Source organism: Lasioglossum baleicum, unplaced genomic scaffold, assembly GCF_051020765.1.
Source record: "Lasioglossum baleicum unplaced genomic scaffold, iyLasBale1 scaffold0056, whole genome shotgun sequence".
Taxonomy (NCBI): Eukaryota; Metazoa; Arthropoda; class Insecta; order Hymenoptera; family Halictidae; genus Lasioglossum; species Lasioglossum baleicum.
The window spans coordinates 632,742-776,013 of NW_027469116.1; positions in this window are offsets into that span (position 1 = coordinate 632,742).

Sequence of the window (143,272 nt, forward strand, 5' to 3'; positions counted from 1 at the left end):
TCGAACGTTTGGATCAGTTATTTTCTTTCGGGCCCTTTTCAGCCCTGAACCGTGGAAGCGCCGAAATTCGGGTTTCATTTTTAACGCGGCAGCTTATACCCCCCGAGCCGTTACCGACCACTGCCGGTGGTGGTCGGTAAGTTATCCTCCGCCGAGGTCGACGCGCGTTACCGATGCACACGTAAAAAATTTTCCGCGAATTTTCGCGAATTTTTTGCGCGGTAAGCCTTCGTCTCCGCGTCCTCCGTCCGACAAGCCTACTCTCGCCCGCACCCGTCGACCCGTTCTCGAGCTATACGGCGACAAAGAAACTTTGATTTTTCACTAATTTGACGTCAACGAGAAAGTTACGGCCAACTGGGAATTAAAGGTATATCGCCTTTCCGAAATTTGCGGGAGCCCGTCGGGCCTTCGGCCCCGCTCGGCTCGAGGTCGAGGTCGTCGGTAGCGACGATGGTGGCGGGGAGGTGCGCAATTGGGCTGTCATCGCAATCCTCCCCCCCAACCCCCCCTCACCCTTTAAAATTAATGGAAAATGTAAACCTAAACGTAGAGTCGGATTCGTAACCTCGAAGTTACAAGTCCATTCGCTGAACTATCAAGGGAGAGTAAACGCGGCGACTGTGGCGGCACTCGCCGCTGATGCGATGTCAGCGTCGCGAAGTTGGCGTTAAATTCGAACGTTTGAATCAGTTATTTTCTTTCGGGCCCTTTTCAGCCCTGAACCGTGGAAGCGCCGAAATTCGGGTTTCATTTTTAACGCGGCAGCTTATACCCCCCGAGCCGTTACCGACCACTGCCGGTGGTGGTCGGTAAGTTATCCTCCGCCGAGGTCGACGCGCGTTACCGATGCACACGTAAAAAATTTTCCGCGAATTTTCGCGAATTTTTTGCGCGGTAAGCCTTCGTCTCCGCGTCCTCCGTCCGACAAGCCTACTCTCGCCCGCACCCGTCGACCCGTTCTCGAGCTATACGGCGACAAAGAAACTTTGATTTTTCACTAATTTGACGTCAACGAGAAAGTTACGGCCAACTGGGAATTAAAGGTATATCGCCTTTCCGAAATTTGCGGGAGCCCGTCGGGCCTTCGGCCCCGCTCGGCTCGAGGTCGAGGTCGTCGGTAGCGACGATGGTGGCGGGGAGGTGCGCAATTGGGCTGTCATCGCAATCCTCCCCCCCAACCCCCGCTCACCCTTTAAAATTAATGGAAAATGTAAACCTAAACGTAGAGTCGGATTTGTAACCTCGAAGTTACAAGTCCATTCGCTGAACTATCAAGGGAGAGTAAACGCGGCGACTGTGGCGGCACTCGCCGCTGATGCGATGTCAGCGTCGCGAAGTTGGCGTTAAATTCGAACGTTTGAATCAGTTATTTTCTTTCGGGCCCTTTTCAGCCCTGAACCGTGGAAGCGCCGAAATTCGGGTTTCATTTTTAACGCGGCAGCTTATACCCCCCGAGCCGTTACCGACCACTGCCGGTGGTGGTCGGTAAGTTATCCTCCGCCGAGGTCGACGCGCGTTACCGATGCACACGTAAAAAATTTTTCGCGAATTTTCGCGAATTTTTCGCGCGGTAAGCCTTCGTCTCCGCGTCCTCCGTCCGACAAGCCTACTCTCGCCCGCACCCGTCGACCCGTCCTCGAGCTATACGGCGACAAAGAAACTTTGATTTTTCACTAATTTGACGTCATCGAGAAAGTTACGGCCAACTGGGAATTAAAGGTATATCGCCTTTCCGAAATTTCCGGGAGCTCGTCGGGCCTTCGGCCCCGCTCGGCTCGAGGTCGAGGTCGTCGGTAGCGACGATGGTGGCGGGGAGGTGCGCAATTGGTCTGTCATCGCCATCCTCCCCCCCAACCCCCCCTCACCCTTTAAAATTAATGGAAAATGTATACCTAAACGTAGAGTCGGATTTGTAACCTCGAAGTTACAAGTCCATTCGCTCAACTATCAAGGGAGAGTAAACGCGGCGACTGTGGCGGCACTCGCCGCCGAAGCGATGTCAGCGTCGCGAAGTTGGCGTTAAATTCGAACGTTTGAATCAGTTATTTTCTTTCGGGCCCTTTTCAGCCCTGAACCGTGGAAGCGCCGAAATTCGGGTTTCATTTTTAACGCGGCAGCTTATACCCCCCGAGCGTTAACGACCACTGCCGGTGGTGGTCGGTAAGTTATCCTCCGCTGAGGTCGACGCGCGTTACCGATGCACACGTAAAAAATTTTCCGCGAATTTTCGCTAATTTTTCGCGCGGTAAGCCTTCGTCTCCGCGTCCTCCGTCCGACAAGCCTACTCTCGCCCGCACCCGTCGACCCGTTCTCGAGTTATACGGCGACAAAGAAACTTTGATTTTTCACTAATTTGACGTCATCGAGAAAGTTACGGCCAACTGGGAATTAAAGGTATATCGCCTTTCCGAAATTTCCGGTAGCCCGTCGGGCCTTCGGCCCCGCTCGGCTCGGCTCGGCTCGAGGTCGAGGTCGTCGGTAGCGACGATGGTGGCGGGGAGGTGCGCAATTGGTCTGTCATCGCCATCATCCTCCCAACCCCCCCTCACCCTTTAAAATTAATGGAAAATGTAAACCTAAACGTAGAGTCGGATTCGTAACCTCGAATTTACAAGTCCATTCGCTCAACTATCAAGGGAGAGTAAACGCGGCGACTGTGGCGGCACTCGCCGCCGAAGCGATGTCAGCGTCGCGAAGTTGGCGTTAAATTCGAACGTTTGAATCAGTTATTTTCTTTCGGGCCCTTTTCAGCCCTGAACCGTGGAAGCGCCGAAATTCGGGTTTCATTTTTAACGCGGCAGCTTATACCCCCCGAGCCGTTACCGACCACTGCCGGTGGTGGTCGGTAAGTTATCCTCCGCCGAGGTCGACGCGCGTTACCGATGCACACGTAAAAAATTTTCCGCGAATTTTCGCGAATTTTTCGCGCCGTAAGTTTTTGTCTCCTCGTCCTCCGTCCGACGAGCCTACTCTCGCCCGCACCCGTCGACCCGTTCTCGAGCTATACGGCGACAAAGAAACTTTGATTTTTCACTAATTTGACGTCATCGAGAAAGTTACGGCCAACTGGGAATTAAAGGTATATCGCCTTTCCGAAATTTCCGGGAGCCCGTCGGGCCTTCGGCCCCGCTCGGCTCGAGGTCGAGGTCGTCGGTAGCGACGATGGTGGCGGGGAGGTGCGCAATTGGTCTGTCATCGCCATCCTCCCCCCCAAACCCCCCTCACCCTTTAAAATTAATGGAAAATGTAAACCTAAACGTAGAGTCGGATTCGTAACCTCGAAGTTACAAGTCCATTCGCTCAACCATCAAGGGAGAGTAAACGCGGCGACTGTGGCGGCACTCGCCATCGATGCGAAGTCAGCGTCGCGAAATTGGCGTTAAATTCGAACGTTTGGATCAGTTATTTTCTTTCGGGCCCTTTTCAGCCCTGAACCGTGGAAGCGCCGAAATTCGGGTTTCATTTTTAACGCGGCAGCTTATACCCCCCGAGCCGTTACCGACCACTGCCGGTGGTGGTCGGTAAGTTATCCTCCGCCGAGGTCGACGCGCGTTACCGATGCACACGTAAAAAATTTTCCGCGAATTTTCGCGAATTTTTCGCGCGGTAAGCCTTCGTCTCCGCGTCCTCCGTCCGACAAGCCTACTCTCGCCCGCACCCGTCGACCCGTTCTCGAGTTATACGGCGACAAAGAAACTTTGATTTTTCACTAATTTGACGTCATCGAGAAAGTTACGGCCAACTGGGAATTAAAGGTATATCGCTTTTCCGAAATTTCCGGTAGCCCGCCGGGCCTTCGGCCCCGCTCGGCTCGGCTCGGCTCGAGGTCGAGGTCGTCGGTAGCGACGATGGTGGCGGGGAGGTGCGCAATTGGTCTGACATCGCCATCATCCTCCCAACCCCCCCTCACCCTTTAAAATTAATGGAAAATGTAAACCTAAACGTAGAGTCGGATTCGTAACCTCGAATTTACAAGTCCATTCGCTCAACTATCAAGGGAGAGTAAACGCGGCGACTGTGGCGGCACTCGCCGCCGAAGCGATGTCAGCGTCGCGAAGTTGGCGTTAAATTCGAACGTTTGAATCAGTTATTTTCTTTCGGGCCCTTTTCAGCCCTGAACCGTGGAAGCGCCGAAATTCGGGTTTCATTTTTAACGCGGCAGCTTATACCCCCCGAGCCGTTACCGACCACTGCCGGTGGTGGTCGGTAAGTTATCCTCCGCCGAGGTCGACGCGCGTTACCGATGCACACGTAAAAAATTTTCCGCGAATTTTCGCGAATTTTTCGCGCGGTAAGCCTTCGTCTCCGCGTCCTCCGTCCGACAAGCCTACTCTCGCCCGCACCCGTCGACCCGTCCTCGAGCTATACGGCGACAAAGAAACTTTGATTTTTCACTAATTTGACGTCATCGAGAAAGTTACGGCCAATTGGGAATTAAAGGTATATCGCCTTTCCGAAATTTCCGGGAGCTCGTCGGGCCTTCGGCCCCGCTCGGCTCGAGGTCGAGGTCGTCGGTAGCGACGATGGTGGCGGGGAGGTGCGCAATTGGTCTGTCATCGCCATCCTCCCCCCAACCCCCCCTCACCCTTTAAAATTAATGGAAAATGTAAACCTAAACGTAGAGTCGGATTTGTAACCTCGAAGTTACAAGTCCATTCGCTCAACTATCAAGGGAGAGTAAACGCGGCGACTGTGGCGGCACTCGCCGCCGATGCGATGTCAGCGTCGCGAAGTTGGCGTTAAATTCGAACGTTTGAATCAGTTATTTTCTTCCGGGCCCATTTCAGACCTGAACCGTGGAAGCGCCGAAATTCGGGTTTCATTTTTAACGCGGCAGCTTATACCCCCCGAGCGTTAACGACCACTGCCGGTGGTGGTCGGTAAGTTATCCTCCGCCGAGGTCGACGCGCGTTACCGATGCACACGTAAAAAATTTTCCGCGAATTTTCGCGAATTTTTCGCGCGGTAAGCCTTCGTCTCCGCGTCCTCCGTCCGACGAACCTACTCTCGCCCGCACCCGTAGACCCGTTCTCGAGCTATACGGCGACAAAGTAACATTGATTTTTCACTAATTTGACGTCATCGAGAAAGTTACGGCCAACTGGGAATTAAAGGTATATCGCCTTTCCGAAATTTCCGGGAGCCCGTCGGGCCTTCGGCCCCGCTCGGCTCGGTTCGGCTCGAGGTCGAGGTCGTCGGTAGCGACGATGGTGGCGGGGAGGTGCGCAATTAGTCTGTCATCGCCATCATCCTCCCAACCCCCCCTCACCCTTTAAAATTAATGGAAAATGTAAACCTAAACGTAGAGTCGGATTCGTAACCTCGAAGTTACAAGTCCATTCGCTCAACTATCAAGGGAGAGTAAACGCGGCGACTGTGGCGGCTCTCGCCACCGATGCGATGTCAGCGTCGCGAAGTTGGCGTTAAATTCGAACGTTTGAATCAGTTATTTTCTTTCGGGCCCTTTTCAGCCCTGAACCGTGGAAGCGCCGAAATTCGGGTTTCATTTTTAACGCGGCAGCTTATACCCCCCGAGCCGTTACCGACCACTGCCGGTGGTGGTCGGTAAGTTATCCTCCGCCGAGGTCGACGCGCGTTACCGATGCACACGTAAAAAATTTTCCGCGAATTTTCGCGAATTTTTCGCGCGGTAAGCCTTCGTCTCCGCGTCCTCCGTCCGACAAGCCTACTCTCGCCCGCACCCGTCGACCCGTTCTCGAGTTATACGGCGACAAAGAAACTTTGATTTTTCACTAATTTGACGTCATCGAGAAAGTTACGGCCAACTGGGAATTAAAGGTATATCGCCTTTCCGAAATTTCCGGGAGCTCGTCGGGCCTACGGTCCCGCTCGGCTCGAGGTCGAGGTCGTCGGTAGCGACGATGGTGGCGGGGAGGTGCGCAATTGGTCTGTCATCGCCATCCCCCCCCAACCCCCCCTCACCCTTTAAAATTAATGGAAAATGTAAACCTAAACGTAGAGTCGGATTTGTAACCTCGAAGTTACAAGTCCATTCGCTCAACTATCAAGGGAGAGTAAACGCGGCGACTGTGGCGGCACTCGCCGCCGATGCGATGTCAGCGTCGCGAAGTTGGCGTTAAATTCGAACGTTTGGATCAGTTATTTTCTTTCGGGCCCTTTTCAGCCCTGAACCGTGGAAGCGCCGAAATTCGGGTTTCATTTTTAACGCGGCAGCTTATACCCCCCGAGCCGTTACCGACCACTGCCGGTGGTGGTCGGTAAGTTATCCTCCGCCGAGGTCGACGCGCGTTACCGATGCACACGTAAAAAATTTTCCGCGAATTTTCGCGAATTTTTTGCGCGGTAAGCCTTCGTCTCCGCGTCCTCCGTCCGACAAGCCTACTCTCGCCCGCACCCGTCGACCCGTTCTCGAGCTATACGGCGACAAAGAAACTTTGATTTTTCACTAATTTGACGTCAACGAGAAAGTTACGGCCAACTGGGAATTAAAGGTATATCGCCTTTCCGAAATTTCCGGGAGCCCGTCGGGCCTTCGGCCCCGCTCGGCTCGAGGTCGAGGTCGTCGGTAGCGGCGATGGTGGCGGGGAGGTGCGCAATTGGGCTGTCATCGCCATCATCCTCCCAACCCCCCCTCACCCTTTAAAATTAATGGAAAATGTAAACCTAAACGTAGAGTCGGATTCGTAACCTCGAAGTTACAAGTCCATTCGCTCAACTATCAAGGGAGAGTAAACGCGGCGACTGTGGCGGCACTCGCCGCCGAAGCGATGTCAGCGTCGCGAAGTTGGCGTTAAATTCGAACGTTTGAATCAGTTATTTTCTTTCGGGCCCTTTTCAGCCCTGAACCGTGGAAGCGCCGAAATTCGGGTTTCATTTTTAACGCGGCAGCTTATACCCCCCGAGCGTTAACGACCACTGCCGGTGGTGGTCGGTAAGTTATCCTCCGCCGAGGTCGACGCGCGTTACCGATGCACACGTAAAAAATTTTCCGGGAATTTTCGCGAATTTTTCGAGCGGTAAGCCTTCGTCTCCGCGTCCTCCGTCCGACGAGCCTACTCTCGCCCGCACCCGTCGACCCGTCCTCGAGCTATACGGCGACAAAGAAACTTTGATTTTTCACTAATTTGACGTCATCGAGAAAGTTACGGCCAACTGGGAATTAAAGGTATATCGCCTTTCCGAAATTTCCGGGAGCTCGTCGGGCCTTCGGCCCCGCTCGGCTCGAGGTCGAGGTCGTCGGTAGCGACGATGGTGGCGGGGAGGTGCGCAATTGGTCTGTCATCGCCATCCTCCCCCCCAACCCCCCCTCACCCTTTAAAATTAATAGAAAATGTAAACCTAGACGTAGAGTCGGATTTGTAACCTCGAAGTTACAAGTCCATTCGCTCAACTATCAAGGGAGAGTAAACGCGGCGACTGTGGCGGCACTCGCCGCCGATGCGATGTCAGCGTCGCGAAGTTGGCGTTAAATTCGAACGTTTGAATCAGTTATTTTCTTTCGGGCCCTTTTCAGACCTGAACCGTGGAAGCGCCGAAATTCGGGTTTCATTTTTAACGCGGCAGCGTATACCCCCCGAGCGTTAACGACCACTGCCGGTGGTGGTCGGTAAGTTATCCTCCGCCGAGGTCGACGCGCGTTACCGATGCACACGTATAAAATTTTCCGCGAATTTTCGCGAATTTTTCGCGCGGTAAGCCTGCGTCTCCGCGGCCTCCGTCCGACAAGCCTACTCTCGCCCGCACCCGTCGACCCGTTCTCGAGCTATACGGCGACAAAGAAACTTTGATTTTTCACTAATTTGACGTCATCGAGAAAGTTACGGCCAACTGGGAATTAAAGGTATATCGCCTTTCCGAAATTTCCGGGAGCTCGTCGGGCCTTCGGCCCCGCTCGGCTCGAGGTCGAGGTCGTCGGTAGCGACGATGGTGGCGGGGAGGTGCGCAATTGGTCTGTCATCGCCATCCCCCCCCAACCCTTCCTCACCCTTTAAAATTAATGGAAAATGTAAACCTAAACGTAGAGTCGGATTCGTAACCTCGAAGTTACAAGTCCATTCGCTCAACCATCAAGGGAGAGTAAACGCGGCGACTGTGGCGGCACTCGCCATCGATGCGAAGTCAGCGTCGCGAAATTGGCGTTAAATTCGAACGTTTGGATCAGTTATTTTCTTTCGGGCCCTTTTCAGCCCTGAACCGTGGAAGCGCCGAAATTCGGGTTTCATTTTTAACGCGGCAGCTTATACCCCCCGAGCCGTTACCGACCACTGCCGGTGGTGGTCGGTAAGTTATCCTCCGCCGAGGTCGACGCGCGTTACCGATGCACACGTAAAAAATTTTCCGCGAATTTTCGCGAATTTTTCGCGCGGTAAGCCTTCGTCTCCGCGTCCTCCGTCCGACAAGCCTACTCTCGCCCGCACCCGTCGACCCGTTCTCGAGCTATACGGCGACAAAGAAACTTTGATTTTTCACTAATTTGACGTCATCGAGAAAGTTACGGCCAACTGGGAATTAAAGGTATATCGCCTTTCCGAAATTTCCGGGAGCCCGTCGGGCCTTCGGCCCCGCTCGGCTCGAGGTCGAGGTCGTCGGTAGCGACGATGGTGGCGGCGAGGTGCGCAATTGGTCTGTCATCGCCACCCCCCCCCAACCCTTCCTCACCCTTTAAAATTAATGGAAAATGTAAACCTAAACGTAGAGTCGGATTCGTAACCTCGAAGTTACAAGTCCATTCGCTCAACCATCAAGGGAGAGTAAACGCGGCGACTGTGGCGGCACTCGCCGCCGATGCGATGTCAGCGTCGCGAAATTGGCGTTAAATTCGAACGTTTGGATCAGTTATTTTCTTTCGGGTCCTTTTCAGCCCTGAACCGTGGAAGCGCCGAAATTCGGGTTTCATTTTTAACGCGGCAGCTTATACCCCCCGAGCCGTTACCGACCACTGCCGGTGGTGGTCGGTAAGTTATCCTCCGCCGAGGTCGACGCGCGTTACCGATGCACACGTAAAAAATTTTCCGCGAATTTCCGCGAATTTTTCGCGCGGTAAGCCTTCGTCTCCGCTTCCTCCGTCCGACAAGCCTACTCTCGCCCGTACCCGTCGACCCGTTCTCGAGCTATACGGCGACAAAGAAACTTTGATTTTTCACTAATTTGACGTCATCGAGAAAGTTACGGCCAACTGAGAATTAAAGGTATATCGCCTTTCCGAAATTTGCGGGAGCTCGTCGGGCCTTCGGCCCCGCTCGGCTCGAGGTCGAGGTCGTCGGTAGCGACGATGGTGGCGGGGAGGTGCGCAATTGGTCTGTCATCGCCATCCTCCCCCCAACCCTTCCCCGCCCCTTTAAAATTAATGGAAAATGTAAACCTAAACGTAGAGTCGGATTCGTAACCTCGAAGTTACAAGTCCATTCGCTCAACCATCAAGGGAGAGTAAACGCGGCGACTGTGGCGGCACTCGCCATCGATGCGAAGTCAGCGTCGCGAAATTGGCGTTAAATTCGAACGTTTGGATCAGTTATTTTCTTTCGGGCCCTTTTCAGCCCTGAACCGTGGAAGCGCCGAAATTCGGGTTTCATTTTTAACGCGGCAGCTTATACCCCCCGAGCCGTTACCGACCACTGCCGGTGGTGGTCGGTAAGTTATCCTCCGCCGAGGTCGACGCGCGTTACCGATGCACACGTAAAAAATTTTCCGCGAATTTTCGCGAATTTTTCGCGCGGTAAGCCTTCGTCTCCGCGTCCTCCGTCCGACGAACCTACTCTCGCCCGCACCCGTAGACCCGTTCTCGAGCTATACGGCGACAAAGTAACATTGATTTTTCACTAATTTGACGTCATCGAGAAAGTTACGGCCAACTGGGAATTAAAGGTATATCGCCTTTCCGAAATTTCCGGGAGCCCGTCGGGCCTTCGGCCCCGCTCGGCTCGGTTCGGCTCGAGGTCGAGGTCGTCGGTAGCGACGATGGTTGCGGGGAGGTGCGCAATTAGTCTGTCATCGCCATCATCCTCCCAACCCCCCCTCACCCTTTAAAATTAATGGAAAATGTAAACCTAAACGTAGAGTCGGATTCGTAACCTCGAAGTTACAAGTCCATTCGCTCAACTATCAAGGGAGAGTAAACGCGGCGACTGTGGCGGCTCTCGCCACCGATGCGATGTCAGCGTCGCGAAGTTGGCGTTAAATTCGAACGTTTGAATCAGTTATTTTCTTTCGGGCCCTTTTCAGCCCTGAACCGTGGAAGCGCCGAAATTCGGGTTTCATTTTTAACGCGGCAGCTTATACCCCCCGAGCCGTTACCGACCACTGCCGGTGGTGGTCGGTAAGTTATCCTCCGCCGAGGTCGACGCGCGTTACCGATGCACACGTAAAAAATTTTCCGCGAATTTTCGCGAATTTTTCGCGCGGTAAGCCTTCGTCTCCGCGTCCTCCGTCCGACAAGCCTACTCTCGCCCGCACCCGTAGACCCGTTCTCGAGTTATACGGCGACAAAGAAACTTTGATTTTTCACTAATTTGACGTCATCGAGAAAGTTACGGCCAACTGGGAATTAAAGGTATATCGCCTTTCCGAAATTTCCGGGAGCCCGTCGGGCCTTCGGCCCCGCTCGGCTCGACGTCGAGGTCGTCGGTAGCGACGATGGTGGCGGGGAGGTGCGCAATTGGTCTGTCATCGCCATCCTCCCCCCCAACCCCCCCTCACCCTTTAAAATTAATGGAAAATGTAAACCTAAACGTAGAGTCGGATTTGTAACCTCGAAGTTACAAGTCCATTCGCTCAACTATCAAGGGAGAGTAAACGCGGCGACTGTGGCGGCACTCGCCGCCGATGCGAAGTCAGCGTCGCGAAGTTGGCGTAAAAATTCGGACGTTTGAATCAGTTATTTTCTTTCGGGCCATTTTCAGCCCTGAACCGTGGAAGCGCCGAAATTCGGGTTTCATTTTTAACGCGGCAGCTTATACCCCCCGTGCCGTTACCGACCACTGCCGGTGGTGGTCGGTAAGTTATCCTCCGCTGAGGTCGACGCGCGTTACCGATGCACACGTAAAAAATTTTCCGCGAATTTTCGCGAATTTTTCGCGCGGTAAGCCTTCGTCTCCGCGTCCTCCGTCCGACGAGCCTACTCTCGCCCGCACCCGTCGACCCGTTCTCGAGCTATACGGCGACAAAGAAACTTTGATTTTTCACTAATTTGACGTCATCGAGAAAGTTACGGCCAACTGGGAATTAAAGGTATATCGCCTTTCCGAAATTTCCGGGAGCTCGTCGGGCCTACGGTCCCGCTCGGCTCGAGGTCGAGGTCGTCGGTAGCGACGATGGTGGCGGGGAGGTGCGCAATTGGTCTGTCATCGCCATCCCCCCCCAACCCCCCCTCACCCTTTAAAATTAATGGAAAATGTAAACCTAAACGTAGAGTCGGATTTGTAACCTCGAAGTTACAAGTCCATTCGCTCAACTATCAAGGGAGAGTAAACGCGGCGACTGTGGCGGCACTCGCCGCCGATGCGATGTCAGCGTCGCGAAGTTGGCGTTAAATTCGAACGTTTGGATCAGTTATTTTCTTTCGGGCCCTTTTCAGCCCTGAACCGTGGAAGCGCCGAAATTCGGGTTTCATTTTTAACGCGGCAGCTTATACCCCCCGAGCCGTTACCGACCACTGCCGGTGGTGGTCGGTAAGTTATCCTCCGCCGAGGTCGACGCGCGTTACCGATGCACACGTAAAAAATTTTCCGCGAATTTTCGCGAATTTTTTGCGCGGTAAGCCTTCGTCTCCGCGTCCTCCGTCCGACAAGCCTACTCTCGCCCGCACCCGTCGACCCGTTCTCGAGCTATACGGCGACAAAGAAACTTTGATTTTTCACTAATTTGACGTCAACGAGAAAGTTACGGCCAACTGGGAATTAAAGGTATATCGCCTTTCCGAAATTTCCGGGAGCCCGTCGGGCCTTCGGCCCCGCTCGGCTCGAGGTCGAGGTCGTCGGTAGCGACGATGGTGGCGGGGAGGTGCGCAATTGGGCTGTCATCGCCATCATCCTCCCAACCCCCCCTCACCCTTTAAAATTAATGGAAAATGTAAACCTAAACGTAGAGTCGGATTCGTAACCTCGAAGTTACAAGTCCATTCGCTCAACTATCAAGGGAGAGTAAACGCGGCGACTGTGGCGGCACTCGCCGCCGAAGCGATGTCAGCGTCGCGAAGTTGGCGTTAAATTCGAACGTTTGAATCAGTTATTTTCTTTCGGGCCCTTTTCAGCCCTGAACCGTGGAAGCGCCGAAATTCGGGTTTCATTTTTAACGCGGCAGCTTATACCCCCCGAGCGTTAACGACCACTGCCGGTGGTGGTCGGTAAGTTATCCTCCGCCGAGGTCGACGCGCGTTACCGATGCACACGTAAAAAATTTTCCGGGAATTTTCGCGAATTTTTCGAGCGGTAAGCCTTCGTCTCCGCGTCCTCCGTCCGACGAGCCTACTCTCGCCCGCACCCGTCGACCCGTCCTCGAGCTATACGGCGACAAAGAAACTTTGATTTTTCACTAATTTGACGTCATCGAGAAAGTTACGGCCAACTGGGAATTAAAGGTATATCGCCTTTCCGAAATTTCCGGGAGCTCGTCGGGCCTTCGGCCCCGCTCGGCTCGAGGTCGAGGTCGTCGGTAGCGACGATGGTGGCGGGGAGGTGCGCAATTGGTCTGTCATCGCCATCCTCCCCCCCAACCCCCCCTCACCCTTTAAAATTAATAGAAAATGTAAACCTAGACGTAGAGTCGGATTTGTAACCTCGAAGTTACAAGTCCATTCGCTCAACTATCAAGGGAGAGTAAACGCGGCGACTGTGGCGGCACTCGCCGCCGATGCGATGTCAGCGTCGCGAAGTTGGCGTTAAATTCGAACGTTTGAATCAGTTATTTTCTTTCGGGCCCTTTTCAGACCTGAACCGTGGAAGCGCCGAAATTCGGGTTTCATTTTTAACGCGGCAGCGTATACCCCCCGAGCGTTAACGACCACTGCCGGTGGTGGTCGGTAAGTTATCCTCCGCCGAGGTCGACGCGCGTTACCGATGCACACGTAAAAAATTTTCCGCGAATTTTCGCGAATTTTTCGCGCGGTAAGCCTGCGTCTCCGCGGCCTCCGTCCGACAAGCCTACTCTCGCCCGCACCCGTCGACCCGTTCTCGAGCTATACGGCGACAAAGAAACTTTGATTTTTCACTAATTTGACGTCATCGAGAAAGTTACGGCCAACTGGGAATTAAAGGTATATCGCCTTTCCGAAATTTCCGGGAGCTCGTCGGGCCTTCGGCCCCGCTCGGCTCGAGGTCGAGGTCGTCGGTAGCGACGATGGTGGCGGGGAGGTGCGCAATTGGTCTGTCATCGCCATCCCCCCCCACCCCTTCCTCACCCTTTAAAATTAATGGAAAATGTAAACCTAAACGTAGAGTCGGATTCGTAACCTCGAAGTTACAAGTCCATTCGCTCAACCATCAAGGGAGAGTAAACGCGGCGACTGTGGCGGCACTCGCCATCGATGCGAAGTCAGCGTCGCGAAATTGGCGTTAAATTCGAACGTTTGGATCAGTTATTTTCTTTCGGGCCCTTTTCAGCCCTGAACCGTGGAAGCGCCGAAATTCGGGTTTCATTTTTAACGCGGCAGCTTATACCCCCCGAGCCGTTACCGACCACTGCCGGTGGTGGTCGGTAAGTTATCCTCCGCCGAGGTCGACGCGCGTTACCGATGCACACGTAAAAAATTTTCCGCGAATTTTCGCGAATTTTTCGCGCGGTAAGCCTTCGTCTCCGCGTCCTCCGTCCGACAAGCCTACTCTCGCCCGCACCCGTCGACCCGTTCTCGAGCTATACGGCGACAAAGAAACTTTGATTTTTCACTAATTTGACGTCATCGAGAAAGTTACGGCCAACTGGGAATTAAAGGTATATCGCCTTTCCGAAATTTCCGGGAGCCCGTCGGGCCTTCGGCCCCGCTCGGCTCGAGGTCGAGGTCGTCGGTAGCGACGATGGTGGCGGCGAGGTGCGCAATTGGTCTGTCATCGCCACCCCCCCCCAACCCTTCCTCACCCTTTAAAATTAATGGAAAATGTAAACCTAAACGTAGAGTCGGATTCGTAACCTCGAAGTTACAAGTCCATTCGCTCAACCATCAAGGGAGAGTAAACGCGGCGACTGTGGCGGCACTCGCCGCCGATGCGATGTCAGCGTCGCGAAATTGGCGTTAAATTCGAACGTTTGGATCAGTTATTTTCTTTCGGGTCCTTTTCAGCCCTGAACCGTGGAAGCGCCGAAATTCGGGTTTCATTTTTAACGCGGCAGCTTATACCCCCCGAGCCGTTACCGACCACTGCCGGTGGTGGTCGGTAAGTTATCCTCCGCCGAGGTCGACGCGCGTTACCGATGCACACGTAAAAAATTTTCCGCGAATTTCCGCGAATTTTTCGCGCGGTAAGCCTTCGTCTCCGCTTCCTCCGTCCGACAAGCCTACTCTCGCCCGTACCCGTCGACCCGTTCTCGAGCTATACGGCGACAAAGAAACTTTGATTTTTCACTAATTTGACGTCATCGAGAAAGTTACGGCCAACTGAGAATTAAAGGTATATCGCCTTTCCGAAATTTGCGGGAGCTCGTCGGGCCTTCGGCCCCGCTCGGCTCGAGGTCGAGGTCGTCGGTAGCGACGATGGTGGCGGGGAGGTGCGCAATTGGTCTGTCATCGCCATCCTCCCCCCAACCCTTCCCCGCCCCTTTAAAATTAATGGAAAATGTAAACCTAAACGTAGAGTCGGATTCGTAACCTCGAAGTTACAAGTCCATTCGCTCAACCATCAAGGGAGAGTAAACGCGGCGACTGTGGCGGCACTCGCCATCGATGCGAAGTCAGCGTCGCGAAATTGGCGTTAAATTCGAACGTTTGGATCAGTTATTTTCTTTCGGGCCCTTTTCAGCCCTGAACCGTGGAAGCGCCGAAATTCGGGTTTCATTTTTAACGCGGCAGCTTATACCCCCCGAGCCGTTACCGACCACTGCCGGTGGTGGTCGGTAAGTTATCCTCCGCCGAGGTCGACGCGCGTTACCGATGCACACGTAAAAAATTTTCCGCGAATTTTCGCGAATTTTTTGCGCGGTAAGCCTTCGTCTCCGCGTCCTCCGTCCGACAAGCCTACTCTCGCCCGCACCCGTCGACCCGTTCTCGAGCTATACGGCGACAAAGAAACTTTGATTTTTCACTAATTTGACGTCAACGAGAAAGTTACGGCCAACTGGGAATTAAAGGTATATCGCCTTTCCGAAATTTCCGGGAGCCCGTCGGGCCTTCGGCCCCGCTCGGCTCGGCTCGGCTCGAGGTCGAGGTCGTCTGTAGCGACGATGGTGGCGGGGAGGTGCGCAATTGGTCTGTCATCGCCATCATCCTCCCAACCCCCCCTCACCCTTTAAAATTAATGGAAAATGTAAACCTAAACGTAGAGTCGGATTTGTAACCTCGAAGTTACAAGTCCATTCGCTCTACTATCAAGGGAGAGTAAACGCGGCGACTGTGGCGGCACTCGCCGCCGATGCGATGTCAGCGTCGCGAAGTTGGCGTTAAATTCGAACGTTTGAATCAGTTATTTTCTTTCGGGCCCTTTTCAGACCTGAACCGTGGAAGCGCCGAAATTCGGGTTTCATTTTTAACGCGGCAGCTTATACCCCCCGAGCGTTAACGACCACTGCCGGTGGTGGTCGGTAAGTTATCCTCCGCCGCGGTCGACGCGCGTTACCGATGCACACGTAAAAAATTTTCCGCGAATTTTCGCGAATTTTTCGCGCGGTAAGCCTTCGTCTCCGCGTCCTCCGTCCGACAAGCCTACTCTCGCCCGCACCCGTCGACCCGTTCTCGAGCTATACGGTGACAAAGAAACTTTGATTTTTCACTAATTTGACGTCATCGAGAAAGTTACGGCCAACTGGGAATTAAAGGTATATCGCCTTTCCGAAATTTCCGGGAGCTCGTCGGGCCTTCGGCCCCGCTCGGCTCGAGGTCGAGGTCGTCGGTAGAGACGATGGTGGCGGGGAGGTGCGCAATTGGTCTGTCATCGCCATCCCCCCCCCCCAACCCTTCCTCACCCTTTACAATTAATGGAAAATGTAAACCTAAACGTAGAGTCGGATTCGTAACCTCGAAGTTACAAGTCCATTCGCTCAACCATCAAGGGAGAGTAAACGCGGCGACTGTGGCGGCACTCGCCATCGATGCGAAGTCAGCGTCGCGAAATTGGCGTTAAATTCGAACGTTTGGTTCAGTTATTTTCTTTCGGGCCCTTTTCAGCCCTGAACCGTGGAAGCGCCGAAATTCGGGTTTCATTTTTAACGCGGCAGCTTATACCCCCCGAGCCGTTACGGACCACTGCCGGTGGTGGTCGGTAAGTTATCCTCCGCCGAGGTCAACGCGCGTTACCGATGCACACGTAAAAAATATTCCGCGAATTTTCGCGAATTTTTCGCGCGGTAAGCCTTCGTCTCCGCGTCCTCCGTCCGACGAACCTACACTCGCCCGCACCCGTCGACCCGTTCTCGAGCTATACGGCGACAAAGAAACTATGATTTTCCACTAATTTGACGTCATCGAGAAAGTTACGGCCAACTGGGAATTAAAGGTATATCGCCTTTCCGAAATTTCCGGGAGCCCGTCGGGCCTTCGGCCCCGCTCGGCTCGGCTCGGCTCGAGGTCGAGGTCGTCGGTAGCGACGATGGTGGCGGGGAGGTGCGCAATTGGGCTGCCATCGCCATCATCCTCCCAACCCCCCCTCACCCTTTAAAATTAATGGAAAATGTAAACCTAAACGTAGAGTCGGATTCGTAACCTCGAAGTTACAAGTCCATTCGCTCAACTATCAAGGGAGAGTAAACGCGGCGACTGTGGCGGCACTCGCCGCCGAAGCGATGTCAGCGTCGCGAAGTTGGCGTTAAATTCGAACGTTTGGATCAGTTATTTTCTTTCGGGCCCTTTTCAGCCCTGAACCGTGGAAGCGCCGAAATTCGGGTTTCATTTTTAACGCGGCAGCTTATACCCCCCGAGCCGTTACCGACCACTGCCGGTGGTGGTCGGTAAGTTATCCTCCGCCGAGGTCGACGCGCGTTACCGATGCACACGTAAAAAATTTTCCGCGAATTTTCGCGAATTTTTCGCGCGGTAAGCCTTCGTCTCCGCGTCCTCCGTCCGACGAGCCTACTCTCGCCCGCACCCGTCGACCCGTCCTCGAGCTATACGGGGACAAAGAAACTTTGATTTTTCACTAATTTGACGTCATCGAGAAAGTTACGGCCAACTGGGAATTAAAGGTATATCGCCTTTCCGAAATTTCCGGGAGCTCGTCGGGCCTTCGGCCCCGCTCGGCTCGAGGTCGAGGTCGTCGGTAGCGACGATGGTGGCGGGGAGGTGCGCAATTGGTCTGTCATCGCCATCCTCCCCCCCAACCCCCCCTCACCCTTTAAAATTAATAGAAAATGTAAACCTAAACGTAGAGTCGGATTTGTAACCTCGAAGTTACAAGTCCATTCGCTCTACTATCAAGGGAGAGTAAACGCGGCGACTGTGGCGGCACTCGCCGCCGATGCGATGTCAGCGTCGCGAAGTTGGCGTTAAATTCGAACGTTTGAATCAGTTATTTTCTTTCGGGCCCTTTTCAGACCTGAACCGTGGAAGCGCCGAAATTCGGGTTTCATTTTTAACGCGGCAGCTTATACCCCCCGAGCGTTAACGACCACTGCCGGTGGTGGTCGGTAAGTTATCCTCCGCCGCGGTCGACGCGCGTTACCGATGCACACGTAAAAAATTTTCCGGGAATTTTCGCGAATTTTTCGCGCGGTAAGCCTTCGTCTCCGCGTCCTCCGTCCGACAAGCCTACTCTCGCCCGCACCCGTCGACCCGTTCTCGAGCTATACGGTGACAAAGAAACTTTGATTTTTCACTAATTTGACGTCATCGAGAAAGTTACGGCCAACTGGGAATTAAAGGTATATCGCCTTTCCGAAATTTCCGGGAGCTCGTCGGGCCTTCGGCCCCGCTCGGCTCGAGGTCGAGGTCGTCGGTAGCGACGATGGTGGCGGGGAGGTGCGCAATTGGTCTGTCATCGCCATCCCCCCCCCCCAACCCTTCCTCACCCTTTACAATTAATGGAAAATGTAAACCTAAACGTAGAGTCGGATTCGTAACCTCGAAGTTACAAGTCCATTCGCTCAACCATCAAGGGAGAGTAAACGCGGCGACTGTGGCGGCACTCGCCATCGATGCGAAGTCAGCGTCGCGAAATTGGCGTTAAATTCGAACGTTTGGTTCAGTTATTTTCTTTCGGGCCCTTTTCAGCCCTGAACCGTGGAAGCGCCGAAATTCGGGTTTCATTTTTAACGCGGCAGCTTATACCCCCCGAGCCGTTACGGACCACTGCCGGTGGTGGTCGGTAAGTTATCCTCCGCCGAGGTCAACGCGCGTTACCGATGCACACGTAAAAAATATTCCGCGAATTTTCGCGAATTTTTCGCGCGGTAAGCCTTCGTCTCCGCGTCCTCCGTCCGACGAACCTACACTCGCCCGCACCCGTCGACCCGTTCTCGAGCTATACGGCGACAAAGAAACTATGATTTTCCACTAATTTGACGTCATCGAGAAAGTTACGGCCAACTGGGAATTAAAGGTATATCGCCTTTCCGAAATTTCCGGGAGCCCGTCGGGCCTTCGGCCCCGCTCGGCTCGGCTCGGCTCGAGGTCGAGGTCGTCGGTAGCGACGATGGTGGCGGGGAGGTGCGCAATTGGGCTGCCATCGCCATCATCCTCCCAACCCCCCCTCACCCTTTAAAATTAATGGAAAATGTAAACCTAAACGTAGAGTCGGATTCGTAACCTCGAAGTTACAAGTCCATTCGCTCAACTATCAAGGGAGAGTAAACGCGGCGACTGTGGCGGCACTCGCCGCCGAAGCGATGTCAGCGTCGCGAAGTTGGCGTTAAATTCGAACGTTTGAATCAGTTATTTTCTTTCGGGCCCTTTTCAGCCCTGAACCGTGGAAGCGCCGAAATTCGGGTTTCATTTTTAACGCGGCAGCTTATACCCCCCGAGCCGTTACCGACCACTGCCGGTGGTGGTCGGTAAGTTATCCTCCGCCGAGGTCGACGCGCGTTACCGATGCACACGTAAAAAATTTTCCGCGAATTTTCGCGAATTTTTCGCGCGGTAAGCCTTCGTCTCCGCGTCCTCCGTCCGACAAGCCTACTCTCGCCCGCACCCGTCGACCCGTTCTCGAGCTATACGGCGACAAAGAAACTTTGATTTTTCACTAATTTGACGTCATCGAGAAAGTTACGGCCAACTGGGAATTAAAGGTATATCGCCTTTCCGAAATTTCCGGGAGCTCGTCGGGCCTTTGGCCCCGCTCGGCTCGAGGTCGAGGTCGTCGGTAGCGACGATGGTGGAGGGGAGGTGCGCAATTGGTCTGTCATCGCCATCCTCCCCCCCAACCCCCCCTCACCCTTTAAAATTAATGGAAAATGTAAACCTAAACGTAGAGTCGGATTCGTAACCTCGAAGTTACAAGTCCATTCGCTCAACTACCAAGGGAGAGCAAACGCGGCGACTGTGGCGGCACTCGCCGCCGATGCGATGTCAGCGTCGCGAAGTTGGCGTTAAATTCGAACGTTTGAATCAGTTATTTTCTTTCGGTCCCTTTTCAGCCCTGAACCGTGGAAGCGCCGAAATTCGGGTTTCATTTTTAACACGGCAGCTTATACCTCCCGTGCCGTTACCGACCACTGCCGGTGGTGGTCGGTAAGTTATCCTCCGCCGAGGTCGACGCGCGTTACCGATGCACACGTAAAAAATTTTCCGGGAATTTTCGCGAATTTTTCGCGCGGTAAGCCTTCGTCTCCGCGTCCTCCGTCCGACGAGCCTACTCTCGCCCGCACCCGTCGACCCGTTCTCGAGCTATACGGCGACAAAGAAACTTTGATTTTTCACTAATTTGACGTCATCGAGAAAGTTACGGCCAACTGGGAATTAAAGGTATATCGCCTTTCCGAAATTTCCGGGAGCCCGTCGGGCCTTCGGCCCCGCTCGGCTCGGCTCGGCTCGAGGTCGAGGTCGTCGGTAGCGACGATGGTGGCGGGGAGGTGCGCAATTGGTCTGTCATCGCCATCATCCTCCCAACCCCCCCTCACCCTTTAAAATTAATGGAAAATGTAAACCTAAACGTAGAGTCGGATTCGTAACCTCGAAGTTACAAGTCCATTCGCTCAACCATCAAGGGAGAGTAAACGCGGCGACTGTGGCGGCACTCGCCGCCGATGCGAAGTCAGCGTCGCGAAATTGGCGTTAAATTCGAACGTTTGGATCAGTTATTTTCTTTCGGGCCCTTTTCAGCCCTGAACCGTGGAAGCGCCGAAATTCGGGTTTCATTTTTAACGCGGCAGCTTATACCCCCCGAGCCGTTACGGACCACTGCCGGTGGTGGTCGGTAAGTTATCCTCCGCCGAGGTCGACGCGCGTTACCGATGCACACGTAAAAAATTTTCCGCGAATTTTCGCGAATTTTTCGCGCGGTAAGCCTTCGTCTCCGCGTCCTCCGTCCGACAAGCCTACTCTCGCCCGCACCCGTCGACCCGTCCTCGAGCTATACGGCGACAAAGAAACTTTGATTTTTCACTAATTTGACGTCATCGAGAAAGTTACGGCCAACTGGGAATTAAAGGTATATCGCCTTTCCGAAATTTCCGGGAGCTCGTCGGGCCTTCGGCCCCGCTCGGCTCGAGGTCGAGGTCGTCGGTAGCGACGATGGTGGCGGGGAGGTGCGCAATTGGTCTGTCATCGCCATCCTCCCCCCCAACCCCCCCTCACCCTTTAAAATTAATAGAAAATGTAAACCTAAACGTAGAGTCGGATTTGTAACCTCGAAGTTACAAGTCCATTCGCTCAACCATCAAGGGAGAGTAAACGCGGCGACTGTGGCGGCACTCGCCGCCGATGCGAAGTCAGCGTCGCGAAATTGGCGTTAAATTCGAACGTTTGGATCAGTTATTTTCTTTCGGGCCCTTTTCAGCCCTGAACCGTGGAAGCGCCGAAATTCGGGTTTCATTTTTAACGCGGCAGCTTATACCCCCCGAGCGTTAACGACCACTGCCGGTGGTGGTCGGTAAGTTATCCTCCGCCGAGGTCGACGCGCGTTACCGATGCACACGTAAAAAATTTTCCGCGAATTTTCGCGAATTTTTCGCGCGGTAAGCCTTCGTCTCCGCGTCCTCCGTCCGACAAGCCTACTCTCGCCCGCACCCGTCGACCCGTTCTCGAGCTATACGGCGACAGAGAAACTTTGATTTTTCACTAATTTGACGTCATCGAGAAAGTTACGGCCAACTGGGAATTAAAGGTATATCGCCTTCCCGAAATTTCCGGGAGCCCGTCAGGCCTTCGGCCCCGCTCGGCTCGACGTCGAGGTCGTCGGTAGCGACGATGGTGGCGGGGAGGTGCGCAATTGGTCTGTCATCGCCATCCTCCCCCCAACCCCCCCTCACCCTTTAAAATTAATGGAAAATGTAAACCTAAACGTAGAGTCGGATTCGTAACCTCGAAGTTACAAGTCCATTCGCTCAACTATCAAGGCAGAGTAAACGCGGCGACTGTGGCGGCACTCGCCGCTGATGCGATGTCAGCGTCGCGAAGTTGGCGTTAAATTCGAACGTTTGAATCAGTTATTTTCTTTCGGGCCCTTTTCAGCCCTGAACCGTGGAAGCGCCGAAATTCGGGTTTCATTTTTAACGCGGCAGCTTATACCCCCCGTGCCGTTACCGACCACTGCCGGTGGTGGTCGGTAAGTTATCCTCCGCCGAGGTCGACGCGCGTTACCGATGCACACGTAAAAAATTTTCCGCGAATTTTCGCGAATTTTTCGCGCGGTAAGCCTTCGTCTCCGCGTCCTCCGTCCGACAAGCCTACTCTCGCCCGCACCCGTCGACCCGTCCTCGAGCTATACGGCGACAAAGAAACTTTGATTTTTCACTAATTTGACGTCATCGAGAAAGTTACGGCCAACTGGGAATTAAAGGTATATCGCCTTTCCGAAATTTCCGTGAGCTCGTCGGGCCTTCGGCCCCGCTCGGCTCGAGGTAGAGGTCGTCGGTAGCGACGATGGTGGCGGGGAGGTGCGCAATTGGTCTGTCATCGCCATCCTCCCCCCCAACCCCCCCTCACCCTTTAAAATTAATGGAAAATGTAAACCTAAACGTAGAGTCGGATTTGTAACCTCGAAGTTACAAGTCCATTCGCTCAACTATCAAGGGAGAGTAAACGCGGCGACTGTGGCGGCACTCGCCGCCGATGCGATGTCAGCGTCGCGAAGTTGGCGTTAAATTCGAACGTTTGAATCAGTTATTTTCTTTCGGGCCCTTTTCAGACCTGAACCGTGGAAGCGCCGAAATTCGGGTTTCATTTTTAACGCGGCAGCTTATACCCCCCGAGCGTTAACGACCACTGCCGGTGGTGGTCGGTAAGTTATCCTCCGCCGAGGTCGACGCGCGTTACCGATGCACACGTAAAAAATTTTCCGCGAATTTTCGCGAATTTTTCGCGCGGTAAGCCTTCGTCTCCGCGTCCTCCGTCCGACGAACCTACTCTCGCCCGCACCCGTCGACCCGTTCTCGAGCTATACGGCGACAAAGAAACTATGATTTTTCACTAATTTGACGTCATCGAGAAAGTTACGGCCAACTGGGAATTAAAGGTATATCGCCTTTCCGAAATTTCCGGGAGCCCGTCGGGCCTTCGGCCCCGCTCGGCTCGGCTCGGCTCGAGGTCGAGGTCGTCGGTAGCGACGATGCTGGCGGGGAGGTGCGCAATTGGGCTGCCATCGCCATCATCCTCCCAACCCCCCCTCACCCTTTAAAATTAATGGAAAATGTAAACCTAAACGTAGAGTCGGATTCGTAACCTCGAAGTTACAAGTCCATTCGCTCAACTATCAAGGGAGAGTAAACGCGGCGACTGTGGCGGCACTCGCCGCCGAAGCGATGTCAGCGTCGCGAAGTTGGCGTTAAATTCGAACGTTTGGATCAGTTATTTTCTTTCGGGCCCTTTTCAGCCCTGAACCGTGGAAGCGCCGAAATTCGGGTTTCATTTTTAACGCGGCAGCTTATACCCCCCGAGCCGTTACCGACCACTGCCGGTGGTGGTCGGTAAGTTATCCTCCGCCGAGGTCGACGCGCGTTACCGATGCACACGTAAAAAATTTTCCGCGAATTTTCGCGAATTTTTCGCGCGGTAAGCCTTCGTCTCCGCGTCCTCCGTCCGACGAGCCTACTCTCGCCCGCACCCGTCGACCCGTCCTCGAGCTATACGGGGACAAAGAAACTTTGATTTTTCACTAATTTGACGTCATCGAGAAAGTTACGGCCAACTGGGAATTAAAGGTATATCGCCTTTCCGAAATTTCCGGGAGCTCGTCGGGCCTTCGGCCCCGCTCGGCTCGAGGTCGAGGTCGTCGGTAGCGACGATGGTGGCGGGGAGGTGCGCAATTGGTCTGTCATCGCCATCCTCCCCCCCAACCCCCCCTCACCCTTTAAAATTAATAGAAAATGTAAACCTAAACGTAGAGTCGGATTTGTAACCTCGAAGTTACAAGTCCATTCGCTCTACTATCAAGGGAGAGTAAACGCGGCGACTGTGGCGGCACTCGCCGCCGATGCGATGTCAGCGTCGCGAAGTTGGCGTTAAATTCGAACGTTTGAATCAGTTATTTTCTTTCGGGCCCTTTTCAGACCTGAACCGTGGAAGCGCCGAAATTCGGGTTTCATTTTTAACGCGGCAGCTTATACCCCCCGAGCGTTAACGACCACTGCCGGTGGTGGTCGGTAAGTTATCCTCCGCCGCGGTCGACGCGCGTTACCGATGCACACGTAAAAAATTTTCCGGGAATTTTCGCGAATTTTTCGCGCGGTAAGCCTTCGTCTCCGCGTCCTCCGTCCGACAAGCCTACTCTCGCCCGCACCCGTCGACCCGTTCTCGAGCTATACGGTGACAAAGAAACTTTGATTTTTCACTAATTTGACGTCATCGAGAAAGTTACGGCCAACTGGGAATTAAAGGTATATCGCCTTTCCGAAATTTCCGGGAGCTCGTCGGGCCTTCGGCCCCGCTCGGCTCGAGGTCGAGGTCGTCGGTAGCGACGATGGTGGCGGGGAGGTGCGCAATTGGTCTGTCATCGCCATCCCCCCCCCCCCAACCCTTCCTCACCCTTTACAATTAATGGAAAATGTAAACCTAAACGTAGAGTCGGATTCGTAACCTCGAAGTTACAAGTCCATTCGCTCAACCATCAAGGGAGAGTAAACGCGGCGACTGTGGCGGCACTCGCCATCGATGCGAAGTCAGCGTCGCGAAATTGGCGTTAAATTCGAACGTTTGGTTCAGTTATTTTCTTTCGGGCCCTTTTCAGCCCTGAACCGTGGAAGCGCCGAAATTCGGGTTTCATTTTTAACGCGGCAGCTTATACCCCCCGAGCCGTTACGGACCACTGCCGGTGGTGGTCGGTAAGTTATCCTCCGCCGAGGTCAACGCGCGTTACCGATGCACACGTAAAAAATATTCCGCGAATTTTCGCGAATTTTTCGCGCGGTAAGCCTTCGTCTCCGCGTCCTCCGTCCGACGAACCTACACTCGCCCGCACCCGTCGACCCGTTCTCGAGCTATACGGCGACAAAGAAACTATGATTTTCCACTAATTTGACGTCATCGAGAAAGTTACGGCCAACTGGGAATTAAAGGTATATCGCCTTTCCGAAATTTCCGGGAGCCCGTCGGGCCTTCGGCCCCGCTCGGCTCGGCTCGGCTCGAGGTCGAGGTCGTCGGTAGCGACGATGGTGGCGGGGAGGTGCGCAATTGGGCTGCCATCGCCATCATCCTCCCAACCCCCCCTCACCCTTTAAAATTAATGGAAAATGTAAACCTAAACGTAGAGTCGGATTCGTAACCTCGAAGTTACAAGTCCATTCGCTCAACTATCAAGGGAGAGTAAACGCGGCGACTGTGGCGGCACTCGCCGCCGAAGCGATGTCAGCGTCGCGAAGTTGGCGTTAAATTCGAACGTTTGAATCAGTTATTTTCTTTCGGGCCCTTTTCAGCCCTGAACCGTGGAAGCGCCGAAATTCGGGTTTCATTTTTAACGCGGCAGCTTATACCCCCCGAGCCGTTACCGACCACTGCCGGTGGTGGTCGGTAAGTTATCCTCCGCCGAGGTCGACGCGCGTTACCGATGCACACGTAAAAAATTTTCCGCGAATTTTCGCGAATTTTTCGCGCGGTAAGCCTTCGTCTCCGCGTCCTCCGTCCGACAAGCCTACTCTCGCCCGCACCCGTCGACCCGTTCTCGAGCTATACGGCGACAAAGAAACTTTGATTTTTCACTAATTTGACGTCATCGAGAAAGTTACGGCCAACTGGGAATTAAAGGTATATCGCCTTTCCGAAATTTCCGGGAGCTCGTCGGGCCTTTGGCCCCGCTCGGCTCGAGGTCGAGGTCGTCGGTAGCGACGATGGTGGAGGGGAGGTGCGCAATTGGTCTGTCATCGCCATCCTCCCCCCCAACCCCCCCTCACCCTTTAAAATTAATGGAAAATGTAAACCTAAACGTAGAGTCGGATTCGTAACCTCGAAGTTACAAGTCCATTCGCTCAACTACCAAGGGAGAGCAAACGCGGCGACTGTGGCGGCACTCGCCGCCGATGCGATGTCAGCGTCGCGAAGTTGGCGTTAAATTCGAACGTTTGAATCAGTTATTTTCTTTCGGTCCCTTTTCAGCCCTGAACCGTGGAAGCGCCGAAATTCGGGTTTCATTTTTAACACGGCAGCTTATACCTCCCGTGCCGTTACCGACCACTGCCGGTGGTGGTCGGTAAGTTATCCTCCGCCGAGGTCGACGCGCGTTACCGATGCACACGTAAAAAATTTTCCGGGAATTTTCGCGAATTTTTCGCGCGGTAAGCCTTCGTCTCCGCGTCCTCCGTCCGACGAGCCTACTCTCGCCCGCACCCGTCGACCCGTTCTCGAGCTATACGGCGACAAAGAAACTTTGATTTTTCACTAATTTGACGTCATCGAGAAAGTTACGGCCAACTGGGAATTAAAGGTATATCGCCTTTCCGAAATTTCCGGGAGCCCGTCGGGCCTTCGGCCCCGCTCGGCTCGGCTCGGCTCGAGGTCGAGGTCGTCGGTAGCGACGATGGTGGCGGGGAGGTGCGCAATTGGTCTGTCATCGCCATCATCCTCCCAACCCCCCCTCACCCTTTAAAATTAATGGAAAATGTAAACCTAAACGTAGAGTCGGATTCGTAACCTCGAAGTTACAAGTCCATTCGCTCAACCATCAAGGGAGAGTAAACGCGGCGACTGTGGCGGCACTCGCCGCCGATGCGAAGTCAGCGTCGCGAAATTGGCGTTAAATTCGAACGTTTGGATCAGTTATTTTCTTTCGGGCCCTTTTCAGCCCTGAACCGTGGAAGCGCCGAAATTCGGGTTTCATTTTTAACGCGGCAGCTTATACCCCCCGAGCCGTTACGGACCACTGCCGGTGGTGGTCGGTAAGTTATCCTCCGCCGAGGTCGACGCGCGTTACCGATGCACACGTAAAAAATTTTCCGCGAATTTTCGCGAATTTTTCGCGCGGTAAGCCTTCGTCTCCGCGTCCTCCGTCCGACAAGCCTACTCTCGCCCGCACCCGTCGACCCGTCCTCGAGCTATACGGCGACAAAGAAACTTTGATTTTTCACTAATTTGACGTCATCGAGAAAGTTACGGCCAACTGGGAATTAAAGGTATATCGCCTTTCCGAAATTTCCGGGAGCTCGTCGGGCCTTCGGCCCCGCTCGGCTCGAGGTCGAGGTCGTCGGTAGCGACGATGGTGGCGGGGAGGTGCGCAATTGGTCTGTCATCGCCATCCTCCCCCCCAACCCCCCCTCACCCTTTAAAATTAATAGAAAATGTAAACCTAAACGTAGAGTCGGATTTGTAACCTCGAAGTTACAAGTCCATTCGCTCAACCATCAAGGGAGAGTAAACGCGGCGACTGTGGCGGCACTCGCCGCCGATGCGAAGTCAGCGTCGCGAAATTGGCGTTAAATTCGAACGTTTGGATCAGTTATTTTCTTTCGGGCCCTTTTCAGCCCTGAACCGTGGAAGCGCCGAAATTCGGGTTTCATTTTTAACGCGGCAGCTTATACCCCCCGAGCGTTAACGACCACTGCCGGTGGTGGTCGGTAAGTTATCCTCCGCCGAGGTCGACGCGCGTTACCGATGCACACGTAAAAAATTTTCCGCGAATTTTCGCGAATTTTTCGCGCGGTAAGCCTTCGTCTCCGCGTCCTCCGTCCGACAAGCCTACTCTCGCCCGCACCCGTCGACCCGTTCTCGAGCTATACGGCGACAGAGAAACTTTGATTTTTCACTAATTTGACGTCATCGAGAAAGTTACGGCCAACTGGGAATTAAAGGTATATCGCCTTCCCGAAATTTCCGGGAGCCCGTCAGGCCTTCGGCCCCGCTCGGCTCGACGTCGAGGTCGTCGGTAGCGACGATGGTGGCGGGGAGGTGCGCAATTGGTCTGTCATCGCCATCCTCCCCCCAACCCCCCCTCACCCTTTAAAATTAATGGAAAATGTAAACCTAAACGTAGAGTCGGATTCGTAACCTCGAAGTTACAAGTCCATTCGCTCAACTATCAAGGCAGAGTAAACGCGGCGACTGTGGCGGCACTCGCCGCTGATGCGATGTCAGCGTCGCGAAGTTGGCGTTAAATTCGAACGTTTGAATCAGTTATTTTCTTTCGGGCCCTTTTCAGCCCTGAACCGTGGAAGCGCCGAAATTCGGGTTTCATTTTTAACGCGGCAGCTTATACCCCCCGTGCCGTTACCGACCACTGCCGGTGGTGGTCGGTAAGTTATCCTCCGCCGAGGTCGACGCGCGTTACCGATGCACACGTAAAAAATTTTCCGCGAATTTTCGCGAATTTTTCGCGCGGTAAGCCTTCGTCTCCGCGTCCTCCGTCCGACAAGCCTACTCTCGCCCGCACCCGTCGACCCGTCCTCGAGCTATACGGCGACAAAGAAACTTTGATTTTTCACTAATTTGACGTCATCGAGAAAGTTACGGCCAACTGGGAATTAAAGGTATATCGCCTTTCCGAAATTTCCGTGAGCTCGTCGGGCCTTCGGCCCCGCTCGGCTCGAGGTAGAGGTCGTCGGTAGCGACGATGGTGGCGGGGAGGTGCGCAATTGGTCTGTCATCGCCATCCTCCCCCCCAACCCCCCCTCACCCTTTAAAATTAATGGAAAATGTAAACCTAAACGTAGAGTCGGATTTGTAACCTCGAAGTTACAAGTCCATTCGCTCAACTATCAAGGGAGAGTAAACGCGGCGACTGTGGCGGCACTCGCCGCCGATGCGATGTCAGCGTCGCGAAGTTGGCGTTAAATTCGAACGTTTGAATCAGTTATTTTCTTTCGGGCCCTTTTCAGACCTGAACCGTGGAAGCGCCGAAATTCGGGTTTCATTTTTAACGCGGCAGCTTATACCCCCCGAGCGTTAACGACCACTGCCGGTGGTGGTCGGTAAGTTATCCTCCGCCGAGGTCGACGCGCGTTACCGATGCACACGTAAAAAATTTTCCGCGAATTTTCGCGAATTTTTCGCGCGGTAAGCCTTCGTCTCCGCGTCCTCCGTCCGACGAACCTACTCTCGCCCGCACCCGTCGACCCGTTCTCGAGCTATACGGCGACAAAGAAACTATGATTTTTCACTAATTTGACGTCATCGAGAAAGTTACGGCCAACTGGGAATTAAAGGTATATCGCCTTTCCGAAATTTCCGGGAGCCCGTCGGGCCTTCGGCCCCGCTCGGCTCGGCTCGGCTCGAGGTCGAGGTCGTCGGTAGCGACGATGCTGGCGGGGAGGTGCGCAATTGGGCTGCCATCGCCATCATCCTCCCAACCCCCCCTCACCCTTTAAAATTAATGGAAAATGTAAACCTAAACGTAGAGTCGGATTCGTAACCTCGAAGTTACAAGTCCATTCGCTCAACTATCAAGGGAGAGTAAACGCGGCGACTGTGGCGGCACTCGCCGCCGAAGCGATGTCAGCGTCGCGAAGTTGGCGTTAAATTCGAACGTTTGAATCAGTTATTTTCTTTCGGGCCCTTTTCAGCCCTGAACCGTGGAAGCGCCGAAATTCGGGTTTCATTTTTAACGCGGCAGCTTATACCCCCCGAGCCATTACCGACCACTGCCGGTGGTGGTCGGTAAGTTATCCTCCGCCGAGGTCGACGCGCGTTACCGATGCACACGTAAAAAATTTTCCGCGAATTTTCGCGAATTTTTCGCGCGGTAAGCCTTCGTCTCCGCGTCCTCCGTCCGACAAGCCTACTCTCGCCCGCACCCGTCGACCCGTTCTCGAGCTATACGGCGACAAAGAAACTTTGATTTTTCACTAATTTGACGTCATCGAGAAAGTTACGGCCAACTGGGAATTAAAGGTATATCGCCTTTCCGAAATTTCCGGGAGCTCGTCGGGCCTTTGGCCCCGCTCGGCTCGAGGTCGAGGTCGTCGGTAGCGACGATGGTGGAGGGGAGGTGCGCAATTGGTCTGTCATCGCCATCATCCTCCCAACCCCCCCTCACCCTTTAAAATTAATGGAAAATGTAAACCTAAACGTAGAGTCGGATTCGTAACCTCGAAGTTACAAGTCCATTCGCTCAACCATCAAGGGAGAGTAAACGCGGCGACTGTGGCGGCACTCGCCGCCGATGCGAAGTCAGCGTCGCGAAATTGGCGTTAAATTCGAACGTTTGGATCAGTTATTTTCTTTCGGGCCCTTTTCAGCCCTGAACCGTGGAAGCGCCGAAATTCGGGTTTCATTTTTAACGCGGCAGCTTATACCCCCCGTGCCGTTACCGACCACTGCCGGTGGTGGTCGGTAAGTTATCCTCCGCCGAGGTCGACGCGCGTTACCGATGCACACGTAAAAAATTTTCCGCGAATTTTCGCGAATTTTTCGCGCGGTAAGCCTTCGTCTCCGCGTCCTCCGTCCGACAAGCCTACTCTCGCCCGCACCCGTCGACCCGTTCTCGAGCTATACGGCGACAGAGAAACTTTGATTTTTCACTAATTTGACGTCATCGAGAAAGTTACGGCCAACTGGGAATTAAAGGTATATCGCCTTCCCGAAATTTCCGGGAGCCCGTCGGGCCTTCGGCCCCGCTCGGCTCGACGTCGAGGTCGTCGGTAGCGACGATGGTGGCGGGGAGGTGCGCAATTGGTCTGTCATCGCCATCCTCCCCCCCAACCCCCCCTCACCCTTTAAAATTAATGGAAAATGTAAACCTAAACGTAGAGTCGGATTTGTAACCTCGAAGTTACAAGTCCATTCGCTCAACTATCAAGGGAGAGTAAACGCGGCGACTGTGGCGGCACTCGCCGCCGATGCGATGTCAGCGTCGCGAAGTTGGCGTTAAATTCGAACGTTTGAATCAGTTATTTTCTTTCGGGCCCTTTTCAGCCCTGAACCGTGGAAGCGCCGAAATTCGGGTTTCATTTTTAACGCGGCAGCTTATACCCCCCGAGCCGTTACGGACCACTGCCGGTGGTGGTCGGTAAGTTATCCTCCGCCGAGGTCGACGCGCGTTACCGATGCACACGTAAAAAATATTCCGCGAATTTTCGCGAATTTTTCGCGCGGTAAGCCTTCGTCTCCGCGTCCTCCGTCCGACGAACCTACTCTCGCCCGCACCCGTCGACCCGTTCTCGAGCTATACGGCGACAAAGAAACTATGATTTTTCACTAATTTGACGTCATCGAGAAAGTTACGGCCAACTGGGAATTAAAGGTATATCGCCTTTCCGAAATTTCCGGGAGCCCGTCGGGCCTTCGGCCCCGCTCGGCTCGGCTCGGCTCGAGGTCGAGGTCGTCGGTAGCGACGATGGTGGCGGGGAGGTGCGCAATTGGGCTGTCATCGCCATCATCCTCCCAACCCCCCCTCACCCTTTAAAATTAATGGAAAATGTAAACCTAAACGTAGAGTCGGATTCGTAACCTCGAAGTTACAAGTCCATTCGCTCAACTATCAAGGGAGAGTAAACGCGGCGACTGTGGCGGCACTCGCCGCCGAAGCGATGTCAGCGTCGCGAAGTTGGCGTTAAATTCGAACGTTTGAATCAGTTATTTTCTTTCGGGCCCTTTTCAGCCCTGAACCGTGGAAGCGCCGAAATTCGGGTTTCATTTTTAACGCGGCAGCTTATACCCCTCGAGCCGTTACCGACCACTGCCGGTGGTGGTCGGTAAGTTATCCTCCGCCGAGGTCGACGCGCGTTACCGATGCACACGTAAAAAATTTTCCGCGAATTTTCGCGAATTTTTCGCGCGGTAAGCCTTCGTCTCCGCGTCCTCCGTCCGACAAGCCTACTCTCGCCCGCACCCGTCGACCCGTTCTCGAGCTATACGGCGACAAAGAAACTTTGATTTTTCACTAATTTGACGTCATCGAGAAAGTTACGGCCAACTGGGAATTAAAGGTATATCGCCTTTCCGAAATTTCCGGGAGCCCGTCGGGCCTTCGGCCCCGCTCGGCTCGGCTCGGCTCGAGGTCGAGGTCGTCGGTAGCGACGATGCTGGCGGGGAGGTGCGCAATTGGGCTGCCATCGCCATCATCCTCCCAACCCCCCCTCACCCTTTAAAATTAATGGAAAATGTAAACCTAAACGTAGAGTCGGATTTGTAACCTCGAAGTTACAAGTCCATTCGCTCAACTATCAAGGGAGAGTAAACGCGGCGACTGTGGCGGCACTCGCCGCCGATGCGATGTCAGCGTCGCGAAGTTGGCGTTAAATTCGAACGTTTGAATCAGTTATTTTCTTTCGGGCCCTTTTCAGCCCTGAACCGTGGAAGCGCCGAAATTCGGGTTTACTTTTTAACGCGGCAGCTTATACCCCCCGAGCCATTACCGACCACTGCCGGTGGTGGTCGGTAAGTTATCCTCCGCCGAGGTCGACGCGCGTTACCGATGCACACGTAAAAAATTTTCCGCGAATTTTCGCGAATTTTTCGCGCGGTAAGCCTTCGTCTCCGCGTCCTCCGTCCGACAAGCCTACTCTCGCCCGCACCCGTCGACCCGTTCTCGAGCTATACGGCGACAAAGAAACTTTGATTTTTCACTAATTTGACGTCATCGAGAAAGTTACGGCCAACTGGGAATTAAAGGTATATCGCCTTTCCGAAATTTCCGGGAGCTCGTCGGGCCTTTGGCCCCGCTCGGCTCGAGGTCGAGGTCGTCGGTAGCGACGATGGTGGAGGGGAGGTGCGCAATTGGTCTGTCATCGCCATCATCCTCCCAACCCCCCCTCACCCTTTAAAATTAATGGAAAATGTAAACCTAAACGTAGAGTCGGATTCGTAACCTCGAAGTTACAAGTCCATTCGCTCAACCATCAAGGGAGAGTAAACGCGGCGACTGTGGCGGCACTCGCCGCCGATGCGAAGTCAGCGTCGCGAAATTGGCGTTAAATTCGAACGTTTGGATCAGTTATTTTCTTTCGGGCCCTTTTCAGCCCTGAACCGTGGAAGCGCCGAAATTCGGGTTTCATTTTTAACGCGGCAGCTTATACCCCCCGTGCCGTTACCGACCACTGCCGGTGGTGGTCGGTAAGTTATCCTCCGCCGAGGTCGACGCGCGTTACCGATGCACACGTAAAAAATTTTCCGCGAATTTTCGCGAATTTTTCGCGCGGTAAGCCTTCGTCTCCGCGTCCTCCGTCCGACAAGCCTACTCTCGCCCGCACCCGTCGACCCGTCCTCGAGCTATACGGCGACAAAGAAACTTTGATTTTTCACTAATTTGACGTCATCGAGAAAGTTACGGCCAACTGGGAATTAAAGGTATATCGCCTTTCCGAAATTTCCGGGAGCCCGTCGGGCCTTCGGCACCGCTCGGCTCGAGGTCGAGGTCGTCGGTAGCGACGATGGTGGCGGGGAGGTGCGCAATTGGTCTGTCATCGCCATCCTCCCCCCCAACCCCCCCTCACCCTTTAAAATTAATGGAAAATGTAAACCTAAACGTAGAGTCGGATTTGTAACCTCGAAGTTACAAGTCCATTCGCTCAACTATCAAGGGAGAGTAAACGCGGCGACTGTGGCGGCACTCGCCGCCGATGCGATGTCAGCGTCGCGAAGTTGGCGTTAAATTCGAACGTTTGAATCAGTTATTTTCTTTCGGGCCCTTTTCAGCCCTGAACCGTGGAAGCGCCGAAATTCGGGTTTCATTTTTAACGCGGCAGCTTATACCCCCCGAGCCGTTACGGACCACTGCCGGTGGTGGTCGGTAAGTTATCCTCCGCCGAGGTCGACGCGCGTTACCGATGCACACGTAAAAAATATTCCGCGAATTTTCGCGAATTTTTCGCGCGGTAAGCCTTCGTCTCCGCGTCCTCCGTCCGACGAACCTACTCTCGCCCGCACCCGTCGACCCGTTCTCGAGCTATACGGCGACAAAGAAACTATGATTTTTCACTAATTTGACGTCATCGAGAAAGTTACGGCCAACTGGGAATTAAAGGTATATCGCCTTTCCGAAATTTCCGGGAGCCCGTCGGGCCTTCGGCCCCGCTCGGCTCGGCTCGGCTCGAGGTCGAGGTCGTCGGTAGCGACGATGGTGGCGGGGAGGTGCGCAATTGGGCTGTCATCGCCATCATCCTCCCAACCCCCCCTCACCCTTTAAAATTAATGGAAAATGTAAACCTAAACGTAGAGTCGGATTCGTAACCTCGAAGTTACAAGTCCATTCGCTCAACTATCAAGGGAGAGTAAACGCGGCGACTGTGGCGGCACTCGCCGCCGAAGCGATGTCAGCGTCGCGAAGTTGGCGTTAAATTCGAACGTTTGAATCAGTTATTTTCTTTCGGGCCCTTTTCAGCCCTGAACCGTGGAAGCGCCGAAATTCGGGTTTCATTTTTAACGCGGCAGCTTATACCCCTCGAGCCGTTACCGACCACTGCCGGTGGTGGTCGGTAAGTTATCCTCCGCCGAGGTCGACGCGCGTTACCGATGCACACGTAAAAAATTTTCCGCGAATTTTCGCGAATTTTTCGCGCGGTAAGCCTTCGTCTCCGCGTCCTCCGTCCGACAAGCCTACTCTCGCCCGCACCCGTCGACCCGTTCTCGAGCTATACGGCGACAAAGAAACTTTGATTTTTCACTAATTTGACGTCATCGAGAAAGTTACGGCCAACTGGGAATTAAAGGTATATCGCCTTTCCGAAATTTCCGGGAGCCCGTCGGGCCTTCGGCCCCGCTCGGCTCGGCTCGGCTCGAGGTCGAGGTCGTCGGTAGCGACGATGCTGGCGGGGAGGTGCGCAATTGGGCTGCCATCGCCATCATCCTCCCAACCCCCCCTCACCCTTTAAAATTAATGGAAAATGTAAACCTAAACGTAGAGTCGGATTTGTAACCTCGAAGTTACAAGTCCATTCGCTCAACTATCAAGGGAGAGTAAACGCGGCGACTGTGGCGGCACTCGCCGCCGATGCGATGTCAGCGTCGCGAAGTTGGCGTTAAATTCGAACGTTTGAATCAGTTATTTTCTTTCGGGCCCTTTTCAGCCCTGAACCGTGGAAGCGCCGAAATTCGGGTTTACTTTTTAACGCGGCAGCTTATACCCCCCGAGCCATTACCGACCACTGCCGGTGGTGGTCGGTAAGTTATCCTCCGCCGAGGTCGACGCGCGTTACCGATGCACACGTAAAAAATTTTCCGCGAATTTTCGCGAATTTTTCGCGCGGTAAGCCTTCGTCTCCGCGTCCTCCGTCCGACAAGCCTACTCTCGCCCGCACCCGTCGACCCGTTCTCGAGCTATACGGCGACAAAGAAACTTTGATTTTTCACTAATTTGACGTCATCGAGAAAGTTACGGCCAACTGGGAATTAAAGGTATATCGCCTTTCCGAAATTTCCGGGAGCTCGTCGGGCCTTTGGCCCCGCTCGGCTCGAGGTCGAGGTCGTCGGTAGCGACGATGGTGGAGGGGAGGTGCGCAATTGGTCTGTCATCGCCATCATCCTCCCAACCCCCCCTCACCCTTTAAAATTAATGGAAAATGTAAACCTAAACGTAGAGTCGGATTCGTAACCTCGAAGTTACAAGTCCATTCGCTCAACCATCAAGGGAGAGTAAACGCGGCGACTGTGGCGGCACTCGCCGCCGATGCGAAGTCAGCGTCGCGAAATTGGCGTTAAATTCGAACGTTTGGATCAGTTATTTTCTTTCGGGCCCTTTTCAGCCCTGAACCGTGGAAGCGCCGAAATTCGGGTTTCATTTTTAACGCGGCAGCTTATACCCCCCGTGCCGTTACCGACCACTGCCGGTGGTGGTCGGTAAGTTATCCTCCGCCGAGGTCGACGCGCGTTACCGATGCACACGTAAAAAATTTTCCGCGAATTTTCGCGAATTTTTCGCGCGGTAAGCCTTCGTCTCCGCGTCCTCCGTCCGACAAGCCTACTCTCGCCCGCACCCGTCGACCCGTCCTCGAGCTATACGGCGACAAAGAAACTTTGATTTTTCACTAATTTGACGTCATCGAGAAAGTTACGGCCAACTGGGAATTAAAGGTATATCGCCTTTCCGAAATTTCCGGGAGCCCGTCGGGCCTTCGGCACCGCTCGGCTCGAGGTCGAGGTCGTCGGTAGCGACGATGGTGGCGGGGAGGTGCGCAATTGGTCTGTCATCGCCATCCTCCCCCCCAACCCCCCCTCACCCTTTAAAATTAATAGAAAATGTAAACCTAAACGTAGAGTCGGATTTGTAACCTCGAAGTTACAAGTCCATTCGCTCAACTATCAAGGGAGAGTAAACGCGGCGACTGTGGCGGCACTCGCCGCCGATGCGATGTCAGCGTCGCGAAGTTGGCGTTAAATTCGAACGTTTGAATCAGTTATTTTCTTTCGGGCCCTTTTCAGACCTGAACCGTGGAAGCGCCGAAATTCGGGTTTCATTTTTAACGCGGCAGCTTATACCCCCCGAGCGTTAACGACCACTGCCGGTGGTGGTCGGTAAGTTATCCTCCGCCGAGGTCGACGCGCGTTACCGATGCACACGTAAAAAATTTTCCGCGAATTTTCGCGAATTTTTCGCGCGGTAAGCCTTCGTCTCCGCGTCCTCCGTCCGACGAACCTACTCTCGCCCGCACCCGTCGACCCGTTCTCGAGCTATACGGCGACAAAGAAACTATGATTTTTCACTAATTTGACGTCATCGAGAAAGTTACGGCCAACTGGGAATTAAAGGTATATCGCCTTTCCGAAATTTCCGGGAGCCCGTCGGGCCTTCGGCACCGCTAGGCTCGGCTCGGCTCGAGGTCGAGGTCGTCGGTAGCGACGATGGTGGCGGGGAGGTGCGCAATTGGGCTGCCATCGCCATCATCCTCCCAACCCCCCCTCACCCTTTAAAATTAATGGAAAATGTAAACCTAAACGTAGAGTCGGATTCGTAACCTCGAAGTTACAAGTCCATTCGCTCAACTATCAAGGGAGAGTAAACGCGGCGACTGTGGCGGCACTCGCCGCCGAAGCGATGTCAGCGTCGCGAAGTTGGCGTTAAATTCGAACGTTTGAATCAGTTATTTTCTTTCGGGCCCTTTTCAGCCCTGAACCGTGGAAGCGCCGAAATTCGGGTTTACTTTTTAACGCGGCAGCTTATACCCCCCGAGCCATTACCGACCACTGCCGGTGGTGGTCGGTAAGTTATCCTCCGCCGAGGTCGACGCGCGTTACCGATGCACACGTAAAAAATTTTCCGCGAATTTTCGCGAATTTTTCGCGCGGTAAGCCTTCGTCTCCGCGTCCTCCGTCCGACAAGCCTACTCTCGCCCGCACCCGTCGACCCGTTCTCGAGCTATACGGCGACAAAGAAACTTTGATTTTTCACTAATTTGACGTCATCGAGAAAGTTACGGCCAACTGGGAATTAAAGGTATATCGCCTTTCCGAAATTTCCGGGAGCTCGTCGGGCCTTTGGCCCCGCTCGGCTCGAGGTCGAGGTCGTCGGTAGCGACGATGGTGGAGGGGAGGTGCGCAATTGGTCTGTCATCGCCATCATCCTCCCAACCCCCCCTCACCCTTTAAAATTAATGGAAAATGTAAACCTAAACGTAGAGTCGGATTCGTAACCTCGAAGTTACAAGTCCATTCGCTCAACCATCAAGGGAGAGTAAACGCGGCGACTGTGGCGGCACTCGCCGCCGATGCGAAGTCAGCGTCGCGAAATTGGCGTTAAATTCGAACGTTTGGATCAGTTATTTTCTTTCGGGCCCTTTTCAGCCCTGAACCGTGGAAGCGCCGAAATTCGGGTTTCATTTTTAACGCGGCAGCTTATACCCCCCGTGCCGTTACCGACCACTGCCGGTGGTGGTCGGTAAGTTATCCTCCGCCGAGGTCGACGCGCGTTACCGATGCACACGTAAAAAATTTTCCGCGAATTTTCGCGAATTTTTCGCGCGGTAAGCCTTCGTCTCCGCGTCCTCCGTCCGACAAGCCTACTCTCGCCCGCACCCGTCGACCCGTCCTCGAGCTATACGGCGACAAAGAAACTTTGATTTTTCACTAATTTGACGTCATCGAGAAAGTTACGGCCAACTGGGAATTAAAGGTATATCGCCTTTCCGAAATTTCCGGGAGCTCGTCGGGCCTTCGGCCCCGCTCGGCTCGAGGTCGAGGTCGTCGGTAGCGACGATGGTGGCGGGGAGGTGCGCAATTGGTCTGTCATCGCCATCCTCCCCCCCAACCCCCCCTCACCCTTTAAAATTAATAGAAAATGTAAACCTAAACGTAGAGTCGGATTTGTAACCTCGAAGTTACAAGTCCATTCGCTCAACTATCAAGGGAGAGTAAACGCGGCGACTGTGGCGGCACTCGCCGCCGATGCGATGTCAGCGTCGCGAAGTTGGCGTTAAATTCGAACGTTTGAATCAGTTATTTTCTTTCGGGCCCTTTTCAGACCTGAACCGTGGAAGCGCCGAAATTCGGGTTTCATTTTTAACGCGGCAGCTTACACCCCACGAGCGTTAACGACCACTGCCGGTGGTGGTCGGTAAGTTATCCTCCGCCGAGGTCGACGCGCGTTACCGATGCACACGTAAAAAATTTTCCGCGAATTTTCGCGAATTTTTCGCGCGGTAAGCCTTCGTCTCCGCGTCCTCCGTCCGACAAGCCTACTCTCGCCCGCACCCGTCGACCCGTTCTCGAGCTATACGGCGACAGAGAAACTTTGATTTTTCACTAATTTGACGTCATCGAGAAAGTTACGGCCAACTGGGAATTAAAGGTATATCGCCTTCCCGAAATTTCCGGGAGCCCGTCGGGCCTTCGGCCCCGCTCGGCTCGACGTCGAGGTCGTCGGTAGCGACGATGGTGGCGGGGAGGTGCGCAATTGGTCTGTCATCGCCATCCTCCCCCCCAACCCCCCCTCACCCTTTAAAATTAATGGAAAATGTAAACCTAAACGTAGAGTCGGATTTGTAACCTCGAAGTTACAAGTCCATTCGCTCAACTATCAAGGGAGAGTAAACGCGGCGACTGTGGCGGCACTCGCCGCCGATGCGATGTCAGCGTCGCGAAGTTGGCGTTAAATTCGAACGTTTGAATCAGTTATTTTCTTTCGGGCCCTTTTCAGCCCTGAACCGTGGAAGCGCCGAAATTCGGGTTTCATTTTTAACGCGGCAGCTTATACCCCCCGAGCCGTTACGGACCACTGCCGGTGGTGGTCGGTAAGTTATCCTCCGCCGAGGTCGACGCGCGTTACCGATGCACACGTAAAAAATATTCCGCGAATTTTCGCGAATTTTTCGCGCGGTAAGCCTTCGTCTCCGCGTCCTCCGTCCGACAAGCCTACTCTCGCCCGCACCCGTCGACCCGTCCTCGAGCTATACGGCGACAAAGAAACTTTGATTTTTCACTAATTTGACGTCATCGAGAAAGTTACGGCCAACTGGGAATTAAAGGTATATCGCCTTTCCGAAATTTCCGTGAGCTCGTCGGGCCTTCGGCCCCGCTCGGCTCGAGGTAGAGGTCGTCGGTAGCGACGATGGTGGCGGGGAGGTGCGCAATTGGTCTGTCATCGCCATCCTCCCCCCCAACCCCCCCTCACCCTTTAAAATTAATGGAAAATGTAAACCTAAACGTAGAGTCGGATTTGTAACCTCGAAGTTACAAGTCCATTCGCTCAACTATCAAGGGAGAGTAAACGCGGCGACTGTGGCGGCACTCGCCGCCGATGCGATGTCAGCGTCGCGAAGTTGGCGTTAAATTCGAACGTTTGAATCAGTTATTTTCTTTCGGGCCCTTTTCAGACCTGAACCGTGGAAGCGCCGAAATTCGGGTTTCATTTTTAACGCGGCAGCTTATACCCCCCGAGCGTTAACGACCACTGCCGGTGGTGGTCGGTAAGTTATCCTCCGCCGAGGTCGACGCGCGTTACCGATGCACACGTAAAAAATTTTCCGCGAATTTTCGCGAATTTTTCGCGCGGTAAGCCTTCGTCTCCGCGTCCTCCGTCCGACGAACCTACTCTCGCCCGCACCCGTCGACCCGTTCTCGAGCTATACGGCGACAAAGAAACTATGATTTTTCACTAATTTGACGTCATCGAGAAAGTTACGGCCAACTGGGAATTAAAGGTATATCGCCTTTCCGAAATTTCCGGGAGCCCGTCGGGCCTTCGGCCCCGCTCGGCTCGGCTCGGCTCGAGGTCGAGGTCGTCGGTAGCGACGATGCTGGCGGGGAGGTGCGCAATTGGGCTGCCATCGCCATCATCCTCCCAACCCCCCCTCACCCTTTAAAATTAATGGAAAATGTAAACCTAAACGTAGAGTCGGATTCGTAACCTCGAAGTTACAAGTCCATTCGCTCAACTATCAAGGGAGAGTAAACGCGGCGACTGTGGCGGCACTCGCCGCCGAAGCGATGTCAGCGTCGCGAAGTTGGCGTTAAATTCGAACGTTTGAATCAGTTATTTTCTTTCGGGCCCTTTTCAGCCCTGAACCGTGGAAGCGCCGAAATTCGGGTTTCATTTTTAACGCGGCAGCTTATACCCCCCGAGCCATTACCGACCACTGCCGGTGGTGGTCGGTAAGTTATCCTCCGCCGAGGTCGACGCGCGTTACCGATGCACACGTAAAAAATTTTCCGCGAATTTTCGCGAATTTTTCGCGCGGTAAGCCTTCGTCTCCGCGTCCTCCGTCCGACAAGCCTACTCTCGCCCGCACCCGTCGACCCGTTCTCGAGCTATACGGCGACAAAGAAACTTTGATTTTTCACTAATTTGACGTCATCGAGAAAGTTACGGCCAACTGGGAATTAAAGGTATATCGCCTTTCCGAAATTTCCGGGAGCTCGTCGGGCCTTTGGCCCCGCTCGGCTCGAGGTCGAGGTCGTCGGTAGCGACGATGGTGGAGGGGAGGTGCGCAATTGGTCTGTCATCGCCATCATCCTCCCAACCCCCCCTCACCCTTTAAAATTAATGGAAAATGTAAACCTAAACGTAGAGTCGGATTCGTAACCTCGAAGTTACAAGTCCATTCGCTCAACCATCAAGGGAGAGTAAACGCGGCGACTGTGGCGGCACTCGCCGCCGATGCGAAGTCAGCGTCGCGAAATTGGCGTTAAATTCGAACGTTTGGATCAGTTATTTTCTTTCGGGCCCTTTTCAGCCCTGAACCGTGGAAGCGCCGAAATTCGGGTTTCATTTTTAACGCGGCAGCTTATACCCCCCGTGCCGTTACCGACCACTGCCGGTGGTGGTCGGTAAGTTATCCTCCGCCGAGGTCGACGCGCGTTACCGATGCACACGTAAAAAATTTTCCGCGAATTTTCGCGAATTTTTCGCGCGGTAAGCCTTCGTCTCCGCGTCCTCCGTCCGACAAGCCTACTCTCGCCCGCACCCGTCGACCCGTTCTCGAGCTATACGGCGACAGAGAAACTTTGATTTTTCACTAATTTGACGTCATCGAGAAAGTTACGGCCAACTGGGAATTAAAGGTATATCGCCTTCCCGAAATTTCCGGGAGCCCGTCGGGCCTTCGGCCCCGCTCGGCTCGACGTCGAGGTCGTCGGTAGCGACGATGGTGGCGGGGAGGTGCGCAATTGGTCTGTCATCGCCATCCTCCCCCCCAACCCCCCCTCACCCTTTAAAATTAATGGAAAATGTAAACCTAAACGTAGAGTCGGATTTGTAACCTCGAAGTTACAAGTCCATTCGCTCAACTATCAAGGGAGAGTAAACGCGGCGACTGTGGCGGCACTCGCCGCCGATGCGATGTCAGCGTCGCGAAGTTGGCGTTAAATTCGAACGTTTGAATCAGTTATTTTCTTTCGGGCCCTTTTCAGCCCTGAACCGTGGAAGCGCCGAAATTCGGGTTTCATTTTTAACGCGGCAGCTTATACCCCCCGAGCCGTTACGGACCACTGCCGGTGGTGGTCGGTAAGTTATCCTCCGCCGAGGTCGACGCGCGTTACCGATGCACACGTAAAAAATATTCCGCGAATTTTCGCGAATTTTTCGCGCGGTAAGCCTTCGTCTCCGCGTCCTCCGTCCGACGAACCTACTCTCGCCCGCACCCGTCGACCCGTTCTCGAGCTATACGGCGACAAAGAAACTATGATTTTTCACTAATTTGACGTCATCGAGAAAGTTACGGCCAACTGGGAATTAAAGGTATATCGCCTTTCCGAAATTTCCGGGAGCCCGTCGGGCCTTCGGCCCCGCTCGGCTCGGCTCGGCTCGAGGTCGAGGTCGTCGGTAGCGACGATGGTGGCGGGGAGGTGCGCAATTGGGCTGTCATCGCCATCATCCTCCCAACCCCCCCTCACCCTTTAAAATTAATGGAAAATGTAAACCTAAACGTAGAGTCGGATTCGTAACCTCGAAGTTACAAGTCCATTCGCTCAACTATCAAGGGAGAGTAAACGCGGCGACTGTGGCGGCACTCGCCGCCGAAGCGATGTCAGCGTCGCGAAGTTGGCGTTAAATTCGAACGTTTGAATCAGTTATTTTCTTTCGGGCCCTTTTCAGCCCTGAACCGTGGAAGCGCCGAAATTCGGGTTTCATTTTTAACGCGGCAGCTTATACCCCTCGAGCCGTTACCGACCACTGCCGGTGGTGGTCGGTAAGTTATCCTCCGCCGAGGTCGACGCGCGTTACCGATGCACACGTAAAAAATTTTCCGCGAATTTTCGCGAATTTTTCGCGCGGTAAGCCTTCGTCTCCGCGTCCTCCGTCCGACAAGCCTACTCTCGCCCGCACCCGTCGACCCGTTCTCGAGCTATACGGCGACAAAGAAACTTTGATTTTTCACTAATTTGACGTCATCGAGAAAGTTACGGCCAACTGGGAATTAAAGGTATATCGCCTTTCCGAAATTTCCGGGAGCCCGTCGGGCCTTCGGCCCCGCTCGGCTCGGCTCGGCTCGAGGTCGAGGTCGTCGGTAGCGACGATGCTGGCGGGGAGGTGCGCAATTGGGCTGCCATCGCCATCATCCTCCCAACCCCCCCTCACCCTTTAAAATTAATGGAAAATGTAAACCTAAACGTAGAGTCGGATTTGTAACCTCGAAGTTACAAGTCCATTCGCTCAACTATCAAGGGAGAGTAAACGCGGCGACTGTGGCGGCACTCGCCGCCGATGCGATGTCAGCGTCGCGAAGTTGGCGTTAAATTCGAACGTTTGAATCAGTTATTTTCTTTCGGGCCCTTTTCAGCCCTGAACCGTGGAAGCGCCGAAATTCGGGTTTCATTTTTAACGCGGCAGCTTATACCCCCCGAGCCATTACCGACCACTGCCGGTGGTGGTCGGTAAGTTATCCTCCGCCGAGGTCGACGCGCGTTACCGATGCACACGTAAAAAATTTTCCGCGAATTTTCGCGAATTTTTCGCGCGGTAAGCCTTCGTCTCCGCGTCCTCCGTCCGACAAGCCTACTCTCGCCCGCACCCGTCGACCCGTTCTCGAGCTATACGGCGACAAAGAAACTTTGATTTTTCACTAATTTGACGTCATCGAGAAAGTTACGGCCAACTGGGAATTAAAGGTATATCGCCTTTCCGAAATTTCCGGGAGCTCGTCGGGCCTTTGGCCCCGCTCGGCTCGAGGTCGAGGTCGTCGGTAGCGACGATGGTGGAGGGGAGGTGCGCAATTGGTCTGTCATCGCCATCATCCTCCCAACCCCCCCCTCACCCTTTAAAATTAATGGAAAATGTAAACCTAAACGTAGAGTCGGATTCGTAACCTCGAAGTTACAAGTCCATTCGCTCAACCATCAAGGGAGAGTAAACGCGGCGACTGTGGCGGCACTCGCCGCCGATGCGAAGTCAGCGTCGCGAAATTGGCGTTAAATTCGAACGTTTGGATCAGTTATTTTCTTTCGGGCCCTTTTCAGCCCTGAACCGTGGAAGCGCCGAAATTCGGGTTTCATTTTTAACGCGGCAGCTTATACCCCCCGTGCCGTTACCGACCACTGCCGGTGGTGGTCGGTAAGTTATCCTCCGCCGAGGTCGACGCGCGTTACCGATGCACACGTAAAAAATTTTCCGCGAATTTTCGCGAATTTTTCGCGCGGTAAGCCTTCGTCTCCGCGTCCTCCGTCCGACAAGCCTACTCTCGCCCGCACCCGTCGACCCGTCCTCGAGCTATACGGCGACAAAGAAACTTTGATTTTTCACTAATTTGACGTCATCGAGAAAGTTACGGCCAACTGGGAATTAAAGGTATATCGCCTTTCCGAAATTTCCGGGAGCTCGTCGGGCCTTCGGCCCCGCTCGGCTCGAGGTCGAGGTCGTCGGTAGCGACGATGGTGGCGGGGAGGTGCGCAATTGGTCTGTCATCGCCATCCTCCCCCCCAACCCCCCCTCACCCTTTAAAATTAATAGAAAATGTAAACCTAAACGTAGAGTCGGATTTGTAACCTCGAAGTTACAAGTCCATTCGCTCAACTATCAAGGGAGAGTAAACGCGGCGACTGTGGCGGCACTCGCCGCCGATGCGATGTCAGCGTCGCGAAGTTGGCGTTAAATTCGAACGTTTGAATCAGTTATTTTCTTTCGGGCCCTTTTCAGACCTGAACCGTGGAAGCGCCGAAATTCGGGTTTCATTTTTAACGCGGCAGCTTATACCCCCCGAGCGTTAACGACCACTGCCGGTGGTGGTCGGTAAGTTATCCTCCGCCGAGGTCGACGCGCGTTACCGATGCACACGTAAAAAATTTTCCGCGAATTTTCGCGAATTTTTCGCGCGGTAAGCCTTCGTCTCCGCGTCCTCCGTCCGACGAACCTACTCTCGCCCGCACCCGTCGACCCGTTCTCGAGCTATACGGCGACAAAGAAACTATGATTTTTCACTAATTTGACGTCATCGAGAAAGTTACGGCCAACTGGGAATTAAAGGTATATCGCCTTTCCGAAATTTCCGGGAGCCCGTCGGGCCTTCGGCCCCGCTCGGCTCGGCTCGGCTCGAGGTCGAGGTCGTCGGTAGCGACGATGGTGGCGGGGAGGTGCGCAATTGGGCTGCCATCGCCATCATCCTCCCAACCCCCCCTCACCCTTTAAAATTAATGGAAAATGTAAACCTAAACGTAGAGTCGGATTCGTAACCTCGAAGTTACAAGTCCATTCGCTCAACTATCAAGGGAGAGTAAACGCGGCGACTGTGGCGGCACTCGCCGCCGAAGCGATGTCAGCGTCGCGAAGTTGGCGTTAAATTCGAACGTTTGAATCAGTTATTTTCTTTCGGGCCCTTTTCAGCCCTGAACCGTGGAAGCGCCGAAATTCGGGTTTACTTTTTAACGCGGCAGCTTATACCCCTCGAGCCGTTACCGACCACTGCCGGTGGTGGTCGGTAAGTTATCCTCCGCCGAGGTCGACGCGCGTTACCGATGCACACGTAAAAAATTTTCCGCGAATTTTCGCGAATTTTTCGCGCGGTAAGCCTTCGTCTCCGCGTCCTCCGTCCGACAAGCCTACTCTCGCCCGCACCCGTCGACCCGTTCTCGAGCTATACGGCGACAAAGAAACTTTGATTTTTCACTAATTTGACGTCATCGAGAAAGTTACGGCCAACTGGGAATTAAAGGTATATCGCCTTTCCGAAATTTCCGGGAGCCCGTCGGGCCTTCGGCCCCGCTCGGCTCGGCTCGGCTCGAGGTCGAGGTCGTCGGTAGCGACGATGCTGGCGGGGAGGTGCGCAATTGGGCTGCCATCGCCATCATCCTCCCAACCCCCCCTCACCCTTTAAAATTAATGGAAAATGTAAACCTAAACGTAGAGTCGGATTTGTAACCTCGAAGTTACAAGTCCATTCGCTCAACTATCAAGGGAGAGTAAACGCGGCGACTGTGGCGGCACTCGCCGCCGATGCGATGTCAGCGTCGCGAAGTTGGCGTTAAATTCGAACGTTTGAATCAGTTATTTTCTTTCGGGCCCTTTTCAGCCCTGAACCGTGGAAGCGCCGAAATTCGGGTTTCATTTTTAACGCGGCAGCTTATACCCCCCGAGCCATTACCGACCACTGCCGGTGGTGGTCGGTAAGTTATCCTCCGCCGAGGTCGACGCGCGTTACCGATGCACACGTAAAAAATTTTCCGCGAATTTTCGCGAATTTTTCGCGCGGTAAGCCTTCGTCTCCGCGTCCTCCGTCCGACAAGCCTACTCTCGCCCGCACCCGTCGACCCGTTCTCGAGCTATACGGCGACAAAGAAACTTTGATTTTTCACTAATTTGACGTCATCGAGAAAGTTACGGCCAACTGGGAATTAAAGGTATATCGCCTTTCCGAAATTTCCGGGAGCTCGTCGGGCCTTTGGCCCCGCTCGGCTCGAGGTCGAGGTCGTCGGTAGCGACGATGGTGGAGGGGAGGTGCGCAATTGGTCTGTCATCGCCATCATCCTCCCAACCCCCCCTCACCCTTTAAAATTAATGGAAAATGTAAACCTAAACGTAGAGTCGGATTCGTAACCTCGAAGTTACAAGTCCATTCGCTCAACCATCAAGGGAGAGTAAACGCGGCGACTGTGGCGGCACTCGCCGCCGATGCGAAGTCAGCGTCGCGAAATTGGCGTTAAATTCGAACGTTTGGATCAGTTATTTTCTTTCGGGCCCTTTTCAGCCCTGAACCGTGGAAGCGCCGAAATTCGGGTTTCATTTTTAACGCGGCAGCTTATACCCCCCGTGCCGTTACCGACCACTGCCGGTGGTGGTCGGTAAGTTATCCTCCGCCGAGGTCGACGCGCGTTACCGATGCACACGTAAAAAATTTTCCGCGAATTTTCGCGAATTTTTCGCGCGGTAAGCCTTCGTCTCCGCGTCCTCCGTCCGACAAGCCTACTCTCGCCCGCACCCGTCGACCCGTCCTCGAGCTATACGGCGACAAAGAAACTTTGATTTTTCACTAATTTGACGTCATCGAGAAAGTTACGGCCAACTGGGAATTAAAGGTATATCGCCTTTCCGAAATTTCCGGGAGCTCGTCGGGCCTTCGGCCCCGCTCGGCTCGAGGTCGAGGTCGTCGGTAGCGACGATGGTGGCGGGGAGGTGCGCAATTGGTCTGTCATCGCCATCCTCCCCCCCAACCCCCCCTCACCCTTTAAAATTAATAGAAAATGTAAAACTAAACGTAGAGTCGGATTTGTAACCTCGAAGTTACAAGTCCATTCGCTCAACTATCAAGGGAGAGTAAACGCGGCGACTGTGGCGGCACTCGCCGCCGATGCGATGTCAGCGTCGCGAAGTTGGCGTTAAATTCGAACGTTTGAATCAGTTATTTTCTTTCGGGCCCTTTTCAGACCTGAACCGTGGAAGCGCCGAAATTCGGGTTTCATTTTTAACGCGGCAGCTTATACCCCCCGAGCGTTAACGACCACTGCCGGTGGTGGTCGGTAAGTTATCCTCCGCCGAGGTCGACGCGCGTTACCGATGCACACGTAAAAAATTTTCCGCGAATTTTCGCGAATTTTTCGCGCGGTAAGCCTTCGTCTCCGCGTCCTCCGTCCGACGAACCTACTCTCGCCCGCACCCGTCGACCCGTTCTCGAGCTATACGGCGACAAAGAAACTATGATTTTTCACTAATTTGACGTCATCGAGAAAGTTACGGCCAACTGGGAATTAAAGGTATATCGCCTTTCCGAAATTTCCGGGAGCCCGTCGGGCCTTCGGCCCCGCTCGGCTCGGCTCGGCTCGAGGTCGAGGTCGTCGGTAGCGACGATGGTGGCGGGGAGGTGCGCAATTGGGCTGCCATCGCCATCATCCTCCCAACCCCCCCTCACCCTTTAAAATTAATGGAAAATGTAAACCTAAACGTAGAGTCGGATTCGTAACCTCGAAGTTACAAGTCCATTCGCTCAACTATCAAGGGAGAGTAAACGCGGCGACTGTGGCGGCACTCGCCGCCGAAGCGATGTCAGCGTCGCGAAGTTGGCGTTAAATTCGAACGTTTGAATCAGTTATTTTCTTTCGGGCCCTTTTCAGCCCTGAACCGTGGAAGCGCCGAAATTCGGGTTTACTTTTTAACGCGGCAGCTTATACCCCCCGAGCCATTACCGACCACTGCCGGTGGTGGTCGGTAAGTTATCCTCCGCCGAGGTCGACGCGCGTTACCGATGCACACGTAAAAAATTTTCCGCGAATTTTCGCGAATTTTTCGCGCGGCAAGCCTTCGTCTCCGCGTCCTCCGTCCGACAAGCCTACTCTCGCCCGCACCCGTCGACCCGTTCTCGAGCTATACGGCGACAAAGAAACTTTGATTTTTCACTAATTTGACGTCATCGAGAAAGTTACGGCCAACTGGGAATTAAAGGTATATCGCCTTTCCGAAATTTCCGGGAGCTCGTCGGGCCTTTGGCCCCGCTCGGCTCGAGGTCGAGGTCGTCGGTAGCGACGATGGTGGAGGGGAGGTGCGCAATTGGTCTGTCATCGCCATCATCCTCCCAACCCCCCCTCACCCTTTAAAATTAATGGAAAATGTAAACCTAAACGTAGAGTCGGATTCGTAACCTCGAAGTTACAAGTCCATTCGCTCAACCATCAAGGGAGAGTAAACGCGGCGACTGTGGCGGCACTCGCCGCCGATGCGAAGTCAGCGTCGCGAAATTGGCGTTAAATTCGAACGTTTGGATCAGTTATTTTCTTTCGGGCCCTTTTCAGCCCTGAACCGTGGAAGCGCCGAAATTCGGGTTTCATTTTTAACGCGGCAGCTTATACCCCCCGTGCCGTTACCGACCACTGCCGGTGGTGGTCGGTAAGTTATCCTCCGCCGAGGTCGACGCGCGTTACCGATGCACACGTAAAAACTTTTCCGCGAATTTTCGCGAATTTTTCGCGCGGTAAGCCTTCGTCTCCGCGTCCTCCGTCCGACAAGCCTACTCTCGCCCGCACCCGTCGACCCGTCCTCGAGCTATACGGCGACAAAGAAACTTTGATTTTTCACTAATTTGACGTCATCGAGAAAGTTACGGCCAACTGGGAATTAAAGGTATATCGCCTTTCCGAAATTTCCGGGAGCTCGTCGGGCCTTCGGCCCCGCTCGGCTCGAGGTCGAGGTCGTCGGTAGCGACGATGGTGGCGGGGAGGTGCGCAATTGGTCTGTCATCGCCATCCTCCCCCCCAACCCCCCCTCACCCTTTAAAATTAATAGAAAATGTAAACCTAAACGTAGAGTCGGATTTGTAACCTCGAAGTTACAAGTCCATTCGCTCAACTATCAAGGGAGAGTAAACGCGGCGACTGTGGCGGCACTCGCCGCCGATGCGATGTCAGCGTCGCGAAGTTGGCGTTAAATTCGAACGTTTGAATCAGTTATTTTCTTTCGGGCCCTTTTCAGACCTGAACCGTGGAAGCGCCGAAATTCGGGTTTCATTTTTAACGCGGCAGCTTACACCCCACGAGCGTTAACGACCACTGCCGGTGGTGGTCGGTAAGTTATCCTCCGCCGAGGTCGACGCGCGTTACCGATGCACACGTAAAAAATTTTCCGCGAATTTTCGCGAATTTTTCGCGCGGTAAGCCTTCGTCTCCGCGTCCTCCGTCCGACAAGCCTACTCTCGCCCGCACCCGTCGACCCGTTCTCGAGCTATACGGCGACAGAGAAACTTTGATTTTTCACTAATTTGACGTCATCGAGAAAGTTACGGCCAACTGGGAATTAAAGGTATATCGCCTTCCCGAAATTTCCGGGAGCCCGTCGGGCCTTCGGCCCCGCTCGGCTCGACGTCGAGGTCGTCGGTAGCGACGATGGTGGCGGGGAGGTGCGCAATTGGTCTGTCATCGCCATCCTCCCCCCCAACCCCCCCTCACCCTTTAAAATTAATGGAAAATGTAAACCTAAACGTAGAGTCGGATTCGTAACCTCGAAGTTACAAGTCCATTCGCTCAACTATCAAGGGAGAGTAAACGCGGCGACTGTGGCGGCACTCGCCGCCGAAGCGATGTCAGCGTCGCGAAGTTGGCGTTAAATTCGAACGTTTGAATCAGTTATTTTCTTTCGGGCCCTTTTCAGCCCTGAACCGTGGAAGCGCCGAAATTCGGGTTTCATTTTTAACGCGGCAGCTTATACCCCTCGAGCCGTTACCGACCACTGCCGGTGGTGGTCGGTAAGTTATCCTCCGCCGAGGTCGACGCGCGTTACCGATGCACACGTAAAAAATTTTCCGCGAATTTTCGCGAATTTTTCGCGCGGTAAGCCTTCGTCTCCGCGTCCTCCGTCCGACAAGCCTACTCTCGCCCGCACCCGTCGACCCGTTCTCGAGCTATACGGCGACAAAGAAACTTTGATTTTTCACTAATTTGACGTCATCGAGAAAGTTACGGCCAACTGGGAATTAAAGGTATATCGCCTTTCCGAAATTTCCGGGAGCTCGTCGGGCCTTTGGCCCCGCTCGGCTCGAGGTCGAGGTCGTCGGTAGCGACGATGGTGGCGGGGAGGTGCGCAATTGGTCTGTCATCGCCATCCTCCCCCCCAACCCCCCCTCACCCTTTAAAATTAATAGAAAATGTAAACCTAAACGTAGAGTCGGATTTGTAACCTCGAAGTTACAAGTCCATTCGCTCAACTATCAAGGGAGAGTAAACGCGGCGACTGTGGCGGCACTCGCCGCCGATGCGATGTCAGCGTCGCGAAGTTGGCGTTAAATTCGAACGTTTGAATCAGTTATTTTCTTTCGGGCCCTTTTCAGACCTGAACCGTGGAAGCGCCGAAATTCGGGTTTCATTTTTAACGCGGCAGCTTATACCCCCCGAGCGTTAACGACCACTGCCGGTGGTGGTCGGTAAGTTATCCTCCGCCGAGGTCGACGCGCGTTACCGATGCACACGTAAAAAATTTTCCGCGAATTTTCGCGAATTTTTCGCGCGGTAAGCCTTCGTCTCCGCGTCCTCCGTCCGACGAACCTACTCTCGCCCGCACCCGTCGACCCGTTCTCGAGCTATACGGCGACAAAGAAACTATGATTTTTCACTAATTTGACGTCATCGAGAAAGTTACGGCCAACTGGGAATTAAAGGTATATCGCCTTTCCGAAATTTCCGGGAGCCCGTCGGGCCTTCGGCCCCGCTCGGCTCGGCTCGGCTCGAGGTCGAGGTCGTCGGTAGCGACGATGGTGGCGGGGAGGTGCGCAATTGGGCTGCCATCGCCATCATCCTCCCAACCCCCCCTCACCCTTTAAAATTAATGGAAAATGTAAACCTAAACGTAGAGTCGGATTCGTAACCTCGAAGTTACAAGTCCATTCGCTCAACTATCAAGGGAGAGTAAACGCGGCGACTGTGGCGGCACTCGCCGCCGAAGCGATGTCAGCGTCGCGAAGTTGGCGTTAAATTCGAACGTTTGAATCAGTTATTTTCTTTCGGGCCCTTTTCAGCCCTGAACCGTGGAAGCGCCGAAATTCGGGTTTACTTTTTAACGCGGCAGCTTATACCCCCCGAGCCATTACCGACCACTGCCGGTGGTGGTCGGTAAGTTATCCTCCGCCGAGGTCGACGCGCGTTACCGATGCACACGTAAAAAATTTTCCGCGAATTTTCGCGAATTTTTCGCGCGGTAAGCCTTCGTCTCCGCGTCCTCCGTCCGACAAGCCTACTCTCGCCCGCACCCGTCGACCCGTTCTCGAGCTATACGGCGACAAAGAAACTTTGATTTTTCACTAATTTGACGTCATCGAGAAAGTTACGGCCAACTGGGAATTAAAGGTATATCGCCTTTCCGAAATTTCCGGGAGCTCGTCGGGCCTTTGGCCCCGCTCGGCTCGAGGTCGAGGTCGTCGGTAGCGACGATGGTGGAGGGGAGGTGCGCAATTGGTCTGTCATCGCCATCATCCTCCCAACCCCCCCTCACCCTTTAAAATTAATGGAAAATGTAAACCTAAACGTAGAGTCGGATTCGTAACCTCGAAGTTACAAGTCCATTCGCTCAACCATCAAGGGAGAGTAAACGCGGCGACTGTGGCGGCACTCGCCGCCGATGCGAAGTCAGCGTCGCGAAATTGGCGTTAAATTCGAACGTTTGGATCAGTTATTTTCTTTCGGGCCCTTTTCAGCCCTGAACCGTGGAAGCGCCGAAATTCGGGTTTCATTTTTAACGCGGCAGCTTATACCCCCCGTGCCGTTACCGACCACTGCCGGTGGTGGTCGGTAAGTTATCCTCCGCCGAGGTCGACGCGCGTTACCGATGCACACGTAAAAACTTTTCCGCGAATTTTCGCGAATTTTTCGCGCGGTAAGCCTTCGTCTCCGCGTCCTCCGTCCGACAAGCCTACTCTCGCCCGCACCCGTCGACCCGTCCTCGAGCTATACGGCGACAAAGAAACTTTGATTTTTCACTAATTTGACGTCATCGAGAAAGTTACGGCCAACTGGGAATTAAAGGTATATCGCCTTTCCGAAATTTCCGGGAGCTCGTCGGGCCTTCGGCCCCGCTCGGCTCGAGGTCGAGGTCGTCGGTAGCGACGATGGTGGCGGGGAGGTGCGCAATTGGTCTGTCATCGCCATCCTCCCCCCCAACCCCCCCTCACCCTTTAAAATTAATAGAAAATGTAAACCTAAACGTAGAGTCGGATTTGTAACCTCGAAGTTACAAGTCCATTCGCTCAACTATCAAGGGAGAGTAAACGCGGCGACTGTGGCGGCACTCGCCGCCGATGCGATGTCAGCGTCGCGAAGTTGGCGTTAAATTCGAACGTTTGAATCAGTTATTTTCTTTCGGGCCCTTTTCAGACCTGAACCGTGGAAGCGCCGAAATTCGGGTTTCATTTTTAACGCGGCAGCTTACACCCCACGAGCGTTAACGACCACTGCCGGTGGTGGTCGGTAAGTTATCCTCCGCCGAGGTCGACGCGCGTTACCGATGCACACGTAAAAAATTTTCCGCGAATTTTCGCGAATTTTTCGCGCGGTAAGCCTTCGTCTCCGGGTCCTCCGTCCGACAAGCCTACTCTCGCCCGCACCCGTCGACCCGTTCTCGAGCTATACGGCGACAGAGAAACTTTGATTTTTCACTAATTTGACGTCATCGAGAAAGTTACGGCCAACTGGGAATTAAAGGTATATCGCCTTCCCGAAATTTCCGGGAGCCCGTCGGGCCTTCGGCCCCGCTCGGCTCGACGTCGAGGTCGTCGGTAGCGACGATGGTGGCGGGGAGGTGCGCAATTGGTCTGTCATCGCCATCCTCCCCCCCAACCCCCCCTCACCCTTTAAAATTAATGGAAAATGTAAACCTAAACGTAGAGTCGGATTTGTAACCTCGAAGTTACAAGTCCATTCGCTCAACTATCAAGGGAGAGTAAACGCGGCGACTGTGGCGGCACTCGCCGCCGATGCGATGTCAGCGTCGCGAAGTTGGCGTTAAATTCGAACGTTTGAATCAGTTATTTTCTTTCGGGCCCTTTTCAGCCCTGAACCGTGGAAGCGCCGAAATTCGGGTTTCATTTTTAACGCGGCAGCTTATACCCCCCGAGCCGTTACGGACCACTGCCGGTGGTGGTCGGTAAGTTATCCTCCGCCGAGGTCGACGCGCGTTACCGATGCACACGTAAAAAATATTCCGCGAATTTTCGCGAATTTTTCGCGCGGTAAGCCTTCGTCTCCGCGTCCTCCGTCCGACGAACCTACTCTCGCCCGCACCCGTCGACCCGTTCTCGAGCTATACGGCGACAAAGAAACTATGATTTTTCACTAATTTGACGTCATCGAGAAAGTTACGGCCAACTGGGAATTAAAGGTATATCGCCTTTCCGAAATTTCCGGGAGCCCGTCGGGCCTTCGGCCCCGCTCGGCTCGGCTCGGCTCGAGGTCGAGGTCGTCGGTAGCGACGATGGTGGCGGGGAGGTGCGCAATTGGGCTGTCATCGCCATCATCCTCCCAACCCCCCCTCACCCTTTAAAATTAATGGAAAATGTAAACCTAAACGTAGAGTCGGATTCGTAACCTCGAAGTTACAAGTCCATTCGCTCAACTATCAAGGGAGAGTAAACGCGGCGACTGTGGCGGCACTCGCCGCCGAAGCGATGTCAGCGTCGCGAAGTTGGCGTTAAATTCGAACGTTTGAATCAGTTATTTTCTTTCGGGCCCTTTTCAGCCCTGAACCGTGGAAGCGCCGAAATTCGGGTTTCATTTTTAACGCGGCAGCTTATACCCCTCGAGCCGTTACCGACCACTGCCGGTGGTGGTCGGTAAGTTATCCTCCGCCGAGGTCGACGCGCGTTACCGATGCACACGTAAAAAATTTTCCGCGAATTTTCGCGAATTTTTCGCGCGGTAAGCCTTCGTCTCCGCGTCCTCCGTCCGACAAGCCTACTCTCGCCCGCACCCGTCGACCCGTTCTCGAGCTATACGGCGACAAAGAAACTTTGATTTTTCACTAATTTGACGTCATCGAGAAAGTTACGGCCAACTGGGAATTAAAGGTATATCGCCTTTCCGAAATTTCCGGGAGCCCGTCGGGCCTTCGGCCCCGCTCGGCTCGGCTCGGCTCGAGGTCGAGGTCGTCGGTAGCGACGATGGTGGCGGGGAGGTGCGCAATTGGGCTGCCATCGCCATCATCCTCCCAACCCCCCCTCACCCTTTAAAATTAATGGAAAATGTAAACCTAAACGTAGAGTCGGATTTGTAACCTCGAAGTTACAAGTCCATTCGCTCAACTATCAAGGGAGAGTAAACGCGGCGACTGTGGCGGCACTCGCCGCCGATGCGATGTCAGCGTCGCGAAGTTGGCGTTAAATTCGAACGTTTGAATCAGTTATTTTCTTTCGGGCCCTTTTCAGACCTGAACCGTGGAAGCGCCGAAATTCGGGTTTCATTTTTAACGCGGCAGCTTATACCCCCCGAGCGTTAACGACCACTGCCGGTGGTGGTCGGTAAGTTATCCTCCGCCGAGGTCGACGCGCGTTACCGATGCACACGTAAAAAATTTTCCGCGAATTTTCGCGAATTTTTCGCGCGGTAAGCCTTCGTCTCCGCGTCCTCCGTCCGACGAACCTACTCTCGCCCGCACCCGTCGACCCGTTCTCGAGCTATACGGCGACAAAGAAACTATGATTTTTCACTAATTTGACGTCATCGAGAAAGTTACGGCCAACTGGGAATTAAAGGTATATCGCCTTTCCGAAATTTCCGGGAGCCCGTCGGGCCTTCGGCCCCGCTCGGCTCGGCTCGGCTCGAGGTCGAGGTCGTCGGTAGCGACGATGGTGGCGGGGAGGTGCGCAATTGGGCTGCCATCGCCATCATCCTCCCAACCCCCCCTCACCCTTTAAAATTAATGGAAAATGTAAACCTAAACGTAGAGTCGGATTCGTAACCTCGAAGTTACAAGTCCATTCGCTCAACTATCAAGGGAGAGTAAACGCGGCGACTGTGGCGGCACTCGCCGCCGAAGCGATGTCAGCGTCGCGAAGTTGGCGTTAAATTCGAACGTTTGAATCAGTTATTTTCTTTCGGGCCCTTTTCAGCCCTGAACCGTGGAAGCGCCGAAATTCGGGTTTCATTTTTAACGCGGCAGCTTATACCCCCGAGCCATTACCGACCACTGCCGGTGGTGGTCGGTAAGTTATCCTCCGCCGAGGTCGACGCGCGTTACCGATGCACACGTAAAAAATTTTCCGCGAATTTTCGCGAATTTTTCGCGCGGTAAGCCTTCGTCTCCGCGTCCTCCGTCCGACAAGCCTACTCTCGCCCGCACCCGTCGACCCGTTCTCGAGCTATACGGCGACAAAGAAACTTTGATTTTTCACTAATTTGACGTCATCGAGAAAGTTACGGCCAACTGGGAATTAAAGGTATATCGCCTTTCCGAAATTTCCGGGAGCTCGTCGGGCCTTTGGCCCCGCTCGGCTCGAGGTCGAGGTCGTCGGTAGCGACGATGGTGGAGGGGAGGTGCGCAATTGGTCTGTCATCGCCATCATCCTCCCAACCCCCCCTCACCCTTTAAAATTAATGGAAAATGTAAACCTAAACGTAGAGTCGGATTCGTAACCTCGAAGTTACAAGTCCATTCGCTCAACCATCAAGGGAGAGTAAACGCGGCGACTGTGGCGGCACTCGCCGCCGATGCGAAGTCAGCGTCGCGAAATTGGCGTTAAATTCGAACGTCTGGATCAGTTATTTTCTTTCGGGCCCTTTTCAGCCCTGAACCGTGGAAGCGCCGAAATTCGGGTTTCATTTTTAACGCGGCAGCTTATACCCCCCGTGCCGTTACCGACCACTGCCGGTGGTGGTCGGTAAGTTATCCTCCGCCGAGGTCGACGCGCGTTACCGATGCACACGTAAAAAATTTTCCGGGAATTTTCGCGAATTTTTCGCGCGGTAAGCCTTCGTCTCCGCGTCCTCCGTCCGACGAGCCTACTCTCGCCCGCACCCGTCGACCCGTTCTCGAGCTATACGGCGACAAAGAAACTTTGATTTTTCACTAATTTGACGTCATCGAGAAAGTTACGGCCAACTGGGAATTAAAGGTATATCGCCTTTCCGAAATTTCCGGGAGCCCGTCGGGCCTTCGGCCCCGCTCGGCTCGGCTCGGCTCGAGGTCGAGGTCGTCGGTAGCGACGATGGTGGCGGGGAGGTGCGCAATTGGTCTGTCATCGCCATCATCCTCCCAACCCCCCCTCGCCCTTTAAAATTAATGGAAAATGTAAACCTAAACGTAGAGTCGGATTCGTAACCTCGAAGTTACAAGTCCATTCGCTCAACCATCAAGGGAGAGTAAACGCGGCGACTGTGGCGGCACTCGCCGCCGATGCGAAGTCAGCGTCGCGAAATTGGCGTTAAATCCGAACGTTTGGATCAGTTATTTTCTTTCGGGCCCTTTTCAGCCCTGAACCGTGGAAGCGCCGAAATTCGGGTTTCATTTTTAACGCGGCAGCTTATACCCCCCGAGCCGTTACGGACCACTGCCGGTGGTGGTCGGTAAGTTATCCTCCGCCGAGGTCGACGCGCGTTACCGATGCACACGTAAAAAATTTTCCGCGAATTTTCGCGAATTTTTCGCGCGGTAAGCCTTCGTCTCCGCGTCCTCCGTCCGACAAGCCTACTCTCGCCCGCACCCGTCGACCCGTCCTCGAGCTATACGGCGACAAAGAAACTTTGATTTTTCACTAATTTGACGTCATCGAGAAAGTTACGGCCAACTGGGAATTAAAGGTATATCGCCTTTCCGAAATTTCCGGGAGCTCGTCGGGCCTTCGGCCCCGCTCGGCTCGAGGTCGAGGTCGTCGGTAGCGACGATGGTGGCGGGGAGGTGCGCAATTGGTCTGTCATCGCCATCCTCCCCCCCAACCCCCCCTCACCCTTTAAAATTAATAGAAAATGTAAACCTAAACGTAGAGTCGGATTTGTAACCTCGAAGTTACAAGTCCATTCGCTCAACTATCAAGGGAGAGTAAACGCGGCGACTGTGGCGGCACTCGCCGCCGATGCGATGTCAGCGTCGCGAAGTTGGCGTTAAATTCGAACGTTTGAATCAGTTATTTTCTTTCGGGCCCTTTTCAGACCTGAACCGCGGAAGCGCCGAAATTCGGGTTTCATTTTTAACGCGGCAGCTTACACCCCCCGAGCGTTAACGACCACTGCCGGTGGTGGTCGGTAAGTTATCCTCCGCCGAGGTCGACGCGCGTTACCGATGCACACGTAAAAAATTTTCCGCGAATTTTCGCGAATTTTTCGCGCGGTAAGCCTTCGTCTCCGCGTCCTCCGTCCGACAAGCCTACTCTCGCCCGCACCCGTCGACCCGTTCTCGAGCTATACGGCGACAAAGAAACTATGATTTTTCACTAATTTGACGTCATCGAGAAAGTTACGGCCAACTGGGAATTAAAGGTATATCGCCTTTCCGAAATTTCCGGGAGCTCGTCGGGCCTTTGGCCCCGCTCGGCTCGAGGTCGAGGTCGTCGGTAGCGACGATGGTGGAGGGGAGGTGCGCAATTGGTCTGTCATCGCCATCATCCTCCCAACCCCCCCTCACCCTTTAAAATTAATGGAAAATGTAAACCTAAACGTAGAGTCGGATTCGTAACCTCGAAGTTACAAGTCCATTCGCTCAACCATCAAGGGAGAGTAAACGCGGCGACTGTGGCGGCACTCGCCGCCGATGCGAAGTCAGCGTCGCGAAATTGGCGTTAAATTCGAACGTTTGGATCAGTTATTTTCTTTCGGGCCCTTTTCAGCCCTGAACCGTGGAAGCGCCGAAATTCGGGTTTCATTTTTAACGCGGCAGCTTATACCCCCCGTGCCGTTACCGACCACTGCCGGTGGTGGTCGGTAAGTTATCCTCCGCCGAGGTCGACGCGCGTTACCGATGCACACGTAAAAAATTTTCCGGGAATTTTCGCGAATTTTTCACGCGGTAAGCCTTCGTCTCCGCGTCCTCCGTCCGACGAGCCTACTCTCGCCCGCACCCGTCGACCCGTTCTCGAGCTATACGGCGACAAAGAAACTTTGATTTTTCACTAATTTGACGTCATCGAGAAAGTTACGGCCAACTGGGAATTAAAGGTATATCGCCTTTCCGAAATTTCCGGGAGCCCGTCGGGCCTTCGGCCCCGCTCGGCTCGGCTCGGCTCGAGGTCGAGGTCGTCGGTAGCGACGATGGTGGCGGGGAGGTGCGCAATTGGTCTGTCATCGCCATCATCCTCCCAACCCCCCCTCACCCTTTAAAATTAATGGAAAATGTAAACCTAAACGTAGAGTCGGATTCGTAACCTCGAAGTTACAAGTCCATTCGCTCAACCATCAAGGGAGAGTAAACGCGGCGACTGTGGCGGCACTCGCCGCCGATGCGAAGTCAGCGTCGCGAAATTGGCGTTAAATCCGAACGTTTGGATCAGTTATTTTCTTTCGGGCCCTTTTCAGCCCTGAACCGTGGAAGCGCCGAAATTCGGGTTTCATTTTTAACGCGGCAGCTTACACCCCCCGAGCGTTAACGACCACTGCCGGTGGTGGTCGGTAAGTTATCCTCCGCCGAGGTCGACGCGCGTTACCGATGCACACGTAAAAAATTTTCCGCGAATTTTCGCGAATTTTTCGCGCGGTAAGCCTTCGTCTCCGCGTCCTCCGTCCGACAAGCCTACTCTCGCCCGCACCCGTCGACCCGTTCTCGAGCTATACGGCGACAGAGAAACTTTGATTTTTCACTAATTTGACGTCATCGAGAAAGTTACGGCCAACTGGGAATTAAAGGTATATCGCCTTCCCGAAATTTCCGGGAGCCCGTCGGGCCTTCGGCCCCGCTCGGCTCGACGTCGAGGTCGTCGGTAGCGACGATGGTGGCGGGGAGGTGCGCAATTGGTCTGTCATCGCCATCCTCCCCCCCAACCCCCCCTCACCCTTTAAAATTAATGGAAAATGTAAACCTAAACGTAGAGTCGGATTTGTAACCTCGAAGTTACAAGTCCATTCGCTCAACTATCAAGGGAGAGTAAACGCGGCGACTGTGGCGGCACTCGCCGCCGATGCGATGTCAGCGTCGCGAAGTTGGCGTTAAATTCGAACGTTTGAATCAGTTATTTTCTTTCGGGCCCTTTTCAGCCCTAAACCGTGGAAGCGCCGAAATTCGGGTTTCATTTTTAACGCGGCAGCTTATACCCCCCGAGCCGTTACGGACCACTGCCGGTGGTGGTCGGTAAGTTATCCTCCGCCGAGGTCGACGCGCGTTACCGATGCACACGTAAAAAATATTCCGCGAATTTTCGCGAATTTTTCGCGCGGTAAGCCTTCGTCTCCGCGTCCTCCGTCCGACGAACCTACTCTCGCCCGCACCCGTCGACCCGTTCTCGAGCTATACGGCGACAAAGAAACTATGATTTTTCACTAATTTGACGTCATCGAGAAAGTTACGTCCAACTGGGAATTAAAGGTATATCGCCTTTCCGAAATTTCCGGGAGCCCGTCGGGCCTTCGGCCCCGCTCGGCTCGGCTCGGCTCGAGGTCGAGGTCGTCGGTAGCGACGATGGTGGCGGGGAGGTGCGCAATTGGGCTGTCATCGCCATCATCCTCCCAACCCCCCCTCACCCTTTAAAATTAATGGAAAATGTAAACCTAAACGTAGAGTCGGATTCGTAACCTCGAAGTTACAAGTCCATTCGCTCAACTATCAAGGGAGAGTAAACGCGGCGACTGTGGCGGCACTCGCCGCCGAAGCGATGTCAGCGTCGCGAAGTTGGCGTTAAATTCGAACGTTTGAATCAGTTATTTTCTTTCGGGCCCTTTTCAGCCCTGAACCGTGGAAGCGCCGAAATTCGGGTTTCATTTTTAACGCGGCAGCTTATACCCCTCGAGCCGTTACCGACCACTGCCGGTGGTGGTCGGTAAGTTATCCTCCGCCGAGGTCGACGCGCGTTACCGATGCACACGTAAAAAATTTTCCGCGAATTTTCGCGAATTTTTCGCGCGGTAAGCCTTCGTCTCCGCGTTCTCCGTCCGACAAGCCTACTCTCGCCCGCACCCGTCGACCCGTTCTCGAGCTATACGGCGACAGAGAAACTTTGATTTTTCACTAATTTGACGTCATCGAGAAAGTTACGGCCAACTGGGAATTAAAGGTATATCGCCTTCCCGAAATTTCCGTGAGCCCGTCGGGCCTTCGGCCCCGCTCGGCTCGACGTCGAGGTCGTCGGTAGAGACGATGGTGGCGGGGAGGTGCGCAATTGGTCTGTCATCGCCATCCTCCCCCCCAACCCCCCCTCACCCTTTAAAATTAATGGAAAATGTAAACCTAAACGTAGAGTCGGATTTGTAACCTCGAAGTTACAAGTCCATTCGCTCAACTATCAAGGGAGAGTAAACGCGGCGACTGTGGCGGCACTCGCCGCCGATGCGATGTCAGCGTCGCGAAGTTGGCGTTAAATTCGAACGTTTGAATCAGTTATTTTCTTTCGGGCCCTTTTCAGCCCTAAACCGTGGAAGCGCCGAAATTCGGGTTTCATTTTTAACGCGGCAGCTTATACCCCCCGAGCCGTTACGGACCACTGCCGGTGGTGGTCGGTAAGTTATCCTCCGCCGAGGTCGACGCGCGTTACCGATGCACACGTAAAAAATATTCCGCGAATTTTCGCGAATTTTTCGCGCGGTAAGCCTTCGTCTCCGCGTCCTCCGTCCGACGAACCTACTCTCGCCCGCACCCGTCGACCCGTTCTCGAGCTATACGGCGACAAAGAAACTATGATTTTTCACTAATTTGACGTCATCGAGAAAGTTACGGCCAACTGGGAATTAAAGGTATATCGCCTTTCCGAAATTTCCGGGAGCCCGTCGGGCCTTCGGCCCCGCTCGGCTCGGCTCGGCTCGAGGTCGAGGTCGTCGGTAGCGACGATGGTGGCGGGGAGGTGCGCAATTGGGCTGCCATCGCCATCATCCTCCCAACCCCCCCTCACCCTTTAAAATTAATGGAAAATGTAAACCTAAACGTAGAGTCGGATTCGTAACCTCGAAGTTACAAGTCCATTCGCTCAACTATCAAGGGAGAGTAAACGCGGCGACTGTGGCGGCACTCGCCGCCGAAGCGATGTCAGCGTCGCGAAGTTGGCGTTAAATTCGAACGTTTGAATCAGTTATTTTCTTTCGGGCCCTTTTCAGCCCTGAACCGTGGAAGCGCCGAAATTCGGGTTTCATTTTTAACGCGGCAGCTTATACCCCCCGAGCCATTACCGACCACAGCCGGTGGTGGTCGGTAAGTCATCCTCCGCCGAGGTCGACGCGCGTTACCGATGCACACGTAAAAAATTTTCCGCGAATTTTCGCGAATTTTTCGCGCGGTAAGCCTTCGTCTCCGCGTCCTCCGTCCGACAAGCCTACTCTCGCCCGCACCCGTCGACCCGTTCTCGAGCTATACGGCGACAAAGAAACTTTGATTTTTCACTAATTTGACGTCATCGAGAAAGTTACGGCCAACTGGGAATTAAAGGTATATCGCCTTTCCGAAATTTCCGGGAGCTCGTCGGGCCTTTGGCCCCGCTCGGCTCGAGGTCGAGGTCGTCGGTAGCGACGATGGTGGAGGGGAGGTGCGAAATTGGTCTGTCATCGCCATCATCCTCCCAACCCCCCCTCACCCTTTAAAATTAATGGAAAATGTAAACCTAAACGTAGAGTCGGATTCGTAACCTCGAAGTTACAAGTCCATTCGCTCAACCATCAAGGGAGAGTAAACGCGGCGACTGTGGCGGCACTCGCTGCCGATGCGAAGTCAGCGTCGCGAAATTGGCGTTAAATTCGAACGTTTGGATCAGTTATTTTCTTTCGGGCCCTTTTCAGCCCTGAACCGTGGAAGCGCCGAAATTCGGGTTTCATTTTTAACGCGGCAGCTTATACCCCCCGTGCCGTTACCGACCACTGCCGGTGGTGGTCGGTAAGTTATCCTCCGCCGAGGTCGACGCGCGTTACCGATGCACACGTAAAAAATTTTCCGGGAATTTTCGCGAATTTTTCGCGCGGTAAGCCTTCGTCTCCGCGTCCTCCGTCCGACGAGCCTACTCTCGCCCGCACCCGTCGACCCGTTCTCGAGCTATACGGCGACAAAGAAACTTTGATTTTTCACTAATTTGACGTCATCGAGAAAGTTACGGCCAACTGGGAATTAAAGGTATATCGCCTTTCCGAAATTTCCGGGAGCCCGTCGGGCCTTCGGCCCCGCTCGGCTCGGCTCGGCTCGAGGTCGAGGTCGTCGGTAGCGACGATGGTGGCGGGGAGGTGCGCAATTGGTCTGTCATCGCCATCATCCTCCCAACCCCCCCTCACCCTTTAAAATTAATGGAAAATGTAAACCTAAACGTAGAGTCGGATTCGTAACCTCGAAGTTACAAGTCCATTCGCTCAACCATCAAGGGAGAGTAAACGCGGCGACTGTGGCGGCACTCGCCGCCGATGCGAAGTCAGCGTCGCGAAATTGGCGTTAAATCCGAACGTTTGGATCAGTTATTTTCTTTCGGGCCCTTTTCAGCCCTGAACCGTGGAAGCGCCGAAATTCGGGTTTCATTTTTAACGCGGCAGCTTATACCCCCCGAGCCGTTACGGACCACTGCCGGTGGTGGTCGGTAAGTTATCCTCCGCCGAGGTCGACGCGCGTTACCGATGCACACGTAAAAAATTTTCCGCGAATTTTCGCGAATTTTTCGCGCGGTAAGCCTTCGTCTCCGCGTCCTCCGTCCGACAAGCCTACTCTCGCCCGCACCCGTCGACCCGTCCTCGAGCTATACGGCGACAAAGAAACTTTGATTTTTCACTAATTTGACGTCATCGAGAAAGTTACGGCCAACTGGGAATTAAAGGTTGTGACGTGGCAGCTTTGCCGACGTCTGTCCGAACCCTTTTAACCGAGACCGGGTCACTCGCGAGCCGATACGAATCGAAGCGAGCGTAGCGATCGATCTCCCTGGAGACAACCGGCCTCCAGCGGCGGAAAATTTATCGCATTTGAATGTCGCGCCGCTGGGCGCGACACGGAGTTTCAGGACCTGCTCCCTTGCAGGGGGAGCCGACACCTATCCGCAGCTGCTAATTGGCGAAAGCCATTACGGGAAGACGCCCGGCCGACCTATCACGCAACGGCGCGAACGAGGAAGACAACGGGGATTGGACCGAGCTCGGATTCACCAACCCGGAGATGCCGACGAGGAAATGACTTCGTAGGGACGCTCATCTGCCCAACCTTGCCGACTCTCACCCGGGAACAGCCACGAGAGCTCACCTGGAATAGCTCGGGTCCATCCCCTCGCCCTCGCAGCGTTATCGGACGCGGCCCCGAGAAAATGAACAATTGTCGGAGGCCCGGGTCCGAATTCCCCGAATTCGGCCCTGTAGCGAGGAGCCACGCGATAGGTCCGGCCGTCGTAGCAGCGAGGATAGATGAGGAAGTAGTGGGGGACGCCCCGTTTCCGCGTTCCGAGCCGACGCGAAGTGTGTCACTAGGACGAAGGACAAAGTGACACGCGCACGTGTTTTGAAACCGCGTTGATCATAGCAAAGTACTGTGCTACGACCGCCATTGTCGAGCTTGAGCCGTGCCGTTTGGTAAGTACCGGTCATAATACTGCGAATAAAGTTCTGTGATTGCTCGTGTTGGCTCGGGACGTCTTTTGGAAGGTTCTGTAACCTATTTGCGCGGGCTAAGTGCTTCGGCGCGTCCGGGGTCCGAGACGAGTGTTCTCGCGCCGGCGCCGAAGCAGTGTGTCGTAGCGATCCCGAGTGGTTTTGCGGGACGTACGAATTTCGATTGCGGCCCTTTAGATTCACGATCCTCGGAAGTTCCACGGTGGGACGACGCGACGCGCCCGCTTCGATCTCGCTACGTGTTTGCCGTCCTCGCCTAGTCTCTTCGCACTGCGACGCGTATTCTATCGGGGCTCGGCGGAAATCGTGCCTTTCCAGGCTTGTATCATTCACGCGGAATCCTGTGACCGCCGAGTCCGACGCGAACCGGGAATATTACGCGCGAACGACCGAACACCCGTCGAAATCGATCGAGATCGCGCCGGCGGCCATCTTGTTCGCCACCGGCTCTCGCCGGTGGCCTGTCAACGTTAATTCCCGAGATAATAAACGATCTTTGTCTGCCGTAAATGTCTCGGTTCATTCTTTCCCTGTGAGAAACGTTCCCGTCGCGGGGAATGCCCCGTCTTTCACTCCACGTGTAACCTCGGACCCTTCTACCGCTATCCCAGGTCGCGCAATCCTCGTGTGTTCGGAAAAGTGATCCCTCGGGTTTGAATCCCGATTGTTTTCGTGCGGCACGAGGGCGTGCCTGGCGCCCGTAGGTCCCATTTCGAGCGCTCGAGGGAGAACAATTTCGAATACGCGAGTGATTGTTTGTCCCGGGAGGACCACGTTTCGCGCGACCGAGCGTGGCCCGGCCGTCAGGCCATAATTTCCCGAGTCCGGTCACCGATTCTGTCGAGAACCGGTGAACGGCGTGACAAATTGGCGCCCGAACAGTTCAAATCTCTCGCAGAGGAAGCGATTTGAGAAAAGGCTTGTTCGTACCGACGCGTGGAGAAGCGCGGGGCTCTCACAGGAGAAAACATATTATCGGCGAAGAAAGGCGAGTCACAGAGACGAAGCGAGCCGCGGCGTAATAGAGACACGCGACCCGTGTAAACATTCTTTTTTTCTCTCTCTCGTTCATTCAGTCGGGAGAATCGAGCCAGCACGGAATTGTATTACAATCTGATATTTACTGTCTACAAGGTTCACCTTGTAATTGTTTCGTGTGCCATTCCAGCGGCCAAGTGTAGATACCGGGTGACCACAATTATACCGATTAAATATTTGATTATTTAATAAATTATAATTTCTGAAAGTGTTGGTCTGTTGGTTGCAGTATTTATTTATTTATTTGTTTGTTGAAGAGTTTATTTATTTATTTATTAATTTATTTATTGTAAATCTCTAGTCATGTAATTCGTTCAAATTATTTATTGTTACTAAATTATTTATTTATTAATTTATTTAATTACTTATTTGTTGTCTACGAATTTTATCATTTATTAATTTTTTTTAACGTCTCCAAAGAGGTTTAGGGGGGACAACCTTCGTAGGTTGTGGGGTCTCGCGGTCGGTTGCGTGGTACGGGCGACTATCGCACTTGCTGGTACGGGACGCGCCAACGAGTGCGACCCACCAGCGGGTCGAGGGTGCCCCTCGCAAACCGACACGCGGGATATAGCGCGCGGAGGTTGTACCACTAAAACTCGTTCGAGGAGACGCAGTTTAATTAAACCCCTATTTTGTTTTGTCGGGGTCACCCGCCAAAAAAAAAAAAAAAAAAAAAAAAAAAAAAAAAAAAAGAAAATTAGTTATCGAGGCCTGGAATGACGCACGACCGATAGAATTTATGCAAAATTGATTGAAATTTATTGTGTATTTTCCCCATAAATTTTGTCGCCCACCCACATGTTTTTTTATGATGTTTTTTTTATGTGGTGTTGGGGGAAAGTATGGTGTTTGAGATGTCAATGTGGTAGCCTAGACGAGTGCCGTCTTAACCTCGATTAGATTCGTTCGGGTTGTATTTGTGATTTTCGAATGAAATTAGCGAAATATCGTACACCCCTCAAGTATAGATTGCGACGGCTAGCGCTGGCCGAGAAAAGGAGGAGGGGGTACGACGATTAGTTACAGAAAACGCGTATGAACACTGTCGACGGGCAGTAGAACGCGATTAGGTTACTCGATAGGAGACTTACTCTTTCCTGCCGCGAAGATAAGAAAGATGAATTGCCGGGGGAAGGCCGCGTAAGAAAAATCGGATTTTTCGTTTGCTCGCGGGTACAAAGTAGATACGCGTTCTCTCTCTCTCGAATAATTTCCGCAAGTAGAGCGGCCGGCATTCGTGTAACGCGGCCGGCGAACCCGATCCCTATCCATTATACCGTACAACCGCAACCAGAGTAGTCAGGTACCGAAACCCCGGAAATGAGAAGCCTACTTAATATACCGAAAAGGGAACGGTCCAACTCGGAAGAGCGATCAGTTTACGGAGACGCGATGGAGCAGGAGTGGGTATCCGAAGCGGGCCCCTCGGGGTACGTAAGGGGCAACAGAGAGAGGTCACCCCCTCACGAAGTAATCCTCCCAGTCCCCACATCCCGAGTACCGAGCGGAGCGAGACCTCGAGACCTTTATTACCAGGGGACACCCATCGTCGACATAATGCGACGATGGAAATTAAAATTCACCGGAGAACCGGAAGAGGACCCTGAGGAGTTTCTAGAAGATCTAGAGCTACAACGGGAGTATTGTAATATCGCAAGAAGCGACTTGTTACGTTGTTTAGCGGTATGTCTCGGGGGAACCGCAAAGCATTGGTACAAGGAGGAGGGGGCGGAGTGTACAACATGGGAGGAATTCGCGGAGGCTTTTAGGGAATTTTTCGGGGAAACGGACTACCAGGACACTCTGGTACGCAGAATAAAAGATAATTATCAGGAGAAGGATGAACCGGTACGCGAATACATTATGAAAATGTCGGTCTTATTTAAGAGATTACAGCCACCGTGGTTGGAACAGAAAAAGGCGAAGCGGTTATATTGGGGCGCAAGGCCATCCCTGCAGCGTTCCATAGCGATCGGTTCGATAGCTACGGTGAGAGAACTGCGTAAACAGTTAATTGAAGCTGAACGGGAGATAGAGCAAAGGAACAAGAATGGGCCGAAATCCTCGCGGGAGGACCGCCCCGGTTCCGCTTCAGATTCCCCCCGATACTCGCGCTCTAGATCGGAAACGCGGAATAGATCAGTCCGTTTCGAGTATGCGAACGCGGTAGCAACCACCAGCGGGGACGAGACGGGAGATTCGGACGCGAGTTCATTTAAATCTGCCGGGGGGAGCTCGAGATCTGGGTCGGGAACTCGCGAACCCAAGGCGGCGCTAAGGAAGAGTGTTCCACAAGCCACGCCGAAGGGAAGCGAAAAATCCCGATCCGGAAAAACATCACGGGACCCCTCGCGTGAGCCCCGCCCTCGCGCGGCGGAGATGACCGCAGCCGTAACAACAGGCCAATGGGACTCGCACGATAAACAGCGTGCGAACGGAGGGATTCGGCTGCAATGTTGGAATTGCCGTAAGACCGGTCACCTTTCACGCCATTGCCGAGAAGAACGTCAGTTACGTTGTTACGGTTGCGGGGCGGCAGGTGTCACGAGGAAACGTTGCCAAAGGTGTCGACCGCGATCGGGAAACGACAGGGGGAGTCAATCGGAGCGGCCGGAGAGACTCCACCCGAATTGATATCGGCCCGCGTAGTAACTGTCGGGGACAAATACCGCCCTCCTTTGCTAACCGTAGACGCATTTATCGGCAAAATGGCCACGCGCGCCCTAATCGATTCGGGGTCGTCCCTGACATTTATTAGTCGGGACGTCCTCGGTAAAGTTAAGGGCACTAGTATCGAGCTCATTAAAGCGGGAAAACCGTGCTATTTCCTTCTTGCCACGGGGGCTTTGGATCGTGCCGAAGACGAGGCACATTTTCAGTTAAGAATAGGCGAAGAGAGACGCGTGATAGCCGCGAAGGTCCTAGACAATCTCGTGACCCCCCTACTGCTAGGTACGGATTCGATAGCGAAGTTCGGCATAGTAGCGGAATACCATAACGCTGTTTGGTATTTCGCGTCGCGGCCCGGTGATAGGTTCCGTTTCGAAGACACCCCCCCTAGCGCGGTATGTTGTGGTCTGCAGATTTTAACGGACAGTGAAAGGAGTCGCTTAGACGCCTTCCTCGAGTCCACGTTGCCGGAATTCGACAAAATGACGGGCATAACGGACTTGATCAGCCACAAAATCGATGTGGGTGACCATCAACCTATTAAACAGCGATATTATGCCGTCTCTCCGAAAGTACAGGAGGCCATATACCAGGAAGTAGATAAACTACTGGCCGACGGCATAATAGAGCCATCGCAGAGTGCCTGGTCAAGTCCGATAGTGATGGTCAAGAAGGCCAATGGTACGTACCGCTTCTGTCTCGATTTTCGGAAAGTTAACGAGGTCTCGAGGAAAGACGCGTATCCGCTGCCGCTCATGACACAGATTCTCGACAAATTACGTTCGGCGAAATACATTTCGACAATCGACCTCAGTCAGGCGTATTTTCAAATTCCCCTGGAAGAGAAAAGCCGGGAAATAACAGCTTTCACGGTCCCGGGGAAGGGCCTATTCCATTTCCGCCGCATGCCGTACGGACTGTCAGGCGCGCCCGCAACTTTTCAGAGATTATTAGACCGATTGATAGGGCCGGAAATGGAGCCGCACGCGTTTTCGTATTTAGACGATATCATTATCGTCACCAAGACGTTCACGGAACATCTCGTGTGGCTCGATAGAGTGTTGAATAAGATCAAAAAGGCTGGTCTAATAATCAATGCGAAAAAGTGCGAGTTTTGCCGACAGGAAGTCCGGTACTTGGGCTTCGTGGTGAGCCGAGAGGGGCTAAAGGTGGATGCGGAGAAAATGCAACCCGTATTATCGTTCCCTCCGCCGAAAACGGTGAAGCAGGTGCGACGTTTCCTTGGAATGGCTTCTTGGTATAGAAGATTCATCCCGGGATTCGCCACACTTGCTGAACCATTAAATGGCCTTTTACGGAAAGACCGTGCATGGGAATGGAAGGACGATCAACAAACCGCCTTCGAATCCCTGCGAGACGCGATAGCCTCAGCACCTACCCTCTCGTGCCCGAATTTCGAAGTCCCCTTCACAGTACAGACGGACGCAAGTACGGTGGGACTAGGCGCCGTATTAACGCAGGAGGTCGATGAAGTCGAAAGAGTTATCGCATTCGCGAGTAGATCTCTATCGGTACCGGAGAGAAAATATTCCGCCACGGAATTGGAATGCCTCGCGATCGTCTGGGCGGTGGAGAAGTTTCGACCCTACTTGGAGGGGTACGCGTTCACGGTGGTGACGGACCACAACAGCCTGCGCTGGCTTAGAACGTTGAAGAACCCAACGGGTAGGTTAGCACGGTGGGCCCTGCAGCTAATGGAATACGATTTTAAAGTGGTATATCGGCAGGGCGCCCTGAATAAAGTGCCGGATGCACTATCGCGAGCATTCGAGGGGGAGGGGGTCGAAGAAAACGGGACACACGTTGTGGCAACAATACGAGCGAATTGGTACGAGGGGAAGTTCGCGGAAGTAGAGCGGAACCCGAATAAAAATAAGGACTGGTCCATTCGGGACGGGGAACTATTTTGCCGCCGTACCGATCCCCTCATCGCGGAAACACTGGGGTCAGATGGGGGTGAATGGAAACTGGTGATACCGGAGGATCGCAGAACCGAGATCCTGCAAGAGGCGCATGACAATCCGCAGGCAGGGCATCTGGGCGTCGAAAAGACGTACCAGCGTATCGCGTCCCGCTATTACTGGCCTGGCATGTACAGGACAGTGGTCGAATACGTGAGACGCTGTAATACCTGTCAACTCACGAAAGTGGAGCAAGCACTTCCACCGGGGTTGATGGGTCGGCGCCGTGTTGACACGCCATGGTCAGTGGTAGCAGCGGACATAATGGGCCCGTTTCCGCCTAGCAGGACCGGCAATGTTTACCTCCTGGTGATCCAGGATCTATTCACGAAATGGATTGAGTGTACCCCGCTCCGAAAAGCGACCGGCCAAAAGATTGCCGAGGCACTCGAGGCGTTAATCTTCTCGCGTTGGGGGACTCCGGACGTCCTATTAACGGATAACGGTACGGAGTTCGCCAACAAAAGTATTCGGGAGCTCGCGGAAGAGTACGGGATCCGACTCACTACGACCCCCCCGTACCATCCGCAGGCCAATCCGATAGAGCGCGTTAATCGAATTCTGAAGACAATGATCGTAGCATATATTGGTAGGGACCACCGAGATTGGGACCTTAATTTACCGCAGTTCAGATTCGCATATAATACCGCGCACCATTCCGTGCTACAGGCCTCTCCCGCGTTTCTGAATTTCGGGCGAGAGCCACGACCGGCGAAGTGCGTAAGGGCAAGCGTGGACCCACCTGTCGACCTCGAGGTGACCTCCAACGACACGTGGAAGAAAAGAGTGTCACAGTTGCCGTCGCTAAGGCACTGGATGTTGGAGAACCTCGAGGACGCGTATAAGAGACAGGCGCACTATTATAATTTGCGGCGTAGGGATAAAGAATTTAATGTCGGGGATAGGGTAATGAAGCGACAGCGAGTACTCTCCTCGGCGGCAAATTATGTGGCGGCAAAACTAGTGCCGAAATTTATCGGTCCCGTCACGGTCACGCAGAAGTTATCGCCGGGGGTGTACGTCCTAACCGCGGAGGACGGACGCAGCCTCGGCAAAGCCCACATAGAGGATCTCAAGCCATACTTCCCCCCACAGCCACCAACGAACACCAATTGATATCGTAGGATCTTCCCGTTTCACAGATTACCGTCCTGTCCACTAGAAAAAAAAAAAAGGAAACACGATGGAGGACCAGTCATGGGTGGATGCCTGGATGAAGGCATTATTGGGGCTCCCGAGTGGGGAAACAATTACCACCCCCGAAGAAGACTCCGCGGAAGAAACGCGGCACCAAATTGAAGATCCTGCCGAGGAACGGAAGGAAGGGGAAGAGGAGCCACCAAGCGTCCAACAGGAGGACGAAGGGGACGCGGAGCAGACGGACGAAATAATTCGCCTAGGCCTCCTGGCGGCATTGCGGGCGTTATACCCGTCGGCCACGACCTCGGGGGAGGAGGAGCCCGACCGGGAAGAAGCAGAGGTACCGGGGGGGACGTCGGAAGAACCCCCCCCATTAGGCTCACCGGTCCCAACATCACAACCCCGGGAGGAGCAAATGGCGGTGATACTGGCCTGGGCACAGGCCTTCGGCAGGGGAGGACCCCGCGGACGGGAAAGGTGGGCTAAAATATCGAACCCGGACTCAAGCTTTAGACCGATCCCAGCAGCTCAGGTCAAGCCGGGCCCGAGCCCGAGGTTCTTACCAACGGCCGTCGTACCGCCAGCAGCAGGAGGAAGAAGCCAGAACCGGCAACACGAAAACGTGGAGGCGAGGATGCGGCGCATCCAAGAGCAACAGCGCCGAACGGTTGAGGTACTGGCCCCGGGAGGACAGGAGGAAGTACCTCGAAGTCCAAACGGAGGCAGGCAAGAGGGAAGGGCGATCCCGGCGGGCGGACCCAGGTGGCGGGGAGCCGCGAAGAAGAAGCGCGGGTGCGAAGTGGAATTCGGCTGTTGGAGATGCCACAGCATGGAACACACCCATCATGAGTGCCGCAAGCCACAAAGATGGGATTATTGCTTCCGGTGTGGGCGACCGTTTTACACGGTTAAGACGTGCCCCGAATGCAAGGATACATGGAGAACGGGGGGGCCACGGCATGACCGGGGGCCTAAATGGTAGGCGGTCGCCCACCACCGGACTGAGGGCTGCAACATCGCCGACAGCCGAAGAGGAGAGGAGAAAAAGAAATAAGACTGTGAGAGCTAATCAGAAAGAAGACCAAAGATAAAGTATTTATTTTAGTTTCGTGTGTGGGAAACCTTGCCGCGCCAACAGGCACGTAAAAGTTAGATTATTTTTTTTTGAAGGTCCCACACAATTTTTTTTTGCCGCACCTAAGCGTGCTTTAATGTTCCTCTTTGCCGCGCCAAGGCGCATAATAAAAACGGTTAATGATAAGGGAGGAGAGTCGCTTCATTCACCCCTACCCCGTCGTCGTCAAGCGTCCGGGCCAAGCGGGGCCCGGCAAAAGCGTAAGTTTCGTTTCAGATGCGAGCCGGCGGTGTGAGCAGGCCTCGTCAACAGGAAAGAAGTAAGGAGGTTAAGATTGCAGGTACTTGTCTGGGACTGGTGTTGTCGGGTTCGTACATGTCTCTATGTTGGTTTTGGGATACACCACGGAACTCTGAGGATGATCGATCGTCACCGAGCCCACGAATGAATTGACCGGTAACTGCCAAGCGGTGTGCCCCGGTCTCCTTTAGGGGGGGAGGAGTTGTGACGTGGCAGCTTTGCCGACGTCTGTCCGAACCCTTTTAACCGAGACCGGGTCACTCGCGAGCCGATACGAATCGAAGCGAGCGTAGCGATCGATCTCCCTGGAGACAACCGGCCTCCAGCGGCGGAAAATTTATCGCATTTGAATGTCGCGCCGCTGGGCGCGACACGGAGTTTCAGGACCTGCTCCCTTGCAGGGGGAGCCGACACCTATCCGCAGCTGCTAATTGGCGAAAGCCATTACGGGAAGACGCCCGGCCGACCTATCACGCAACGGCGCGAACGAGGAAGACAACGGGGATTGGACCGAGCTCGGATTCACCAACCCGGAGATGCCGACGAGGAAATGACTTCGTAGGGACGCTCATCTGCCCAACCTTGCCGACTCTCACCCGGGAACAGCCACGAGAGCTCACCTGGAATAGCTCGGGTCCATCCCCTCGCCCTCGCAGCGTTATCGGACGCGGCCCCGAGAAAATGAACAATTGTCGGAGGCCCGGGTCCGAATTCCCCGAATTCGGCCCTGTAGCGAGGAGCCACGCGATAGGTCCGGCCGTCGTAGCAGCGAGGATAGATGAGGAAGTAGTGGGGGACGCCCCGTTTCCGCGTTCCGAGCCGACGCGAAGTGTGTCACTAGGACGAAGGACAAAGTGACACGCGCACGTGTTTTGAAACCGCGTTGATCATAGCAAAGTACTGTGCTACGACCGCCATTGTCGAGCTTGAGCCGTGCCGTTTGGTAAGTACCGGTCATAATACTGCGAATAAAGTTCTGTGATTGCTCGTGTTGGCTCGGGACGTCTTTTGGAAGGTTCTGTAACCTATTTGCGCGGGCTAAGTGCTTCGGCGCGTCCGGGGTCCGAGACGAGTGTTCTCGCGCCGGCGCCGAAGCAGTGTGTCGTAGCGATCCCGAGTGGTTTTGCGGGACGTACGAATTTCGATTGCGGCCCTTTAGATTCACGATCCTCGGAAGTTCCACGGTGGGACGACGCGACGCGCCCGCTTCGATCTCGCTACGTGTTTGCCGTCCTCGCCTAGTCTCTTCGCACTGCGACGCGTATTCTATCGGGGCTCGGCGGAAATCGTGCCTTTCCAGGCTTGTATCATTCACGCGGAATCCTGTGACCGCCGAGTCCGACGCGAACCGGGAATATTACGCGCGAACGACCGAACACCCGTCGAAATCGATCGAGATCGCGCCGGCGGCCATCTTGTTCGCCACCGGCTCTCGCCGGTGGCCTGTCAACGTTAATTCCCGAGATAATAAACGATCTTTGTCTGCCGTAAATGTCTCGGTTCATTCTTTCCCTGTGAGAAACGTTCCCGTCGCGGGGAATGCCCCGTCTTTCACTCCACGTGTAACCTCGGACCCTTCTACCGCTATCCCAGGTCGCGCAATCCTCGTGTGTTCGGAAAAGTGATCCCTCGGGTTTGAATCCCGATTGTTTTCGTGCGGCACGAGGGCGTGCCTGGCGCCCGTAGGTCCCATTTCGAGCGCTCGAGGGAGAACAATTTCGAATACGCGAGTGATTGTTTGTCCCGGGAGGACCACGTTTCGCGCGACCGAGCGTGGCCCGGCCGTCAGGCCATAATTTCCCGAGTCCGGTCACCGATTCTGTCGAGAACCGGTGAACGGCGTGACAAGGTATATCGCCTTTCCGAAATTTCCGGGAGCTCGTCGGGCCTTCGGCCCCGCTCGGCTCGAGGTCGAGGTCGTCGGTAGCGACGATGGTGGCGGGGAGGTGCGCAATTGGTCTGTCATCGCCATCCTACCCCCCAACCCCCCCTCACCCTTTAAAATTAATAGAAAATGTAAACCTAAACGTAGAGTCGGATTTGTAACCTCGAAGTTACAAGTCCATTCGCTCAACTATCAAGGGAGAGTAAACGCGGCGACTGTGGCGGCACTCGCCGCCGATGCGATGTCAGCGTCGCGAAGTTGGCGTTAAATTCGAACGTTTGAATCAGTTATTTTCTTTCGGGCCCTTTTCAGACCTGAACCGTGGAAGCGCCGAAATTCGGGTTTCATTTTTAACGCGGCAGCTTACACCCCCCGAGCGTTAACGACCACTGCCGGTGGTGGTCGGTAAGTTATCCTCCGCCGAGGTCGACGCGCGTTACCGATGCACACGTAAAAAATTTTCCGCGAATTTTCGCGAATTTTTCGCGCGGTAAGCCTTCGTCTCCGCGTCCTCCGTCCGACAAGCCTACTCTCGCCCGCACCCGTCGACCCGTTCTCGAGCTATACGGCGACAGAGAAACTTTGATTTTTCACTAATTTGACGTCATCGAGAAAGTTACGGCCAACTGGGAATTAAAGGTATATCGCCTTCCCGAAATTTCCGGGAGCCCGTCGGGCCTTCGGCCCCGCTCGGCTCGACGTCGAGGTCGTCGGTAGCGACGATGGTGGCGGGGAGGTGCGCAATTGGTCTGTCATCGCCATCCTCCCCCCCAACCCCCCCTCACCCTTTAAAATTAATGGAAAATGTAAACCTAAACGTAGAGTCGGATTTGTAACCTCGAAGTTACAAGTCCATTCGCTCAACTATCAAGGGAGAGTAAACGCGGCGACTGTGGCGGCACTCGCCGCCGATGCGATGTCAGCGTCGCGAAGTTGGCGTTAAATTCGAACGTTTGAATCAGTTATTTTCTTTCGGGCCCTTTTCAGCCCTGAACCGTGGAAGCGCCGAAATTCGGGTTTCATTTTTAACGCGGCAGCTTATACCCCCCGAGCCGTTACGGACCACTGCCGGTGGTGGTCGGTAAGTTATCCTCCGCCGAGGTCGACGCGCGTTACCGATGCACACGTAAAAAATATTCCGCGAATTTTCGCGAATTTTTCGCGCGGTAAGCCTTCGTCTCCGCGTCGTCCGTCCGACGAACCTACTCTCGCCCGCACCCGTCGACCCGTTCTCGAGCTATACGGCGACAAAGAAACTATGATTTTTCACTAATTTGACGTCATCGAGAAAGTTACGGCCAACTGGGAATTAAAGGTATATCGCCTTTCCGAAATTTCCGGGAGCCCGTCGGGCCTTCGGCCCCGCTCGGCTCGGCTCGGCTCGAGGTCGAGGTCGTCGGTAGCGACGATGGTGGCGGGGAGGTGCGCAATTGGGCTGTCATCGCCATCATCCTCCCAACCCCCCCTCACCCTTTAAAATTAATGGAAAATGTAAACCTAAACGTAGAGTCGGATTCGTAACCTCGAAGTTACAAGTCCATTCGCTCAACTATCAAGGGAGAGTAAACGCGGCGACTGTGGCGGCACTCGCCGCCGAAGCGATGTCAGCGTCGCGAAGTTGGCGTTAAATTCGAACGTTTGAATCAGTTATTTTCTTTCGGGCCCTTTTCAGCCCTGAACCGTGGAAGCGCCGAAATTCGGGTTTCATTTTTAACGCGGCAGCTTATACCCCTCGAGCCGTTACCGACCACTGCCGGTGGTGGTCGGTAAGTTATCCTCCGCCGAGGTCGACGCGCGTTACCGATGCACACGTAAAAAATTTTCCGCGAATTTTCGCGAATTTTTCGCGCGGTAAGCCTTCGTCTCCGCGTCCTCCGTCCGACAAGCCTACTCTCGCCCGCACCCGTCGACCCGTTCTCGAGCTATACGGCGACAAAGAAACTTTGATTTTTCACTAATTTGACGTCATCGAGAAAGTTACGGCCAACTGGGAATTAAAGGTATATCGCCTTTCCGAAATTTCCGGGAGCTCGTCGGGCCTTTGGCCCCGCTCGGCTCGAGGTCGAGGTCGTCGGTAGCGACGATGGTGGAGGGGAGGTGCGCAATTGGTCTGTCATCGCCATCCTCCCCCCCAACCCCCCCTCACCCTTTAAAATTAATGGAAAATGTAAACCTAAACGTAGAGTCGGATTCGTAACCTCGAAGTTACAAGTCCATTCGCTCAACTATCAAGGGAGAGCAAACGCGGCGACTGTGGCGGCACTCGCCGCCGATGCGATGTCAGCGTCGCGAAGTTGGCGTTAAATTCGAACGTTTGAATCAGTTATTTTCTTTCGGTCCCTTTTCAGCCCTGAACCGTGGAAGCGCCGAAATTCGGGTTTCATTTTTAACGCGGCAGCTTATACCCCCCGTGCCGTTACCGACCACTGCCGGTGGTGGTCGGTAAGTTATCCTCCGCCGAGGTCGACGCGCGTTACCGATGCACACGTAAAAAATTTTCCGGGAATTTTCGCGAATTTTTCGCGCGGTAAGCCTTCGTCTCCGCGTCCTCCGTCCGACGAGCCTACTCTCGCCCGCACCCGTCGACCCGTTCTCGAGCTATACGGCGACAAAGAAACTTTGATTTTTCACTAATTTGACGTCATCGAGAAAGTTACGGCCAACTGGGAATTAAAGGTATATCGCCTTTCCGAAATTTCCGGGAGCCCGTCGGGCCTTCGGCCCCGCTCGGCTCGGCTCGGCTCGAGGTCGAGGTCGTCGGTAGCGACGATGGTGGCGGGGAGGTGCGCAATTGGTCTGTCATCGCCATCATCCTCCCAACCCCCCCTCACCCTTTAAAATTAATGGAAAATGTAAACCTAAACGTAGAGTCGGATTCGTAACCTCGAAGTTACAAGTCCATTCGCTCAACCATCAAGGGAGAGTAAACGCGGCGACTGTGGCGGCACTCGCCGCCGATGCGAAGTCAGCGTCGCGAAATTGGCGTTAAATTCGAACGTTTGGATCAGTTATTTTCTTTCGGGCCCTTTTCAGCCCTGAACCGTGGAAGCGCCGAAATTCGGGTTTCATTTTTAACGCGGCAGCTTATACCCCCCGTGCCGTTACCGACCACTGCCGGTGGTGGTCGGTAAGTTATCCTCCGCCGAGGTCGACGCGCGTTACCGATGCACACGTAAAAAATTTTCCGGGAATTTTCGCGAATTTTTCGCGCGGTAAGCCTTCGTCTCCGCGTCCTCCGTCCGACGAGCCTACTCTCGCCCGCACCCGTCGACCCGTTCTCGAGCTATACGGCGACAAAGAAACTTTGATTTTTCACTAATTTGACGTCATCGAGAAAGTTACGGCCAACTGGGAATTAAAGGTATATCGCCTTTCCGAAATTTCCGGGAGCCCGTCGGGCCTTCGGCCCCGCTCGGCTCGGCTCGGCTCGAGGTCGAGGTCGTCGGTAGCGACGATGGTGGCGGGGAGGTGCGCAATTGGTCTGTCATCGCCATCATCCTCCCAACCCCCCCTCACCCTTTAAAATTAATGGAAAATGTAAACCTAAACGTAGAGTCGGATTCGTAACCTCGAAGTTACAAGTCCATTCGCTCAACCATCAAGGGAGAGTAAACGCGGCGACTGTGGCGGCACTCGCCGCCGATGCGAAGTCAGCGTCGCGAAATTGGCGTTAAATTCGAACGTTTGGATCAGTTATTTTCTTTCGGGCCCTTTTCAGCCCTGAACCGTGGAAGCGCCGAAATTCGAGTTTCATTTTTAACGCGGCAGCTTATACCCCCCGAGCCGTTACGGACCACTGCCGGTGGTGGTCGGTAAGTTATCCTCCGCCGAGGTCGACGCGCGTTACCGATGCACACGTAAAAAATTTTCCGCGAATTTTCGCGAATTTTTCGCGCGGTAAGCCTTCGTCTCCGCGTCCTCCGTCCGACAAGCCTACTCTCGCCCGCACCCGTCGACCCGTCCTCGAGCTATACGGCGACAAAGAAACTTTGATTTTTCACTAATTTGACGTCATCGAGAAAGTTACGGCCAACTGGGAATTAAAGGTATATCGCCTTCCCGAAATTTCCGGGAGCCCGTCGGGCCTTCGGCCCCGCTCGGCTCGACGTCGAGTTCGTCGGTAGCGACGATGGTGGCGGGGAGGTGCGCAATTGGTCTGTCATCGCCATCCTCCCCCCCAACCCCCCCTCACCCTTTAAAATTAATGGAAAATGTAAACCTAAACGTAGAGTCGGATTCGTAACCTCGAAGTTACAAGTCCATTCGCTCAACTATCAAGGGAGAGTAAACGCGGCGACTGTGGCGGCACTCGCCGCTGATGCGATGTCAGCGTCGCGAAGTTGGCGTTAAATTCGAACGTTTGAATCAGTTATTTTCTTTCGGGCCCTTTTCAGCCCTGAACCGTGGAAGCGCCGAAATTCGGGTTTCATTTTTAACGCGGCAGCTTATACCCCCCGTGCCGTTACCGACCACTGCAGGTGGTGGTCGGTAAGTTATCCTCCGCCGAGGTCGACGCGCGTTACCGATGCACACGTAAAAAATTTTCCGCGAATTTTCGCGAATTTTTCGCGCGGTAAGCCTTCGTCTCCGCGTCCTCCGTCCGACAAGCCTACTCTCGCCCGCACCCGTCGACCCGTCCTCGAGCTATACGGCGACAAAGAAACTTTGATTTTTCACTAATTTGACGTCATCGAGAAAGTTACGGCCAACTGGGAATTAAAGGTATATCGCCTTTCCGAAATTTCCGGGAGCTCGTCGGGCCTTCGGCCCCGCTCGGCTCGAGGTAGAGGTCGTCGGTAGCGACGATGGTGGCGGGGAGGTGCGCAATTGGTCTGTCATCGCCATCCTCCCCCCCAACCCCCCCCTCACCCTTTAAAATTAATGGAAAATGTAAACCTAAACGTAGAGTCGGATTTGTAACCTCGAAGTTACAAGTCCATTCGCTCAACTATCAAGGGAGAGTAAACGCGGCGACTGTGGCGGCACTCGCCGCCGATGCGATGTCAGCGTCGCGAAGTTGGCGTTAAATTCGAACGTTTGAATCAGTTATTTTCTTTCGGGCCCTTTTCAGCCCTGAACCGTGGAAGCGCCGAAATTCGGGTTTCATTTTTAACGCGGCAGCTTATACCCCCCGAGCGTTAACGACCACTGCCGGTGGTGGTCGGTAAGTTATCCTCCGCCGAGGTCGACGCGCGTTACCGATGCACACGTAAAAAATTTACCGCGAATTTTCGCGAATTTTTCGCGCGGTAAGCCTTCGTCTCCGCGTCCTCCGTCCGACAAGCCTACTCTCGCCCGCACCCGTCGACCCGTTCTCGAGTTATACGGCGACAAAGAAACTTTGATTTTTCACTAATTTGACGTCATCGAGAAAGTTACGGCCAACTGGGAATTAAAGGTATATCGCCTTTCCGAAATTTCCGGGAGCCCGTCGGGCCTTCGGCCCCGCTCGGCTCGGTTCGGCTCGAGGTCGAGGTCGTCGGTAGCGACGATGGTGGCGGGGAGGTGCGCAATTAGTCTGTCATCGCCATCATCCTCCCAACACCCCCTCACCCTTTAAAATTAATGGAAAATGTAAACCTAAACGTAGAGTCGGATTCGTAACCTCGAAGTTACAAGTCCATTCGCTCAACTATCAAGGGAGAGTAAACGCGGCGACTGTGGCGGCTCTCGCCACCGATGCGATGTCAGCGTCGCGAAGTTGGCGTTAAATTCGAACGTTTGAATCAGTTATTTTCTTTCGGGCCCTTTTCAGCCCTGAACCGTGGAAGCGCCGAAATTCGGGTTTCATTTTTAACGCGGCAGCTTATACCCCCCGAGCCGTTACCGACCACTGCCGGTGGTGGTCGGTAAGTTATCCTCCGCTGAGGTCGACGCGCGTTACCGATGCACACGTAAAAAATTTTCCGCGAATTTTCGCGAATTTTTCGCGCGGTAAGCCTTCGTCTCCGCGTCCTCCGTCCGACGAGCCTACTCTCGCCCGCACCCGTTGACCCGTTCTCGAGCTATACGGCGACAAAGAAACTTTGATTTTTCACTAATTTGACGTCATCGAGAAAGTTACGGCCAACTGGGAATTAAAGGTATATCGCCTTTCCGAAATTTCCGGGAGCTCGTCGGGCCTACGGTCCCGCTCGGCTCGAGGTCGAGGTCGTCGGTAGCGACGATGGTGGCGGGGAGGTGCGCAATTGGTCTGTCATCGCCATCCCCCCCAACCCCCCCTCACCCTTTAAAATTAATGGAAAATGTAAACCTAAACGTAGAGTCGGATTTGTAACCTCGAAGTTACAAGTCCATTCGCTCAACTATCAAGGGAGAGTAAACGCGGCGACTGTGGCGGCACTCGCCGCCGATGCGATGTCAGCGTCGCGAAGTTGGCGTTAAATTCGAACGTTTGAATCAGTTATTTTCTTTCGGGCCCTTTTCAGCCCTGAACCGCGGAAGCGCCGAAATTCGGGTTTCATTTTTAACGCGGCAGCTTATACCCCCCGAGCCGTTACCGACCACTGCCGGTGGTGGTCGGTAAGTTATCCTCCGCAGAGGTCGACGCGCGTTACCGATGCACACGTAAAAAATTTTCCGCGAATTTTCGCGAATTTTTCGCGCGGTAAGCCTTCGTCTCCGCGTCCTCCGTCCGACGAGCCTACTCTCGCCCGCACCCGTCGACCCGTTCTCGAGTTATACGGCGACAAAGAAACTTTGATTTTTCACTAATTTGACGTCATCGAGAAAGTTACGGCCAACTGGGAATTAAAGGTATATCGCCTTTCCGAAATTTCCGGGAGCCCGTCGGGCCTTCGGCCCCGCTCGGCTCGGCTCGGCTCGAGGTCGAGGTCGTCGGTAGCGACGATGGTGGCGGGGAGGTGCGCAATTGGTCTGTCATCGCCATCCTCCCCCCCAACCCCCCCTTCCCTTTAAAATTAATGGAAAATGTAAACATAAACGTAGAGTCGGATTCGTAAGCTCAAAGTTACAAGTCAATTCGCTCAACTATCAAGGGAGAGTAAACGCGGCGACTGTGGCGGCACTCGCCATCGATGCGAAGTCAGCGTCGCGAAGTTGGCGTAAAAATTCGAACGTTTGAATCAGTTATTTTCTTTCGGGCCCTTTTCAGCCCTGAACCGTGGAAGCGCCGAAATTCGGGTTTCATTTTTAACGCGGCAGCTTATACCCCCCGAGCCGTTACCGACCACTGCCGGTGGTGGTCGGTAAGTTATCCTCCGCTGAGGTCTACGCGCGTTACCGATGCACACGTAAAAAATTTTCCGCGAATTTTCGCGAATTTTTCGCGCGGTAAGCCTTCGTCTCCGCGTCCTCCGTCCGACGAGCCTACTCTCGCCCGCACCCGTCGACCCGTTCTCGAGCTATACGGCGACAAAGAAACTTTGATTTTTCACTAATTTGACGTCATCGAGAAAGTTACGGCCAACTGGGAATTAAAGGTATATCGCCTTTCCGAAATTTCCGGGAGCCCGTCGGGCCTTCGGCCCCGCTCGGCTCGGCTCGGCTCGAGGTCGAGGTCGTCGGTAGCGACGATGGTGGCGGGGAGGTGCGCAATTGGTCTGTCATCGCCATCCTCCCCCCCAACCCCCCCTCACCCTTTAAAATTAATGGAAAATGTAAACCTAAACGTAGAGTCGGATTCGTAACCTCGAAGTTACAAGTCCATTCGCTCAACTATCGAGGGAGAGTAAACGCTGCGACTGTGGCGGCACTCGCCGCCGATGCGAAGTCAGCGTCGCGAAATTGGCGTTAAATTCGAACGTTTGGATCAGTTATTTTCTTTCGGGCCCTTTTCAGCCCTGAACCGTGGAAGCGCCGAAATTCGGGTTTCATTTTTAACGCGGCAGCTTATACCCCCCGAGCCGTTACGGACCACTGCCGGTGGTGGTCGGTAAGTTATCCTCCGCCGAGGTCGACGCGCGTTACCGATGCACACGTAAAAAATTTTCCGCGAATTTTCGCGAATTTTTCGCGCGGTAAGCCTTCGTCTCCGCGTCCTCCGTCCGACAAGCCTACTCTCGCCCGCACCCGTCGGCCCGTCCTCGAGCTATACGGCGACAAAGAAACTTTGATTTTTCACTAATTTGACGTCATCGAGAAAGTTACGGCCAACTGGGAATTAAAGGTATATCGCCTTTCCGAAATTTGCGGGAGCTCGTCGGGCCTTCGGCCCCGCTCGGCTCGAGGTCGAGGTCGTCGGTAGCGACGATGGTGGCGGGGAGGTGCGCAATTGGTCTGTCATCGCCATCCTCCCCCCCAACCCCCCCTCACCCTTTAAAATTAATGGAAAATGTAAACCTAAACGTAGAGTCGGATTCGTAACCTCGAAGTTAAAAGTCCATTCACTCAACTATCAAGGGGGAGTAAACGCGGCGACTGTGGCGGCACTCGCCGCCGATGCGATTTCAGCGTCGCGAAGTTGGCGTTAAATTCGAACGTTCGAATCAGTTATTTTCTTTCGGGCCCTTTTCAGCCCTGAACCGTGGAAGCGCCGAAATTCGGGTTTCATTTTTAACGCGGCAGCTTATACCCCCCGTGCCGTTACCGACCACTGCCGGTGGTGGTCGGTAAGTTATCCTCCGCCGAGGTCGACACGCGTTACCGATGCACACGTAAAAAATTTTCCGCGAATTTTCGCGAATTTTTCGCGCGGTAAGCCTTCGTCTCCGCGTCCTCCGTCCGACAAGCCTACTCTCGCCCGCACCCGTCGACCCGTTCTCGAGCTATACGGCGACAAAGAAACTTTGATTTTTCACTAATTTGACGTCATCGAGAAAGTTACGGCCAACTGGGAATTAAAGGTATATCGCCTTTCCGAAATTTCCGGGAGCCCGTCGGGCCTTCGGCCATGCTCGGCTCGAGGTCGAGGTCGTCGGTAGCGACGATGGTGGCGGGGTGGTGCGCAATTGGTCTGTCATCGCCATCCCCCCCCCAACCCTTCCTCACCCTTTAAAATTAATGGAAAATGTAAACCTAAACGTAGAGTCGGATTCGTAACCTCGAAGTTACAAGTCCATTTGCTCAACCATCAAGGGAGAGTAAACGCGGCGACTGTGGCGGCACTCGCCATCGATGCGAAGTCAGCGTCGCGAAATTGGCGTTAAATTCGAACGTTTGGATCAGTTATTTTCTTTCGGGCCCTTTTCAGCCCTGAACAGTGGAAGGGCCGAAATTCGGGTTTCATTTTTAACGCGGCAGCTTATACCCCCCGAGCCGTTACGGACCACTGCCGGTGGTGGTCGGTAAGTTATCCTCCGCCGAGGTCGACGCGCGTTACCGATGCACACGTAAAAAATTTTCCGCGAATTTTCGCGAATTTTTCGCGCGGTAAGCCTTCGTCTCCGCGTCCTCCGTCCGACGAGCCTACTCTCGCCCGCACCCGTCGCCTCGTTCTCGAGCTATACGGCGACAAAGAAACTTTGATTTTTCACTAATTTGACATCATCGAGAAAGTTACGGCCAACTGGGAATTAAAGGTATATCGCCTTTCCGAAATTTCCGGGAGCCCGTCGGGCCTTCGGCCCCGCTCGACTCGGCTCGGCTCGAGGTCGAGGTCGTCGGTAGCGACGATGGTGGCGAGGAGGCGTGCGATTGGTCTGTCATCGCCAACCACCCCCCAACGCCCCCTTCCCTTTAAAATTAATGGAAAATGTAAACATAAACGTAGAGTCGGATTCGTAAGCTCAAAGTTACAAGTCAATTCGCTCAACTATCAAGGGAGAGTAAACGCGGCGACTGTGGCGTCACTCGCCATCGATGCGAAGTCAGCGTCGCGAAGTTGGCGTAAAAATTCGAACGTTTGAATCAGTTATTTTCTTTCGGGCCATTTTCAGCCCTGAACCGTGGAAGCGCCGAAATTCGGGTTTCATTTTTAACGCGGCAGCTTATACCCCCCGAGCCGTTACCGACCACTGCCGGTGGTGGTCGGTAAGTTATCCTCCGCCGAGGTCGACGCGCGTTACCGATGCACACGTAAAAAATTTTCCGCGAATTTTCGCGAATTTTTCGCGCGGTAAGCCTTCGTCTCCGCGTCCTCCGTCCGACAAGCCTACTCCCGCCCGCACCCGCCGACCCGTTCTCGAGCTATACGGCGACAAAGAAACTTTGATTTTTCACTAATTTGACGTCATCGAGAAAGTTACGGCCAACTGGGAATTAAAGGTATATCGCCTTTCCGAAATTTCCGGGAGCTCGTCGGGCCTTCGGCCCCGCTCGGCTCGAGGTCGAGGTCGTCGGTAGCGACGATGGTGGCGGGGAGGTGCGCAATTGGTCTGTCATCGCCATCCTCCTCCCAACCCCCCCTCGCCCTTTAAAATTAATGGAAAATGTAAACCTAAACGTAGAGTCGGATTCGTAACCTCGAAGTTATAAGTCCATTCGCTCAACTATCAAGGGAGAGTAAACGCGGCGACTGTGGCGGCACTCGCCACCGATGCGATGTCAGCGTCGCGAAGTTGGCGTTAAATTCGAACGTTTGAATCAGTTATTTTCTTTCGGGCACTTTTCAGCCCTGAACCGTGGAAGCGCCGAAATTCGTGTTTCATTTTTAACGCGGCAGCTTATACCCCCGAGCGTTAACGATCACTGCCGGTGGTGGTCGGTAAGTTATCCTCCGCCGAGGTCGACGCGCGGTACCGATGCACACGTAAAAAATTTTCCGCGAATTTTCGCGAATTTTTCGCGCGGTAAGCCTTCGTCTCCGCGTCCTCCGTCCGACGAGCCTACTCTCGCCCGCACCCGTCGCCCCGTTCTCGAGCTATACGGCGACAAAGAAACTTTGATTTTTCACTAATTTGACATCATCGAGAAAGTTACGGCCAACTGGGAATTAAAGGTATATCGCCTTTCCGAAATTTCCGGGAGCCCGTCGGGCCTTCGGCCCCGCTCGACTCGGCTCGGCTCGAGGTCGAGGTCGTCGGTAGCGACGATGGTGGCGAGGAGGCGTGCGATTGGTCTGTCATCGCCAACCACCCCCCAACCCCCCCTTCCCTTTAAAATTAATGGAAAATGTAAACATAAACGTAGAGTCGGATTCGTAAGCTCAAAGTTACAAGTCAATTCGCTCAACTATCAAGGGAGAGTAAACGCGGCGACTGTGGCGGCACTCGCCATCGATGCGAAGTCAGCGTCGCGAAGTTGGCGTAAAAATTCGAACGTTTGAATCAGTTATTTTCTTTCGGGCCATTTTCAGCCCTGAACCGTGGAAGCGCCGAAATTCGGGTTTCATTTTTAACGCGGCAGCTTATACCCCCCGAGCCGTTACCGACCACTGCCGGTGGTGGTCGGTAAGTAATCCTCCGCTGAGGTCGACGCGCGTTACCGATGCACACGTAAAAAATTTTCCGCGAATTTTCGCGAATTTTTCGCGCGGTAAGCCTTCGTCTCCGCGTCCTCCGTCCGACGAGCCTACTCTCGCCCGCACCCGTCGACCCGTTCTCGAGCTATACGGCGACAAAGAAACTTTGATTTTTCACTAATTTGACGTCATCGAGAAAGTTACGGCCAACTGGGAATTAAAGGTATATCGCCTTTCCGAAAATTCCGGGAGCCCGTCGGGCCTTCGGCCCCGCTCGGCTCGACGTCGAGGTCGTCGGTAGCGACGATGGTGGCGGGGAGGTGCGCAATTGGTCTGTCATCGCCATCCTCCCCCCAACCCCCCTCACCCTTTAAAATTAATGGAAAATGTAAACCTAAATGTAGAGTCGGATTCGTAACCTCGAAGTTAAAAGTCCATTCACTCAACTATCAAGGGAGAGTAAACGCGGCGACTGTGGCGGCACTCGCCGCCGATGCGATGTCAGCGTCGCGAAGTTGGCGTTAAATTCGAACGTTCGAATCAGTTATTTTCTTTCGGGCCCTTTTCAGCCCTGAACCGTGGAAGCGCCGAAATTCGGGTTTCATTTTTAACGCGGCAGCTTATACCCCCCGTGCCGTTACCGACCACTGCCGGTGGTGGTCGGTAAGTTATCCTCCGCCGAGGTCGACACGCGTTACCGATGCACACGTAAAAAATTTTCCGCGAATTTTCGCGAATTTTTCGCGCGGTAAGCCTTCGTCTCCGCGTCCTCCGTCCGACAAGCCTACTCTCGCCCGCACCCGTCGACCCGTTCTCGAGCTATACGGCGACAAAGAAACTTTGATTTTTCACTAATTTGACGTCATCGAGAAAGTTACGGCCAACTGGGAATTATAGGTATATCGCCTTTCCGAAATTTCCGGGAGCTCGTCGGGCCTTCGGCCCCGCTCGGCTCGAGGTCGAGGTCGTCGGTAGCGACGATGGTGGCGGGGAGGTGCGCAATTGGTCTGTCATCGCCATCCCCCCCCAACCCTTCCTCACCCTTTAAAATTAATGGAAAATGTAAACCTAAACGTAGAGTCGGATTCGTAACCTCGAAGTTACAAGTCCATTTGCTCAACCATCAAGGGAGAGTAAACGCGGCGACTGTGGCGGCACTCGCCATCGATGCGAAGTCAGCGTCGCGAAATTGGCGTTAAATTCGAACGTTTGGATCAGTTATTTTCTTTCGGGCCCTTTTCAGCCCTGAACAGTGGAAGCGCCGAAATTCGGGTTTCATTTTTAACGCGGCAGCTTATACCCCCCGAGCCGTTACGGACCACTGCCGGTGGTGGTCGGTAAGTTATCCTCCGCCGAGGTCGACGCGCGTTACCGATGCACACGTAAAAAATTTTCCGCGAATTTTCGCGAATTTTTCGCGCGGTAAGCCTTCGTCTCCGCGTCCTCCGTCCGACAAGCCTACTCCCGCCCGCACCCGCCGACCCGTTCTCGAGCTATACGGCGACAAAGAAACTTTGATTTTTCACTAATTTGACGTCATCGAGAAAGTTACGGCCAACTGGGAATTAAAGGTATATCGCCTTTCCGAAATTTCCGGGAGCTCGTCGGGCCTTCGGCCCCGCTCGGCTCGAGGTCGAGGTCGTCGGTAGCGACGATGGTGGCGGGGAGGTGCGCAATTGGTCTGTCATCGCCATCCTCCTCCCAACCCCCCCTCGCCCTTTAAAATTAATGGAAAATGTAAACCTAAACGTAGAGTCGGATTCGTAACCTCGAAGTTACAAGTCCATTCGCTCAACTATCAAGGGAGAGTAAACGCGGCGACTGTGGCGGCACTCGCCACCGATGCGATGTCAGCGTCGCGAAGTTGGCGTTAAATTCGAACGTTTGAATCAGTTATTTTCTTTCGGGCACTTTTCAGCCCTGAACCGTGGAAGCGCCGAAATTCGTGTTTCATTTTTAACGCGGCAGCTTATACCCCCGAGCGTTAACGATCACTGCCGGTGGTGGTCGGTAAGTTATCCTCCGCCGAGGTCGACGCGCGTTACCGATGCACACGTAAAAAATTTTCCGCGAATTTTCGCGAATTTTTCGCGCGGTAAGCCTTCGTCTCCGCGTCCTCCGTCCGACGAGCCTACTCTCGCCCGCACCCGTCGCCCCGTTCTCGAGCTATACGGCGACAAAGAAACTTTGATTTTTCACTAATTTGACATCATCGAGAAAGTTACGGCCAACTGGGAATTAAAGGTATATCGCCTTTCCGAAATTTCCGGGAGCCCGTCGGGCCTTCGGCCCCGCTCGACTCGGCTCGGCTCGAGGTCGAGGTCGTCGGTAGCGACGATGGTGGCGAGGAGGCGTGCGATTGGTCTGTCATCGCCAACCACCCCCCAACCCCCCCTTCCCTTTAAAATTAATGGAAAATGTAAACATAAACGTAGAGTCGGATTCGTAAGCTCAAAGTTACAAGTCAATTCGCTCAACTATCAAGGGAGAGTAAACGCGGCGACTGTGGCGGCACTCGCCATCGATGCGAAGTCAGCGTCGCGAAGTTGGCGTAAAAATTCGAACGTTTGAATCAGTTATTTTCTTTCGGGCCATTTTCAGCCCTGAACCGTGGCAGCGCCGAAATTCGGGTTTCATTTTTAACGCGGCAGCTTATACCCCCCGAGCCGTTACCGACCACTGCCGGTGGTGGTCGGTAAGTTATCCTCCGCCGAGGTCGACGCGCGTTACCGATGCACACGTAAAAAATTTTCCGCGAATTTTCGCGAATTTTTCGCGCGGTAAGCCTTCGTCTCCGCGTCCTCCGTCCGACAAGCCTACTCCCGCCCGCACCCGCCGACCCGTTCTCGAGCTATACGGCGACAAAGAAACTTTGATTTTTCACTAATTTGACGTCATCGAGAAAGTTACGGCCAACTGGGAATTAAAGGTATATCGCCTTTCCGAAATTTCCGGGAGCTCGTCGGGCCTTCGGCCCCGCTCGGCTCGAGGTCGAGGTCGTCGGTAGCGACGATGGTGGCGGGGAGGTGCGCAATTGGTCTGTCATCGCCATCCTCCTCCCAACCCCCCCTCGCCCTTTAAAATTAATGGAAAATGTAAACCTAAACGTAGAGTCGGATTCGTAACCTCGAAGTTACAAGTCCATTCGCTCAACTATCAAGGGAGAGTAAACGCGGCGACTGTGGCGGCACTCGCCACCGATGCGATGTCAGCGTCGCGAAGTTGGCGTTAAATTCGAACGTTTGAATCAGTTATTTTCTTTCGGGCACTTTTCTGTTACGTCGTCCGATGTACGACGTTGGCCTTGTACACACACTATGTATACAAGGTCTGATCTGCATAAGATCCATACACCGTCCCCTAGACATAAGAGCATAGTATTAAGATCTCATTATTCTATTGTTCTAATCCTTATCTCCGTCTTTACCCATCACCATAACTTCACCTTGATCAACACCTTACCTCAGTTTCAACCCATCACCACGACACATAATGCAATAAAGTATTGCATCACTCTGGAAGCATCTAGAAGCTTCTAGAAACGTCGAGAAGTCCAAAGACTGCTGCATCAGCAGTCCCACGCTCGTAGAGGGCAATAGGACAGCCACGAGACTGCAGCGTCAGCAGAAATGCACGTGCAGTCCCCGGGAGCGAAGACGCTGCTGCGTCAGCGGTTCTCCCACTCCGACAACTGAAGAACAAAGAGACTGCAGCGTCAGCTATCCCCACTCCGACCGAAGGAGGCAAGGCAGAGCGGACGCTTGCATCAGTCCGCCTTCAGCCAGCGACTCGCACAGACGTGCCTACCTGGCCTCAGAGTCAGTCCGGCTTCAAGAGCAGACGTGTTCAGTCTAGCTCCGCGAAAGTGAAGTGTGTCGATCCTTCACTCATAATTCCAATTCCAATTCCAACTCTAACTCAACTCAACTCAAGTCCTAATTCTCATACGTTATTCCTATAACATATTACAATATCCATTATTCATTAATCCAATTACTACTCCTATTATAATACTACTTACATATTGTATACGAGTGTACTTACCAGTTCTTATTTAATATATCGTTGTTATACCAGTGCTTCGATCTTGTTATTCTTGTGTTAGTTCAACACCATCTTCCAATTTAGTTCTTGCATCGAATATATTAAACTCGTGACATATCCGGACTTGGTCTAAAGTGCGCAGTGGAAACGCTGAGCCGCCAATAAGGAATTTGAAGCGAGTCATAGAGAAGTTCTCGTGCCACGTCTAGAATTGGTCTAAAGAGCGCAGTGGAAACGCTGAGCCGCCACTATAGACGTGAAGCGAGTTAACTACCTAAAAGGTTAACAACAAATGGAAGTTCATTTTCATTATCTTATTAATATTCCGTCAATACTATTCCTTACCTATGCGACGCCCACGTCGAGCGGGACGCAAGTATCAACTTGCTAAATTGAGACGCGCGTTAAGAAATAAAGCGGTGCTCGATCAAATCATTGCCACTACCGAGTGGACAGAACTTCTGGGAACTACCGAGCACATTCCGTGTGACGCGTCCGATTACGTTTCTGTATACGGTTGCCCCTTGCAACCTTCCTAAAGAGGTCAACCACGCGGACCTCTCGCGAGCTCCGACGCCAGTTCTACATCCGGTCGATTGTCCAGAGGTGATCGACATAGTCGACGACGACGACAGCCGAGACACGATCATCGTTCCCAGGGTCCGTTGCCGTATCATCCGTGACGTTCCTCTGCCAGCTCATCAACGTGTCATCTTGCGGCCAGCATCCAAGGCCACTAATGTCGTCCCGAACCGAGCAGCAGCAACTCTGCCAGATCTTCCCCACCTCGAGGACATCTGTATAGAAGACCCGATGTACGACACCTACTGCCAGTACCGCCAGTTCCTGCTGCAACAATATTATTAGGCGTTAATACAGCATTGCGGTGAGTCGTATAATGTCTTGTATAATTGCTGAATCCTGTAAACTCACCGTTTTCGTTGCATCATCTCGCGCGTGATTCTTGTCGGGACACTTCTTGTAACCGCGTCGGACGTTCTCTTCTTGACTGCATCCATAGCAATATCGGTTGTCCTAGTGCATATGACAGCCCGCGGCTGTCTCGGCACGAAAGACCACTCCTCAATTACTTTTCATATATCCACCGTCCGTCTGTCACTGTTCTTGAGTGCCATCCTTTTCTCTCTCTTGGTACCTGTAACAAAAACACAGTGACGGACGTGACATTTCAGCCCTGAACCGTGGAAGCGCCGAAATTCGTGTTTCATTTTTAACGCGGCAGCTTATACCCCCGAGCGTTAACGATCACTGCCGGTGGTGGTCGGTAAGTTATCCTCCGCCGAGGTCGACGCGCGTTACCGATGCACACGTAAAAAATTTTCCGCGAATTTTCGCGAATTTTTCGCGCGGTAAGCCTTCGTCTCCGCGTCCTCCGTCCGACGAGCCTACTCTAGCCCGCACCCGTCGCCCCGTTCTCGAGCTATACAGCGACAAAGAAACTTTGATTTTTCACTAATTTGACATCATCGAGAAAGTTACGGCCAACTGGGAATTAAAGGTATATCGCCTTTCCGAAATTTGCGGGAGCTCGTCGGGCCTTCGGACCCACTCGGCTCGAGGTCGAGGTCGTCGGTAGCGACGATGGTGGCGGGGAGGTTGCGCAATTGGTCTGTCATCGCCATCCCCCCCCAACCCTTCCTCACCCTTTAAAATTAATGGAAAATGTAAACCTAAACGTAGAGTCGGATTCGTAACCTCGAAGTTACAAGTCCATTCGCTCAACCATCAAGGGAGAGTAAACGCGGCGACTGTGGCGGCACTCGCCATCGATGCGAAGTCAGCGTCGCGAAATTGGCGTTAAATTCGAACGTTTGGATCAGTTATTTTCTTTCGGGCCCTTTTCAGCCCTGAACCGTGGAAGCGCCGAAATTCGGGTTTCATTTTTAACGCGGCAGCTTATACCCCCCGAGCCGTTACCGACCACTGCCGGTGGTGGTCGGTAAGTTATCCTCCGCCGAGGTCGACGCGCGTTACCGATGCACACGTAAAAAATTTTCCGCGAATTTTCGCGAATTTTTCGCGCGGTAAGCCTTCGTCTCCGCGTCCTCCGTCCGACAAGCCTACTCTCGCCCGCACCCGTCGACCCGTTCTCGAGCTATACGGCGACAAAGAAACTTTGATTTTTCACTAATTTGACGTCATCGAGAAAGTTACGGCCAACTGGGAATTAAAAGTATATCGCCTTTCCGAAATTTCCGGGAGCCCGTCGGGCCTTCGGCCCCGCTCGGCTCGAGGTCGAGGTCGTCGGTAGCGACGATGGTGGCGGGGAGGTGCGCAATTGGTCTGTCATCGCCATCCCCCCCCAACCCTTCCTCACCCTTTAAAATTAATGGAAAATGTAAACCTAAACGTAGAGTCGGATTCGTAACCTCGAAGTTACAAGTCCATTCGCTCAACCATCAAGGGAGAGTAAACGCGGCGACTGTGGCGGCACTCGCCGCCGATGCGATGTCAGCGTCGCGAAATTGGCGTTAAATTCGAACGTTTGGATCAGTTATTTTCTTTCGGGCCCTTTTCAGCCCTGAACCGTGGAAGCGCCGAAATTCGGGTTTCATTTTTAACGCGGCAGCTTATACCCCCCGAGCCGTTACCGACCACTGCCGGTGGTGGTCGGTAAGTTATCCTCCGCCGAGGTCGACGCGCGTTACCGATGCACACGTAAAAAATTTTCCGCGAATTTTCGCGAATTTTTCGCGCGGTAAGCCTTCGTCTCCGCGTCCTCCGTCCGACAAGCCTACTCTCGCCCGTACCCGTCGACCCGTTCTCGAGCTATACGGCGACAAAGAAACTTTGATTTTTCACTAATTTGACGTCATCGAGAAAGTTACGGCCAACTGGGAATTAAAGGTATATCGCCTTTCCGAAATTTTGCGGGAGCTCATCGGGCCTTCGGCCCCGCTCGGCTCGAGGTCGAGGTCGTCGGTAGCGACGATGGTGGCGGGGAGGTGCGCAATTGGTCTGTCATCGCCATCCTCCCCCCCAACCCCCCCTCACCCTTTAAAATTAATGGAAAATGTAAACCTAAACGTAGAGTCGGATTTGTAACCTCGAAGTTACAAGTCCATTCGCTCAACTATCAAGGGAGAGTAAACGCGGCGACTGTGGCGGCACTCGCCGCCGATGCGATGTCAGCGTCGCGAAGTTGGCGTTAAATTCGAACGTTTGAATCAGTTATTTTCTTTCGGGCCCTTTTCAGCCCTGAACCGTGGAAGCGCCGAAATTCGGGTTTCATTTTTAACGCGGCAGCTTATACCCCCCGAGCCGTTACCGACCACTGCCGGTGGTGGTCGGTAAGTTATCCTCCGCCGAGGTCGACGCGCGTTACCGATGCACACGTAAAAAATTTTCCGCGAATTTTTCGCGCGGTAAGCCTTCGTCTCCGCGTCCTCCGTCCGACGAGCCTACTCTCGCCCGCACCCGTCGACCCGTTCTCGAGCTATACGGCGACAAAGAAACTTTGATTTTTCACTAATTTGACGTCATCGAGAAAGTTACGGCCAACTGGGAATTAAAGGTATATCGCCTTTCCGAAATTTCCGGGAGCCCGTCGGGCCTTCGGCCCCGCTCGGCTCGAGGTCGAGGTCGTCGGTAGCGACGATGGTGGCGGGGAGGTGCGCAATTGGTCTGTCATCGCCATCCCCCCCCCCAACCCTTCCTCACCCATTAAAATTAATGGAAAATGTAAACCTAAACGTAGAGTCGGATTTGTAACCTCGAAGTTACAAGTCCATTCGCTCAACCATCAAGGGAGAGTAAACGCGGCGACTGTGGCGGCACTCGCCGCCGATGCGATGTCAGCGTCGCGAAATTGGCGTTAAATTCGAACGTTTGGATCAGTTATTTTCTTTCGGGCCCTTTTCAGCCCTGAACCGTGGAAGCGCCGAAATTCGGGTTTCATTTTTAACGCGGCAGCTTATACCCCCCGAGCCGTTACCGACCACTGCCGGTGGTGGTCGGTAAGTTATCCTCCGCCGAGGTCGACGCGCGTTACCGATGCACACGTAAAAAATTTTCCGCGAATTTTCGCGAATTTTTCGCGCGGTAAGCCTTCGTCTCCGCGTCCTCCGTCCGACAAGCCTACTCTCGCCCGCACCCGTCGACCCGTTCTCGAGCTATACGGCGACAAAGAAACTTTGATTTTTCACTAATTTGACGTCATCGAGAAAGTTACGGCCAACTGGGAATTAAAGGTATATCGCCTTTCCGAAATTTCCGGGAGCCCGTCGGGCCTTCGGCCCCGCTCGGCTCGAGGTCGAGGTCGTCGGTAGCGACGATGGTGGCGGGGAGGTGCGCAATTGGTCTGTCATCGCCATCCTCCCCCCCAACCCCCCCTCACCCTTTAAAATTAATGGAAAATGTAAACCTAAACGTAGAGTCGGATTCGTAACCTCGAAGTTACAAGTCCATTCGCTCAACTATCAAAGGAGAGTAAACGCTGCGACTGTGGCGGCACTCGCCGCCGATGCGAAGTCAGCGTCGCGAAATTGGCGTTAAATTCGAACGTTTGGATCAGTTATTTTCTTTCGGGCCCTTTTCAGCCCTGAACCGTGGAAGCGCCGAAATTCGGGTTTCATTTTTAACGCGGCAGCTTATACCCCCCGAGCCGTTACGGACCACTGCCGGTGGTGGTCGGTAAGTTATCCTCCGCCGAGGTCGACGCGCGTTACCGATGCACACGTAAAAAATTTTCCGCGAATTTTCGCGAATTTTTCGCGCGGTAAGCCTTCGTCTCCGCGTCCTCCGTCCGACAAGCCTACTCTCGCCCGCACCCGTCGGCCCGTCCTCGAGCTATACGGCGACAAAGAAACTTTGATTTTTCACTAATTTGACGTCATCGAGAAAGTTACGGCCAACTGGGAATTAAAGGTATATCGCCTTTCCGAAATTTGCGGGAGCTCGTCGGGCCTTCGGCCCCGCTCGGCTCGAGGTCGAGGTCGTCGGTAGCGACGATGGTGGCGGGGAGGTGCGCAATTGGTCTGTCATCGCCATCCTCCCCCCAACCCCCCCTCACCCTTTAAAATTAATGGAAAATGTAAACCTAAACGTAGAGTCGGATTCGTAACCTCGAAGTTACAAGTCCATTCGCTCAACTATCAAGGGAGAGTAAACGCGGCGACTGTGGCGGCACTCGCCGCCGATGCGATGTCAGTGTCGCGAAGTTGGCGTTAAATTCGAACGTTTGAATCAGTTATTTTCTTTCGGGCCCTTTTCAGCCCTGAACCGTGGAAGCGCCGAAACTCGGGTTTCATTTTTAACGCGGCAGCTTATACCCCCCGTGCCGTTACCGACCACTGCCGGTGGTGGTCGGTAAGTTATCCTCCGCCGAGGTCGACGCGCGTTACCGATGCACACGTCAAAAATTTTCCGCGAATTTTCGCGAATTTTTCGCGCGGTAAGCCTTCGTCTCCGCGTCCTCCGTCCGACAAGCCTACTCTCGCCCGCACCCGTCGACCCGTCCTCGAGCTATACGGCGACAAAGAAACTTTGATTTTTCACTAATTTGACGTCATCGAGAAAGTTACGGCCAACTGGGAATTAAAGGTATATCGCCTTTCCGAAATTTCCGGGAGCTCGTCGGGCCTTCGGCCCCGCTCGGCTCGAGGTCGAGGTCGTCGGTAGCGACGATGGTGGCGGGGAGGTGCGCAATTGGTCTGTCATCGCCATCCTCCCCCCCAACCCCCTCTCACCCTTTAAAATTAATGGAAAATGTAAACCTAAACGTAGAGTCGGATTTGTAACCTCGAAGTTACAAGTCCATTCGCTCAACTATCAAGGGAGAGTAAACGCGGCGACTGTGGCGGCACTCGCCGCCGATGCGATGTCAGCGTCGCGAAGTTGGCGTTAAATTCGAACGTTTGAATCAGTTATTTTCTTTCGGGCCCTTTTCAGCCCTGAACCGTGGAAGCGCCGAAATTCGGGTTTCATTTTTAAGGCGGCAGCTTATACCCCCCGTGCCGTTACCGACCACTGCCGGTGGTGGTCGGTAAGTTATCCTCCGCCGAGGTCGACGCGCGTTACCGATGCACACGTAAAAAATTTTCCGGGAATTTTCGCGAATTTTTCGCGCGGTAAGCCTTCGTCTCCGCGTCCTCCGTCCGACGAGCCTACTCTCGCCCGCACCCGTCGACCCGTTCTCGAGCTATACGGCGACAAAGAAACTTTGATTTTTCACTAATTTGACGTCATCGAGAAAGTTACGGCCAACTGGGAATTAAAGGTATATCGCCTTTCCGAAATTTCCGGGAGCCCGTCGGGCCTTCGGCCCCGCTCGGCTCGGCTCGGCTCGAGGTCGAGGTCGTCGGTAGCGACGATGGTGGCGGGGAGGTGCGCAATTGGTCTGTCATCGCCATCCTCCCCCCCAACCCCCTCTCACCCTTTAAAATTAATGGAAAATGTAAACCTAAACGTAGAGTCGGATTTGTAACCTCGAAGTTACAAGTCCATTCGCTCAACTATCAAGGGAGAGTAAACGCGGCGACTGTGGCGGCACTCGCCGCCGATGCGATGTCAGCGTCGCGAAGTTGGCGTTAAATTCGAACGTTTGAATCAGTTATTTTCTTTCGGGCCCTTTTCAGCCCTGAACCGTGGAAGCGCCGAAATTCGGGTTTCATTTTTAAGGCGGCAGCTTATACCCCCCGTGCCGTTACCGACCACTGCCGGTGGTGGTCGGTAAGTTATCCTCCGCCGAGGTCGACGCGCGTTACCGATGCACACGTAAAAAATTTTCCGGGAATTTTCGCGAATTTTTCGCGCGGTAAGCCTTCGTCTCCGCGTCCTCCGTCCGACGAGCCTACTCTCGCCCGCACCCGTCGACCCGTTCTCGAGCTATACGGCGACAAAGAAACTTTGATTTTTCACTAATTTGACGTCATCGAGAAAGTTACGGCCAACTGGGAATTAAAGGTATATCGCCTTTCCGAAATTTCCGGGAGCCCGTCGGGCCTTCGGCCCCGCTCGGCTCGGCTCGGCTCGAGGTCGAGGTCGTCGGTAGCGACGATGGTGGCGGGGAGGTGCGCAATTGGTCTGTCATCGCCATCCTCCCCCCCAACCCCCCCTCACCCTTTAAAATTAATGGAAAATGTAAACCTAAACGTAGAGTCGGATTCGTAACCTCGAAGTTACAAGTCCATTCGCTCAACTATCAAGGGAGAGTAAACGCTGCGACTGTGGCGGCACTCGCCGCCGATGCGAAGTCAGCGTCGCGAAATTTGCGTTAAATTCGAACGTTTGGATCAGTTATTTTCTTTCGGGCCCTTTTCAGCCCTGAACCGTGGAAGCGCCGAAATTCGGGTTTCATTTTTAACGCGGCAGCTTATACCCCCCGAGCCGTTACGGACCACTGCCGGTGGTGGTCGGTAAGTTATCCTCCGCCGAGGTCGACGCGCGTTACCGATGCACACGTAAAAAATTTTCCGCGAATTTTCGCGAATTTTTCGCGCGGTAAGCCTTCGTCTCCGCGTCCTCCGTCCGACAAGCCTACTCTCGCCCGCACCCGTCGGCCCGTCCTCGAGCTATACGGCGACAAAGAAACTTTGATTTTTCACTAATTTGACGTCATCGAGAAAGTTACGGCCAACTGGGAATTAAAGGTATATCGCCTTTCCGAAATTTGCGGGAGCTCGTCGGGCCTTCGGCCCCGCTCGGCTCGAGGTCGAGGTCGTCGGTAGCGACGATGGTGGCGGGGAGGTGCGCAATTGGTCTGTCATCGCCATCCTCCCCCCAACCCCCCCTCACCCTTTAAAATTAATGGAAAATGTAAACCTAAACGTAGAGTCGGATTCGTAACCTCGAAGTTACAAGTCCATTCGCTCAACTATCAAGGGAGAGTAAACGCGGCGACTGTGGCGGCACTCGCCGCCGATGCGATGTCAGTGTCGCGAAGTTGGCGTTAAATTCGAACGTTTGAATCAGTTATTTTCTTTCGGGCCCTTTTCAGCCCTGAACCGTGGAAGCGCCGAAACTCGGGTTTCATTTTTAACGCGGCAGCTTATACCCCCCGTGCCGTTACCGACCACTGCCGGTGGTGGTCGGTAAGTTATCCTCCGCCGAGGTCGACGCGCGTTACCGATGCACACGTAAAAAATTTTCCGCGAATTTTCGCGAATTTTTCGCGCGGTAAGCCTTCGTCTCCGCGTCCTCCGTCCGACAAGCCTACTCTCGCCCGCACCCGTCGACCCGTCCTCGAGCTATACGGCGACAAAGAAACTTTGATTTTTCACTAATTTGACGTCATCGAGAAAGTTACGGCCAACTGGGAATTAAAGGTATATCGCCTTTCCGAAATTTCCGGGAGCTCGTCGGGCCTTCGGCCCCGCTCGGCTCGAGGTCGAGGTCGTCGGTAGCGACGATGGTGGCGGGGAGGTGCGCAATTGGTCTGTCATCGCCATCCTCCCCCCCAACCCCCCCTCACCCTTTAAAATTAATGGAAAATGTAAACCTAAACGTAGAGTCGGATTTGTAACCTCGAAGTTACAAGTCCATTCGCTCAACTATCAAGGGAGAGTAAACGCGGCGACTGTGGCGGCACTCGCCGCCGATGCGATGTCAGCGTCGCGAAGTTGGCGTTAAATTCGAACGTTTGAATCAGTTATTTTCTTTCGGGCCCTTTTCAGCCCTGAACCGTGGAAGCGCCGAAATTCGGGTTTCATTTTTAACGCGGCAGCTTATACCCCCCGTGCCGTTACCGACCACTGCCGGTGGTGGTCGGTAAGTTATCCTCCGCCGAGGTCGACGCGCGTTACCGATGCACACGTAAAAAATTTTTCGCGAATTTTCGCGAATTTTTCGCGCGGTAAGCCTTCGTCTCCGCGTCCTCCGTCCGACAAGCCTACTCTCGCCCGCACCCGTCGGCCCGTCCTCGAGCTATACGGCGACAAAGAAACTTTGATTTTTCACTAATTTGACGTCATCGAGAAAGTTACGGCCAACTGGGAATTAAAGGTATATCGCCTTTCCGAAATTTGCGGGAGCTCGTCGGGCCTTCGGCCCCGCTCGGCTCGAGGTCGAGGTCGTCGGTAGCGACGATGGTGGCGGGGAGGTGCGCAATTGGTCTGTCATCGCCATCCTCCCCCCAACCCCCCCTCACCCTTTAAAATTAATGGAAAATGTAAACCTAAACGTAGAGTCGGATTCGTAACCTCGAAGTTACAAGTCCATTCGCTCAACTATCAAGGGAGAGTAAACGCGGCGACTGTGGCGGCACTCGCCGCCGATGCGATGTCAGTGTCGCGAAGTTGGCGTTAAATTCGAACGTTTGAATCAGTTATTTTCTTTCGGGCCCTTTTCAGCCCTGAACCGTGGAAGCGCCGAAACTCGGGTTTCATTTTTAACGCGGCAGCTTATACCCCCCGTGCCGTTACCGACCACTGCCGGTGGTGGTCGGTAAGTTATCCTCCGCCGAGGTCGACGCGCGTTACCGATGCACACGTCAAAAATTTTCCGCGAATTTTCGCGAATTTTTCGCGCGGTAAGCCTTCGTCTCCGCGTCCTCCGTCCGACAAGCCTACTCTCGCCCGCACCCGTCGACCCGTCCTCGAGCTATACGGCGACAAAGAAACTTTGATTTTTCACTAATTTGACGTCATCGAGAAAGTTACGGCCAACTGGGAATTAAAGGTATATCGCCTTTCCGAAATTTCCGGGAGCTCGTCGGGCCTTCGGCCCCGCTCGGCTCGAGGTCGAGGTCGTCGGTAGCGACGATGGTGGCGGGGAGGTGCGCAATTGGTCTGTCATCGCCATCCTCCCCCCCAACCCCCTCTCACCCTTTAAAATTAATGGAAAATGTAAACCTAAACGTAGAGTCGGATTTGTAACCTCGAAGTTACAAGTCCATTCGCTCAACTATCAAGGGAGAGTAAACGCGGCGACTGTGGCGGCACTCGCCGCCGATGCGATGTCAGCGTCGCGAAGTTGGCGTTAAATTCGAACGTTTGAATCAGTTATTTTCTTTCGGGCCCTTTTCAGCCCTGAACCGTGGAAGCGCCGAAATTCGGGTTTCATTTTTAAGGCGGCAGCTTATACCCCCCGTGCCGTTACCGACCACTGCCGGTGGTGGTCGGTAAGTTATCCTCCGCCGAGGTCGACGCGCGTTACCGATGCACACGTAAAAAATTTTCCGGGAATTTTCGCGAATTTTTCGCGCGGTAAGCCTTCGTCTCCGCGTCCTCCGTCCGACGAGCCTACTCTCGCCCGCACCCGTCGACCCGTTCTCGAGCTATACGGCGACAAAGAAACTTTGATTTTTCACTAATTTGACGTCATCGAGAAAGTTACGGCCAACTGGGAATTAAAGGTATATCGCCTTTCCGAAATTTCCGGGAGCCCGTCGGGCCTTCGGCCCCGCTCGGCTCGAGGTCGAGGTCGTCGGTAGCGACGATGGTGGCGGGGAGGTGCGCAATTGGTCTGTCATCGCCATCCTCCCCCCCAACCCCCCCTCACCCTTTAAAATTAATGGAAAATGTAAACCTAAACGTAGAGTCGGATTCGTAACCTCGAAGTTACAAGTCCATTCGCTCAACTATCAAGGGAGAGTAAACGCTGCGACTGTGGCGGCACTCGCCGCCGATGCGAAGTCAGCGTCGCGAAATTGGCGTTAAATTCGAACGTTTGGATCAGTTATTTTCTTTCGGGCCCTTTTCAGCCCTGAACCGTGGAAGCGCCGAAATTCGGGTTTCATTTTTAACGCGGCAGCTTATACCCCCCGAGCCGTTACGGACCACTGCCGGTGGTGGTCGGTAAGTTATCCTCCGCCGAGGTCGACGCGCGTTACCGATGCACACGTAAAAAATTTTCCGCGAATTTTCGCGAATTTTTCGCGCGGTAAGCCTTCGTCTCCGCGTCCTCCGTCCGACAAGCCTACTCTCGCCCGCACCCGTCGGCCCGTCCTCGAGCTATACGGCGACAAAGAAACTTTGATTTTTCACTAATTTGACGTCATCGAGAAAGTTACGGCCAACTGGGAATTAAAGGTATATCGCCTTTCCGAAATTTGCGGGAGCTCGTCGGGCCTTCGGCCCCGCTCGGCTCGAGGTCGAGGTCGTCGGTAGCGACGATGGTGGCGGGGAGGTGCGCAATTGGTCTGTCATCGCCATCCTCCCCCCCAACCCCCCCTCACCCTTTAAAATTAATGGAAAATGTAAACCTAAACGTAGAGTCGGATTCGTAACCTCGAAGTTACAAGTCCATTCGCTCAACTATCAAGGGAGAGTAAACGCGGCGACTGTGGCGGCACTCGCCGCCGATGCGATGTCAGCGTCGCGAAGTTGGCGTTAAATTCGAACGTTTGAATCAGTTATTTTCTTTCGGGCCCTTTTCAGCCCTGAACCGTGGAAGCGCCGAAATTCGGGTTTCATTTTTAACGCGGCAGCTTATACCCCCCGTGCCGTTACCGACCACTGCCGGTGGTGGTCGGTAAGTTATCCTCCGCCGAGGTCGACGCGCGTTACCGATGCACACGTAAAAAATTTTCCGCGAATTTTCGCGAATTTTTCGCGCGGTAAGCCTTCGTCTCCGCGTCCTCCGTCCGACAAGCCTACTCTCGCCCGCACCCGTCGACCCGTCCTCGAGCTATACGGCGACAAAGAAACTTTGATTTTTCACTAATTTGACGTCATCGAGAAAGTTACGGCCAACTGGGAATTAAAGGTATATCGCCTTTCCGAAATTTCCGGGAGCTCGTCGGGCCTTCGGCCCCGCTCGGCTCGAGGTCGAGGTCGTCGGTAGCGACGATGGTGGCGGGGAGGTGCGCAATTGGTCTGTCATAGCCATCCTCCCCCCCAACCCCCCTCACCCTTTAAAATTAATGGAAAATGTAAACCTAAACGTAGAGTCGGATTTGTAACCTCGAAGTTACAAGTCCATTCGCTCAACTATCAAGGGAGAGTAAACGCGGCGACTGTGGCGGCACTCGCCGCCGATGCGATGTCAGCGTCGCGAAGTTGGCGTTAAATTCGAACGTTTGAATCAGTTATTTTCTTTCGGGCCCTTTTCAGCCCTGAACCGTGGAAGCGCCGAAATTCGGGTTTCATTTTTAACGCGGCAGCTTATACCCCCCGAGCCGTTACCGACCACTGCCGGTGGTGGTCGGTAAGTTATCCTCCGCCGAGGTCGACGCGCGTTACCGATGCACACGTAAAAAATTTTCCGCGAATTTTCGTGAATTTTTCGCGCGGTAAGCCTTCGTCTCCGCGTCCTCCGTCCGACAAGCCTACTCTCGCCCGCACCCGTCGACCCGTTCTCGAGTTATACGGCGACAAAGAAACTTTGATTTTTCACTAATTTGACGTCATCGAGAAAGTTACGGCCAACTGGGAATTAAAGGTATATCGCCTTTCCGAAATTTCCGGGAGCCCGTCGGGCCTTCGGCCCCGCTCGGCTCGACGTCGAGGTCGTCGGTAGCGACGATGGTGGCGGGGAGGTGCGCAATTGGTCTGTCATCGCCATCCTCCCCCCAACCCCCCCTCACCCTTTAAAATTAATGGAAAATGTAAACCTAAACGTAGAGTCGGATTCGTAACCTCGAAGTTAAAAGTCCATTCACTCAACTATCAAGGGAGAGTAAACGCGGCGACTGTGGCGGCACTCGCCGCCGATGCGATGTCAGCGTCGCGAAGTTGGCGTTAAATTCGAACGTTCGAATCAGTTATTTTCTTTCGGGCCCTTTTCAGCCCTGAACCGTGGAAGCGCCGAAATTCGGGTTTCATTTTTAACGCGGCAGCTTATACCCCCCGAGCCGTTACGGACCACTGCCGGTGGTGGTCGGTAAGTTATCCTCCGCCGAGGTCGACGCGCGTTACCGATGCACACGTAAAAAATTTTCCGCGAATTTTCGCGAATTTTTCGCGCGGTAAGCCTTCGTCTCCGCGTCCTCCGTCCGACAAGCCTACTCCCGCCCGCACCCGCCGACCCGTTCTCGAGCTATACGGCGACAAAGAAACTTTGATTTTTCACTAATTTGACGTCATCGAGAAAGTTACGGCCAACTGTGAATTAAAGGTATATCGCCTTTCCGAAATTTCCGGGAGCTCGTCGGGCCTTCGGCCCCGCTCGGCTCGAGGTCGAGGTCGTCGGTAGCGACGATGGTGGCGGGGAGGTGCGCAATTGGTCTGTCATCGCCATCCCCCCCAACCCTTCCTCACCCTTTAAAATTAATGGAAAATGTAAACCTAAACGTAGAGTCGGATTCGTAACCTCGAAGTTACAAGTCCATTTGCTCAACCATCAAGGGAGAGTAAACGCGGCGACTGTGGCGGCACTCGCCATCGATGCGAAGTCAGCGTCGCGAAATTGGCGTTAAATTCGAACGTTTGGATCAGTTATTTTCTTTCGGGCCCTTTTCAGCCCTGAACAGTGGAAGCGCCGAAATTCGGGTTTCATTTTTAACGCGGCAGCTTATACCCCCCGAGCCGTTACGGACCACTGCCGGTGGTGGTCGGTAAGTTATCCTCCGCCGAGGTCGACGCGCGTTACAGATGCACACGTAAAAAATTTTCCGCGAATTTTCGCGAATTTTTCGCGCGGTAAGCCTTCGTCTCCGCGTCCTCCGTCCGACGAGCCTACTCTCGCCCGCACCCGTCGCCCCGTTCTCGAGCTATACGGCGACAAAGAAACTTTGATTTTTCACTAATTTGACATCATCGAGAAAGTTACGGCCAACTGGGAATTAAAGGTATATCGCCTTTCCGAAATTTCCGGGAGCCCGTCGGGCCTTCGGCCCCGCTCGACTCGGCTCGGCTCGAGGTCGAGGTCGTCGGTAGCGACGATGGTGGCGAGGAGGCGTGCGATTGGTCTGTCATCGCCAACCACCCCCCAACCCCCCCTTCCCTTTAAAATTAATGGAAAATGTAAACATAAACGTAGAGTCGGATTCGTAAGCTCAAAGTTACAAGTCAATTCGCTCAACTATCAAGGGAGAGTAAACGCGGCGACTGTGGCGGCACTCGCCATCGATGCGAAGTCAGCGTCGCGAAGTTGGCGTAAAAATTCGAACGTTTGAATCAGTTATTTTCTTTCGGGCCATTTTCAGCCCTGAACCGTGGAAGCGCCGAAATTCGGGTTTCATTTTTAACGCGGCAGCTTATACCCCCCGAGCCGTTACCGACCACTGCCGGTGGTGGTCGGTAAGTAATCCTCCGCTGAGGTCGACGCGCGTTACCGATGCACACGTAAAAAATTTTCCGCGAATTTTCGCGAATTTTTCGCGCGGTAAGCCTTCGTCTCCGCGTCCTCCGTCCGACGAGCCTACTCTCGCCCGCACCCGTCGACCCGTTCTCGAGCTATTCGGCGACAAAGAAACTTTGATTTTTCACTAATTTGACGTCATCGAGAAAGTTACGGCCAACTGGGAATTAAAGGTATATCGCCTTTCCGAAATTTCCGGGAGCCCGTCGGGCCTTCGGCCCCGCTCGGCTCGACGTCGAGGTCGTCGGTAGCGACGATGGTGGCGGGGAGGTGCGCAATTGGTCTGTCATCGCCATCCTACCCCCCAACCCCCCCTCACCCTTTAAAATTAATGGAAATTTAAACCTAAACGTAGAGTCGGATTCGTAACCTCGAAGTTACAAGTCCATTCGCTCAACTATCAAGGGAGAGTAAACGCGGCGACTGTGGCGGCACTCGCCGCCGATGCTATGTCAGCGTCGCGAAGTTGGCGTTAAATTCGAACGTTTGAATCAGTTATTTTCTTTCGGGCCCTTTTCAGCCCTGAACCGTGGAAGCGCCGAAATTCGTGTTTCATTTTTAACGCGGCAGCTTATACCCCCGAGCGTTAACGATCACTGCCGGTGGTGGTCGGTAAGTTATCCTCCGCCGAGGTCGACGCGCGTTACCGATGCACACGTAAAAAATTTTCCGCGAATTTTCGCGAATTTTTCGCGCGGTAAGCCTTCGTCTCCGCGTCCTCCGTCCGACGAGCCTACTCTCGCCCGCACCCGTCGCCCCGTTCTCGAGCTATACGGCGACAAAGAAACTTTGATTTTTCACTAATTTGACGTCATCGAGAAAGTTACGGCCAACTGGGAATTAAAGGTATATCGCCTTTCCGAAATTTCCGGGAGCCCGTCGGGCCTTCGGCCCCGCTCGGCTCGACGTCGAGGTCGTCGGTAGCGACGATGGTGGCGGGGAGGTGCGCAATTGGTCTGTCATCGCCATCCTCCCCCCCAACCCCCCCTCACCCTTTAAAATTAATGGAAAATGTAAACCTAAACGTAGAGTCGGATTCGTAACCTCGAAATTACAAGTCCATTCGCTCAACTATCAAGGGAGAGTAAACGCGGCGACTGTGGCGGCATTCGCCGCCGATGCGATGTCAGCGTCGCGAAGTTGGCGTTAAATTCGAACGTTTGAATCAGTTATTTTCTTTCGGGCCCTTTTCAGCCCTGAACCGTGGAAGCGCCGAAATTCGGGTTTCATTTTTAACGCGGCAGCTTATACCCCCCGTGCCGTTACCGACCACTGCCGGTGGTGGTCGGTAAGTTATCCTCCGCCGAGGTCGACGCGCGTTACCGATGCACACGTAAAAAATTTTCCGCGAATTTTCGCGAATTTTTCGCGCGGTAAGCCTTCGTCTCCGCGTCCTCCGTCCGACAAGCCTACTCCCGCCCGCACCCGCCGACCCGTCCTCGAGCTATACGGCGACAAAGAAACTTTGATTTTTCACTAATTTGACGTCATCGAGAAAGTTACGGCCAACTGGGAATTAAAGGTATATCGCCTTTCCGAAATTTCCGGGAGCTCGTCGGGCCTTCGGCCCCGCTCGGCTCGAGGTCGAGGTCGTCGGTAGCGACGATGGTGGTGGGGAGGTGCGCAATTGGTCTGTCATCGCCATCCCCCCCAACCCCCCCTTCCCTTTAAAATTAATGGAAAATGTAAACATAAACGTAGAGTCGGATTCGTAAGCTCAAAGTTACAAGTCAATTCGCTCAACTATCAAGGGAGAGTAAACGCGGCGACTGTGGCGGCACTCGCCATCGATGCGAAGTCAGCGTCGCGAAGTTGGCGTAAAAATTCGAACGTTTGAATCAGTTATTTTCTTTCGGGCCATTTTCAGCCCTGAACCGTGGAAGCGCCGAAATTCGGGTTTCATTTTTAACGCGGCAGCTTATACCCCCCGAGCCGTTACCGACCACTGCCGGTGGTGGTCGGTAAGTAATCCTCCGCTGAGGTCGACGCGCGTTACCGATGCACACGTAAAAAATTTTCCGCGAATTTTCGCGAATTTTTCGCGCGGTAAGCCTTCGTCTCCGCGTCCTCCGTCCGACGAGCCTACTCTCGCCCGCACCCGTCGACCCGTTCTCGAGCTATTCGGCGACAAAGAAACTTTGATTTTTCACTAATTTGACGTCATCGAGAAAGTTACGGCCAACTGGGAATTAAAGGTATATCGCCTTTCCGAAATTTCCGGGAGCCCGTCGGGCCTTCGGCCCCGCTCGGCTCGACGTCGAGGTCGTCGGTAGCGACGATGGTGGCGGGGAGGTGCGCAATTGGTCTGTCATCGCCATCCTACCCCCCAACCCCCCCTCACCCTTTAAAATTAATGGAAATTTAAACCTAAACGTAGAGTCGGATTCGTAACCTCGAAGTTACAAGTCCATTCGCTCAACTATCAAGGGAGAGTAAACGCGGCGACTGTGGCGGCACTCGCCGCCGATGCTATGTCAGCGTCGCGAAGTTGGCGTTAAATTCGAACGTTTGAATCAGTTATTTTCTTTCGGGCCCTTTTCAGCCCTGAACCGTGGAAGCGCCGAAATTCGTGTTTCATTTTTAACGCGGCAGCTTATACCCCCGAGCGTTAACGATCACTGCCGGTGGTGGTCGGTAAGTTATCCTCCGCCGAGGTCGACGCGCGTTACCGATGCACACGTAAAAAATTTTCCGCGAATTTTCGCGAATTTTTCGCGCGGTAAGCCTTCGTCTCCGCGTCCTCCGTCCGACGAGCCTACTCTCGCCCGCACCCGTCGCCCCGTTCTCGAGCTATACGGCGACAAAGAAACTTTGATTTTTCACTAATTTGACGTCATCGAGAAAGTTACGGCCAACTGGGAATTAAAGGTATATCGCCTTTCCGAAATTTCCGGGAGCCCGTCGGGCCTTCGGCCCCGCTCGGCTCGACGTCGAGGTCGTCGGTAGCGACGATGGTGGCGGGGAGGTGCGCAATTGGTCTGTCATCGCCATCCTCCCCCCCAACCCCCCCTCACCCTTTAAAATTAATGGAAAATGTAAACCTAAACGTAGAGTCGGATTCGTAACCTCGAAATTACAAGTCCATTCGCTCAACTATCAAGGGAGAGTAAACGCGGCGACTGTGGCGGCATTCGCCGCCGATGCGATGTCAGCGTCGCGAAGTTGGCGTTAAATTCGAACGTTTGAATCAGTTATTTTCTTTCGGGCCCTTTTCAGCCCTGAACCGTGGAAGCGCCGAAATTCGGGTTTCATTTTTAACGCGGCAGCTTATACCCCCCGTGCCGTTACCGACCACTGCCGGTGGTGGTCGGTAAGTTATCCTCCGCCGAGGTCGACGCGCGTTACCGATGCACACGTAAAAAATTTTCCGCGAATTTTCGCGAATTTTTCGCGCGGTAAGCCTTCGTCTCCGCGTCCTCCGTCCGACAAGCCTACTCTCGCCCGCACCCGTCGACCCGTCCTCGAGCTATACGGCGACAAAGAAACTTTGATTTTTCACTAATTTGACGTCATCGAGAAAGTTACGGCCAACTGGGAATTAAAGGTATATCGCCTTTCCGAAATTTCCGGGAGCTCGTCGGGCCTTCGGCCCCGCTCGGCTCGAGGTCGAGGTCGTCGGTAGCGACGATGGTGGCGGGGAGGTGCGCAATTGGTCTGTCATCGCCATCCTCCCCCCAAACCCCCCTCACCCTTTAAAATTAATGGAAAATGTAAACCTAAACGTAGAGTCGGATTTGTAACCTCGAAGTTACAAGTCCATTCGCTCAACTATCAAGGGAGAGTAAACGCGGCGACTGTGGCGGCACTCGCCGCCGATGCGATGTCAGCGTCGCGAAATTGGCGTTAAATTCGAACGTTTGGATCAGTTATTTTCTTTCGGGCCCTTTTCAGCCCTGAACAGTGGAAGCGCCGAAATTCGGGTTTCATTTTTAACGCGGCAGCTTATACCCCCCGAGCCGTTACGGACCACTGCCGGTGGTGGTCGGTAAGTTATCCTCCGCCGAGGTCGACGCGCGTTACCGATGCACACGTAAAAAATTTTCCGCGAATTTTCGCGAATTTTTCGCGCGGTAAGCCTTCGTCTCCGCGTCCTCCGTCCGACAAGCCTACTCCCGCCCGCACCCGCCGACCCGTCCTCGAGCTATACGGCGACAAAGAAACTTTGATTTTTCACTAATTTGACGTCATCGAGAAAGTTACGGCCAACTGGGAATTAAAGGTATATCGCCTTTCCGAAATTTCCGGGAGCTCGTCGGGCCTTCGGCCCCGCTCGGCTCGAGGTCGAGGTCGTCGGTAGCGACGATGGTGGTGGGGAGGTGCGCAATTGGTCTGTCATCGCCATCCCCCCCAACCCCCCCTTCCCTTTAAAATTAATGGAAAATGTAAACATAAACGTAGAGTCGGATTCGTAAGCTCAAAGTTACAAGTCAATTCGCTCAACTATCAAGGGAGAGTAAACGCGGCGACTGTGGCGGCACTCGCCATCGATGCGAAGTCAGCGTCGCGAAGTTGGCGTAAAAATTCGAACGTTTGAATCAGTTATTTTCTTTCGGGCCATTTTCAGCCCTGAACCGTGGAAGCGCCGAAATTCGTGTTTCATTTTTAACGCGGCAGCTTATACCCCCGAGCGTTAACGATCACTGCCGGTGGTGGTCGGTAAGTTATCCTCCGCCGAGGTCGACGCGCGTTACCGATGCACACGTAAAAAATTTTCCGCGAATTTTCGCGAATTTTTCGCGCGGTAAGCCTTCGTCTCCGCGTCCTCCGTCCGACGAGCCTACTCTCGCCCGCACCCGTCGCCCCGTTCTCGAGCTATACGGCGACAAAGAAACTTTGATTTTTCACTAATTTGACGTCATCGAGAAAGTTACGGCCAACTGGGAATTAAAGGTATATCGCCTTTCCGAAATTTCCGGGAGCCCGTCGGGCCTTCGGCCCCGCTCGGCTCGACGTCGAGGTCGTCGGTAGCGACGATGGTGGCGGGGAGGTGCGCAATTGGTCTGTCATCGCCATCCTCCCCCCCAACCCCCCCTCACCCTTTAAAATTAATGGAAAATGTAAACCTAAACGTAGAGTCGGATTCGTAACCTCGAAATTACAAGTCCATTCGCTCAACTATCAAGGGAGAGTAAACGCGGCGACTGTGGCGGCATTCGCCGCCGATGCGATGTCAGCGTCGCGAAGTTGGCGTTAAATTCGAACGTTTGAATCAGTTATTTTCTTTCGGGCCCTTTTCAGCCCTGAACCGTGGAAGCGCCGAAATTCGGGTTTCATTTTTAACGCGGCAGCTTATACCCCCCGTGCCGTTACCGACCACTGCCGGTGGTGGTCGGTAAGTTATCCTCCGCCGAGGTCGACGCGCGTTACCGATGCACACGTAAAAAATTTTCCGCGAATTTTCGCGAATTTTTCGCGCGGTAAGCCTTCGTCTCCGCGTCCTCCGTCCGACAAGCCTACTCTCGCCCGCACCCGTCGACCCGTCCTCGAGCTATACGGCGACAAAGAAACTTTGATTTTTCACTAATTTGACGTCATCGAGAAAGTTACGGCCAACTGGGAATTAAAGGTATATCGCCTTTCCGAAATTTCCGGGAGCTCGTCGGGCCTTCGGCCCCGCTCGGCTCGAGGTCGAGGTCGTCGGTAGCGACGATGGTGGCGGGGAGGTGCGCAATTGGTCTGTCATCGCCATCCTCCCCCCCAAACCCCCCTCACCCTTTAAAATTAATGGAAAATGTAAACCTAAACGTAGAGTCGGATTTGTAACCTCGAAGTTACAAGTCCATTCGCTCAACTATCAAGGGAGAGTAAACGCGGCGACTGTGGCGGCACTCGCCGCCGATGCGATGTCAGCGTCGCGAAATTGGCGTTAAATTCGAACGTTTGGATCAGTTATTTTCTTTCGGGCCCTTTTCAGCCCTGAACAGTGGAAGCGCCGAAATTCGGGTTTCATTTTTAACGCGGCAGCTTATACCCCCCGAGCCGTTACGGACCACTGCCGGTGGTGGTCGGTAAGTTATCCTCCGCCGAGGTCGACGCGCGTTACCGATGCACACGTAAAAAATTTTCCGCGAATTTTCGCGAATTTTTCGCGCGGTAAGCCTTCGTCTCCGCGTCCTCCCTCCGACAAGCCTACTCCCGCCCGCACCCGCCGACCCGTTCTCGAGCTATACGGCGACAAAGAAACTTTGATTTTTCACTAATTTGACGTCATCGAGAAAGTTACGGCCAACTGGGAATTAAAGGTATATCGCCTTTCCGAAATTTCCGGGAGCTCGTCGGGCCTTCGGCCCCGCTCGGCTCGAGGTCGAGGTCGTCGGTTGCGACGATGGTGGCGGGGAGGTGCGCAATTGGTCTGTCATCGCCATCCTCCTCCCAACCCCCCCACGCCCTTTAAAATTAATGGAAAATGTAAACCTAAACGTAGAGTCGGATTCGTAACCTCGAAGTTACAAGTCCATTCGCTCAACTATCAAGGGAGAGTAAACGCGGCGACTGTGGCGGCACTCGCCACCGATGCGATGTCAGCGTCGCGAAGTTGGCGTTAAATTCGAACGTTTGAATCAGTTATTTTCTTTCGGGCACTTTTCAGCCCTGAACCGTGGAAGCGCCGAAATTCGGGTTTCATTTTTAACGCGGCAGCTTATACCCCCGAGCGTTAACGACCACTGCCGGTGGTGGTCGGTAAGTTATCCTCCGCCGAGGTCGACGCGCGTTACCGATGCACACGTAAAAAATTTTCCGCGAATTTTCGCGAATTTTTCGCGCGGTAAGCCTTCGTCTCCGCGTCCTCCGTCCGACGAGCCTACTCTCGCCCGCACCCGTCGACCCGTTCTCGAGCTATACGGCGACAAAGAAACTTTGATTTTTCACTAATTTGACGTCATCGAGAAAGTTACGGCCAACTGGGAATTAAAGGTATATCGCCTTTCCGAAATTTCCGGGAGCCCGTCGGGCCTTCGGCCCCGCTCGACTCGGCTCGGCTCGAGGTCGAGGTCGTCGGTAGCGACGATGGTGGCGAGGAGGCGTGCGATTGGTCTGTCATCGCCAACCACCCCCCAACCCCCCCTTCCCTTTAAAATTAATGGAAAATGTAAACATAAACGTAGAGTCGGATTCGTAAGCTCAAAGTTACAAGTCAATTCGCTCAACTATCAAGGGAGAGTAAACGCGGCGACTGTGGCGGCACTCGCCATCGATGCGAAGTCAGCGTCGCGAAGTTGGCGTAAAAATTCGAACGTTTGAATCAGTTATTTTCTTTCGGGCCATTTTCAGCCCTGAACCGTGGAAGCGCCGAAATTCGGGTTTCATTTTTAACGCGGCAGCTTATACCCCCCGAGCCGTTACCGACCACTGCCGGTGGTGGTCGGTAAGTTATCCTCCGCCGAGGTCGACGCGCGTTACCGATGCACACGTAAAAAATTTTCCGCGAATTTTCGCGAATTTTTCGCGCGGTAAGCCTTCGTCTCCGCGTCCTCCGTCCGACGAGCCTACTCTCGCCCGCACCCGTCGCCCCGTTCTCGAGCTATACGGCGACAAAGAAACTTTGATTTTTCACTAATTTGACATCATCGAGAAAGTTACGGCCAACTGGGAATTAAAGGTATATCGCCTTTCCGAAATTTCCGGGAGCCCGTCGGGCCTTCGGCCCCGCTCGACTCGGCTCGGCTCGAGGTCGAGGTCGTCGGTAGCGACGATGGTGGCGAGGAGGCGTGCGATTGGTCTGTCATCGCCAACCACCCCCAACCCCCCCTTCCCTTTAAAATTAATGGAAAATGTAAACATAAACGTAGAGTCGGATTCGTAAGCTCAAAGTTACAAGTCAATTCGCTCAACTATCAAGGGAGAGTAAACGCGGCGACTGTGGCGGCACTCGCCATCGATGCGAAGTCAGCGTCGCGAAGTTGGCGTAAAAATTCGAACGTTTGAATCAGTTATTTTCTTTCGGGCCATTTTCAGCCCTGAACCGTGGAAGCGCCGAAATTCGGGTTTCATTTTTAACGCGGCAGCTTATACCCCCCGAGCCGTTACCGACCACTGCCGGTGGTGGTCGGTAAGTTATCCTCCGCCGAGGTCGACGCGCGTTACCGATGCACACGTAAAAAATTTTCCGCGAATTTTCGCGAATTTTTCGCGCGGTAAGCCTTCGTCTCCGCGTCCTCCGTCCGACAAGCCTACTCCCGCCCGCACCCGCCGACCCGTTCTCGAGCTATACGGCGACAAAGAAACTTTGATTTTTCACTTATTTGACGTCATCGAGAAAGTTACGGCCAACTGGGAATTAAAGGTATATCGCCTTTCCGAAATTTCCGGGAGCTCGTCGGGCCTTCGGCCCCGCTCGGCTCGAGGTCGAGGTCGTCGGTAGCGACGATGGTGGCGGGGAGGTGCGCAATTGGTCTGTCATCGCCATCCTCCTCCCAACCCCCCCTCGCCCTTTAAAATTAATGGAAAATGTAAACCTAAACGTAGAGTCGGATTCGTAACCTCGAAGTTACAAGTCCATTCGCTCAACTATCAAGGGAGAGTAAACGCGGCGACTGTGGCGGCACTCGCCACCGATGCGATGTCAGCGTCGCGAAGTTGGCGTTAAATTCGAACGTTTGAATCAGTTATTTTCTTTCGGGCACTTTTCAGCCCTGAACCGTGGAAGCGCCGAAATTCGTGTTTCATTTTTAACGCGGCAGCTTATACCCCCGAGCGTTAACGATCACTGCCGGTGGTGGTCGGTAAGTTATCCTCCGCCGAGGTCGACGCGCGTTACCGATGCACACGTAAAAAATTTTCCGCGAATTTTCGCGAATTTTTCGCGCGGTAAGCCTTCGTCTCCGCGTCCTCCGTCCGACAAGCCTACTCTCGCCCGCACCCGTCGACCCGTCCTCGAGCTATACGGCGACAAAGAAACTTTGATTTTTCACTAATTTGACGTCATCGAGAAAGTTACGGCCAACTGGGAATTAAAGGTATATCGCCTTTCCGAAATTTCCGGGAGCCCGTCGGGCCTTCGGCCCCGCTCGGCTCGACGTCGAGGTCGTCGGTAGCGACGATGGTGGCGGGGAGGTGCGCAATTGGTCTGTCATCGCCATCCTCCTCCCAACCCCCCCTCGCCCTTTAAAATTAATGGAAAATGTAAACCTAAACGTAGAGTCGGATTCGTAACCTCGAAGTTACAAGTCCATTCGCTCAACTATCAAGGGAGAGTAAACGCGGCGACTGTGGCGGCACTCGCCACCGATGCGATGTCAGCGTCGCGAAGTTGGCGTTAAATTCGAACGTTTGAATCAGTTATTTTCTTTCGGGCCCTTTTCAGCCCTGAACCGTGGAAGCGCCGAAATTCGGGTTTCATTTTTAACGCGGCAGCTTATACCCCCCGTGCCGTTACCGACCACTGCCGGTGGTGGTCGGTAAGTTATCCTCCGCCGAGGTCGACGCGCGTTACCGATGCACACGTAAAAAATTTTCCGCGAATTTTCGCGAATTTTTCGCGCGGTAAGCCTTCGTCTCCGCGTCCTCCGTCCGACAAGCCTACTCTCGCCCGCACCCGTCGACCCGTCCTCGAGCTATACGGCGACAAAGAAACTTTGATTTTTCACTAATTTGACGTCATCGAGAAAGTTACGGCCAACTGGGAATTAAAGGTATATCGCCTTTCCGAAATTTCCGGGAGCTCGTCGGGCCTTCGGCCCCGCTCGGCTCGAGGTCGAGGTCGTCGGTAGCGACGATGGTGGCGGGGAGGTGCGCAATTGGTCTGTCATCGCCATCCTCCTCCCAACCCCCCCTCGCCCTTTAAAATTAATGGAAAATGTAAACCTAAACGTAGAGTCGGATTCGTAACCTCGAAGTTACAAGTCCATTCGCTCAACTATCAAGGGAGAGTAAACGCGGCGACTGTGGCGGCACTCGCCACCGATGCGATGTCAGCGTCGCGAAGTTGGCGTTAAATTCGAACGTTTGAATCAGTTATTTTCTTTCGGGCACTTTTCAGCCCTGAACCGTGGAAACGCCGAAATTCGTGTTTCATTTTTAACGCGGCAGCTTATACCCCCGAGCGTTAACGATCACTGCCGGTGGTGGTCGGTAAGTTATCCTCCGCCGAGGTCGACGCGCGTTACCGATGCACACGTAAAAAATTTTCCGCGAATTTTCGCGAATTTTTCGCGCGGTAAGCCTTCGTCTCCGCGTCCTCCGTCCGACAAGCCTACTCTCGCCCGCACCCGTCGACCCGTCCTCGAGCTATACGGCGACAAAGAAACTTTGATTTTTCACTAATTTGACGTCATCGAGAAAGTTACGGCCAACTGGGAATTAAAGGTATATCGCCTTTCCGAAATTTCCGGGAGCCCGTCGGGCCTTCGGCCCCGCTCGGCTCGACGTCGAGGTCGTCGGTAGCGACGATGGTGGCGGGGAGGTGCGCAATTGGTCTGTCATCGCCATCCTCCTCCCAACCCCCCCTCGCCCTTTAAAATTAATGGAAAATGTAAACCTAAACGTAGAGTCGGATTCGTAACCTCGAAGTTACAAGTCCATTCGCTCAACTATCAAGGGAGAGTAAACGCGGCGACTGTGGCGGCACTCGCCACCGATGCGATGTCAGCGTCGCGAAGTTGGCGTTAAATTCGAACGTTTGAATCAGTTATTTTCTTTCGGGCCCTTTTCAGCCCTGAACCGTGGAAGCGCCGAAATTCGGGTTTCATTTTTAACGCGGCAGCTTATACCCCCCGTGCCGTTACCGACCACTGCCGGTGGTGGTCGGTAAGTTATCCTCCGCCGAGGTCGACGCGCGTTACCGATGCACACGTAAAAAATTTTCCGCGAATTTTCGCGAATTTTTCGCGCGGTAAGCCTTCGTCTCCGCGTCCTCCGTCCGACAAGCCTACTCTCGCCCGCACCCGTCGACCCGTCCTCGAGCTATACGGCGACAAAGAAACTTTGATTTTTCACTAATTTGACGTCATCGAGAAAGTTACGGCCAACTGGGAATTAAAGGTATATCGCCTTTCCGAAATTTCCGGGAGCCCGTCGGGCCTTCGGCCCCGCTCGGCTCGACGTCGAGGTCGTCGGTAGCGACGATGGTGGCGGGGAGGTGCGCAATTGGTCTGTCATCGCCATCCTCCCCCCCAACCCCCCCTCACCCTTTAAAATTAATGGAAAATGTAAACCTAAACGTAGAGTCGGATTCGTAACCTCGAAATTACAAGTCCATTCGCTCAACTATCAAGGGAGAGTAAACGCGGCGACTGTGGCGGCACTCGCCGCCGATGCGATGTCAGCGTCGCGAAGTTGGCGTTAAATTCGAACGTTTGAATCAGTTATTTTCTTTCGGGCCCTTTTCAGCCCTGAACCGTGGAAGCGCCGAAATTCGGGTTTCATTTTTAACGCGGCAGCTTATACCCCCCGTGCCGTTACCGACCACTGCCGGTGGTGGTCGGTAAGTTATCCTCCGCCGAGGTCGACGCGCGTTACCGATGCACACGTAAAAAATTTTCCGCGAATTTTCGCGAATTTTTCGCGCGGTAAGCCTTTGTCTCCGCGTCCTCCGTCCGACAAGCCTACTCTCGCCCGCACCCGTCGACCCGTCGACCCGTCCTCGAGCTATACGGCGACAAAGAAACTTTGATTTTTCACTAATTTGACGTCATCGAGAAAGTTACGGCCAACTGGGAATTAAAGGTATATCGCCTTTCCGAAATTTCCGGGAGCTCGTCGGGCCTTCGGCCCCGCTCGGCTCGAGGTCGAGGTCGTCGGTAGCGACGATGGTGGCGGGGAGGTGCGCAATTGGTCTGTCATCGCCATCCTCCCCCCCAACCCCCCCTCACCCTTTAAAATTAATGGAAAATGTAAACCTAAACGTAGAGTCGGATTTGTAACCTCGAAGTTACAAGTCCATTCGCTCAACTATCAAGGGAGAGTAAACGCGGCGACTGTGGCGGCACTCGCCATCGATGCGAAGTCAGCGTCGCGAAGTTGGCGTAAAAATTCGAACGTTTGAATCAGTTATTTTCTTTCGGGCCATTTTCAGCCCTGAACCGTGGAAGCGCCGAAATTCGGGTTTCATTTTTAACGCGGCAGCTTATACCCCCCGAGCCGTTACCGACCACTGCCGGTGGTGGTCGGTAAGTTATCCTCCGCCGAGGTCGACGCGCGTTACCGATGCACACGTAAAAAATTTTCCGCGAATTTTCGCGAATTTTTCGCGCGGTAAGCCTTCGTCTCCGCGTCCTCCGTCCGACAAGCCTACTCCCGCCCGCACCCGCCGACCCGTTCTCGAGCTATACGGCGACAAAGAAACTTTGATTTTTCACTAATTTGACGTCATCGAGAAAGTTACGGCCAACTGGGAATTAAAGGTATATCGCCTTTCCGAAATTTCCGGGAGCTCGTCGGGCCTTCGGCCCCGCTCGGCTCGAGGTCGAGGTCGTCGGTAGCGACGATGGTGGCGGGGAGGTGCGCAATTGGTCTGTCATCGCCATCCTACACCCAACCCCCCCTCGCCCTTTAAAATTAATGGAAAATGTAAACCTAAACGTAGAGTCGGATTCGTAACCTCGAAGTTACAAGTCCATTCGCTCAACTACCAAGGGAGAGTAAACGCGGCGACTGTGGCGGCACTCGCCACCGATGCGATGTCAGCGTCGCGAAGTTGGCGTTAAATTCGAACGTTTGAATCAGTTATTTTCTTTCGGGCACTTTTCAGCCCTGAACCGTGGAAGCGCCGAAATTCGTGTTTCATTTTTAACGCGGCAGCTTATACCCCCGAGCGTTAACGATCACTGCCGGTGGTGGTCGGTAAGTTATCCTCCGCCGAGGTCGACGCGCGTTACCGATGCACACGTAAAAAATTTTCCGCGAATTTTCGCGAATTTTTCGCGCGGTAAGCCTTCGTCTCCGCGTCCTCCGTCCGACGAGCCTACTCTCGCCCGCACCCGTCGACCCGTCCTCGAGCTATACGGCGACAAAGAAACTTTGATTTTTCACTAATTTGACGTCATCGAGAAAGTTACGGCCAACTGGGAATTAAAGGTATATCGCCTTTCCGAAATTTCCGGGAGCTCGTCGGGCCTTCGGCCCCGCTCGGCTCGAGGTCGAGGTCGTCGGTAGCGACGATGGTGGCGGGGAGGTGCGCAATTGGTCTGTCATCGCCATCCTCCTCCCAACCCCCCCTCGCCCTTTAAAATTAATGGAAAATGTAAACCTAAACGTAGAGTCGGATTCGTAACCTCGAAGTTACAAGTCCATTCGCTCAACTATCAAGGGAGAGTAAACGCGGCGACTGTGGCGGCACTCGCCACCGATGCGATGTCAGCGTCGCGAAGTTGGCGTTAAATTCGAACGTTTGAATCAGTTATTTTCTTTCGGGCACTTTTCAGCCCTGAACCGTGGAAGCGCCGAAATTCGTGTTTCATTTTTAACGCGGCAGCTTATACCCCCGAGCGTTAACGATCACTGCCGGTGGTGGTCGGTAAGTTATCCTCCGCCGAGGTCGACGCGCGTTACCGATGCACACGTAAAAAATTTTCCGCGAATTTTCGCGAATTTTTCGCGCGGTAAGCCTTCGTCTCCGCGTCCTCCGTCCGACAAGCCTACTCTCGCCCGCACCCGTCGACCCGTCCTCGAGCTATACGGCGACAAAGAAACTTTGATTTTTCACTAATTTGACGTCATCGAGAAAGTTACGGCCAACTGGGAATTAAAGGTATATCGCCTTTCCGAAATTTCCGGGAGCCCGTCGGGCCTTCGGCCCCGCTCGGCTCGACGTCGAGGTCGTCGGTAGCGACGATGGTGGCGGGGAGGTGCGCAATTGGTCTGTCATCGCCATCCTCCTCCCAACCCCCCCTCGCCCTTTAAAATTAATGGAAAATGTAAACCTAAACGTAGAGTCGGATTCGTAACCTCGAAGTTACAAGTCCATTCGCTCAACTATCAAGGGAGAGTAAACGCGGCGACTGTGGCGGCACTCGCCACCGATGCGATGTCAGCGTCGCGAAGTTGGCGTTAAATTCGAACGTTTGAATCAGTTATTTTCTTTCGGGCCCTTTTCAGCCCTGAACCGTGGAAGCGCCGAAATTCGGGTTTCATTTTTAACGCGGCAGCTTATACCCCCCGTGCCGTTACCGACCACTGCCGGTGGTGGTCGGTAAGTTATCCTCCGCCGAGGTCGACGCGCGTTACCGATGCACACGTAAAAAATTTTCCGCGAATTTTCGCGAATTTTTCGCGCGGTAAGCCTTCGTCTCCGCGTCCTCCGTCCGACAAGCCTACTCTCGCCCGCACCCGTCGACCCGTCCTCGAGCTATACGGCGACAAAGAAACTTTGATTTTTCACTAATTTGACGTCATCGAGAAAGTTACGGCCAACTGGGAATTAAAGGTATATCGCCTTTCCGAAATTTCCGGGAGCCCGTCGGGCCTTCGGCCCCGCTCGGCTCGACGTCGAGGTCGTCGGTAGCGACGATGGTGGCGGGGAGGTGCGCAATTGGTCTGTCATCGCCATCCTCCCCCCCAACCCCCCCTCACCCTTTAAAATTAATGGAAAATGTAAACCTAAACGTAGAGTCGGATTCGTAACCTCGAAATTACAAGTCCATTCGCTCAACTATCAAGGGAGAGTAAACGCGGCGACTGTGGCGGCACTCGCCGCCGATGCGATGTCAGCGTCGCGAAGTTGGCGTTAAATTCGAACGTTTGAATCAGTTATTTTCTTTCGGGCCCTTTTCAGCCCTGAACCGTGGAAGCGCCGAAATTCGGGTTTCATTTTTAACGCGGCAGCTTATACCCCCCGTGCCGTTACCGACCACTGCCGGTGGTGGTCGGTAAGTTATCCTCCGCCGAGGTCGACGCGCGTTACCGATGCACACGTAAAAAATTTTCCGCGAATTTTCGCGAATTTTTCGCGCGGTAAGCCTTTGTCTCCGCGTCCTCCGTCCGACAAGCCTACTCTCGCCCGCACCCGTCGACCCGTCGACCCGTCCTCGAGCTATACGGCGACAAAGAAACTTTGATTTTTCACTAATTTGACGTCATCGAGAAAGTTACGGCCAACTGGGAATTAAAGGTATATCGCCTTTCCGAAATTTCCGGGAGCTCGTCGGGCCTTCGGCCCCGCTCGGCTCGAGGTCGAGGTCGTCGGTAGCGACGATGGTGGCGGGGAGGTGCGCAATTGGTCTGTCATCGCCATCCTCCCCCCCAACCCCCCCTCACCCTTTAAAATTAATGGAAAATGTAAACCTAAACGTAGAGTCGGATTTGTAACCTCGAAGTTACAAGTCCATTCGCTCAACTATCAAGGGAGAGTAAACGCGGCGACTGTGGCGGCACTCGCCATCGATGCGAAGTCAGCGTCGCGAAGTTGGCGTAAAAATTCGAACGTTTGAATCAGTTATTTTCTTTCGGGCCATTTTCAGCCCTGAACCGTGGAAGCGCCGAAATTCGGGTTTCATTTTTAACGCGGCAGCTTATACCCCCCGAGCCGTTACCGACCACTGCCGGTGGTGGTCGGTAAGTTATCCTCCGCCGAGGTCGACGCGCGTTACCGATGCACACGTAAAAAATTTTCCGCGAATTTTCGCGAATTTTTCGCGCGGTAAGCCTTCGTCTCCGCGTCCTCCGTCCGACAAGCCTACTCCCGCCCGCACCCGCCGACCCGTTCTCGAGCTATACGGCGACAAAGAAACTTTGATTTTTCACTAATTTGACGTCATCGAGAAAGTTACGGCCAACTGGGAATTAAAGGTATATCGCCTTTCCGAAATTTCCGGGAGCTCGTCGGGCCTTCGGCCCCGCTCGGCTCGAGGTCGAGGTCGTCGGTAGCGACGATGGTGGCGGGGAGGTGCGCAATTGGTCTGTCATCGCCATCCTACACCCAACCCCCCCTCGCCCTTTAAAATTAATGGAAAATGTAAACCTAAACGTAGAGTCGGATTCGTAACCTCGAAGTTACAAGTCCATTCGCTCAACTATCAAGGGAGAGTAAACGCGGCGACTGTGGCGGCACTCGCCACCGATGCGATGTCAGCGTCGCGAAGTTGGCGTTAAATTCGAACGTTTGAATCAGTTATTTTCTTTCGGGCACTTTTCAGCCCTGAACCGTGGAAGCGCCGAAATTCGTGTTTCATTTTTAACGCGGCAGCTTATACCCCCGAGCGTTAACGATCACTGCCGGTGGTGGTCGGTAAGTTATCCTCCGCCGAGGTCGACGCGCGTTACCGATGCACACGTAAAAAATTTTCCGCGAATTTTCGCGAATTTTTCGCGCGGTAAGCCTTCGTCTCCGCGTCCTCCGTCCGACGAGCCTACTCTCGCCCGCACCCGTCGACCCGTCCTCGAGCTATACGGCGACAAAGAAACTTTGATTTTTCACTAATTTGACGTCATCGAGAAAGTTACGGCCAACTGGGAATTAAAGGTATATCGCCTTTCCGAAATTTCCGGGAGCTCGTCGGGCCTTCGGCCCCGCTCGGCTCGAGGTCGAGGTCGTCGGTAGCGACGATGGTGGCGGGGAGGTGCGCAATTGGTCTGTCATCGCCATCCTCCCCCCCAACCCCCCCTCACCCTTTAAAATTAATGGAAAATGTAAACCTAAACGTAGAGTCGGATTTGTAACCTCGAAGTTACAAGTCCATTCGCTCAACTATCAAGGGAGAGTAAACGCGGCGACTGTGGTGGCACTCGCCGCCGATGCGATGTCAGCGTCGCGAAATTGGCGTTAAATTCGAACGTTTGGATCAGTTATTTTCTTTCGGGCCGTTTTCAGCCCTGAACAGTGGAAGCGCCGAAATTCGGGTTTCATTTTTAACGCGGCAGCTTATACCCCCCGAGCCGTTACGGACCACTGCCGGTGGTGGTCGGTAAGTTATCCTCCGCCGAGGTCGACGCGCGTTACCGATGCACACGTAAAAAATTTTCCGCGAATTTTCGCGAATTTTTCGCGCGGTAAGCCTTCGTCTCCGCGTCCTCCGTCCGACAAGCCTACTCCCGCCCGCACCCGCCGACCCGTTCTCGAGCTATACGGCGACAAAGAAACTTTGATTTTTCACTAATTTGACGTCATCGAGAAAGTTACGGCCAACTGGGAATTAAAGGTATATCGCCTTTCCGAAATTTCCGGGAGCTCGTCGGGCCTTCGGCCCCGCTCGGCTCGAGGTCGAGGTCGTCGGTTGCGACGATGGTGGCGGGGAGGTGCGCAATTGGTCTGTCATCGCCATCCTCCTCCCAACCCCCCCTCGCCCTTTAAAATTAATGGAAAATGTAAACCTAAACGTAGAGTCGGATTCGTAACCTCGAAGTTACAAGTCCATTCGCTCAACTATCAAGGGAGAGTAAACGCGGCGACTGTGGCGGCACTCGCCACCGATGCGATGTCAGCGTCGCGAAGTTGGCGTTAAATTCGAACGTTTGAATCAGTTATTTTCTTTCGGGCACTTTTCAGCCCTGAACCGTGGAAGCGCCGAAATTCGGGTTTCATTTTTAACGCGGCAGCTTATACCCCCGAGCGTTAACGACCACTGCCGGTGGTGGTCGGTAAGTTATCCTCCGCCGAGGTCGACGCGCGTTACCGATGCACACGTAAAAAATTTTCGGCGAATTTTCGCGAATTTTTCGCGCGGTAAGCCTTCGTCTCCGCGTCCTCCGTCCGACGAGCCTACTCTCGCCCGCACCCGTCGACCCGTTCTCGAGCTATACGGCGACAAAGAAACTTTGATTTTTCACTAATTTGACGTCATCGAGAAAGTTACGGCCAACTGGGAATTAAAGGTATATCGCCTTTCCGAAATTTCCGGGAGCCCGTCGGGCCTTCGGCCCCGCTCGACTCGGCTCGGCTCGAGGTCGAGGTCGTCGGTAGCGACGATGGTGGCGAGGAGGCGTGCGATTGGTCTGTCATCGCCAACCACCCCCCAACCCCCCCTTCCCTTTAAAATTAATGGAAAATGTAAACATAAACGTAGTGTCGGATTCGTAAGCTCAAAGTTACAAGTCAATTCGCTCAACTATCAAGGGAGAGTAAACGCGGCGACTGTGGAGGCACTCGCCATCGATGCGAAGTCAGCGTCGCGAAGTTGGCGTAAAAATTCGAACGTTTGAATCAGTTATTTTCTTTCGGGCCATTTTCAGCCCTGAACCGTGGAAGCGCCGAAATTCGGGTTTCATTTTTAACGCGGCAGCTTATACCCCCCGAGCCGTTACCGACCACTGCCGGTGGTGGTCGGTAAGTTATCCTCCGCTGAGGTCGACGCGCGTTACCGATGCACACGTAAAAAATTTTCCGCGAATTTTCGCGAATTTTTCGCGCGGTAAGCCTTCGTCTCCGCGTCCTCCGTCCGACGAGCCTACTCTCGCCCGCACCCGTCGACCCGTTCTCGAGCTATAGGGCGACAAAGAAACTTTGATTTTTCACTAATTTGACGTCATCGAGAAAGTTACGGCCAACTGGGAATTAAAGGTATATCGCCTTTCCGAAATTTCCGGGAGCCCATCGGGCCTTCGGCCCCGCTCGGCTCGGCTCGGCTCGAGGTCGAGGTCGTCGGTAGCGACGATGGTGGCGGGGAGGTGCGCAATTAGTCTGTCATCGCCATCATCCTCCCAACCCCCCCTCACCCTTTAAAATTAATGGAAAATGTAAACCTAAACGTAGAGTCGGATTCGTAACCTCGAAGTTACAAGTCCATTCGCTCAACTATCAAGGGAGAGTAAACGCGGCGACTGTGGCGGCTCTCGCCACCGATGCGATGTCAGCGTCGCGAAGATGGCGTTAAATTCGAACGTTTGAATCAGTTATTTTCTTTCGGGCCCTTTTCAGCCCTCAACCGTGGAAGCGCCGAAATTCGGGTTTCATTTTTAACGCGGCAGCTTATACCCCCCGAGCCGTTACCGACCACTGCCGGTGGTGGTCGGTAAGTTATCCTCCGCCGAGGTCGACGCGCGTTACCGATGCACACGTAAAAAATTTTCCGCGAATTTTCGCGAATTTGTCGCGCGGAAAGCCTTCGTCTCCGCGTCCTCCGTCCGACGAGCCTACTCTCGCCCGCACCGGTCGACCCGTTCTCGAGCTATACGGCGACAAAGAAACTTTGATTTTTCACTAATTTGACGTCATCGAGAAAGTTACGGCCAACTGGGAATTAAAGGTATATCGCCATTCCGAAATTTCCGGGAGCCCGTCGGGCCTTCGGCCCCGCTCGGCTCGACGTCGAGGTCGTCGGTAGCGACGATGGTGGCGGGGAGGTGCGCAATTGGTCTGTCATCGCCATCCTCCCCCCCAACCCCCCCTCACCCTTTAAAATTAATGGAAAATGTAAACCTAAACGTAGAGTCGGATTCGTAACCTCGAAGTTACAAGTCCATTCGCTCAACCATCAAGGGAGAGTAAACGCGGCGACTGTGGCGGCACTCGCCGCCGATGCGATGTCAGCGTCGCGAAGTTGGCGTTAAATTCGAACGTTTGAATCAGTTATTTTCTTTCGGGCCCTTTTCAGCCCTGAACCGTGGAAGCGCCGAAATTCGGGTTTCATTTTTAACGCGGCAGCTTATACCCCCCGTGCCGTTACCGACCACTGCCGGTGGTGGTCGGTAAGTTATCCTCCGCCGAGGTCGACGCGCGTTACCGATGCACACGTAAAAAATTTTCCGCGAATTTTCGCGAATTTTTCGCGCGGTAAGCCTTCGTCTCCGCGTCCTCCGTCCGACAAGCCTACTCTCGCCCGCACCCGTCGACCCGTCCTCGAGCTATACGGCGACAAAGAAACTTTGATTTTTCACTAATTTGACGTCATCGAGAAAGTTACGGCCAACTGGGAATTAAAGGTATATCGCCTTTCCGAAATTTCCGGGAGCTCGTCGGGCCTTCGGCCCCGCTCGGCTCGAGGTCGAGGTCGTCGGTAGCGACGATGGTGGCGGGGAGGTGCGCAATTGGTCTGTCATCGCCATCCTCCCCCCCAACCCCCCCTCACCCTTTAAAATTAATGGAAAATGTAAACCTAAACGTAGAGTCGGATTCGTAACCTCGAAGTTAAAAGTCCATTCGCTCAACTATCAAGGGAGAGTAAACGCGGCGACTGTGGCGGCACTCGCCGCCGATGCGATGTCAGCGTCGCGAAGTTGGCGTTAAATTCGAACGTTTGAATCAGTTATTTTCTTTCGGGCCCTTTTCAGCCCTGAACCGTGGAAGCGCCGAAATTCGGGTTTCATTTTTAACGCGGCAGCTTATACCCCCCGTGCCGTTACCGACCACTGCCGGTGGTGGTCGGTAAGTTATCCTCCGCCGAGGTCGACACGCGTTACCGATGCACACGTAAAAAATTTTCCGCGAATTTTCGCGAATTTTTCGCGCGGTAAGCCTTCGTCTCCGCGTCCTCCGTCCGACAAGCCTACTCTCGCCCGCACCCGTCGACCCGTTCTCGAGCTATACGGCGACAAAGAAACTTTGATTTTTCACTAATTTGACGTCATCGAGAAAGTTACGGCCAACTGGGAATTATAGGTATATCGCCTTTCCGAAATTTCCGGGAGCTCGTCGGGCCTTCGGCCCCGCTCGGCTCGAGGTCGAGGTCGTCGGTAGCGACGATGGTGGCGGGGAGGTGCGCAATTGGTCTGTCATCGCCATCCTCCCCCAACCCTTCCTCACCCTTTAAAATTAATGGAAAATGTAAACCTAAACGTAGAGTCGGATTCGTAACCTCGAAGTTACAAGTCCATTCGCTCAACCATCAAGGGAGAGTAAACGCGGCGACTGTGGCGGCACTCGCCATCGATGCGAAGTCAGCGTCGCGAAATTGGCGTTAAATTCGAACGTTTGGATCAGTTATTTTCTTTCGGGCCCTTTTCAGCCCTGAACAGTGGAAGCGCCGAAATTCGGGTTTCATTTTTAACGCGGCAGCTTATACCCCCCGAGAAGTTACGGACCACTGCCGGTGGTGGTCGGTAAGTTATCCTCCGCCGAGGTCGACGCGCGTTACCGATGCACACGTAAAAAACTTTCCGCGAATTTTCGCGAATTTTTCGCGCGGTAAGCCTTAGTCTCCGCGTCCTCCGTCCGACGAGCCTACTCTCGCCCGCACCCGTCGACCCGTTCTCGAGCTATACGGCGACAAAGAAACTTTGATTTTTCACTAATTTGACGTCATCGAGAAAGTTACGGCCAACTGGGAATTAAAGGTATATCGCCTTTCCGAAATTTCCGGGAGCTCGTCGGGCCTACGGCCCCGCTCGGCACGAGGTCGAGGTCGTCGGTAGCGACGATGGTGGCGGGGAGGTGCGCAATTGGTCTGTCATCGCCATCCCCCCCCAACCCCCCCTCACCCTTTAAAATTAATGGAAAATGTAAACCTAAACGTAGAGTCGGATTTGTAACCTCGAAGTTACAAGTCCATTCGCTCAACTATCAAGGGAGAGTAAACGCGGCGACTGTGGCGGCACTCGCCGCCGATGCGATGTCAGCGTCGCGAAGTTGGCGTTAAATTCGAACGTTTGAATCAGTTATTTTCTTTCGGGACCTTTTCAGCCCTGAACCGTGGAAGCGCCGAAATTCGGGTTTCATTTTTAACGCGGCAGCTTATACCCCCCGAGCCGTTACCGACCACTGCCGGTGGTGGTCGGTAAGTTATCCTCCGCCGAGGTCGACGCGCGTTACCGATGCACACGTTAAAAATTTTCCGCGAATTTTCGCGAATTTTTCGCGCGGTAAGCCTTCGTCTCCGCGTCCTCCGTCCGACGAGCCTACTCTCGCCCGCACCCGTCGACCCGTTCTCGAACTATGCGGCGACAAAGAAACTTTGATTTTTCACTAATTTGACGTCATCGAGAAAGTTACGGCCAACTGGGAATTAAAGGTATATCGCCTTTCCGAAATTTCCGGGAGCCCGTCGGGCCTTCGGCCCCGCTCGGCTCGGCTCGGCTCGAGGTCGAGGTCGTCGGTAGCGACGATGGTGGCGGGGAGGTGCGCAATTGGTCTGTCATCGCCATCCCCCCCCAACCCTTCCTCACCCTTTAAAATTAATGGAAAATGTAAACCTATACGTAGCGTCGGATTCGTAACCTCGAAGTTACAAGTCCATTCGCTCAACCATCAAGGGAGAGTAAACGCGGCGACTGTGGCGGCACTCGCCATCGATGCGAAGTCAGCGTCGCGAAATTGGCGTTAAATTCGAACGTTTGGATCAGTTATTTTCTTTCGGGCCCTTTTCAGCCCTGAACCGTGGAAGCGCCGAAATTCGGGTTTCATTTTTAACGCGGCAGCTTATACCCCCCGAGCCGTTACCGACCACTGCCGGTGGTGGTCGGTAAGTTATCCTCCGCCGAGGTCGACGCGCGTTACCGATGCACACGTAAAAAATTTTCCGCGAATTTTCGCGAATTTTTCGCGCGGTAAGCCTTTGTCTCCGCGTCCTCCGTCCGACGAGCCTACTCTCGCCCGCACCCGTCGACCCGTTCTCGAGCTATACGGCGACAAAGAAACTTTGATTTTTCACTAATTTGACGTCATCGAGAAAGTTACGGCCAACTGGGAATTAAAGGTATATCGCCTTTCCGAAATTTCCGGGAGCCCGTCGGGCCTTCGGCCCCGCTCGACTCGGCTCGGCTCGAGGTCGAGGTCGTCGGTAGCGACGATGGTGGCGAGGAGGCGTGCGATTGGTCTGTCATCGCCAACCACCCCCCAACCCCCCCTTCCCTTTAAAATTAATGGAAAATGTAAACATAAACGTAGAGTCGGATTCGTAAGCTCAAAGTTACAAGTCAATTCGCTCAACTATCAAGGGAGAGTAAACGCGGCGACTGTGGCGGCACTCGCCATCGATGCGAAGTCAGCGTCGCGAAGTTGGCGTAAAAATTCGAACGTTTGAATCAGTTATTTTCTTTCGGGCCATTTTCAGCCCTGAACCGTGGAAGCGCCGAAATTCGGGTTTCATTTTTAACGCGGCAGCTTATACCCCCCGAGCCGTTACCGACCACTGCCGGTGGTGGTCGGTAAGTTATCCTCCGCTGAGGTCGACGCGCGTTACCGATGCACACGTAAAAAATTTTCCGCGAATTTTCGCGAATTTTTCGCGCGGTAAGCCTTCGTCTCCGCGTCCTCCGTCCGACGAGCCTACTCTCGCCCGCACCCGTCGACACGTTCTCGAGCTATACGGCGACAAAGAAACTTTGATTTTTCACTAATTTGACGTCATCGAGAAAGTTACGGCCAACTGGGAATTAAAGGTATATCGCCTTTCCGAAATTTCCGGGAGCTCGTCGGGCCTACGGCCCCGCTCGGCACGAGGTCGAGGTCGTCGGTAGCGACGATGGTGGCGGGGAGGTGCGCAATTGGTCTGTCATCGCCATCCCCCCCCCAACCCCCCCTCACCCTTTAAAATTAATGGAAAATGTAAACCTAAACGTAGAGTCGGATTTGTAACCTCGAAGTTACAAGTCCATTCGCTCAACTATCAAGGGAGAGTAAACGCGGCGACTGTGGCGGCACTCGCAGCCGATGCGATGTCAGCGTCGCGAAGTTGGCGTTAAATTCGAACGTTTGAATCAGTTATTTTCTTTCGGGACCTTTTCAGCCCTGAACCGTGGAAGCGCCGAAATTCGGGTTTCATTTTTAACGCGGCAGCTTATACCCCCCGAGCCGTTACCGACCACTGCCGGTGGTGGTCGGTAAGTTATCCTCCGCCGAGGTCGACGCGCGTTACCGATGCACACGTAAAAAATTTTCCGCGAATTTTCGCGAATTTTTCGCGCGGTAAGCCTTCGTCTCCGCGTCCTCCGTCCGACAAGCCTACTCTCGCCCGCACCCGTCGACCCGTTCTCGAGTTATACGGCGACAAAGAAACTTTGATTTTTCACTAATTTGACGTCATCGAGAAAGTTACGGCCAACTGGGAATTAAAGGTATATCGCCTTTCCGAAATTTCTGGGAGCCCGTCGGGCCTTCGGCCCCGCTCGGCTCCAGGTCGAGGTCGTCGGTAGCGACGATGGTGGCGGGGAGGCGTGCGATTGGTCTGTCATCGCCAACCACCCCCCCAACCCCCCCTACCCGTTTTAAATTAATGGAAAATGTAAACATAAACGTAGAGTCGGATTCGTAAGCTCAAAGTTACAAGTTAATTCGCTCAACTATCAAGGGAGAGTAAACGCGGCGACTGTGGCGGCACTCGCCGCCGATGCGATGTCAGCGTCGCGAAGTTGGCGTTAAATTCGAACGTTTGAATCAGTTATTTTCTTTCGGGACCTTTTCAGCCCTGAACCGTGGAAGCGCCGAAATTCGGGTTTCATTTTTAACGCGGCAGCTTATACCCCCCGAGCCGTTACCGACCACTGCCGGTGGTGGTCGGTAAGTTATCCTCCGCCGAGGTCGACGCGCGTTACCGATGCACACGTAAAAAATTTTCCGCGAATTTTCGCGAATTTTTCGCCTGGTAAGCCTTCGTCTCCGCGTCCTCCGTCCGACGAGCCTACTCTCGCCCGCACCCGTCGACCCGTTCTCGAGCTATGCGGCGACAAAGAAACTTTGATTTTTCACTAATTTGACGTCATCGAGAAAGTTACGGCCAACTGGGAATTAAAGGTATATCGCCTTTCCGAAATTTCTGGGAGCCCGTCGGGCCTTCGGCCCCGCTCGGCTCCAGGTCGAGGTCGTCGGTAGCGACGATGGTGGCGGGGAGGCGTGCGATTGGTCTGTCATCGCCAACCACCCCCCCAACCCCCCCTACCCGTTTTAAATTAATGGAAAATGTAAACATAAACGTAGAGTCGGATTCGTAAGCTCAAAGTTACAAGTTAATTCGCTCAACTATCAAGGGAGAGTAAACGCGGCGACTGTGGCGGCACTCGCCGCCGATGCGATGTCAGCGTCGCGAAGTTGGCGTTAAATTCGAACGTTTGAATCAGTTATTTTCTTTCGGGACCTTTTCAGCCCTGAACCGTGGAAGCGCCGAAATTCGGGTTTCATTTTTAACGCGGCAGCTTATACCCCCCGAGCCGTTACCGACCACTGCCGGTGGTGGTCGGTAAGTTATCCTCCGCCGAGGTCGACGCGCGTTACCGATGCACACGTAAAAAATTTTCCGCGAATTTTCGCGAATTTTTCGCGCGGTAAGCCTTCGTCTCCGCGTCCTCCGTCCGACGAGCCTACTCTCGCCCGCACCCGTCGACCCGTTCTCGAGCTATGCGGCGACAAAGAAACTTTGATTTTTCACTAATTTGACGTCATCGAGAAAGTTACGGCCAACTGGGAATTAAAGGTATATCGCCTTTCCGAAATTTCCGGGAGCCCGTCGGGCCTTCGGCCCCGCTCGGTTCGAGGTCGAGGTCGTCGGTTGCGACGATGGTGGCGGGGAGGTGCGCAATTGGTCTGTCATCGCCATCCTCCTCCCAACCCCCCCTCGCCCTTTAAAATTAATGGAAAATGTAAACCTAAACGTAGAGTCGGATTCGTAACCTCGAAGTTACAAGTCCATTCGCTCAACTATCAAGGGAGAGTAAACGCGGCGACTGTGGCGGCACTCGCCACCGATGCGATGTCAGCGTCGCGAAGTTGGCGTTAAATTCGAACGTTTGAATCAGTTATTTTCTTTCGGGCACTTTTCAGCCCTGAACCGTGGAAGCGCCGAAATTCGGGTTTCATTTTTAACGCGGCAGCTTATACCCCCGAGCGTTAACGACCACTGCCGGTGGTGGTCGGTAAGTTATCCTCCGCCGAGGTCGACGCGCGTTACCGATGCACACGTAAAAAATTTTCGGCGAATTTTTCGCGCGGTAAGCCTTCGTCTCCGCGTCCTCCGTCCGACGAGCCTACTCTCGCCCGCACCCGTCGACCCGTTCTCGAGCTATACGGCGACAAAGAAACTTTGATTTTTCACTAATTTGACGTCATCGAGAAAGTTACGGCCAACTGGGAATTAAAGGTATATCGCCTTTCCGAAATTTCCGGGAGCCCGTCGGGCCTTCGGCCCCGCTCGACTCGGCTCGGCTCGAGGTCGAGGTCGTCGGTAGCGACGATGGTGGCGAGGAGGCGTGCGATTGGTCTGTCATCGCCAACCACCCCCCAACCCCCCCTTCCCTTTAAAATTAATGGAAAATGTAAACATAAACGTAGTGTCGGATTCGTAAGCTCAAAGTTACAAGTCAATTCGCTCAACTATCAAGGGAGAGTAAACGCGGCGACTGTGGCGGCACTCGCCATCGATGCGAAGTCAGCGTCGCGAAGTTGGCGTAAAAATTCGAACGTTTGAATCAGTTATTTTCTTTCGGGACATTTTCAGCCCTGAACCGTGGAAGCGCCGAAATTCGGGTTTCATTTTTAACGCGGCAGCTTATACCCCCCGAGCCGTTACCGACCACTGCCGGTGGTGGTCGGTAAGTTATCCTCCGCTGAGGTCGACGCGCGTTACCGATGCACACGTAAAAAATTTTCCGCGAATTTTCGCGAATTTTTCGCGCGGTAAGCCTTCGTCTCCGCGTCCTCCGTCCGACGAGCCTACTCTCGCCCGCACCCGTCGACCCGTTCTCGAGCTATAGGGCGACAAAGAAACTTTGATTTTTCACTAATTTGACGTCATCGAGAAAGTTACGGCCAACTGGGAATTAAAGGTATATCGCCTTTCCGAAATTTCCGGGAGCTCGTCGGGCCTTCGGCCCCGCTCGGCTCGAGGTCGAGGTCGTCGGTAGCGACGATGGTGGCGGGGAGGTGCGCAATTGGTCTGTCATCGCCATCCTCCCCCCCAACCCCCCCTCACCCTTTAAAATTAATGGAAAATGTAAACCTAAACGTAGAGTCGGATTCGTAACCTCGAAGTTAAAAGTCCATTCGCTCAACTATCAAGGGAGAGTAAACGCGGCGACTGTGGCGGCACTCGCCGCCGATGCGATGTCAGCGTCGCGAAGTTGGCGTTAAATTCGAACGTTTGAATCAGTTATTTTCTTTCGGGCCCTTTTCAGCCCTGAACCGTGGAAGCGCCGAAATTCGGGTTTCATTTTTAACGCGGCAGCTTATACCCCCCGTGCCGTTACCGACCACTGCCGGTGGTGGTCGGTAAGTTATCCTCCGCTGAGGTCGACGCGCGTTACCGATGCACACGTAAAAAATTTTCCGCGAATTTTCGCGAATTTTTCGCGCGGTAAGCCTTCGTCTCCGCGTCCTCCGTCCGACGAGCCTACTCTCGCCCGCACCCGTCGACACGTTCTCGAGCTATACGGCGACAAAGAAACTTTGATTTTTCACTAATTTGACGTCATCGAGAAAGTTACGGCCAACTGGGAATTAAAGGTATATCGCCTTTCCGAAATTTCCGGGAGCTCGTCGGGCCTACGGCCCCGCTCGGCACGAGGTCGAGGTCGTCGGTAGCGACGATGGTGGCGGGGAGGTGCGCAATTGGTCTGTCATCGCCATCCCCCCCCCAACCCCCCCTCACCCTTTAAAATTAATGGAAAATGTAAACCTAAACGTAGAGTCGGATTTGTAACCTCGAAGTTACAAGTCCATTCGCTCAACTATCAAGGGAGAGTAAACGCGGCGACTGTGGCGGCACTCGCAGCCGATGCGATGTCAGCGTCGCGAAGTTGGCGTTAAATTCGAACGTTTGAATCAGTTATTTTCTTTCGGGACCTTTTCAGCCCTGAACCGTGGAAGCGCCGAAATTCGGGTTTCATTTTTAACGCGGCAGCTTATACCCCCCGAGCCGTTACCGACCACTGCCGGTGGTGGTCGGTAAGTTATCCTCCGCCGAGGTCGACGCGCGTTACCGATGCACACGTAAAAAATTTTCCGCGAATTTTCGCGAATTTTTCGCGCGGTAAGCCTTCGTCTCCGCGTCCTCCGTCCGACAAGCCTACTCTCGCCCGCACCCGTCGACCCGTTCTCGAGTTATACGGCGACAAAGAAACTTTGATTTTTCACTAATTTGACGTCATCGAGAAAGTTACGGCCAACTGGGAATTAAAGGTATATCGCCTTTCCGAAATTTCTGGGAGCCCGTCGGGCCTTCGGCCCCGCTCGGCTCCAGGTCGAGGTCGTCGGTAGCGACGATGGTGGCGGGGAGGCGTGCGATTGGTCTGTCATCGCCAACCACCCCCCCAACCCCCCCTACCCGTTTTAAATTAATGGAAAATGTAAACATAAACGTAGAGTCGGATTCGTAAGCTCAAAGTTACAAGTTAATTCGCTCAACTATCAAGGGAGAGTAAACGCGGCGACTGTGGCGGCACTCGCCGCCGATGCGATGTCAGCGTCGCGAAGTTGGCGTTAAATTCGAACGTTTGAATCAGTTATTTTCTTTCGGGACCTTTTCAGCCCTGAACCGTGGAAGCGCCGAAATTCGGGTTTCATTTTTAACGCGGCAGCTTATACCCCCCGAGCCGTTACCGACCACTGCCGGTGGTGGTCGGTAAGTTATCCTCCGCCGAGGTCGACGCGCGTTACCGATGCACACGTAAAAAATTTTCCGCGAATTTTCGCGAATTTTTCGCGCGGTAAGCCTTCGTCTCCGCGTCCTCCGTCCGACGAGCCTACTCTCGCCCGCACCCGTCGACCCGTTCTCGAGCTATGCGGCGACAAAGAAACTTTGATTTTTCACTAATTTGACGTCATCGAGAAAGTTACGGCCAACTGGGAATTAAAGGTATATCGCCTTTCCGAAATTTCCGGGAGCCCGTCGGGCCTTCGGCCCCGCTCGGTTCGAGGTCGAGGTCGTCGGTTGCGACGATGGTGGCGGGGAGGTGCGCAATTGGTCTGTCATCGCCATCCTCCTCCCAACCCCCCCTCGCCCTTTAAAATTAATGGAAAATGTAAACCTAAACGTAGAGTCGGATTCGTAACCTCGAAGTTACAAGTCCATTCGCTCAACTATCAAGGGAGAGTAAACGCGGCGACTGTGGCGGCACTCGCCACCGATGCGATGTCAGCGTCGCGAAGTTGGCGTTAAATTCGAACGTTTGAATCAGTTATTTTCTTTCGGGCACTTTTCAGCCCTGAACCGTGGAAGCGCCGAAATTCGGGTTTCATTTTTAACGCGGCAGCTTATACCCCCGAGCGTTAACGACCACTGCCGGTGGTGGTCGGTAAGTTATCCTCCGCCGAGGTCGACGCGCGTTACCGATGCACACGTAAAAAATTTTCGGCGAATTTTCGCGAATTTTTCGCGCGGTAAGCCTTCGTCTCCGCGTCCTCCGTCCGACGAGCCTACTCTCGCCCGCACCCGTCGACCCGTTCTCGAGCTATACGGCGACAAAGAAACTTTGATTTTTCACTAATTTGACGTCATCGAGAAAGTTACGGCCAACTGGGAATTAAAGGTATATCGCCTTTCCGAAATTTCCGGGAGCCCGTCGGGCCTTCGGCCCCGCTCGACTCGGCTCGGCTCGAGGTCGAGGTCGTCGGTAGCGACGATGGTGGCGAGGAGGCGTGCGATTGGTCTGTCATCGCCAACCACCCCCCAACCCCCCCTTCCCTTTAAAATTAATGGAAAATGTAAACATAAACGTAGTGTCGGATTCGTAAGCTCAAAGTTACAAGTCAATTCGCTCAACTATCAAGGGAGAGTAAACGCGGCGACTGTGGCGGCACTCGCCATCGATGCGAAGTCAGCGTCGCGAAGTTGGCGTAAAAATTCGAACGTTTGAATCAGTTATTTTCTTTCGGGACATTTTCAGCCCTGAACCGTGGAAGCGCCGAAATTCGGGTTTCATTTTTAACGCGGCAGCTTATACCCCCCGAGCCGTTACCGACCACTGCCGGTGGTGGTCGGTAAGTTATCCTCCGCTGAGGTCGACGCGCGTTACCGATGCACACGTAAAAAATTTTCCGCGAATTTTCGCGAATTTTTCGCGCGGTAAGCCTTCGTCTCCGCGTCCTCCGTCCGACGAGCCTACTCTCGCCCGCACCCGTCGACCCGTTCTCGAGCTATAGGGCGACAAAGAAACTTTGATTTTTCACTAATTTGACGTCATCGAGAAAGTTACGGCCAACTGGGAATTAAAGGTATATCGCCTTTCCGAAATTTCCGGGAGCTCGTCGGGCCTTCGGCCCCGCTCGGCTCGAGGTCGAGGTCGTCGGTAGCGACGATGGTGGCGGGGAGGTGCGCAATTGGTCTGTCATCGCCATCCTCCCCCCCAACCCCCCCTCACCCTTTAAAATTAATGGAAAATGTAAACCTAAACGTAGAGTCGGATTCGTAACCTCGAAGTTAAAAGTCCATTCGCTCAACTATCAAGGGAGAGTAAACGCGGCGACTGTGGCGGCACTCGCCGCCGATGCGATGTCAGCGTCGCGAAGTTGGCGTTAAATTCGAACGTTTGAATCAGTTATTTTCTTTCGGGCCCTTTTCAGCCCTGAACCGTGGAAGCGCCGAAATTCGGGTTTCATTTTTAACGCGGCAGCTTATACCCCCCGTGCCGTTACCGACCACTGCCGGTGGTGGTCGGTAAGTTATCCTCCGCTGAGGTCGACGCGCGTTACCGATGCACACGTAAAAAATTTTCCGCGAATTTTCGCGAATTTTTCGCGCGGTAAGCCTTCGTCTCCGCGTCCTCCGTCCGACGAGCCTACTCTCGCCCGCACCCGTCGACACGTTCTCGAGCTATACGGCGACAAAGAAACTTTGATTTTTCACTAATTTGACGTCATCGAGAAAGTTACGGCCAACTGGGAATTAAAGGTATATCGCCTTTCCGAAATTTCCGGGAGCTCGTCGGGCCTACGGCCCCGCTCGGCACGAGGTCGAGGTCGTCGGTAGCGACGATGGTGGCGGGGAGGTGCGCAATTGGTCTGTCATCGCCATCCCCCCCCCAACCCCCCCTCACCCTTTAAAATTAATGGAAAATGTAAACCTAAACGTAGAGTCGGATTTGTAACCTCGAAGTTACAAGTCCATTCGCTCAACTATCAAGGGAGAGTAAACGCGGCGACTGTGGCGGCACTCGCAGCCGATGCGATGTCAGCGTCGCGAAGTTGGCGTTAAATTCGAACGTTTGAATCAGTTATTTTCTTTCGGGACCTTTTCAGCCCTGAACCGTGGAAGCGCCGAAATTCGGGTTTCATTTTTAACGCGGCAGCTTATACCCCCCGAGCCGTTACCGACCACTGCCGGTGGTGGTCGGTAAGTTATCCTCCGCTGAGGTCGACGCGCGTTACCGATGCACACGTAAAAAATTTTCCGCGAATTTTCGCGAATTTTTCGCGCGGTAAGCCTTCGTCTCCGCGTCCTCCGTCCGACGAGCCTACTCTCGCCCGCACCCGTCGACACGTTCTCGAGCTATACGGCGACAAAGAAACTTTGATTTTTCACTAATTTGACGTCATCGAGAAAGTTACGGCCAACTGGGAATTAAAGGTATATCGCCTTTCCGAAATTTCCGGGAGCTCGTCGGGCCTACGGCCCCGCTCGGCACGAGGTCGAGGTCGTCGGTAGCGACGATGGTGGCGGGGAGGTGCGCAATTGGTCTGTCATCGCCATCCCCCCCCCAACCCCCCCTCACCCTTTAAAATTAATGGAAAATGTAAACCTAAACGTAGAGTCGGATTTGTAACCTCGAAGTTACAAGTCCATTCGCTCAACTATCAAGGGAGAGTAAACGCGGCGACTGTGGCGGCACTCGCAGCCGATGCGATGTCAGCGTCGCGAAGTTGGCGTTAAATTCGAACGTTTGAATCAGTTATTTTCTTTCGGGACCTTTTCAGCCCTGAACCGTGGAAGCGCCGAAATTCGGGTTTCATTTTTAACGCGGCAGCTTATACCCCCCGAGCCGTTACCGACCACTGCCGGTGGTGGTCGGTAAGTTATCCTCCGCCGAGGTCGACGCGCGTTACCGATGCACACGTAAAAAATTTTCCGCGAATTTTCGCGAATTTTTCGCGCGGTAAGCCTTCGTCTCCGCGTCCTCCGTCCGACAAGCCTACTCTCGCCCGCACCCGTCGACCCGTTCTCGAGTTATACGGCGACAAAGAAACTTTGATTTTTCACTAATTTGACGTCATCGAGAAAGTTACGGCCAACTGGGAATTAAAGGTATATCGCCTTTCCGAAATTTCTGGGAGCCCGTCGGGCCTTCGGCCCCGCTCGGCTCCAGGTCGAGGTCGTCGGTAGCGACGATGGTGGCGGGGAGGCGTGCGATTGGTCTGTCATCGCCAACCACCCCCCCAACCCCCCCTACCCGTTTTAAATTAATGGAAAATGTAAACATAAACGTAGAGTCGGATTCGTAAGCTCAAAGTTACAAGTTAATTCGCTCAACTATCAAGGGAGAGTAAACGCGGCGACTGTGGCGGCACTCGCCGCCGATGCGATGTCAGCGTCGCGAAGTTGGCGTTAAATTCGAACGTTTGAATCAGTTATTTTCTTTCGGGACCTTTTCAGCCCTGAACCGTGGAAGCGCCGAAATTCGGGTTTCATTTTTAACGCGGCAGCTTATACCCCCCGAGCCGTTACCGACCACTGCCGGTGGTGGTCGGTAAGTTATCCTCCGCCGAGGTCGACGCGCGTTACCGATGCACACGTAAAAAATTTTCCGCGAATTTTCGCGAATTTTTCGCCTGGTAAGCCTTCGTCTCCGCGTCCTCCGTCCGACGAGCCTACTCTCGCCCGCACCCGTCGACCCGTTCTCGAGCTATGCGGCGACAAAGAAACTTTGATTTTTCACTAATTTGACGTCATCGAGAAAGTTACGGCCAACTGGGAATTAAAGGTATATCGCCTTTCCGAAATTTCTGGGAGCCCGTCGGGCCTTCGGCCCCGCTCGGCTCCAGGTCGAGGTCGTCGGTAGCGACGATGGTGGCGGGGAGGCGTGCGATTGGTCTGTCATCGCCAACCACCCCCCCAACCCCCCCTACCCGTTTTAAATTAATGGAAAATGTAAACATAAACGTAGAGTCGGATTCGTAAGCTCAAAGTTACAAGTTAATTCGCTCAACTATCAAGGGAGAGTAAACGCGGCGACTGTGGCGGCACTCGCCGCCGATGCGATGTCAGCGTCGCGAAGTTGGCGTTAAATTCGAACGTTTGAATCAGTTATTTTCTTTCGGGACCTTTTCAGCCCTGAACCGTGGAAGCGCCGAAATTCGGGTTTCATTTTTAACGCGGCAGCTTATACCCCCCGAGCCGTTACCGACCACTGCCGGTGGTGGTCGGTAAGTTATCCTCCGCCGAGGTCGACGCGCGTTACCGATGCACACGTAAAAAATTTTCCGCGAATTTTCGCGAATTTTTCGCGCGGTAAGCCTTCGTCTCCGCGTCCTCCGTCCGACGAGCCTACTCTCGCCCGCACCCGTCGACCCGTTCTCGAGCTATGCGGCGACAAAGAAACTTTGATTTTTCACTAATTTGACGTCATCGAGAAAGTTACGGCCAACTGGGAATTAAAGGTATATCGCCTTTCCGAAATTTCCGGGAGCCCGTCGGGCCTTCGGCCCCGCTCGGTTCGAGGTCGAGGTCGTCGGTTGCGACGATGGTGGCGGGGAGGTGCGCAATTGGTCTGTCATCGCCATCCTCCTCCCAACCCCCCCTCGCCCTTTAAAATTAATGGAAAATGTAAACCTAAACGTAGAGTCGGATTCGTAACCTCGAAGTTACAAGTCCATTCGCTCAACTATCAAGGGAGAGTAAACGCGGCGACTGTGGCGGCACTCGCCACCGATGCGATGTCAGCGTCGCGAAGTTGGCGTTAAATTCGAACGTTTGAATCAGTTATTTTCTTTCGGGCACTTTTCAGCCCTGAACCGTGGAAGCGCCGAAATTCGGGTTTCATTTTTAACGCGGCAGCTTATACCCCCGAGCGTTAACGACCACTGCCGGTGGTGGTCGGTAAGTTATCCTCCGCCGAGGTCGACGCGCGTTACCGATGCACACGTAAAAAATTTTCGGCGAATTTTTCGCGCGGTAAGCCTTCGTCTCCGCGTCCTCCGTCCGACGAGCCTACTCTCGCCCGCACCCGTCGACCCGTTCTCGAGCTATACGGCGACAAAGAAACTTTGATTTTTCACTAATTTGACGTCATCGAGAAAGTTACGGCCAACTGGGAATTAAAGGTATATCGCCTTTCCGAAATTTCCGGGAGCCCGTCGGGCCTTCGGCCCCGCTCGACTCGGCTCGGCTCGAGGTCGAGGTCGTCGGTAGCGACGATGGTGGCGAGGAGGCGTGCGATTGGTCTGTCATCGCCAACCACCCCCCAACCCCCCCTTCCCTTTAAAATTAATGGAAAATGTAAACATAAACGTAGTGTCGGATTCGTAAGCTCAAAGTTACAAGTCAATTCGCTCAACTATCAAGGGAGAGTAAACGCGGCGACTGTGGCGGCACTCGCCATCGATGCGAAGTCAGCGTCGCGAAGTTGGCGTAAAAATTCGAACGTTTGAATCAGTTATTTTCTTTCGGGACATTTTCAGCCCTGAACCGTGGAAGCGCCGAAATTCGGGTTTCATTTTTAACGCGGCAGCTTATACCCCCCGAGCCGTTACCGACCACTGCCGGTGGTGGTCGGTAAGTTATCCTCCGCTGAGGTCGACGCGCGTTACCGATGCACACGTAAAAAATTTTCCGCGAATTTTCGCGAATTTTTCGCGCGGTAAGCCTTCGTCTCCGCGTCCTCCGTCCGACGAGCCTACTCTCGCCCGCACCCGTCGACCCGTTCTCGAGCTATAGGGCGACAAAGAAACTTTGATTTTTCACTAATTTGACGTCATCGAGAAAGTTACGGCCAACTGGGAATTAAAGGTATATCGCCTTTCCGAAATTTCCGGGAGCTCGTCGGGCCTTCGGCCCCGCTCGGCTCGAGGTCGAGGTCGTCGGTAGCGACGATGGTGGCGGGGAGGTGCGCAATTGGTCTGTCATCGCCATCCTCCCCCCCAACCCCCCCTCACCCTTTAAAATTAATGGAAAATGTAAACCTAAACGTAGAGTCGGATTCGTAACCTCGAAGTTAAAAGTCCATTCGCTCAACTATCAAGGGAGAGTAAACGCGGCGACTGTGGCGGCACTCGCCGCCGATGCGATGTCAGCGTCGCGAAGTTGGCGTTAAATTCGAACGTTTGAATCAGTTATTTTCTTTCGGGCCCTTTTCAGCCCTGAACCGTGGAAGCGCCGAAATTCGGGTTTCATTTTTAACGCGGCAGCTTATACCCCCCGTGCCGTTACCGACCACTGCCGGTGGTGGTCGGTAAGTTATCCTCCGCTGAGGTCGACGCGCGTTACCGATGCACACGTAAAAAATTTTCCGCGAATTTTCGCGAATTTTTCGCGCGGTAAGCCTTCGTCTCCGCGTCCTCCGTCCGACGAGCCTACTCTCGCCCGCACCCGTCGACACGTTCTCGAGCTATACGGCGACAAAGAAACTTTGATTTTTCACTAATTTGACGTCATCGAGAAAGTTACGGCCAACTGGGAATTAAAGGTATATCGCCTTTCCGAAATTTCCGGGAGCTCGTCGGGCCTACGGCCCCGCTCGGCACGAGGTCGAGGTCGTCGGTAGCGACGATGGTGGCGGGGAGGTGCGCAATTGGTCTGTCATCGCCATCCCCCCCCCAACCCCCCCTCACCCTTTAAAATTAATGGAAAATGTAAACCTAAACGTAGAGTCGGATTTGTAACCTCGAAGTTACAAGTCCATTCGCTCAACTATCAAGGGAGAGTAAACGCGGCGACTGTGGCGGCACTCGCAGCCGATGCGATGTCAGCGTCGCGAAGTTGGCGTTAAATTCGAACGTTTGAATCAGTTATTTTCTTTCGGGACCTTTTCAGCCCTGAACCGTGGAAGCGCCGAAATTCGGGTTTCATTTTTAACGCGGCAGCTTATACCCCCCGAGCCGTTACCGACCACTGCCGGTGGTGGTCGGTAAGTTATCCTCCGCCGAGGTCGACGCGCGTTACCGATGCACACGTAAAAAATTTTCCGCGAATTTTCGCGAATTTTTCGCGCGGTAAGCCTTCGTCTCCGCGTCCTCCGTCCGACAAGCCTACTCTCGCCCGCACCCGTCGACCCGTTCTCGAGTTATACGGCGACAAAGAAACTTTGATTTTTCACTAATTTGACGTCATCGAGAAAGTTACGGCCAACTGGGAATTAAAGGTATATCGCCTTTCCGAAATTTCTGGGAGCCCGTCGGGCCTTCGGCCCCGCTCGGCTCCAGGTCGAGGTCGTCGGTAGCGACGATGGTGGCGGGGAGGCGTGCGATTGGTCTGTCATCGCCAACCACCCCCCCAACCCCCCCTACCCGTTTTAAATTAATGGAAAATGTAAACATAAACGTAGAGTCGGATTCGTAAGCTCAAAGTTACAAGTTAATTCGCTCAACTATCAAGGGAGAGTAAACGCGGCGACTGTGGCGGCACTCGCCGCCGATGCGATGTCAGCGTCGCGAAGTTGGCGTTAAATTCGAACGTTTGAATCAGTTATTTTCTTTCGGGACCTTTTCAGCCCTGAACCGTGGAAGCGCCGAAATTCGGGTTTCATTTTTAACGCGGCAGCTTATACCCCCCGAGCCGTTACCGACCACTGCCGGTGGTGGTCGGTAAGTTATCCTCCGCCGAGGTCGACGCGCGTTACCGATGCACACGTAAAAAATTTTCCGCGAATTTTCGCGAATTTTTCGCGCGGTAAGCCTTCGTCTCCGCGTCCTCCGTCCGACGAGCCTACTCTCGCCCGCACCCGTCGACCCGTTCTCGAGCTATGCGGCGACAAAGAAACTTTGATTTTTCACTAATTTGACGTCATCGAGAAAGTTACGGCCAACTGGGAATTAAAGGTATATCGCCTTTCCGAAATTTCCGGGAGCCCGTCGGGCCTTCGGCCCCGCTCGGTTCGAGGTCGAGGTCGTCGGTTGCGACGATGGTGGCGGGGAGGTGCGCAATTGGTCTGTCATCGCCATCCTCCTCCCAACCCCCCCTCGCCCTTTAAAATTAATGGAAAATGTAAACCTAAACGTAGAGTCGGATTCGTAACCTCGAAGTTACAAGTCCATTCGCTCAACTATCAAGGGAGAGTAAACGCGGCGACTGTGGCGGCACTCGCCACCGATGCGATGTCAGCGTCGCGAAGTTGGCGTTAAATTCGAACGTTTGAATCAGTTATTTTCTTTCGGGCACTTTTCAGCCCTGAACCGTGGAAGCGCCGAAATTCGGGTTTCATTTTTAACGCGGCAGCTTATACCCCCGAGCGTTAACGACCACTGCCGGTGGTGGTCGGTAAGTTATCCTCCGCCGAGGTCGACGCGCGTTACCGATGCACACGTAAAAAATTTTCGGCGAATTTTCGCGAATTTTTCGCGCGGTAAGCCTTCGTCTCCGCGTCCTCCGTCCGACGAGCCTACTCTCGCCCGCACCCGTCGACCCGTTCTCGAGCTATACGGCGACAAAGAAACTTTGATTTTTCACTAATTTGACGTCATCGAGAAAGTTACGGCCAACTGGGAATTAAAGGTATATCGCCTTTCCGAAATTTCCGGGAGCTCGTCGGGCCTTCGGCCCCGCTCGACTCGGCTCGGCTCGAGGTCGAGGTCGTCGGTAGCGACGATGGTGGCGAGGAGGCGTGCGATTGGTCTGTCATCGCCAACCACCCCCCAACCCCCCCTTCCCTTTAAAATTAATGGAAAATGTAAACATAAACGTAGTGTCGGATTCGTAAGCTCAAAGTTACAAGTCAATTCGCTCAACTATCAAGGGAGAGTAAACGCGGCGACTGTGGCGGCACTCGCCATCGATGCGAAGTCAGCGTCGCGAAGTTGGCGTAAAAATTCGAACGTTTGAATCAGTTATTTTCTTTCGGGACATTTTCAGCCCTGAACCGTGGAAGCGCCGAAATTCGGGTTTCATTTTTAACGCGGCAGCTTATACCCCCCGAGCCGTTACCGACCACTGCCGGTGGTGGTCGGTAAGTTATCCTCCGCTGAGGTCGACGCGCGTTACCGATGCACACGTAAAAAATTTTCCGCGAATTTTCGCGAATTTTTCGCGCGGTAAGCCTTCGTCTCCGCGTCCTCCGTCCGACGAGCCTACTCTCGCCCGCACCCGTCGACCCGTTCTCGAGCTATAGGGCGACAAAGAAACTTTGATTTTTCACTAATTTGACGTCATCGAGAAAGTTACGGCCAACTGGGAATTAAAGGTATATCGCCTTTCCGAAATTTCCGGGAGCTCGTCGGGCCTTCGGCCCCGCTCGGCTCGAGGTCGAGGTCGTCGGTAGCGACGATGGTGGCGGGGAGGTGCGCAATTGGTCTGTCATCGCCATCCTCCCCCCCAACCCCCCCTCACCCTTTAAAATTAATGGAAAATGTAAACCTAAACGTAGAGTCGGATTCGTAACCTCGAAGTTAAAAGTCCATTCGCTCAACTATCAAGGGAGAGTAAACGCGGCGACTGTGGCGGCACTCGCCGCCGATGCGATGTCAGCGTCGCGAAGTTGGCGTTAAATTCGAACGTTTGAATCAGTTATTTTCTTTCGGGCCCTTTTCAGCCCTGAACCGTGGAAGCGCCGAAATTCGGGTTTCATTTTTAACGCGGCAGCTTATACCCCCCGTGCCGTTACCGACCACTGCCGGTGGTGGTCGGTAAGTTATCCTCCGCCGAGGTCGACACGCGTTACCGATGCACACGTAAAAAATTTTCCGCGAATTTTCGCGAATTTTTCGCGCGGTAAGCCTTCGTCTCCGCGCCCTCCGTCCGACAAGCCTACTCTCGCCCGCACCCGTCGACCCGTTCTCGAGCTATACGGCGACAAAGAAACTTTGATTTTTCACTAATTTGACGTCATCGAGAAAGTTACGGCCAACTGGGAATTATAGGTATATCGCCTTTCCGAAATTTCCGGGAGCTCGTCGGGCCTTCGGCCCCGCTCGGCTCGAGGTCGAGGTCGTCGGTAGCGACGATGGTGGCGGGGAGGTGCGCAATTGGTCTGTCATCGCCATCCTCCCCCAACCCTTCCTCACCCTTTAAAATTAATGGAAAATGTAAACCTAAACGTAGAGTCGGATTCGTAACCTCGAAGTTACAAGTCCATTCGCTCAACCATCAAGGGAGAGTAAACGCGGCGACTGTGGCGGCACTCGCCATCGATGCGAAGTCAGCGTCGCGAAATTGGCGTTAAATTCGAACGTTTGGATCAGTTATTTTCTTTCGGGCCCTTTTCAGCCCTGAACAGTGGAAGCGCCGAAATTCGGGTTTCATTTTTAACGCGGCAGCTTATACCCCCCGAGAAGTTACGGACCACTGCCGGTGGTGGTCGGTAAGTTATCCTCCGCCGAGGTCGACGCGCGTTACCGATGCACACGTAAAAAATTTTCCGCGAATTTTCGCGAATTTTTCGCGCGGTAAGCCTTAGTCTCCGCGTCCTCCGTCCGACGAGCCTACTCTCGCCCGCACCCGTCGACCCGTTCTCGAGCTATAGGGCGACAAAGAAACTTTGATTTTTCACTAATTTGACGTCATCGAGAAAGTTACGGCCAACTGGGAATTAAAGGTATATCGCCTTTCCGAAATTTCCGGGAGCTCGTCGGGCCTTCGGCCCCGCTCGGCTCGAGGTCGAGGTCGTCGGTAGCGACGATGGTGGCGGGGAGGTGCGCAATTGGTCTGTCATCGCCATCCTCCCCCCCAACCCCCCCTCACCCTTTAAAATTAATGGAAAATGTAAACCTAAACGTAGAGTCGGATTCGTAACCTCGAAGTTAAAAGTCCATTCGCTCAACTATCAAGGGAGAGTAAACGCGGCGACTGTGGCGGCACTCGCCGCCGATGCGATGTCAGCGTCGCGAAGTTGGCGTTAAATTCGAACGTTTGAATCAGTTATTTTCTTTCGGGCCCTTTTCAGCCCTGAACCGTGGAAGCGCCGAAATTCGGGTTTCATTTTTAACGCGGCAGCTTATACCCCCCGTGCCGTTACCGACCACTGCCGGTGGTGGTCGGTAAGTTATCCTCCGCCGAGGTCGACACGCGTTACCGATGCACACGTAAAAAATTTTCCGCGAATTTTCGCGAATTTTTCGCGCGGTAAGCCTTCGTCTCCGCGCCCTCCGTCCGACAAGCCTACTCTCGCCCGCACCCGTCGACCCGTTCTCGAGCTATACGGCGACAAAGAAACTTTGATTTTTCACTAATTTGACGTCATCGAG